This window comes from Tenebrio molitor, chromosome 7 (genome assembly GCF_963966145.1).
Source record: "Tenebrio molitor chromosome 7, icTenMoli1.1, whole genome shotgun sequence".
Classification (NCBI taxonomy): domain Eukaryota; kingdom Metazoa; phylum Arthropoda; class Insecta; order Coleoptera; family Tenebrionidae; genus Tenebrio; species Tenebrio molitor.
The window spans coordinates 19,835,350-19,940,938 of record NC_091052.1 but is presented as its reverse complement, the minus strand read 5'-3'; the positions used below and the strand labels follow the sequence as shown (position 1 = coordinate 19,940,938).

The following is a 105,589-nucleotide window of genomic DNA, read 5'->3' as shown; positions in this document are numbered from 1 at the left end:
GTTCCTGAATCATCTATGTAATTTTTTAATTATATTCTCGTTCAACAAATACATGGTGCATTTTACACCTTATTTTTAAACGCATACATAAGTGTGAAAAACATTCCACATCATCGTTTCATATGGTACAGAATTTCTCGTTATATATAGATTAAATTCCCCTCAGAATAACAAGAAACTGCTATGACTGTTTTGATCATTTTGAAACAAAATTGCTGAGATTTTTTAATATACGAAAATTAATAACTTGGTACCTGTGTCTAAAAAATTAATAAATAAAAGAGATTCAAAATGACGATTATCATTTCTCATATCAATCATTGTCATTTCGTAAACAAAATGTAAGTATGTTTCAAAAAATGTATGATCAAAACCGGCTGTGGAAAGGAAAGGCATCGAAAACGTGCGGCGCAGCTTCACATTATTATATCCAATGATTTTTTAAATTTCACCTCGTAGTAGACGCTGAAGACTCAATTGTGAACGCACCACTCGTGTAAAACGTAACATTTAAACAGCTGATCCGTGATCCTCACCTGTATAGTGTCTCTGACAATGACAAGTTAATTAGTTTAGGATAAACTCACATATTTTTTTTCTTTCGCCTTACTTTTTAATAAATTATAAATACTACAGGATAACTTCAACGTCTATAATTCTATCAAATCTGAACCTGCAGAACCGTGCAGTGAAGAAAAACAAAAATAATGTAGTGGTTGTTTGAATTAGGTTAGAAAGTCATGGTCCTTATCGTTTAAGATTTATACTAAGGATTATTCTAGCCTATGATAAAATATTCGATTTCTTTTTAAACTAAGTAAATTTTTACTGTCACTCTTTTGTGTACAAATTTATTAATGCTCTGAAATACGTAATATACAAATATTTTGAAACAAATAAAATGGCTATAATATCGGGTGTTCATTAAAATTTATCCTCAAAGTTGGCGTTGAACATATGTTGAGAACGCACCATTTGCCCGTCTGCAGAGCAACGCAATAAGTGAGGTTGGATTTAAAGAGTTATTCCGTGATCTGTAATCCGTGGTGCATTCACAATCGACCCTTCAACGCCAACTTTGAGGAGAAATAAAAAGAGACAATGGGCGGCTATCGAAAACATAATTTCTACAAACGTGGGGCGTAGCTTAATAAACTATGAAATGTCAATTTTGATATTTACCCCAAAATCGTGACTCGATTTAGGTACCATACTCAATGTTATTTCTTCATCATAATTGTTACTAGGTAACGCCGAAGGTTTTCAGAAGTTTGATTTCCATAGCCACCGATTATCTCATTTTTTGTTGATCATATTGTATAAACGATGATGTACACTTCTATTCAATAAAAAGTGGTACAGGCTTAAAAAAAAACGGGAATTTAAATCTGACCTAATGTGAATTGGAAATTGAATTTGTCAATTTATGTCAATTTGTGTCCGTTTGACAGTAGTATTTCTGACACATAAGTGCAGTTTTTTAACCTAAACTCTAAAAGGTCGTTTCAAACTATAAAAATTTAATAAAATCTGACAGAATTTTTTCTGACAGTTCCCGTTTTTTTTGAAGCCAACCGTACAGCTACTTAAATTTTAACTTTAAAAAAAATCATAAAAAATAAGAATACTGTTGTAAAAATTAATCGACACGGGAACGTTTTCTGTTAGCGTTATGTAACGTTAAAAAGAACTTACAGCCCTTTCACAATGACGTTAACGTTATGTCGATATTAAAACGTTAATGTTAATGTTAGATCTAATTACATGTATTTTAGTATTTTTTAAAAATTATTTTCGTTGGCTAATGTTAGAATGTAACGTTAAGAATCCAGAACATTTCTGGGTCTAACGTTAGCGCTAACAATATCATGTAACATTAACTTTCATCATAACGCCATTGTGAACGGTCTACACTGAAATACATGTAATTTTGAATTTCTAGATGTAACGTTAACATTAACGTTACGTCGATGTTAAAACGTTAATGTTAACGTTAGATCTAATTACATGTATTTTAGTACTTTTTATAAATTATTTCCGTTGGCTAATGTTAGAATGTAACGTTAACAATCCAGAACATTTCTAGAACTAACGTTAACGCTAACAATATCATGCAACATTAATTTTCATCGTAACGTCATTGTGAACGGTCCACAATGAAATACATGTAATTTTGAATTTCTAGATCTAACGTTAACATTAACGTTTTAACATTGACGTAACGTTAACGCCATTGTGTATGGGCCTTTACATTAACAAAATATTGCTACAATTGAGTGCAGCGCTTGTACCACTTTTTACTGAATAGAAGTGTACACCCGCGAAAAAAAGGAATTTCCAAGCTGATTTCATCAGTTCTGCTCGTAAAAAAAAAACGAATAAGTTTCTAACTCAGTTAAAGTGTACTTACAGCTGAAACGAAAAAGAAAAAATATTTTGAAAATCAACAATTTGGTTTTATGTATGCGTGTCTGAAGGACTTTTAAGATCTCATAATAAATTAATCAGTGGGAGAGATACCGAATTTATTGTCTGCGGCGGAAGGAGATGGATGCAGCATATGCATCAGAACTCTTGCAGCTTGCTGCGCTAGGAAAAAATGTTAACCTGGCATTTTCTTCCGCTTCTAAGATAAGAAACAGTGTTCTTATTTCATCCGATGATGCACATTGTCCAAAAAGGTATTACAAAAGAAACGCGAAAACAGTATAAAATCTAATTAGCGGTACTTAATAATGGCCCACTGTTTCGATATTCATAAAAGCGACAGGCCGTGCCCGCATGCCTCTCCTGAGAAACAGAAACATGTTTTATGTGTTATTATTTTCGAGCTGAAAGTCTGCGGGATGCAGGGATTAGATCCGGGAAAATTTGTAAGGGTGGAACTTTAATTTCTTCTTTAAAATGGTTAGGCAACTTCCATATGACAAGCCTGTAAAGTAAGGAAAAGGATTGACGGGATTTTTAATGGTAAGGATTATTCGGCCCTGCATTAAACGTGCCCAACAAAGAACTTTGGATGCGTGTTTTACATAAGAATCACGCCTGTTTCGAGGGTTTTGTTCCATTTTACCTCGAACATTCTCAACTACATCTTCTGTAAGTGTAGATGTTCTACCAGTAGGTTTTGCCTTTTTCACATCACCTGTTTGTAGGTAACGTTGCACCAATCTCGTGCAATGCTGCTTAAACGCGACTAAGGTACCGCGCCGCCCAAAGTACCAACTGGCTCGGGGAACATTTGTTGAAATTGGTGCAATGTATCGTCCGTGCTCCGTGGAATACTGCCAACGGTTAGCAGCATCAAAATTTCCAGTCCGAAAGTACGCCATACCAATAAAAATGTCTTGCTCTAGTGTAAAACCATTTTCATTTATAAATTGATACAAAAATGACACTTGATTTTGAAGTTTAAATTTGCCCGTCAAAATTGACAACTGAAAATGTAATGCTACCAACTTCACTGAAATTTTCATCATGTTGTCATTGTTGCCAACAGCTTCAGTCCTTGTTGATCACTCTGTATAATTTGTTTCAAAATCAAAAATCCACCAACACTGCATTCTACCTCGAAAATACAACCGACAACGTCGCCAACTTTTGTTTTTAGTGTGTTTGGGAGTGTCAGAAAAACGTGGGGTTATGAAATAAATCTGATGACAGTCGTTATGGTAGTAGTTCATCGTGTTTATTAGTTAATGTTAATGAGCGCTCGCTTTAATTTAGCGGTTAAAAGATTCCTTGTTTTTCGAGGCATTTTTATAATTTGATATTTGTGACAAACTGAAGCTCAAATTTTGGCGGAAGGTTGGGCCAACCCAAAAAAATGAAACTTATTTTAGGGATTTCTTTTTTTCTGCCAACATAATTCAACAGGTGGCGGATTTTTGATTTTGAAACAGATTATACAGGGTGTCTCAGCTAAGACTTTCGAGCCTGGGTTATTTTCCAACAGATTTTTGTGAAATTTAAAATGCAGATATTTTAGATAATGAAGAGTAAAATCCCATTAATGCAATGACCCAAGTCTTAAAAACGTAATTTTTACATGCCTTTTTAAAATGTTGAATCACTTAAGATTTATATCAAAAAATTGATCGTCAATAAAAATTGCTGTAAGGAGAAACTCGTCCTTGAAAGACGTCGGGTTTGCAAGAAAAAAGAAAAAAACTGTGTTAAACGTGGCTGGAGATGCAAAAACGTAGACGCGTATGAAACAAACGCGCACTATCGCCAAATTTTGGTCACCCCTCTTCGCACAAACGCAGGTGACATATTTGACGTTTATCTTTCTAACCTTACAAACATTTACAAAGTTAAAGACAACATTTGGACGTAATTTATTATACTGGATGCTTTAATTCTTCCATTAAGGACTAAAACACGATCGGGATATTTTAGCAAAGTAATTTAGTTCACGTACGCTTCCTGTGTCTTCAAATAAATTGACGACTCTCTGAAACTTAAATTTTATAAAGCCTACATTTGAATAATGTTCCACGAGTGTCATTGAAGTTCTTACGACACTCTCCATAGGCAAAAATTGTTTCCTTTTTCAATAATATTGAAATTTGTGCCATTGTAGTCTATTTTTAGGGTATTTTCAATAAATTTACACAATTTGACTTTTCTAATAAAGCGCGCCCACATTTGACAGATTTTAAGGGATGTACAAAATGTTGCTTGGCAACTTTTCATCAACTATTTCAAAAGGTAACTGCTCAAATGCCTTCAAAATTTTCATTAAATTTTTAACAACAAAATCTAATCTTTTCGTTGAATCAGACGAGTGATTTAGTTACTTGTTCGTGTAGACACCTACTTTTTAATGTTTAACAATCTAATAATAATAATTGCGTTTAATTTTCAATAAAGAAAACACGTCTTAAAATTACATTTTTTAACTTGAGGTAATTTTATTATTCCTACTAATTAAATCTTCACCGTCTAAAATATCTGCATTTTGAATTTCATAAAAATCCGTTGGCAAATAACCGAGATATTAGGCTCGAAAGTCTTAGCTGAGACACCCTGTATATGTAGTTAACTATGTAGTTATTTCCTTGGTATTTTATTTTTATTCCTATCATTTTGTAAATGAAATGAATAATGATTTCTTTCATCCATATTATTATTATGACAATAGGTAATAATTGCAAAGTTGATTGAAAAAAAAATATATATAAATTTTTTTTGAATGTATACCAGAAGGTAATTTTTGGTTATCTCATTCTAGATACAGTAGTTAAAACCTTCAATTTACAAAAAACTATAACAATTCAACATTTCGTAAGACCTGTCTTCTTATAAACAAAGTACCTAAATGACAAAGCACAAATGAAATGTGCTCTTCAAATACCTATCAACAAGTTTAGTCCATGATGTAGTAGCGCTGACAAGTATCACTTTACATAGGTACTTTATTTCATTTCATATTAACAATTTTCGTAGTCAGTACTTGATAATTTGAAGACATACGATTTCGGATTCATGGATAACTCGATTACAAATTAATTTGATCGCTCTTTGTATACGCATGATTGCTATTAAGACAGAAAAAAGGAGATTTACTAGGTAATGAATAAGGCGTACTACGAGTTACTAATTCGTTGTGTTATCGCCGATTGATTTGTAACGTGTTATAACACGAACGTTGAGTAATGTCATTCATAAACTATTCACCTAACTATTAAATTATCATCTCATAAAAAGTAGTATTTGATGTATGTAATTTTATAATGATGGGATAAGTTAAAAATATCAGTCTGGTAGTTACCTGAAGGCACAATAGACAAATCATATAAATAAAACTTACAAACAAAAGGCATCCTACCCGTGTATAATGCTCACTTGGAAATTTAAAATATGACACATCCAAATCTTCTTTAGGAAACATACAAATCACTGCTATTAAGTAATCTGTAAAAATATGAAAGCAAAATTGACTCTGTACTCTGTAGTGATGGCATGAATTTCTAATAAAAACTATGTTGTAACATAATGTCTCAAAATGCTTCTAATAAATTATTTGATATTAAAAGTTCTAAGATTTAATATAATCGCTGTTTTTTTTAACAAAGATCTAAATATGTACAAGTCACAAAAAGTAAGCAGTGTATCTAGGAGAGAGGTTAGACAAGTTGAGTCCCAGCGGAAGCAAAACTTCTTGTGAATTCCGGCTGGGTGTCGATGTTTTATAGGTGTCGATTGGCGCCGTTTTGACGACGGTTGGCGTCCCCTCGATGATGTGGCGTCGGCGGGAACGTTTGACCAATGGGGGCTGTGACGGAGCGTAGTGCCGCAAGGTACTACTAGCGACACCACGAGGGTAGTAGCGGGGCGCATTTGTACTACCAATTCGGCGTAACGGGTAGTATTTGAATTTCCCTACAAAGTTCATTAATTTATCAAAAATACATTAAAAAGCTCTTGTAACATCTTACAACATTCATTAACTACACATATACCTATTAATCGTTAATCTTTCGCTGATTAACACAGATTTAGTATTTATTTAATTCTACAAAAACGTAACATTTAAAAAATAAAACAGTTTATAATAATTATTATATTTAATCTTTCAATAAACTTTAAAACAAAATTATTTCGATCAGTCTTTGAGTGTTAACTTTTCTCTGGAACCTTATACTTCCTTTCGTTGTTATTTCTTCAAAGGCTCTAATTTTTAAATTCTCTTATTTACTAGATTCAATTCTCATGTACTAAGGAGTTCAACACTTCTTAAGAATTTTTTTTAAGTACATATTTTATAATACATACATAACACTCAGTTGTAGTTCTTCTATAAATACTTCTAAAATAAGAAGTGCTCTTACTAAAAATCTTTTAGCACAGGGTAGGTATGTACATACAATTGAAATGAATGATGCAACATCAATATTTTTTTCATATCATTAAATGTGTCTGTTGTCAGCAAAAGTTCAGATTTTGATGTTGATTATGATAATCTTATTTTTATTCAAATAATTTTCTATTTATCTGCTTCGCAACAGAAATATCAAAAGAAATTATCCGAAAAAGTAATTCACTAGTTCAGAACCCAATTTTGACATTATGAACCGCGTTTGAATGCAATGCAATGCAATTCCAATTTTTATTTTTTAAATAATGTTATCCAGTCCACCAGCAGCGCAAGTTTTAAGTTTCAGTTCTGAATAAAATGCCGCGGAAACGAAAGAATTTATGAAAAATAAATTTAAGCAAAAAAATCAATTAATCGTTAATGCTTTATTCAACAAATAAAAATTGTAACAGATCATGAAACACAAATGATGATACTGAATCGTTGAACTATACTGGGTGCCCCAAAATTCGCGGAACAACTCAATGAGGTAATGTCAATTCATGTTAGAAAATAACGAGAAAAATAATAAAAAAATTCTATACCTCTTAGATTTGAAGATATGGAAGCCCAAAAGGTGCAGCTATGATCTCATTTATTTCAAATAATAAAAAAGATTTTGACTATTTGTCTTTTACTAGCCAGTGGCCTAATAATTTTGAACGATTGTGATCAGGTTTGCAATTATTTTCTCCATTATTTCCAGCATTTTCAAGTAGTAATTGTACGTTCGTTTTACCTCAAATAGCGTACGGCAACACGGCTTTGATTTTTCCCTCTCATTTCCAAGGATACAACAAAAATGAAATATTTGCAGACTATTGGGATGCATAGAATGTTTTTAAATGTTGCCACATTTAATGTAACATAGGTCCATATCTTCTACAAAAAAGAAGATTGATTTTTTTAAACATTTTTACCTGATCTCTTAATGACTACTTAACAACGTACTACTACGTTGTTCTGCGAATTTTGGGGCACCCAGTAGAAAATCACTAAATAAATTAAAACGCAATTTTGCGTTAAAACTCACTTCAAACTTCAAGGTATTAGAAATGGATTCTGAATAATTTCTGATAATAACTTCATTGTGAAAAAAAATATCGAAAATCGCCAGTCAACTGCGACTGGGTTTACAACTTATAATTCAACAGAGTACTTCAAAGATGCAACTCATGAAGTTCTACGACTACAAAAAAATTAAATTTCTACTCCTGAATATTTAAATAAAACAAAAATATCAGACCGTCTTCATCTGAAGTACGACAAGCTGTAAATTTAAAAAATACGTGAAAACAGACAGGAATTTTTATGAAAATTTGGTTAATGTTAAAAATTGTTGTTAATTAAAAGGTAAATGTAGCAACGAAATGTTCACAATTTCGTACAGAGAATTAGACAGTAGGATGTGTGCTTTAAGAAATCTATTAATAACGAAATTGGAAGATGTATAATTAATATGATTTATTTATCCATGTGGGAAGCAAGGCATGAAAACCCATCCTACGTTTACTTTCACACATTTTTGCACAACCCTTAAAACGCATTTTTAATAAACATTGATGTAAACAAACGAACCACATCCTTGTCCATTTCACAAAAATGCGGTCTCGGCATTAGGATAAACATTAAGCAACTTACATTTTACAATGTGTTAGTGAATGTGGTTAGTTGTATAAGTATTTAGTTATGCTTTTCCAGTGCGCAATTACCGGCATGCGCCTATTTTGGGTGATTGCAACCTACGATCAGGTGAGCAAGTTTCCACTTTCTGCATATGGGGTTTCGACCACATGGTAGTTTCTGGTGGGTCGGTATTTTGGAGAGACTAGCACCTACTTCACGGTGACGTCAAGATACGGCCTACGAACCCTGAACATTTCCAGAAATTTATCGTTACCTCTTTAATAGGAAAATGTCAGGAGATATATTCATGAGGAACCAGAAATAGTTGACGTCGCATTAATAGTAAGTCAACTGGATGGCCAAAAATAATCAGATTGATAATGATATTGGTATCGTGTAGAATAAAATTTCAAATTTTATAGGAAAACTCACAATTCAATCATTGTTTTTATATCTACATTTTACACAAAAATTATGAATACAACAACAAAGCAAAATTTTAACTGAGCATCAATTGCTAGGTTCGTTTTTCATAAACAGATAATTACATGAAATTTATCTTAACAGAGAAAGTCTCTACTTTCCACATTATTTCATTTTTATATTTGTTTACCTATTCTAAAGATCGTAAAGATTTATGACCAGAAACAAATATTTGTACCAATGTTTTCACTTTCTAACTAAAAAGAGTTGAGCTTAAAGCTATAACTTTTGTTAGCTTGGCTTTCAAAGAACAAGTATTGTAAAATTTCACCTATGTTGCACACACATAAATAATCACAAGTAATTTTTACTTTACTAAATTACTTTGCTCATGTTACATACCATAATTACTTTCTTTGTTACTTTCATACAGTGACACCTTGCAAATCTTTAATTAATAACAACTAAAATTTTAAAATCTTTATATATTTTTTCTACTCCTATTGTCTAATACTGTCATCTGAACCCTCCACCACCCGGCGGCACGGCAATTTTGCCGGAGTACATACACTATTACGGATATTACTATCAAGTAATAGTGCAGTGCTAATCAACATAATTACCGGCGTCTCGCCTCCACATTTTGACTTTGTTGTGTTTTATTATGTTCTGTGTCAATGTTAAGGAACTTCCTCACGATGTGACATGAGTATAACTGACATTCACATTCAGCATAACAGACCAGACATTATTATTTTAAATAAACAACAAAAGCAAGCATATCTTTTAGATATAGCTGTTGCAAATTCCCATAATATAACACAGACATATAACACAAAAATTAATAAATATTTAGAGCGCTCCATTGCTATGAGAAATCTTTGGAGTTTAGAAAAAATTTCTATTTTACCACTTATAATTTCAGCAACGGGAATAGTACCGCAATCTCTTTTTAAAAATTTAAAAATTCTGGATTTAGAGAACAAATTGGTAGTTGAAATTCAAAAAGGTATATTATTATACTCATGTCATATCGTGAGGAAATTCCTTAACATTGACACAGAACATAATACACAACAAAGTCAAAATGCGGAGGCGAGACGCTGGTAATTATGTTGATAAGCACTGCACTATTACTTGATAGTAATATCCGTAATAGTGTATGTACTCCGCCAAAATTGCTGTGCCGCCGGGTGGCGGAGGGATAGTATATACCTTTTTGAATTTCAACTACCAATGTGTTACCTAAATCCAGAATTTTTAAATTTTTAAAAAGAGATTGCGGTACTATTCCCGTTGCTGAAATTACAAGTGGTAAAATCGAAATTTTTTCTAAACACCAAAGATTTCTCATAGCAACGGAGAGCTCTAAATATTTATTAATTTTTGTGTTATATGTCTGTGTTATATTATGTGAATTTGGAACAGATATATCTAAAAGATATGCTTGCTTTTGTTGTTTATTTAAAATTATAATGTCTGGTCTGTTATGCTTAATATGACTGTCAGTTAAAACTGTTCTATCAAAATATTATCATTATCATTTTCCAAACAACTTTCTGGTGTATAACTATAATGTGGTTGTGTATTCTTTAATAAATTGAATTTAACAGCTAAATTCATGTGTCATTATTAAAATGTTTTTCATTGGATAACAGGATTCATTATCCACAGCCCCTTGAATAATAGTTTCAAAACTCACTGCAAATATCATAACAACTTGTTTATGAAGTCCAGTCGCAAATTTTAATGCAATGATATCAAGTATACAAAGTAATAATTTTAAAACGTCGGTTTCAGTTTGTCTAATAATGAAACTTATTTATCAATTTCTCTTTATAGTCGTAGAAAAAGTATAGCATTCTATTCGCGGATAAGGGCTATTACTCGCGCAGATGAAAAATCATCCTCATGAGTAATAGCCATCATTATCTGCTCATTGAATAATACCTACTATTAACTAAACATTTTTATTTCGAAAACGACAAATACATACATTTTCTAATTCAGAAAAGACAAAGTACCTACAGTAAATGGGCAAAAACACATATTCTTAAAAGTTGTAAAAGAAGTAACATGATAATGATAAACTTATTTAAAATAGGCAAAACCTGTAGAACAAAATTGAAATGGAAAAATAAGCAGTTTAGCTATTACGAAACCTATTTTGCCCGCTGTAATAAAAATTCACGTTTTGAAACAAAGTTAGTGCAATTTACTTTTTCAAGGTTCAAAATGAAATGTCAAAATAAACGTCCGTGGAATATACGGAGTGATCAAGAATGACTGAGTCTGTTGGTGACAATGAAATTTGGCAAATTTAAAATTTACCAATGAAGGTTAATTTTTGTAATAGTATAAACATAACCTGCATTACCAAGAATGTTTTTATTGTCCAGTATTTTCAATTGTTTCATTGCCAACAGACTCAGTCATTGTTGATCACGCTGTACAATAGTTGTAAACATTAGTCGTTACCGTTACATTAGACGTGTTTTGGGTAGTTCGACTAACCCTAATCTCGTATTTCTGGTGGGGTACATACAACATTGTCTTCGCTCATTTTAATTTGTTAATAACAATTGAAATTTGAATCTTCCAAACAATATGACATTTGTTGCCAACCACGACAAAATTTCCCAAATTTGAAAATTGTTAATTTTTACTCGCTGCAAAATAGAAAAAATAATGTACGAGTATTATATCTCGTTTACTTACTCCTTCATGGCACTCCTCGCATGCTCATCGTCCCTCGTGCGTGCTACAAAAAGCTTCTTATAAGACTCGTATCATAATATTATACTATTTTACGTTCTGTGGAATAATTAAAAAATTTAATACAACTTTTCATCTTCCTCTAGATCAAAATTCAGCAGTATTCCCATATGTGTATTCAATGTCAATTGGGGTGTTGGTACAATAACATTTAAAAGTTACATGAGAATATTGAATTATATTTATTGCCATTGTCATTTATGATCATTTTAAGGAATTTGGAACTGTTTATTGAACTTATAACTATACCTATTTCAACATTTTAACAATTAGGAAAAGAAAGTAAATAATAAATATTGATTAAATTCAGTGTTAATAACGAGTGTGCCCAGCTGTTGCTCGTATACAAGCTGTAATTCTTGAAGGCATACTTTGATTAATGCAGCAACCTCCTTTTGATGAATTTCTTGTAAACTAATGGATAGCTTGTGCAATGTGAGGGGAAGATTTTCGTGAGCTCTGATCTTTCTGTCAAAGTTGTCTGAGAGATGTTCTATTGGATTAAGATCAGGACTTCGCGGTGGCCACTCTAAAACATTGATGTTAGCCGCAACAAGCTCCTGCCGTTCAACATTCGCAATATGCGGTTGAGCATTATCAATTATCATGCATAAAGACAAATCCTGGTCTATGTATAACCCCAACTGGTTCAAACATAGGGATTATTGGGTCATCCCTATATCTTACTGTGGTCATTGAACCTCTGTTTACAACCACCAAGTTGGTACGATCTTCAAGAGTGATTCCATCCCAAACCATTACTGGTCCACCACCAAAGTTCCAGTTATTGTATGGCACATTGAACAAATCGTTCACTTGGCTAATCTTCAGGCAACTTCTTGTTGGGAATAAACTTCTTCGAAGAGTTACTACTTTAACTACCTAGATGTTCTTTGTTGTTATCCATGACGTTTTTCAGTTTATCACATACCGGGTGTATTATGAAAAATCTTTCGTGCTGTAAATTCCTTACTTTTCATACGATTTTAATAAATGATGTGTCAAACAAAATCGTTTTAAATGGGCTACAATTCGAATTGATCCAATATTTTGTTCTTGAGTTCTGTTTCTGACAGATGATAGTCAACATTTTTTTTTTTAATTGCACTTGCACTTGCACTTTGGGATGGCTTTTGGCTTCCCTTCTCCAACTGTCCAGTTCCAGTGTCAAGTATTGAATCTGCGCCAGGAGTAACAATAGTAATTGTACTATTCCGGACACGGAATCTTGGCCATAACTGACATTTAACTGACAAATATGTGTGAACTGGCCTTTATTGAATATAACCCAACTTTTGACTCGATAATGCCATTTCCCTGCTTTTTTGATGTCACAAGAAAAACTTCAAAGTGATTTTTAATAATTGATATTTATTAATGACTCTAATGGTTGGTTTACATCATTTTTTTTAAATGTCTAAAAAATGTTGGCCAAGATTCCGTGTCCGGAATAGTAGGTACAGTTGCGGCCAAATAAAAGCGACCACTAATTGACATTTTATGTCATCTTCATAAATTTTGGTAATTCAAGCTTTTAAAATAAAAGTTTCTCTAGTAACCAGATACTCATACCTGTGGCACAACATAACAGTGAAGCATGATGTCAATTTGAAAAATAGTTTTTTATGTTATCTCCTAGGAGATGATTTTTCAGGTGATTTAATATTTGATTCCGATTTACAATAGAAAAAATTGCTGCCCAGTTTTATTTGGCCGCAACTGTACATGGTTGTTAGTTGTTACAGTTGATTAAATTGTTGTCTGCACAACAACTTTGGAGATTTTCCAAAACTCTGTACCCTGTATTATCTTTTGAACAAACATAAAACATGGTTCATTGAGATACATATTAAGAAACTTAATAATGGCAAAAATTCCAAGGTGACTGACAACCTACTGACAGATGTTATTAATAAACTCAGTACCAGTACGGTTATCGTAATTTATTTTGTTTCTAGCTCCTACCTATAAATTTAATAAACCACAACACAAGGAAATTGTTTTGCAAAACTTCATCACCGTCCTAGTTGAAACAACTCTGGAGTCTCGACATAATTGCATTATTTATTTGTCTCAAATTATTACGAAAAATCCGCTGCTACGAGCTCCTCCGGTGATTTTGGTATTTATGCACAGCTTTGGAAAAAAATAGTAATGTGCCGCCTTTTTGAAACAAATGCCCAATATTAATTTATTATTAACTGTCACTTCTGACATTAATGGCGTTTTATTGTTTGTAACTTACCTAAATAATAAACTAAAAGCATAAATTAAAAGCAGGACAGTTATTAGTTATTACCTAGGTAATTGGTTTAAAATTGTAATAAAAATTTTGTTTTTCTTATTTGGTATTATACTAAGGACAACGTAACATTTTATCTGCCCCGCCCATTTCATTTTCTTAGTTACCAATCAAATAGGTTGTTAAGATGATCTGATTTACACAGTAAAAATTTCTGACATTCGAATTGTCTTAATGACATTTTATTTTTTAGAACCTAAAACAATAATTGTGGACGTGACAGCAAAATTCTAACCTTAACTTTTTTACGTGGCAAATGTGATGAAAAGTTGTACAGATTGAATCTGGCTTTGATTCTGATTGGTCAATTTTAGTGGGCGGAGCAGATAAAAAGTTATAACGGCAATACTATAAATGCTTAACTAAAAAACTTTCTGCCCTCTTTCAGCTTTCACTATTTCATATAGTAATTTGTGAACCAGAGACTTTGAAAATAAAAAAAAAATGTGGGTGGTCCAACACTTACTATTTTTGCGATTACACATTTAATAGTAGTCCAAAAATTCTGAAACTCGGTAGGCAAAATTTACAATTAATATTCTATGATTGAGCATGACCAACTTTTTTCAATTAAATTTGTGTGATGGAGCTAACTTTATAGCGATTTAATACAAATTGGTCCAAATATTGAAAGTTTTTTTTCTCTACCAGTTACAGAACTCCTCACGTTTTTGATTGATCCATTTCCGATTTTAAATTATAATTTGGTAATACATATGTAATCAAAATTGTGATCAAGTATCAAGTTAAAGAAAGCTGGAATCTAAGACCGTTTATGGTAGAGCTGATAAATATTTTTGACGGAGGGCTGTCGGCTCCCCCGAAACCATTTTTCAGGTCAGTACTGGTGAAATTCCAGTGTATTATAGAAACGATTCGCAGCAACTTTTCATCCGTAAAGCATTTTTCTTTAAATGAAAAATGAATATTTTAGAAAACTGAGTATTGAATAATTTCAACTTCATTAGTCATTACATAATTTATTTGAAAATTTCTTCAGAGTGTTTGCCGAAATTGCTAGGCAATTCGAATAGTCGAATTCGGCCCTGACAGGGTAAGTACCTGCAGTTTGGCGATGGAGTGTTGTTAATCTTACTTCCTCCGATTGATAACACTAGTTTACAAAATTTCACTTTTTGTCTGTTGCCGCAAATTTAATGGCTGAATATGAAAGCTTTTTAGGCTCTTTTTTTTATATCTGCCGTCAGAATCTTATCAACAGCTCTAGTTTTTGTGATTTTTTCGAATATTACTTCACATAATGTTTCGGTATACATATTTTGATCACTGATCACTTTGTACGACTATTAACGGAAGTGCAGTTGGAATGAGTTCTTCAAGAAGGTTTTGCTTCAACGATCCGCAACATTTCTGCTACATATGTGGCCAGTATACTTTGGAAAATCTAGGGAAACAATTTCTGATTTTGTCATAAGTGCCTACTTTTTGTACTTTGCCATACCTTTGGATAAAAATAACAAGTCGTGGGCTCCTAATTGTGTATGTAAATCGTGTGTCGAATACTTAAGACTGTGGAACAGAGGTAAAAGAAGTACCTTTAAATTTGGAATTCCAGCAATATGGCGAGAACCCAAAAATCATTCAGATGATTGTTATTTTTGCAGTTGCAATGTGAAGGGTATAAATCAAAAAATCGCCATAAATGGGAATATCCAAGTGCTCCTACGTCTGTAAAGCTTCCCACAAAATTCAGGTGATGTTTCAGTTCCGTCGATTCCTTTCACTGCTGAGAAAATTTTACAAACTTCAGTAGATGACGATTTTTCAGCAACAAGATCAGAAAACGATTCTAAATTTGACTATTCACCATCAACACCTCAACGATTTTCACAAAACGAGCTCGATGATTGTTAGGACTGTAACCCCTTTGTTTTGTGTTGGGTTGTTGCAACAGAATTGGACGTTTTGTGGAAGACGTCTTTATTCTTGTCTTGTTGCGAGAGAAAAAATTACTATCACTTTTGTTGAGCGCATTATTTGTCTCTTACTGGTTTCTAATCTAAATCTGCTATCTAAGTCTAAGTCTCTACTATTTACAAATTTTACATCTTATATACTACCTAGTTCTACGAAAAATAAGGGTGGGGGTGTAACCACCCGTCCAGACCTTCGTGGGTATAGTTGGATGTAACAGAAATGCAACAATGATCTCGCAAGAGATTTGAACCTCTCAAAACAAGCCTCTGAATCGTTAGCTTCACGATTGAAAGAGAAAAATCTGCTTGCACTAACAAAAGTATGGGTTATTTGTAAATCAAAAACTAGAGCTGATAGAAAAAAAACTAGAAGCATTTTCGGCAACAGCAGACAAAAATTACTCGGAAACGGCAAACAAATCTGAGGCAACAGATACCGTGTAAACTAGTGTAATAAATAAAATAATGGGACAGGCTTATAGCTCCATGTGTGTCTCTTCCTAGCCAAGCGTAAAATTTTTTCGATAATTATAAACCGCGTAATCGCAAAAATGGCAAGTGTTGGACCACCCTGTATAAATCAATATGTATATACATATTTATTTCAGAGTTTCGACTTTTATTCTACACCTTGATAAATGTCAAAAGGATTACAAAGCAAAATTTATACTCTACGGCGGTGGCCTCCATTGTTCTTAAAATTGCATAAAAATATTTTAAATTTCACATTCTTTTAAATATTATACTGTTTTAAAATACAACAATGTTACCACTTCAAGAAATATTGAAATAAAATACGGTGGCCCTCAAGCACTTCTTAGAGAAATTCTATAAATAGAACGAAATAAAAGTTAAACGCCCTAAGGTAATGAGCAACAATAATAAAATTGAAACAATCGTAAAGATGAAGATGATGGAAACCGTCAGAACGCAACAAACATAGAGACGGAAGTTATACGAGCGTCTATTTTGATTCCTGGCGCCGTCCCCAAAGCTCAACATCATGCAGGTGTTATTAACACATTATTGTTTCCGATTTTAAATACATTTCAGAATCAAATAAACCTGATCTATTGCTGTAAACCATGTGTAATACAGGTTAAAGCTGAGTTTCTCAAATGTAGAAATCGTAATTGATCAGATTTCATTGAAATGCGCACCGCATTCTCTTAAAATTTTTACAGATGCGAATCTAGCAGCATTCTCAATTTAATTTTCAATTAATATATTGCTTCAAAGAAATTACCCATTATGGTTGTATAGCAATTACTGATTGTATTAGATCGTTTGAAAAACAAGATTAGTAATGATATGAATAATTTATTACCTGTAATAAGATGACGTAGAAAGGAATATGCTCGCGTTTAGCTTATTTATTATTTGTTAAATTTAGAGCAAATCACTTTTACATCATTTTTCTTATTACTTTTGTATTTATTTGTGGAACAAACTTTCCAATTTTATTTAAATTTGGGGAAACATCTTCCAACGTAAATTACATGAGAATAGGTCATTGAAGGTTCCAAGAGACTTAATTTATTGCTGGATCTTTGCCATATATGTATGTGAACACATCTCAGTACCCATCCTACCATAAATCTCTTCACATATATATTATTATGTAATTTAAACATATATCGATATTTTTATTAATCTCAGAGAGCCGTCCATTTCTGGGCAGGGATATTTCATAATTCATAAATACTTATACGAGTACACTGCGTTTGTACACAAAATTCACTTCTTATATAAAATTATGTTTACAACTAAACTAAAACAATATCTTTAAATAGTATCAATGGTAGTGTCATTTGGGAAAAATTTAATAAAAATACAGTAAAAAAATTTATTCTGTCAATTGAGGTAATAAAATCTGAAATCGTTCATTGTTTTGTCACATTTCAATAACAATTGATTTACAGTCAGTCTAAAATTTTACCTTGACACTTCATCTTTAGGTTTGGGTCACGAAGGCCGTCGATAATAATTTATAAAATTATCTACACAGTGGCCGGAGGTCTGATAAACTGATAAAAAAATCAAGGTACAAGTGCAATATGTTATGCAAGAGTGAGTCATGTCCTTCAAAGGATCAAACCAGCCGCCAAAACACCCACGTTTTATGCCGCCAGCCACCTATCTTATATCGCCCATAATGGAAAGGTCTGTTTCGAAGAAATCTACATCAATCTCATAGTCAATTAGTACGAATCTAATAAAGAAGTATTCATTTAGTTTATTAGTAAATGCAGTTTTTTATTTTTACTTAAACCAAAACACATTAAGTCGAATTTTTGAGAAAGTGTGTTTTCCCGTGGCCACTTATTAGATGAATCTGTAGGTTGTTTTCCATTAATATGGTAAAATTTTAGACTTTCCATTCCACGCAACGCAAGTGCGTGGTCGCTGTCGCCTCGACTCCAAATGGCACTGAAATAATATTAAAAAGTGAGCCGCTGTGTAGATTGCAACGATTATTTTATGAGTAAACACAAGACACACACTGCAACAAATGAAAATGGTATGAAAATTATTTAAAAAAGTATGTATCAAATTTCTACTTGACTTGCTAATTTTATTACTTAATCTAAGATCTATGTCATACTAAGAATTTGCTACTCAGTTACTGGTGTGTTATATCATGATTTGTGAAATTTTTATTGGCGGTGGCAAATAAACAAATTAATATGCCCGTCTCTCTTTGATAATTTATCTTACACGGCGAACTGTAATTTAGTTCGACACAAATGCTGTCAGATCTATAATCTAATATTTCATTTAAAGTCAAGTACGTGCAAAAAATGTTAAGGTCGATTGGTTTCTGCAGATTCCAAGTCAAGGAAGATGCACTTTCAATTAATGGAAAAAAGATTCTGTTTATACACGTTCATACATTTATCTAATCCCGTGAGATAAATGACACTTATCCCACTCATTTGAGTGGAATAAGGAACTTCATTGCTGGACATATTTCATTACTCCACTCAGTGGGATAAGTGAGCTTCTTTACCCCACTCAGTGGGATAAGTAAGTTATTATTCCACTGAATGGTGTAATGAAACTGGCGGAAATAAATAAGATTTACCTTTTCTTTTGAATCCGGGGCGGTCTTAGATAAAATTTTGTACATAACACGTGGGCTTAAGCATATTACAGGAAACTCGTGTGATTACAGATGAACTCGGGCTAACGCCCTCGTCATCTGCAATCTTCACACTCGAATCTTGTAATATTGCTTTTATCCCACTAATTGTGTAAATAACTATTATCAGAGTAAAATCTAATTAAAAAAAAATCCATTTCAATAGCGACTGCCAATGGTGGTAATTTGGAAAATAGAAAATGGTAGCAGTATTGGTAGCATGTTCTTGTCAGTATGTACCTACAGAGTGGCTAGTAGCTACGAAAATTGGAGTCACTTTTCTTCATATTGCCAAGAAATGTGGCTGTTTTTAGTGTTTTTCTTTAATTTAATGGCAACATCGAATTCAATATTTCGTGCTATTTTTAACAATTATTGTCAATGTCACTGTCAATTTAAAATTATGAATTTTAATATTGAGCAAGGAATAAGTATCATAAAATGGTATTATCCTGCTAAAGAAGGTCGCTCTGGTAGAACAGAAGCTGTAAGAGTGCAGGATCATTCATTAGCGTGCCACATATCGTAATCGGCTACAACCAACATTTAACTATATTTTTTTAAAACAATGTTGCCAGCATTTCCGTTTCATTTTTTCTTGTAGTTCCATCTTTTGGGCAAATGTGGAAAAGTGAATCCAATTTTCGTAGCCAACCTGTATATAAAATTTGAATTTAAAATTTTCAAATTATGTACTCGTATATGGTTTATTTTGATCCTTTCATCCTAAGCATTTGACAACTAGAAAAAAAACACTTAATATCACAATCAAGCACATACAGGGTGACTTTGAAAGTGGTGCAGATATTTTAACCAATGGTAGAACTCCACAATAGGTAACAATAATGCCTTATACAAATGTTGATATTTTTCGAGAAAAGGTGGTTTCAAGTTTTTCAAAAAAAGTTTGGCAGCCACTGAATTTTATTAAAAAAATGGGGAAAAAATCATTGTAGATTTTTTTGGTTGTCATTTATTTCAAAATTAAGTCACTTTGACAAGAACCTTAATCTTAACATCAATTTAAATCCCAAATGGCTTTCACCAACCTGGGGAAAACTGATATGGTTTTTGATCTATGGTGAAGCCCGTGGACATTCAGAGCTAAGCTAGCACGACAAATCTACGGTGAAAGGTTTCCTCAAAGGATACTTCCCAATGCACGAACCTTTGTAAACGTTGTGCAGCATCTTCGCAATTTCTGGAGTTTCGAAATGAATAAGCGCGATCTTGGCCGCCAACGAGAACATCGCAGAAGAGGAAATTCTTCACGAAATTGAAAACCAGTCACAAACAAGTACTCGGCGTCTTTCAAATTACCTGGGAGTTTCTTAGTTTGTAGTTTGGCTGCGACTTCAAAACGCCGCTCAGGAAATTCGTCAAAACAGAGGCATTCTGAATCGACTTCGGCTTTCTTGGACACGTGGACACGTCGTGCTGAAGCTTGCAGTTTTTTTTCTTTTTTGTTTTCTGCATTTTATTTTATTATTTTACAAATTTTATCAAAGATTCATGATGAAACTCATAACCTCGAATGACAGAAAAACTTGACATTTTAGGTTGGTCGTATGTCAAAACTGCCCACCAAATTTGAATTTTTTTATCCCATCCCAAACAAACTGATTCCTTTGATTCTCTTGTAAGCCATTAACATTTGTATAAGGCAAGTTGGGTTATTTTGCCTTCTTTTAACACGTACCTGCACAACTTTCAAAATCAGACTGTACAGGATGATTTTGAAAGTTGTGCAGATATTTTAATCACGAGCTACTGGCTTCATGTAGAACTCGGAAAAAATGTTTAAAAAATTCTATGTCAAAAAATAAAATGACATTTATTTTTTGAGCTACAATGTTTTTTAATCGCTTTTAGTCTTCTACGTTGTCAAACAACCTCGCAGGTAAAATTTCGGCACATTTTAAAAATACACCCTTGTATATCATGTTTTATAAAATGTACGCCAATGTGAAGTAACCTATAGGAAATATGCTTTAAAACAAGGAAACCGCATTGGTGTACGTTTTTTTAAAATATGATATACAGGGTGTATTTTTAAAATGTAGCTCAAAAAATAAATGTCATTTTATTTTTTGACATAGGATTTTTTAAATATTTTTTCCGAGGTCTACATCAAGCCAGTAGCTCGTGATTAAAATATCTGCACAACTTTTAAAATCACCCTGTATAAATAAACATGGATTAAAATTTTAACTTTACATCACATAAAATTTATAGGCATATACGTTTTTTGGGAACCAAATCTCACAACACTTACAATTATAAATAATAATGACCAAAAACCTGTTAGGGATTAATGCTTATCTTATTAGTAGTCAAAATAACTTTCTTGTTTTGCTGCTAATACTTTATCAACGCCTCGCCAAGATTACTCTGTCTCATCTAGAATTTTTACGGATTAAACCAATATGAAAATATGTAGGTGTGCCATTTGAAATAAAGAGATTAAGATCATTTCCAAGTAAATTCAAAGTGACACCTTTAACAAATTTCTCTGATGGTTATTTTAAAATTAAAAATGAAAATCCCTGACTTGTCCAGGATATAAAATTTGAAAGTAGCGAAAAGTAGGTGGTGTAAGGACCGAGAAACCTACACATTGTAAATATTGCCACCGTTATTTATTTCTGTAAACATATTGTTCAATATTATGTGGCTGCAATCACCGTGATTGTCCATAATGGTAATCTCGATGTATGTAAATTATCGCGAGGTGGGCTCCGCAAAGTGTTCTGTTCCGTATCAGATTTTCTGTATTTAGTTGTTTCTCTTGTAATCATTTCATTGGCAATAATTTGTATCAGAAAAATTTGCACTTTTTTAAATCTGTTTCGATCGTGTACGAACAAGTATAAGAATAAATTTCAGATTTTTTACAACATCTACCCACGCTCGTTCACGTGTCCTCCTACGCGTGGACTCGACTACTGACTAATATGGTATTGAAGAAGTAATGGAGGCAGGTAAACATGCAATATCTGATTAGCGCTCACCTCATAACAATTACTACATTAACTACTGTCAAAATCGGTACAAGATTTTTTTCTTCTTGTAACTAAAATACACAAGACAGTTGTCGTTTGCTTAATGGTTTGAATAAATAATACGATAAATTTTAATTGGACTCGTTTTAATTTTTGAAAAATGTTAGTCATCATTCAGATTCTTAACATCTGTTGATGTTGACACACTCGTAATTACCATTACGTAAGAAGCACAATGCAGAATTGTAACTAAGTAGATGCAGTTTGTCTAATTTTCATAACTTCACACAAAAGGCGCTTTAAAATGAGGATACAAAATTGTTAGCGTTCTGCTACTAATTAACAAACTAAATAACAACAATTTTATTTTTGTGTTTTTTACCTTTTTAGATTTGAAACAACGTTGCTGTGTTTAAAGTAAATAAACATCATTGCTTTGTTAGGGTACTACTAAAACATGTACCTAACTGCATAAATAACAAAATAAATATATAAACTAGGTTAATCAATGATATTCTCTTTCCCAATTTCTATTTTCCTGAAATTCAACTGTAGACACAAACGAGAAAGGATTTATTCTGAATGACACCTTTTCGAGGACTATTCCATTGATATACAAAAAGAGATTTTATTTTTTGTATGTACTAAACTTTTAATTTAATTTACTAAATATGTAGTAACGTCTCTTACATTAGATTCTGAAAATATTCCCAACATCTCCTTTATTTAAATTGTCACAACTATAAATACAGGTGTCCCAGAACTCGCGGATCAAATTGAAACTGTATATTCCTTGATGGTAATGAAGCTAAAAAACGTTTAGAAAAATATTCAGGGTGCAACAGCTTTTTAGTTATGAATTAATCAAATTGACCAATAGAGCTCGATCTAATTTTCCCTTTATGAGAAAATTGAGTACCTTCCCTCAATTGCCAAGCAACGTATAATTCGATGAATAATAAAATTATTTTCAATATTTATCTGGTCAACTTGTGGAAACAGACGTCAAAAATGACAGCTACTTTTGAAATAACCAAAAATGGGATAATTGCGCCAAAGGCAGGTGAATAATTGTATAGAATCTAAATCAGGGAACGCAAGAAGTTTCTTCTTCCGACAATGAATGAAATATGGTTTGTTATGAGCGAAAATTTCCAGAGCAATTGTAACCTTGAGGGGTATGGGAAATTGACGGGAGGGATATGATGAATTGAACCTTTGTTGATGGAAGGTAAAATGGCGACGTAGCGTCAAGTGATTAATACATATTACTAAGTACCTTAAAAATCTTAGTAAAAAGTGAAATATGCAGTGCCTGTGAAGTGAATCGGAATCACAAGAAATTTATCCTGACTCCTGTGCATTCACTCTGCATCTGCAACGTATTAGCGCAGCTACACGAGCGGGACGAGTCATCGTCGAAATGAAAGAAAAGGCTTTTAGGAACATTCTTGCATTGCTAAAAAAGCTGGAGTTACACGTAGGTTTTGAGCAACAAATCAAGCATAGTGGCAGTTCTGAAAGAAAGAAGACAAAACTGGATTGAACTAACCTATTTATTTTAGCATCATTATTAGTAAAAATTTAAGATCAAATTTTATAACTAAACGATGTAGAATGCAACAAATGAAATAAGAAACATGCAAAATAAAAAGAATAATTTATAACATGTGTTCAAATTGACCACCTTTCATCTGAAGGAATAGGCGAGCTCCTTTTATTAAATTTTCCCTTGCCAGTCTAAACACATTAGGAATAACAGTAGCCAGTGTTTCGTGAATTTGGTCATTTAGTTCTTCTAAAATATTGATAGGTTCGCGGTAAATATAGTTTTTCAAATATACTTCTTCTACCGTCGTCATCAAAGGACTGAAAAACAGCATCTTCAGTCTCTGGCGTTCTAACTTCTCGCGGGGGACCACCAATTTCTTGTCAGGTAGGCACCAAGGACCCAGTGTCTCGAGCACGGTACACCAACCATAGAAATACGTTATAATTTGGATATGGCAAACGTCATGGAAAACGTAGGTATTGCATATTCCCTTGCATCCTCACGTGCATTGCGCCGGCACTCTCCATAAATTATGAGCATTTCGGCATACTCTGCAGCTGTATACATGATTTCAGGCCGAAGTTTGACAATTTCGAATCAAATTATAACTTGACGTTGTCAAAATCTTCACAGTTGCCCAAACATTTACTTGAAATTCCATACCATTCTTACTAGAATTATGTTGCTAGGCAATTCAAACCTTTGGTTAAATTTACGTGAAATTCAAATTAACAGCGTCCTGATTGGTCAACTTGAATTATTCATTACAAAAAATCGATTATACCCTGTCCTTTTTTTTAAACGCTATTGCATTCAGTTATCACCAAGGAAAACGCACTGTAAATTTGATCCGCGAGTTCTGGGACACCCTGTATTAACAATAATATACCGAGTGACCAAAAAGAAAACAAATCAAGAGTCCAAGAGTGCTACCTCATCTTTTGTTTTATGGAAAAGTTCGTCTTAGACTGCCCATACACATATGTATACTTGCTATGCACAGTCGTTTTATTGGTTGCCTACCTTTCAAAATATCTCCATTTCATTTTATCACATATTTTGTGATCATTGTTGTTTACAATTACTATAAACGTCTGTGAACTTTGCGTTCGTACTGATGCTATTACGATACTGTTTTGCGTATCGTAATAGGAAAAGTCGTGATATAATAATAATACTAAAAATAGTGAAATTTAATTTTTTAATTTTGACGGATACTGTGGTGTCGCGGCGGACTGCAGACGTGGCCTTGGGTGGAATCCTTCAACTTTAATGCTTTTAAATTTTAATTTTTTTTTTTTCATTGAAAAAGTGGCAAAGTAGAAAAAATACTGCATGACATTTCGTTTATAAGGCATTTTATAGCACTTACTCCTTTAGGGCACTCCTCGCTACGCTCGTCGTGTTCTAAAACCGTGCGTGCGATAAAATGCTTCTTATAAGACTCGTATCATAATGTACTATTATTTTATAAATTTTCTCGATTATCAGATAATAATAATAAAATGCATAATTACACGTAATTAAATTCATGAGGTATGATCCTTACCGCAGCCATCCAAATGAAAATGAAAATGGGCAACATTTTGTATATTTATTGTAAAAAAAAGCTGTTATTGTTTAAATATTTGATTGTTGTGTTACTTGAAGTTCATCAAAATGGTTGGCTAGGTATTCAATAACACAATATTACGTATTTCTAGGTAGAGGTAATAATTCTCAGGTTACAGCGTTGTCTTTTTTATCTATTTTCAAATTGGGTATTGTATTTCCTAAATAGAGGGTACATGAGGAAATAGCCAAGTTGACTTTGCAAATGTATTGTGACTATTGTGTTGCATTTTCAATTCCGTCTGGCTCATTAACACTCGTGAAATACCCTGTACAGAATTAAGCTATAGATAAAAAAAATAAGCTAAGTTCTCACTGATGTATTTTTTGTCCCCAGCCGAAACAAACCACGGGTTAGTTTGCCTACAAGTAGGTTTCCGAAAGCGCCGCCACCCTCTTTCGATTAGCGCAACACATGCTCGTCCGCTCGATTACTCTCATATACCTTCCCGATCATTGCAATCCTCCCTTTTCACCTATTTCCCCCGCTTCAGGTTCACGCAACGAACCGACTATACCAAAGTATCATCTGGTGGAAGTCAAGACCTTGTCTCTCTTTTTTTTTCTTGGTGGCCTCGCTTACTTTAGAAATTAATTCACCACAATACACTTCTGTTACACTCTGATCACAGACAAATAGTTAATCAAAAATAGGTATTCCCAGGATTCCAAACACTGTTGCCATAATCGTGGTTTTCGAGGAGGTGGTGAAGCTGATGTTTCTACATAGTTCGTAAGTAGAAAATTTCTGTGTGAACAATAAACTATTTAATCTATAAATGAAGCTATGAATTTTACTGTGACTCGTTCATCCTGGAAAACCACATTGTGGATGAAATTAATGTTTTCTTGTGTAACAAGATTCTCTGGAAAGTTTAACACGACACGAAGACACAAATTTGGTTAATAATTCATTAATATCCATTAATATCCTGATGGACTTCTTCTTTTTACAGTAGGTACTTGACAGATAGTCGGTTTATTTATTTTTGGAAAAAAGACAAACCTTTGCTTGTAAAACAATGTTTCATTCAATCACTGTTCACGTCACAGGCAATAAACGATGAACCACCTTCGTATTTATATCATATCATAACGTCCACTATCTTGAACGTAAACTCCAGATTCTAAATTCTGGCAATTTCGTGAAAATATTACCGTATGTCCCCGGATTGAATTCACAAAAGGAAAAAAAATATATTTTTGATTTTACGCAAAAACTTTAGGGGAATAACATTTTTTACTTCATTTGAAACCCCCATTTCTGTTATTAAAAAGTCTTCTTCAACACAGACATTAAAATTAAAAAAAATGCTGAAAAAATGTTTTTTTCACAACTAGTCTCAGAAGGCGTCATTATTTACTCCTGAACCGAGCCCAGAAGTAGAATTTCTCTCCCACGGTTAATAATTTTTCATTATTAACTCAGGGTTAACCGTCACCTAGCAACGAAAGATTGTCGTTCATTTCATTGGTTAACGTAGACGATTTTCGTAGCAATCGTTTAGAAATGACAACTCCTATCCGTCACATCCGACAAAATAATTTTATTATTAATTATTATCAGAAAGGGTTTTAACGTATCTAGTAGTGAAAAAACTAGTATATAAACCACGGTAGCCTTCGCGCCTTACATCCCTCGGCGAGCCTCGGATCTAATCTTGGCGCTCTAGTTATAATCATGAACTTCTCCACCTTGGTGTATAATATACTTTACCTATTTTTTTGAAAAAAGCAAACAATATTTGATTATAAAAGTATTCTATTAACTCTCCGCCGTTTTCTGTACATAATTCAACCCTACATCGAAGTTCTTTAAAATTATTTCTTCTTCGATTGTTAATGATGCTACAGCGTTCCTTATGCGCTGTCTTTAGTTCTTCAGCACTATTAGGCAGGTTTTCACTATAATTTTTTTTATAAATTAGTCACTGATTCAGTTTTTAGAAACTTTTTTATAAGCTTCTGCACATCAATGCGTGATACATAAGTGTTGGGAAATTTTTCATTAAATTTTGTATTTATGTGACGAAAACCGGTCCAACACTGAATTAAATAAATCCTATGTTCCAAAGACTACATGTTGAAATTATTTCTATCAGTAATAAGTGGTTTGCCAAAAACCAAGGCCAACTATAATACAATTTATAACATAAAAACTAAGTCCAAATGTGAACAGAAAATGTTAATTTAAGAATGCAGTATATCAATACTGAGATTTTAATAACGGAAATGGAAGTTTCAAATGAAGCAAAAAATGTTATTCCTCTGAAGTTTTTGCGCAAAATCGAAAATAAAAAATGTTTTCTTCTTGTAAACTCAATCCGGGGACATACGGTATATTACATTGCTTGAAGTTCAAGTATAAGCAAACACTTCAGTCTGAAGCATTTGCTTCAGATTATACTTTATTTATTATTGTACATAGGAGCAAAAGCTTTTGGGGGAAGCAATTGCTACAGGGGATACTTCGATTTGTAGTATTTGGTAGAGTTTACGCTTCATTCGAAGCAAATACTTCAGTTTTAGCGAAGTTGGGCAGTGGGTAACTTCAGAGCAATATTTTTTGTTCAGAACGGTATTTTTTTGGTATTATCGAAAGAAGAAGGAAAGCACTTTCAGAAAGAAGAGTCTATGAAGATGATTTACATCGAAGATTCTTATACAAGTGTATACAACCGCCCGCAAAAGAATCGAGCCTACCCCGCTGCAAGGGAATTATCACCTGTTATAAACTCGTAAATCTAGCCTGCAACTATTTCGGACAGTTTGGTGTACGAGGGTTGTTTCATTAATTTTTGGTCATTACTTAGATGCTTCTGAATTAAAAATGTTTCTTTTCTTAGATATCCCTAGAGTTTGTCTGTCTCTATATTTAAAAATTATTGATTTAATTAGATTGCAATAAATGTGATTTGTAACGGCCGACGTTTAGTAAAACTATAAAAATATGTGTATTAGCTGTGCTAAAATTTAAAAACTACCACCTGTTGAATTAAGTTGGTAAAATTCAAATTACACTAAATATCCAAATGGTAACTTTTATATTACTAGGATGCCAGCTAGACCTTTTGATCGATCTGTTTATTATGTCAAAAGCGAATGCCGTAAAGGCAATGAAATCTTTTAAATAACACAAGATTACAACAAATCGAATTTTTATGTATAGTTTTCATAAGGTATCATTGATATCATCCTAACCAAACATTTCTACTCCACCATACCAACATACCTACTCGTGTCAGTGTTCTTGTTTTCAATCAATCAACTTCATTTATTTTCTTAATTTTTATAATAGATTTCAATTTACTTAGGACTATGGCAAGTTACAAAGGGGGCGCTGCATAAGCTTAAGGCCTTTAAGGCCTTTTCAGCGTCTCTTGTTTTCCCTGGGCGCATCTCTTTTATAGGCTGCAGGGGATGATGCGGCTCCTAGTGGGGAGTCGTTCCGATGGTGCGCAGGTGTTGGTGATGGTAGGGAAGCGTGCGGCTGGATCTCCCAGGCGACGATGAAAGGGTTAGGTAGTACGGGGCGCTTCGGTACTACCCACATTATTTATGCTACAAATATTTGCTAGAGCACGGAGTATTTGGACATTTGGTGTGTAGTATTTGCTTCTTCCAAAAGTAAATATCTATTTGCTTTATGTAAAGTAAAAGGTGGAGTATATGCTCTTGGAGTTTTGCTCTTGCTCGAAGTAAGAGCAAATGCTTTGTTTTATTCATATCACTCAATATTACTTAAACATTTTTGCTTTGAATTTGGGCATTTTTATTCAAAAGTTAAACCCTCAAGCGTTCGAATAATTTAGCCATTGTCCTTTTTAGTGTAATGTCGCGAGCAAAAAAAAGTGGTCGTCAAAATCATGGTTTGACGCAACGGAAAATGGTCCATTGTAAAACGGTCGTAAATATCATCATAACCTATCATGTTGAATGACATTAATTGTCATTTTTTTGACACTTTTTTGACATGGGCATTTTAAAATGACATTGGCGACCAGAATTTTTTGCTCGCGACAGTACTTTTGTAAATAACGTTTTCTTTTTCCTTTTTTATGATTATAAGCAAAAAGTTAAACTTATTTCATGTGGTTTGATTAACAATATGCTGCAAGTAAGTCATTTCTTTGAATAATTTGTTTGAGTATTCAGGGAATAGAAAAACTCTGATGTAAAGACTTATTATAAGTAAGTACTAAATATATGCCATCTTGTCTCAAGGTAGAATGTAGATATAATAGTAGACAAGATATTTATATGGTGCGATTCTATTTTAAAATTTTACCAATATTGCTATAATGTGTTTCAAAATCAAAAATCCACCACCTGTTGAATTATATTGGCAGAAAAAAAGAAATCCCTAGAATAAGTTTCATTTTTCTGGGTTGGACCAACCTTCCGCCAAAATTTGACCTTCAGTGTGTCACAAATATCAAATTATAAAAATGCCCCAAAAAACAAGGAATCTTTTAACCGCTAAATTAAAGCGAGCGTTCATTAAGTGCTTCGAAGAATTTATAGATATTTATGCATTAAGGGAGATATGAACATGATTTTTCCCTAAGGTTGACGTGGTTATAATCCGAGGGCCTTTGGCCCGAGGAATTATAAGTCAACCGAGGGAAAAAACATGAATATCTCCCGTGGTGCATACAATATTTTATTTTTTAGTCTCTCTAGTTAAAAGTTAAAATTTTATTAAAAATATTTAGCAGGGAAGATTGCGTGAATATGTGGTTGCTATAGTTTCGTTCTCATGAGTTTGTTGCCAACAACAAATTTGACAAATCCCAAGGAAGATAGGTATGAGTTGTTTTTCACAATCTGTATCTATGATGAAAAGAAACAATATCGTGTTACTAAAAAATAAAAAAACAAACCACACTTTTGTTGTTGACGTTCTTATATAGTCTTTGCCAAAGCCAAATAACCACCAACACTGCATTCTACTCAGAAAATCAACCGGCAACGTTGTGCACTTAAATTTGATTGGTCTAGCATCCTAGTAATATCAAATTTGCCATTATACACTTAGTGTAATTTTGTTTTCACCAACATAATTCAACAGGTGGTGGTTATTTGGGTTTGGCACGGCCTATAACTACTCTCGTGTCAAAAATGGATTAGGTACTATTGCGGCCAAAAAATTTCGTCCGTCACTTTCAAGGCCCTGACATGAAGTGTAAACTACCCTTAAGCACCAATAACCTCGTTTTGTTATCGTTATTGTCATTTTGACAATCTGTCATTCAGTCCATCAGTTCAAATTTTGTGAATACAAAGGACAAGTTCCACTCTTACGCAATTACCACACGACCGCTAGTCGCTAGTGGCACTAGAGACTAGAGGCAGACTTGCGGCTATTTTTGGATTAAAGTACCAAACAGAGAACCGTGGAAATTACACGAGTATGCCGTAGTTTTTAAAAAATCAAACGAAAAACATTAAGGCAAAGACAAGGAAATGAAACATTTATTTTTGTTTAAGTACTTAGCTAAATCAAAAGATAAAATGAATGAAGTTTAAAATCAATACTTGGTCATTGCTCCATTGGCGTCAATAACTCGTCTTACACGACGCGAGATGGAGAGGCATAAATCTCTGTGATAATTCCTATGTAATGATTGCCATGCATTAGTAATCGCAGTCAAAAGTTCTGCCCTATTCCGAATCACTTGTCGTTGTTGCAAATTACGAACCAAAAATCTGGACTGCGACTTGGCCAATCAAGAACGTTTATGCTACCATTCTGCTACCCTATGTGCTGAATGCATTGAACAATTGTCTTGTTGAAATATGAAGTTAAAATTGGGAAAAATTCTTGAAACTAAAGGCATCATCACGTCTTCAAGAATCCTAACATAAACATCACTGTTGAGCCGATCTTCTAGAGACAACATTAGCCCAGGTCTATCTACTAAAATCCATGCCCATATGTTTGCCGAAAATCGACCGCTTCTTTCCGTTGTATTTGCTTGTATTTACCCCTTCAACAGCCGTCATAAAAGGGCTATTGCGTAATCTATGGAGAAGCATATTATCTTCTTCTGCAGTAAATGTGCTAGGCCTCCCTGAGCCTTGGCGTCTTTCAATAGTTCCATTCCATTTTGTCTCCATTTCTGAAGAATGGACGAAATTGTACTTTTAGGTATACGAAGGTCCATCGAAATCTGAGCTTGGGACATTCCTCTTTGTGCAAGAGTTACTATTTTGATTTTATTAAAATTTGATACCGATGGCATTTTGCTTGACTTTCAAAAGTGACAAGTAAAAACATCAATCATAATGACAATAAGGAATGGACTACACCGATTTTTTTGAAATGACGGAAAAATGACGGACGAAATTTTTTGGCCGCCATAGTACTCCCTAGAATTCGAACTTTTAGGGAAATAACGTTTTTCCTGTTGTGTGTTCTGTTGTGTCCTGTTGTTTGTAGAACTTTCAAAAGTTATTTTTAATGCCTAAGGTTGGTTACTTTGAATTGAGAGATTAAATCCAAATAAATATGCCGCCAGTAACCAAAATTGATGGTGAAACGAAAAATCATCTATCACTTAGCGAGAAATTAGTCATTTGCAACTGTTACAATTAATTTGCGGTCTTACATTTTCGGGATATCTTTTGTTTGTCACCAGAAACCACATAGCCTCCAACCTAACCAAATTTAAGGCAACCTAGTAACGAATATCCCTAAATCCTAGGGAGTAATCCATTTTTGACACGAGAGTAAACTCGGTACAGGTTGCAAAGACACACTTGTCATTTGCAACAGCATTTTTTTCATATTTCTGAACCAAATGAAGGCACAAAGGGACCAGAAAATCATAGTTTGGGTTGAATATTTTCCATATAAGTACAATTTTAAAGTAATTTCAAATGACTAATGCCATAAAAGTGCTGTTGCAAATGACAAGTGTGTCTTTGCAACCTGTACCTAAAGTTGACTCAAGTTGCAAAAAAACACTTTGCATTTGCAACAGCACTTTTATGGCATTAGTGATTTGAAATTACTTTAAAACTGTACTTATATGAAAAATATTCAACCCAAACTATGATTTTCTGGTCCCTTTGTGCCTTTATTTGGTACAAAAATATGAAAAAAATGGTGTTGCAAATGACAAGTGGTTTTTTGCAACTTGAGTCAAGTTTAGTTTAAAGTCCATTCAAAAATCAAAAAACCACCAACGTCGCATTTTCCTCGATAATTACTATCGGCAACGCTGTTTAGTGTAAAATTTGGTAAGAATTGTAATTTTGAATGTTTACCTATTAAATGTCTTGTTTTTCTGGGCATGTTTAAGTAAACATAATAAGAATCAATAAATAAATGAAACGTGCTGCTAATAAAACAATATGAACGGAATTCAAAGCAATTGAAATAATTGAATTTTATTGTGAATCAAATAAATGTCATAATTTATAGTTACCAACATAGTCTGAAAAAATATCTACCTAGGGTTTTTTAAATTTTACCAACCTAAAGCAACAGGTGGTGGTTTTTTGAATTTGAATGGACTTTACGTAGATTTTGGGTACAGGCAACTGAAAAGGTATGTCACCATAGGTACACTCCAAAGAAAATTCAAAAATTTGACACTGACAGTGCCGGAGTTTAATAATCGGATAGTACGCAGAACGTTTCTTCAGTATATCAAAACACAAGATTGACTCATACATATTTTATTTAAAATTTCTGGATTAAAAATGGACTCTTAACTTGACCTAAAAATTAGCTACAAAATAGCTAATTATATTATTTATAATATACAGCGTGATCAAGAATGACTGAATCTGTTGGCAACAATGAAAATTTGAATGATTTTGGTACCATTGTAATCTAAACGCATTTCCGGTTGACAGCTTTAACAGTGTTGACAAGCAAATTTGTAATTTACCATCAAAGGTTAATTTTTGTAATAGAATAAACATAACCGACATAACTTTTTTTTTAATACCGTGTCAAGTTAAAACATCCGGTCAGTACCACTTACGAGACAAAAAAATACAATTTTTTTTCAGTTGGTTCACTCCTAACAGACTCAGTCATTATTGATCACGCTGTACTTAAACAATGTTGATTTTCATCTAAACATAAGAAAATTATCTAGAAAACTGTCTTTTGTCAGAGCCTCCTTTACGCTTCGGCTGCCTATAAACTGTATTTTTCTTGTATTCTCTACTAGGCAGCGAATTATAATTTTTATAGGTACCAAATCCTCCTCCACCTGTCCTCTTTGAGGGCCTTTCAGATTTCTTCACAGAAACTTCTACAAATACGACAAAATCTTACCATCCAACGGCGTCATTATAACACAAAACTTACTTAAATCCACAGCTGGTGGTACTTTAAAACCAAAAGACAAACCAACTTTAGTCAAGTCAAGTGTACTTATGTCAAATATCGTCTTCAAATGGTGCGAATCGTAAGCTCTCACATACGCTTTAAATGCTTCCTTACCAGACATATTAAGGAAATAATTTTTGCCAATCAAAGTTTCCAGCTAAAATTATACGAATTACCGATTACCATTTAAAAAATTACACTCGAAAAAACCTGTAACTGAATGTCGGCTATTTTATTCCAACTGAATTCAAATTCATTCAGTGGAACTTTTGCCTGTTTCAAGTATCTAAGGAACCCAAGCTCTTCAGGTCTGAGAATAAGTAAAGCGTGACCACTGCTGCCTTCCCCACGCGCGGTTCTACCAACTCGGTGAATGTATTCTTTGGGGTCGTCTGGTGGGTCATACTGGACTATCCAGTCAACTGCAGGAATATCCAACCCTCTCGCAGCCACATCAGTACACAACAAAATTCCAGAATCAGCGTTACAAAATTGGAAAAATGTAGTTGTGCGTTTCGCCTGTTTCTGCTTACCCTGCAAGACAAAATTTTTAACATATTGTACAAAAAATATTCTGTAACTGCTACACTAAGATAACAATAACCACACATTTAGTCATATAATTAAAAACAACTTACATGAATGCACATTACAGGTAAGTCAATATAATTAAATAATTCATGATGAAATTTCACTGACATACATGAACTTAAAAATACCATGACCTTCTTCTTTCTATTTTTCTTCAAGAATGTAAACAATACTAATAGTCTTTTTTCAGATGGACAAACAACGTAACCCTGTTCAAGACCAGTGACTGTTGCCTCACTCTTAGAGTCATCAACACCAACATAAATAGGTTCCTTTTTAAGGGCTAAAGATGCCAAAGCTTCTGTTTTTTTACTCTGTGTTGCACTGAATAACATTGTCTGTCTTCTTTCTGTAATACAAATAAGTAACTTTAGACAAAACAAGTAATTTTTTGTGTCTCATTCATTATCAACTAAAAGCTTAAATAATGAAGTACAAAGTGTAAATGAAAAAGTAACTTTATTTAGTAATTAAACAAGATATAGAAAAAGTTACTGATAATCAGTTCACCGAAAAAATGACGCCGTCATTTACTTCCAGAGAAAGATCTAAAGGAATGATAATAAATAAAAAATATTTTTTTAATTGTATCAAAGTAATACCAATTCTCCTCAATTGTAAACTAAATATATGCTAGATCTAGGATTAATACTTACTTGGCAGAAGATTTATAATCTGTTTCATCTCTTCCTCAAATCCAATATCTAAAATTCTGTCTGCCTCATCAATTACCAAGCACTGCAAATTCTTAAAAAGAAAATCTGGAGTGTTTTGCATGTGATCTAAGAGACGTCCAGGTGTGGCTACTAATAAATTAATTCCTTTTGATAACTTCTGTGCCTCAGTTTGTCTGCTAGTTCCACCCATCACTAACCCATATGTGTGATGATGATATTTCATCAACTCCTTTAAAACTCCAAATGTCTGCATCGATAATTCTCTAGTTGGTGATATAATAATGACCCCAGTACCTTAAAACCAATAATATAACAAAAGTGGGGAAAAAAATTAACCGTTTACCATTTCTAGGCATAAATTTCAGTTTGTAAATTAACTCAACTGCAGGAATAAGAAAAGCTAATGTTTTCCCTGATCCAGTTTTTGCAGCTCCAACCAAATCCCGGCCTTCTAATAATGGTGGAATTGACCTTGCTTGAATCTCAGTTAGTGTGGTAAAACCCATGTCAGCAATTGCTTTAAGAGTATTTTCACAAACTTTGTTTTTTAGAGAATCAAAGGCGCAATTACTTAAAATTTCCAATGTAGTTGCTGCACCAGGTACTGTAAATATGTTAAGTTATTTTAATACAATACATAAGTGGTTAAATTTATATTTTATAAAAAAAATCAGATTGATTGTGGTGTTCATGCTTAAATCTCAACTCAAACAGCTTTTGAGAAAATACTGTGAGGAGATTCACATTCGCCTTCACATCATCATATCAGTTAAAATGTCATTAAAAAAAAAGCTATTTAAATTCTTACAAATATTTTCATCATTTGGATTTTCTTCCTTCTCTGGTTCTGTTTCTTCATTTTCTACCTCATCATTAATTTCATTCTCAGTGGTGTCATCTGGATCATTTTCCAAGTCTAAATCTTGCTTTTTCTTATTTTTCTTCTTCTTTCCTAAAATTAACAATACAAGTGTAAGTATAAAATAAGAAATAAAATTCCTTACATTTAATTGTTTACTTTTAATGCAAATCCTCCGATAGGTCAGTTCGTATTACATAAATTACACTTTTCGATCCATCTAGTATGTAGAAATACAGGATCATTATAAATGTTTGTAACAACTAGTGGGCGTAGCGGCGCACCTAAAGCATAGCGCACAGCCATCTACGATGGGACAATAATTTATAATGACCCTGTATATATAGTTTGGGAACGAGAAATTGGAACTTTAGCTCCTTCACTTGCATCATGAGCACTTCATTCCAGGAGGCACAAACAATCTGCATCCCTTTTTAATAACTAGCAGGTAGACTAGACTAGCATGTCAGCAGGCAACGACTTACCATTACCAGTATTGTAAATCTTCATTATTATAATCTTTACAACCTACCTTAAACCCATTGCAAGTGAAGAAGTTAAAGTTCCAATTTCTCGTTCCCAAACTAACAAACTGACGTGTCCGAGAATTGTTGCCAGAAATCAACAATATATAAATTGGGAATTTTATTCCTTACTTTACACTCGGGCTGTATATTACTCTTTTCATTCACACGATAAAACATATTAACCAAACACAAAATATTAAATACTCACTTTTAGCTGGTCCTAGCTCCTCGTTTTGTACTCTTTTAACACCTTTTGAAGGCGTGAAAGCTAAACCATCATTAAGATCTTCCTCTTCTTGTACTAGCTTCTCCTTTTTTTGACTTTCTTTCTGCTGAACCAACTTCAATTTTTGTTTCTCCCGTTTTTTAATTTTTCTCATCAAAACTTTATCTTGAATAGACATTTTTACGCTAATCGCGAACACGTGTATTCGAGAAAACTCTTTCCACACTTTAATTTGAGGTTATGTTGTTGATTGCATTTAGGGAACTTTCATTATATTATTTTGGTGAAACTGTTGAAAATGTTGTAGTCAAATTAGTTAACCTAAAATGTTTAAAATGTCAGTCTAGTGTGTTTATCGATGGTTTATTGAGTGTCGCTTATGTGTAGTATATGATAAAAATTAAATATGACAGAGTAGTTGTTAATGTTTTGTGTTAGAATTAATGTAAAATATGGCTAACGACAGGGAAGTTTTACGAGAGGTTTGGGAGGGTAAACTACCCATTTCGTTTCACCTGGATTCAGATGAAGTTGTCGAATTACAACAACCAGATCCATTTTATTTAATGGTACCCCGTTTAAGTTATTTTCCTTTGGTTACTGATAAAGTTCGTAAGCATTTCTTGCGCTATGTCACTAATGATAAACAAGACAGAGAGATGTGGTTGGAATATGATGGTCAGCCCATTAAATGGCATTATCCCATAGGTGTTCTTTTCGATTTACTCATTACTTCTGATGATCAACTGCCATGGAATATTACCGTGCATTTTGATAAGTTTCCAGAAAATCAAATCTACAAGTTTAATAATAAGTATGTAAGATTTACATTGTTAATCAGTTGTGTGTTATGTATTTGTTATAGAGAAACAGTTGAGTCCTATTTCATGGCATGTTTGAAGGAAGCAGATGTGTTAAAACATAGAGGGCAAATTGCTAGTAACATGCAGAAAAAAGACCACAATCAGTTGTGGTTAGGTTTGCAAAATGGTAGGAGCTCTTTAGGAAATTGTTCACTTAGCTACTTCTCTTGATATGCTTTCTATAACACTGCTACTACTATACTTTAGAGTTTTTACTCAAAGCAGAAGTAGCACAACTGAATTCATTACATTTTTTATATTTGTTTGTTGTTCTTATTAATCTGACAGTGAGTTAAATTGTAGACAAATTTGAACAATTTTGGGCTGTGAATCGAAAGTTGATGGAAGTCTCATCAGAACAAGAATACTTCAAATACATTCCTTTTAGATGTTACATAGATGATGGTTACAGACAGAAATTAATTAAGCCTGTTTCTGAAGATGGACACCGCAAAACTTTACAAGACTTAATAAATGAAATGTTTCCTGGGAAAGACAGTAATTTCTACATTCTAAATCATTTATTTAATCTGATCTATTACCATTTTCAGTTAGCATTAAAACACATGGAATGATTCCTCCCTTAGAGACACCTCTTCAATGGATGTCTGAGCATCTCAGTTATCCTGATAACTTCCTGCATTTGTGTGTGCAGATGTGAAGCTTTTGTGTGATAATGTAAAAGGACTCTATATTTATTGCCTTCATTTAATGTGAAACTCTTATAAATAGGTGCACAATTTAAAAGCAATTTTTTTTTTATCTTGTAGGTATCAATAATTTCAAATGATCAAATATAAATATGGAGATGTACTGTCATATTGACTTTGTCATAAAATGTATTTTCTTTAATTGTAATAGAATTCTTCAGTCTGAAGTGTTTGCTAAAAGACGTGAATTTCAGTAGACTTAATTTGTAATCTATAGTAATATGATGCAATGTTTTATTAAAATTCATATACTTACAATTTTATATTCAATGTAGATGCTATAAAAATAAAACTACTATTTAATGCAAGTTAAATTTTTTGAGAAATAATAATAACATTTGATCGTTCCGCTACACCCCAATGAATAAATTACTTTTACAAACATGGAAAATTTGTTGAGCGTCAGGCTCTTGAAAGATCAAGTAAAAACCTATACTGTTTTCTAAATTTCGTTGTAGGTCGTACAATTTTATTGTACAGGTTATTCTAAATTATTGTAGTCGAAGTAGGCCATGCCCATGTTATGAAATTTTTGCCGCTTTCATGTGAACTGTCAATTTTTGTCGCTGTCACTGTCATTTTTTAGATGAAAAGTGCGGTGATGAGAATTTTATTTCTTTTTTTTAAATTAACGATTGGATCCAAAAATGTTGCGTTGTTTTGCAATCAATTCTAACAATATTGAGTTGTTTTGCACCCAATTTAACTCCTGTGTGTGAACGGTATGTACTATTCCGGACATGGAATCTTGGCCACAACTGACATTTAACTGACAAATATGTGTAAACTGGTCTTTATTGAATATAACCCAACTTTTGACTCGATAATGCCATTTCCATGCTCTTTTGGGTAATTGTTCACTTTAACTACTTCTGGAATTTTCGTGTTTTTTATGGCTAGACAGCCTCAGGGCGTCCTCCTAGATCGTGTCCCACCATTCAAACCTTGTGCAAATGCCTTTTTTTTCTCTTGTTGTGTTTCAAGGTCGCGCCAAGTCTTAGTATAACTAAAGGGTAAGGAAAATTTTCATTTGCACAAGGTTTGACCGGTGGGAAACGATATAGTAGGACGTCCTGAGGCTGTCTAGCCAGAAAAAACGCGAAAATTCCAGAAGTAGTTAAAGTGAACAATTACCCTTTTTTGATCTCACAAGAAAAACTTCAAAGTGATTTTTAATAATTGTCATTTTTTAATGGCACTAATGATTGGTTTACATAAATTTTTTTAGACATGTCAAAAAACTGTTGGCCAAGATTCCGTGTCCGGAATAGTACTATGGCGGCCAAAAAATTTTGGCCGTCATTTTCTTGACATTCAAGTAAAGTGCAAATAAACCTTTAGGAATCGTAACCCCACTTTCGATTCTTGTCATTTTGACAATCAATTTAAACTGTTTGAAGCTCAGATATTCCAAAAATCCGACATGAATAAACAAAATTAGAGCAATCGTACATAGATAACCTGAGGTAAACGTTCTGTGTAGTAGAAATGACAAAATAATTTTGAGTTTTGAAATTTACCACCCAAAAAATAACGTTCATAATCAAGACGGTAATCATGATGACAATAAAGTACGGATTACAATTTTTTTTTTTGAATTGACAGACAATGACGGCCAAAATTTTTTTGCCGACATAGTACTTACTTATTTACATTACTTTGATGTTTTTTATACGGAGCGGCAACCATACATTTTACATTCAGTTTTTACGCCTAGCTACAGTTGCGGCCGTTGAAAACTCAGACACTTTGACAACGCCAAACTTTTAGCTTTGTAAGTGACGTTTCTCAAAATGTCACTGAAACATTATCCACATTAATTTCTCTCGCAATGGCTCTTATACTCACACCGCCCCTCAGTCAAACACATTTTTGTAAATCAGATAATTGCGGCATTTCAAAAGTTACGCGCGATTCTGACCTAATATGTCAAATACTGACACTGACTTTATAATCCTTGATGAAAATCCTGTTTACGCTAATCAAATTTCGGAATTTATACAGAGTGTTTAAATCTTTCCTGTCTGAGATTTCAACGGCCGCAACTGTACTTGGACTACAATCATTTCGAATAACCCTGTATATGCAATGTAAATAATTATGCAAAATGTACAATACAGTCTTGTTTAAAAGATTAGTGCTAAACTAGGATTTATAAGCTCCACAAGATCTTTAACTTAAACCAAATTGAGAAAACAGTACAATCATTCTTTTTCTCTACGATTATTGAGTTATGTTTTCACCGGCTAAAATATAGGATCCCTGAACTCGTAAAATATGCAAAAAAAATAGAATCACAGTTGTTTAGAAACAAAATAATTTGGACAATAAACAGGATTTTCTGTTCCGGATATCTCCTGTCTGAGGCCACAGATCTTGGTTGACAATCTTTTGAACACGATTTCGTGCTAATCAAATTTCATGAACCGATTTTTTTGCAGAAACCCTCTGTTTACGCATGAGTCGCTGTTTGATGATTTGCGGTCATGGTGGTATGTTTTCTTCCTCTTCCTCGACAATCGTAGTGTGACTCAACACTGGATGTGCTTTAGTTGCACTGTTTGTTTAGATACACCAAGAAAATGAACTCTTGGTCGCTGTCTATTTTCTGACTTAAAAAACTCTTAGATATTTTACATTGTGACTCGCACAGACATTGAAAGGAGTTAAAAAACAATCTAACATATTTTGCGGTAAAATGTACAGTACAATCACAAATAGTGAAATAGTATAATTTGAAGAACCTTGTTTCAAATATTGGGTGATTCAAAATGATTGTGGCCAAGTATGGCAACTATGTACGAAAATGTATGTGGCAACTGTGTGAATGGGGTAGAGTTAATATTTGTATAACATTTCATAAGCGTGAATTTGATTTTTTTAATTCCATTGCACATTGATTTGACAGCTTTCAAAATTGCACGCCTATGAACTGTCAAAGAAATGTCAACTCTACCCTACCCACACAGTTGCCACATAAATGTTCGTACATAGTTGCCATACTTGGCCACAATCATTTTGAATCACCCAATAGGTACTATTGCGATCAAAAAATTTTGGACACTAATGTCATCGTGCTGTCATACATTCTAAAACGACCCTTATGTATTAATGACCTCAATTTTGATTGTGTCAATTTTGAAAATGTCAATGTCAGATTTACCGAGAAAATATTCAAAAAGTTGTAAAAATCGGACAAATAGAATAGAACGAGGTTTTAATTAATAAAAAATATAAAACAAATACCCAAATGTACTCGCATATTAAAAAAATTATATTTTAAACCGGTGTCAAATTGACAACAATTTCATCTTTCATGTGACAGTTACAATAAAGCATGATTTAGAGTAATTTTTTTAATGTGACAGAAGTTTGATGTCGAATATTTTATGATCGTAATACCGAGTGACTATAAATGATTGAAGGAAAATAGTGGATTGGCAACACTGATGCAGTTGGTAGTGTAAGTCTTTTCCTGGATCATCTGTCAATCATTTCTGTTTAGGTTAGGTTAAGTCACGAAGTACTATCGGCGCCAACGAAATGTGAACGAATTTCTGGTGCCATAGAAACGTCTTCTGTTTTGTTCTACATTAAATAAAACTTTGTTCAGTGGCGTACTATATGTATGAAAGTTAAGAAAAGATTTCTACATATTACCTATAACTTTCTATTATAATTTTACAATTTTCCTCGAGTTTGGTAACAGCCCTCGCTTTTCCCATATCGGTCAAGTGTCGTGGCATGTATATTGTTTAAAAATAAATTAAATCTGTTGACAAATTATGTTTGTGAAAATTGTCACAAATCTGACACATTAACGCACGCCTATGATTGATGCTACAACACACACTAGGAAAATTTGGCGTTCACATTTCGATGGCGCCGATAGTACATTGTCGATTTAGAGTTTTTTGACGTTTGTTTCAATTTTAAAAATTGCGTGTGTCATGCCAACGATGTTGCCAACTAAAGATTTCAAATGTGTCACCAACATAACAAAATAATTTTCAATCATTTATAGTCACTCGGTAGTACCTCTCGTTGAAATGCACTCTAGTAAGGTCTATCAGAAAAAGAAGAAAAAAATCAGTGTTGTCATTTAAAAAAAAAAATGGTGATGACATCATAGCTCAAAAATGGAGGACGTCATGAACAAGTGAAGCAACTTAAAATAAGCACCATAAGAAATAAAAATCGCCCTGTTTCAGCGTTTTTGACAAATGTCATTAGTTTTGAAATTACTGAATTTATTCCATAAGTGGTTTCCACACTGTATAATTGGATCCACGGCGCCGTACGAAACTAACAACTACCTACCTATTTGTTTTGAATTTCTGAATTTCGAGATGTCCTGTATTATTCTGAAGTGAGATGGTTAAGTAGAGGTGCAGTACTGAAAAGATTTATTTCTTTTTGCCACTATGTGGCCCTTGCCTGCTAAAAGGTTGCCGACCGCTGATACATTATATACCAAGGTGAAGAAGTTCATGATTATAGCCAGAGCGCCAAGATTAGAGCCCGAGGCGTGCCGAGGGTTCTAAGGCGCGAAGGCTATAAGGGTCTTCTTCACCGTGGTTTATATACTATTTTTTCCACTACTAGATACGTTAAAACCCTTTCGGATAAGAATTATTAATAAAATTGTTTTGTCCGATGCGACGATCCGAGTTCTCATTTTTCAATGAAAATCGTCTACGTTAACCAATGAAATCAACGAAAATCTTTCGTTGCTAGGTGACGGCTGTTTATTGTTAATCACTGGTTAATAATAAAAAATTATTAAAATTCTTAAAATTTATAAAATGTAAAGAAAAATCTTTATTAAAATTTAACATAAAATAACATTTTTAATTTACAATGCGAAAATTTCCGATAATAATGCGGAATCTGGAAAAGTGCCCCGAATGCTTGCAGCGTTTCCACGTTGAATGGCAAGGGAAATCCTCTCAAAAAGGAATTTCTTAGATTTTGAATCCCCTGATTCCGCGATAAGTCGGTCTCCGATTACATTAATGAAATCTATTGTTTCTTTGCACCAAGGGCCTAAGGTTTCAAAGGCTAAACCTTTAAATATGTAGTTTGACGAAATAATTGAACGATATTTGTTATGTTTGCGTTTGCAAGCCATTTCAGCGGCAAAACCTGAGACTTCAGATGTTTTCAATACCTAACTGTCTGCAAGTGTATCTACGACAGTAACGTCCCAAACCAAAGGTTGACCTTTATTCCACGGTACTAAAGTCATCCCATCAGGGCGTTTTCCGTCATCACGAGATAGTCCGTTTGGTTCTAAAGTTGAATTAACATGAATAGAAGTCAAAGACCGGTTGATAATAGAATTAATTTCAGTGTGTCTTGAAAATCTACCACTGCTTTTGGAACAACTTAGACCGTGAATACCAATTTCATCAACTTTCGCATTGCATTTGCAAATATGAGGTGTACAAAGATTACAACCCAATCTTAAACCAATACAAACTTGGAAGGAAGTGTTATCTAAAAGAGTACCAATATTAGGAAAAGGTATTGCATGTAACCAAGATCCTGATTCTCTGCATTGCAAAGCCTTAAAACGAGCCAAGTCCCTAGATGAATTAAAGATTAAGTCATTGTCAATTATTCTTTTGATATTGATATTATCCCAATTCTTCTGAAATTGTGGAATTGTTGGTCTTTCGTTCTCATTTTCTACATCCCAGACTGCTAAAGCTTCATCATAATGGTGAATAATAAGCTCATTATCCTTTGAATTGAATAATTGAGAAACAAGCTTTTTAACACCATGAACTGAAGATAGGAAAGCAGGGAGGCAAATATCGGAAATGCGGCGAATTCCCAGTCCACCAAATCTAATCGGTAAAGTGGACTGACACCATTGTAAATCAGTTAAACGTAAATTAAGTATTTTTTCTAAAGAAGACTTTAAAGAAGAATCAATGGAATTAACGTAATTAGAAAATTTCCAAAAAGGAGTTGTTCTTAATAAAAAATTAAATTTTGGTATGAAAAGACAGTTCTTGATTAAGGTATAAGCCACGTGTCTGCTAAGAAATTCAGCTTTATTTAAAAGATTTTCAACTGTAATAATAGTTTTTTCGACAGTGTTTTTGAAGCCTTGGTCAAAGATTGGAGAGCCTAAAAGAGATAAACTTCCTCGGTCACAAATTTTAATACCTGGTGCTAAATTTTGAAATTCCTTAATGATTTTTAAATCTGTGTCTCCAGAACAGCTAAAGATCTCGCATTTGTTAAAGTTTAATTCAAGACCAATTTTTCTGGAAAAATTGATAACTTTCTTAAAGTCGGACAAAACTACTTCTGGGTAATCAGCTAGGGTTCCATCATCTAAATACCAAATATTCAGTTCAGAATTCAAAGATAAAATAATTGGTTGAATGGCAAGACTAAAAATCATAGGACCACAAGGATCTCCTTGTTGAGCTCCAACCTCCAACAGAAGAAGAAATTAAATGATCACCAAAAAATAAAGTTGAAGGATTCCTATAGCATTGATAAAGATAAGGGTAAAGAAGTGGGGTATGACATTGGACTTCTTTTAGAATACAATCTCGTTCGACTGAGTTAAATGCGTTTTTGAAATCTAATTTAAGAACAACTTTGCTACGGTTTAGGTCGTTATTCACAAAGGTACGTGTAGTATGAATTGCTGCTTCGCATCCTAGCTTAGTTGCCACTCCAAGTTGGTGTGGAGATAAATACGAATTTACAATATTACGACTTTGAAAACAAGCAAGCTTTGAAGTCAATCTTCGTAAACAGTTTCCTATAGCGATCGGTCTAATTCCTCCATCTTTCTTATGAAGGGCGCATAAAGACGCACCATATAATAAATGACAAATTTCTGAAGGAAGTTGGCCAGACAATAAAAAATTGCACAGTTTTGTTAAAGCTCTTAGTGCCCGCTGACCTGCTTCGCCCGCTGATAAAGATATAATATCTTTTAAATATTGTGGTCTCATGCCATCTAAACCAGGTGAAGAACCGGCAGGAAAGGAATTGATAGCTTCTCGAACGTTTTGCTCATTAACTATTAAAGAAAAGTCTCCCGTTTTGAAAGCGTCTGGAAAAAAAAGTTCGCGAGATGGTGAAGGATGCTTTTTTTTTAATTCTTCAGCAACATCTTCATTGAATGAAGCTAATGAGTCATCCGAGGACAATAATTTAACAGCTCCTTTGATATCAAAATCGGCTACTTTTGCTTCCACTTTCTTAGCTAGTGATAAATTTGTTCGTCTCTTAGAAGATGTTCGTATTTGAGGTACTTCAAAATTAGAAAGATTTTCTTTTATATGCTTATTCAATGATTTATCAGATTTCTCGGCTACATTGAAAGCTCTATAAGAGAATAGCAAAAGATCCTCAAATGAAGAGATTGATTTGGTCGAAAGACAATTATTAATAATTGAAAAATTAATTTGGATTTGAGTAACTTTTTATCCCATATTATGACATTTTGGAGAACTACTTTAAATTTATCAATAAACAATACTAAATTAAAATCCGAGCCTATTCACATTAAACGGGGAATTTATCAAGGAGATTCTTTAAGTTTTGGACTTAGAGAACACATTGGTGGTTGAAATTCAAAAAGGTATATTATTATACTCATGTCATATCGTCAGGAAATTCCTTAACATTGACACATAACTACTAGAATAGCCCCTTCAGGACACTCAACAATTTAAGGTAAAACACCCCGATTTTCAAGGTAGTTCAAAAAGTCTAAAATTTTAAGGTAAAACACCCTGATTTTCAAGGGTAAACAGAAAAGCAGAGAAAATTGTGAAAACACCCACGTTTTTAAAGCCACCGTAAACCCATTTTTGAAACTCGATAATAAATAATATTTTGACATCAATTTTCTTGACGTCCTGTATTAAGGCGTCTGGAAAATCTATCTTTTTAAGAAAAAACAACCTAATTTTCAAGGTAACTCAAAAAGTGAAAGCCCCCTTCAGGACACTCAAGACATAAAAATGGCTCCACCTTGCAAAAGGTACAGAAAATTTTAAACTTGGCAGGTATCTTCTATTAGGCATATTATTAATATTTCCGAGTTTGCGACCTTGGGGGGTTGCCGTTCGCCCCGCCATACTGGAGAATAGGGGTGGAAAATCACATTTCTGCGATTATTTCATTATCCGTGCGAGATACGTCTATCTAAGTTACGAGTATTATAGAAAATGTAGAGCATGCAATTCTCTACATTTTTTGTTCTTTACATTTTTTTGTCAGATCAATAGTTTCGTAGTTACAGCGTGTAGAAATCGAGAATTTCTTTTATTTTTGTACTTTTTATTCTTGTCCACACCACCACAGAGGTAGAGCAATAGGGTGCGTTTTTTTTTTTTGACGTGGTGTCCCCAGTGGGTATAGTCCACGATGCAGTAGAAGTTTACTGTTTTACTCTTTTTGATCTCTTTGTAACGTAGACGGATCCAAATGATCTGGATCGATCGGTATACAGGGTGTTTCTGAAATACGTGTGTTAATTTTAACCAGTGGAAGAACGCGCCAAATAATGGAACTTTTCTCTATAACATTTTTACGAAAAAGCAATACAAATAGATTTATAATTTGGATTAAATTAACCATCAAAGTGAATACCCGCCTATGTGTAAGGGCGAAAATTTTCTGTTGTGATAGAAACAGAGCTTTGTTAAAAAGTTCCATTGTTATAGAAAAAAATAAATAATCAAAATTTAGATTCTCATGGTTACAAAAAATAGAAACTATACTCACCGGCACAAAAAACGACTCATTATGATTTCTTTAATAAATGATCTTGAAATTATATTTGTGCTTATTTTTCTTTACTATAGTTAAATTGGGATATTTTCAATGATTGGGAATGCTATGGTCATCATGGCAACCGAATTGTTTTGTTTAAATAAATTATTAGAAAATTTGCGTTACTTCCACGTTGTGTTTTTGTCGGTTGATTTACGTGTTCAAAGATTTAATGTGACAATACGAGATACTAATTGAAAATGCTGTTCAAATTTTGGCAATTTTTCGTAACATAAAATTTTTTCTGAAAAATTACTTTTATTTTTTTTTATTAAAATTTTATTTGCTGTGTTTAATGTTTTGTTTGTCGGATATTCTTTGACAAAGAATAACTTAAATGACACTTATCAATACAACATGATATCAATTTTTTTTTCTAAAACAATAAATTACTTAATTATATTCATAAAAAAGTGAGTCGTTTTTTGTGCCGGTCAGTGTAGTTAATCACACAAAACGACTCGTTTGGTAAAAATTGTGGGGCAAAAAATCTTGGAATACTTTTACGAATTTTACAAAATGTTATAGAGAAAAGTTCTTTCACTGGTTAAAATTAACACACGTATTTCAGAAACACCCTGTTGATGAGCTGAATTCATCAGAGTTTATGAATTTGGGAATTCCTCTTGAGAATTTTCCTCTTGTTCCTCGGGGTCATCATCATCATCATCAGGATTATTTGGCGTTTACCTGTTTCATTAGTATACTAAATCCGTTTATTAAACTCCCGCACTGTCAGTGTCAAAATTTTGAATTTTCTTTGGAGTGTACCTATGGTGACATACCTTTTCAGTTGCCTGTACACAAAATCTAGTTATAAGAACGTCAACAACAAAAGTGTGGTTATATTAATGGAGTTAATTCTCCTCTTTCCAAACAATAATTAACAATATTCTGCTTCTCTCTCGCCGTTAACAGTATTCTTTTACATTCCATATATTCTTCTTGTGCAGCCACTTCGTGTAAGTAATATTTTGAATGAAAGAAACAGAATTTATTAAACTTAACTTCAAATTTGAAATTTCTAGTTTTTGCACCAACGTTAACGTAAAAATTACTAGTCTCTGAACGACAGTGCGGCAACTTGCAAACACTTTGACAGTGCGGGAGTTTAGTAAAGGGACAATACACGCTGAGTCCGATATGCCCATAGACGGACAAACAATAAATGCTCGGTTTCTACAGGCTGTAACTACGAAACAATTGATCTGACAAAAAAAACGTAAAGAACAAAAATTGTAGAGAATTGTATGTTCTACATTTTTTGTAATTAGTTAGATATACGTATCTCGCACGGATAATAAAATAATCACACACGTTCAAGAATCTGAGGATCAAGACGAATGATCTTGATGATGATGATGATGATGACCCTGAGGAACAAGAGGAAAATTCTCAAGCGGAATTCCCGAATTCATAAACTCTGATGAATTCAGCTCATCTATACCGTTCGATCCAGATCATTCGGGTCCGTCTACGTTACAAAGAAATCAAAAAGAGTAAAACAGTAAACTTCTACTGCATCGTGGACTATGCCCACTGGGGACACCACGTCAAAAAAAAAACGCACCCTATTGCTCTACCTCTGTGGTGGTGTGGAAAAGAATAAAATGTACAAAAATAAAAGAAATTCTCGATTTCTACACGCTGTAACTACGAAACTATTGATCTGACAAAAAAATGTAAAGAACAAAAAATGTAGAGAATTGCATGCTCTACATTTTCTATAATACTCGTAACTTAGATAGAGGTATCTCGCACGGATAATGAAATAATCGCAAAAATGTGATTTTGCACCCCTATTCTCCAGTATGGCGGGGCGAGCGGCAACCCCCCAAGGTCGCAAACTCAACAATATTAATAATATGCCTGATAGAAGATACCTGCCAAGTATAAACTTTTCTGTACCTTTTGCAAGGTAAAACTCCCTATTGATTGGACTAAATGTACGTGCATGTAATACATATCATGTATTAACAAAATAAATTAAATTATTGCCTTTATTGTGATTGACTGACCACCTCAGAGCAAACTAAATAATGGAAATTATCATCCGTCATCCGAACTGAGTATTGATAGAGAAAGCATTCTTTCTCTTTGCAACAATCACATACAAATTACGACGAGAGCAATGGTTAAAAGAATTCGAATTGGAAATTGGTTTAGGGTTTAGATTGATGAGCTTTGCGGTTTTGCCACTAGTTAGAAATACGAGTACATAGTTTTCTTGGTATGGTTCCTTTTTGTGAATTTTATTGACTTTCATGTGCTTTTAAATCATCTATGTAGTATGAAAAACCTCACTGGGATTATTTCAACAGATATGACAGATAAGTATCAACTTTGATAGTATTAATATTGGGATAGGTATAAGGTTAGTAAGTGCATTATATTATAATAGAATCGAGAAAGAGTTTGAAAAATCGAGACGAAGTCGAGATATTTAAATTTCCGAGATTCTGTTATGGCACTTTACTAACCGTATATCCCACAAGGTTTTTCGCACAATCGCTTATACGAAAAAAAAATGGCTTTGAAGTAATTTTTTTTGACAGGAATGTTTTAAAGACATTAATGTCATTAATAACTTACCTTAGTAGGTATCGGTGTCGTTATTTACTTACAGCATTAGGGATGTTAAGTTCAAATTTCAGATTGTGTCAACAACAATTATTATAAGTAGCTATAACACGATTGCGTGAAAAACTTATGCAATTATTGAACAATCCCAATTTTTCAGTCCCGATTTTAAGGATAATTTTATTCGTTACAAAACCGAAAAGCTGAAATTCTAACCATCAGTTTAATAAATTAAGGCAAATGTTGGGGCGACATTTCGATTGTTTACTTGCGTGCTGGGTAGCGCCATCCAACTTTATCGTGAAAAGTATTAGTTCTATCGAAAATGTGGATATAGCAAATTGTAATCAAAGTTCAATAAACTACAAATACATAATATTTAGTTTATTTTCACGTAGGAATAAAACAAATCAGTGTTAAAACGCTTCTTTTGACTGATCGAATTATACAGGAGATATTAGGGATCTTCATTTTTTGTAACTCTTATTCAACAAACTGATGAAAAAAGTTATTTTTATTCGAAATTTTTTCCATCAGAATTTTTTTCTATTAGACTAAGGGCCAGTTTACAGAAGCGTAATTAAGTTAATCGTGATTCAATGCGAGATTAACTGAACACGTGATCAGATTGAACCAATTAAAGTTTTAGGTGCATGGGTTAATCGCGCATTAAAATCGAATTAAATATTTAATTCTCTTTCTACATTTAAAGTGGCCCTAAGTGTTACAGACTCTTTTCACATGTTACCTAGTAAACATTTTGAATTGTTAACAACAAAAATCCATGAATTTCTAATTAAAACGGCTCCAAATCGCTTAAAATCTTTAAAATTAGCTTGACATTTCGTTTTGACAAGTTGTGACATTTATCAAAATCCGTTCACACAGGAGAAAATTCTCAAATTCTGACAGTGTCGAACAAAAAAAAAATGTGTATTCGCCATTTTTAAACATGCTTCATTATTAATCAGATAAATCTAAACATCGATTTGTCTTCAGTTATGACTATGTAATTATTATGATGGTCAGTATAGGTAGGAATGCAGAAGATGGATACACCTAAACGGTTGTTTTATCAGCAGTTTCTTCGGATGAAGTATTTAGGTCAATTTACTTCTTTCTACATTAATAATCATTAGTTTTTTTAACATTAAAAAATTAATTATTCGGCGATTTGATTTTTTTTTATCGTTTGTTACCGTAAAAACCATTATATCTAATTGAATAAAATAATTTTCAAATAAGGACTAAACTATATTAATTTGAAATTAATAATACAATTAAGTATTGTTATAATTTATTTATCGAGCACTGTGTTGCAATAAAGCAATAAAGGGGAAAACGAGAAAAAATTCTTCATTAGCGTTAATTTGTTTAATATAATTTACGATAAACGAAAAAAAAGAAGTGATAATTTATCAATAAATATAAGGAATTTGCGCCAGAAATGGAACTTAAATTTCGATCTAATATGATAAACGTAAGATATTTTAGATAATAATGAAAGGTAATAAAAACAAGTATTGCCATCTGTTTGCTGATGAATGAAAAGAAAAGGGAGCTGGGAGAGAGACGCGTTGTCTGGCCTCGCTGGCTTGGCGACAGCTTGTCTGGCGTGACCACTAGCGCCGTTGCCAGCTTATCGCATTCCATTATGTTATTCGCAAACGACCGACTTCCATTCGACAAATAATCATCGAATTGTTTCTCAAGTCAGATAAAATCTGTGGTGTTGTCTCCTGTTAAAGGAAAATCATCGATAATTCGTCTCGACGGAAAGTAGGTAAAAAACAGCAAAGTCCGGCAACTGTGCACGTAAACTTGTTTCATAAACGGATGTCGGTGCCTCCCATTCAATCGACCTAGCGCAGACGTACGTCGGCGGCATTTTAGTGTAAAATCGTCTGTACAGAAGGAAAGAAGTGGTGTTGGGTCGGTCTGAGCCGTGTTTGTAAAATATACTTCAGGTCCCTTTTGATGGCAAACGTGAGAATACAGTTTAGTCAGCGGGAGTGGGGGTTTTCTGTGAATCGTGACGAAAATGGTTGCTACATAGGTCGCAGATAAAGTTAAACCGCGCTATTTTCGTTGTTTTTCCGAGGGTTTATTCTGATTTAAGTGTGTTTCGGGTGCGCAGAGTGCAGGATGGCCCACGGCTTGAATTCTGTACTGAAACGTGTGGGCTGCAAGGGCGAGGGCAAGGCTGGCATCGGCTCCCGCCGCATCTTCGCCCCGCATTTCAAGCTTCAAGTGCTGGATTCGTACAGGAACGACGCCGACTGCAAGGGCAACCAGAGGGCCACGGCCCGGAAGTACGGCATCCACCGGCGCCAGATCCAGAAGTGGCTCCAGGTCGAGGGCAACCTGCGCAACAGCGTGGGCAAGGGCGAGAGGAGCGCCAGACTGCCTGACGACGAGGCCCAAGCCCCAGGCCCCGCGCCCCTCGATTTCACCACGCGCTCCCGCACCCCGGACCCCGCGCCCATGGACCTGTCGCTCAAGAGGCCCGCTCCGAGCGCACCTGCGGCCTGTCCCCCGCCCTCGCCCCTCCGCCTGCCGTCGCCGCTCAGTCTCGCCAGGCCTCACCCAGACGTGTGGGACTTGTCCACGAAGAGGAAGCACGAGGAAAGCGCCCCCAAACCCGTCAAACTCTTCAAACCCTACCTCGACGACGTCACCGAAGATGCCCCCAAGAAACCGGACTTGCCACCCTGCTGCAGCTCGGCCTTCACCAGCTGCGACGCGACCTACTATTACAACAACAACAATAACGTCTGCGACATCAAGTCGGAGTACACCACCACGTACACGTTGCACGAGCTGCAGCCGAAGAGCCCCACGAGTTACTACTACACGTTTCCGTCGCCGTATCAGGGCGCCGAGTACGAGATCGGGCCCTTCTGTGCCGGTTACGACGACACTAATTACATCCAAAGTGTGGTGCCCCTCAAACAAAGACACAGCTACAGTCTGGACTTTAAACTGAGCGCCATCGAGTGTTATTACCAGGATTCGGTCTGCAAAGGCAACCAACGAGCGGTGGCTACCAAATACAACATCCACCGGAGGCAAGTGCAGAAGTGGTTGAAGCAAGCCGACGAATTGCGACAGAAAAATGAAACGATCAAACATACGCAAACGGTGAGATAGGACTTGCTTGTTTTCATTCTGGTGTAAGCCTCGAGAGTCTAAAACGTACCAAGCAATAACGAACATATCCGGAATGGCCTCCATTGTGTATTTGCCTTATAAAAATTAGGTCTTTTAGGGATTATTGATAATTGTGGGTGCTATTGTTCAAATTATAGATTAGTACATGAAATGTTATTGCTCAGTATCTAATTTACTTGTGTGCCTTTTTAGAGGATAAATAGGAAAATACGTGCCAAAAACGGAAGGCAGCTAATATTGCATACCCGGCAAAACAGCTACAGCTACACATTATCTATGTCTTCCTTTGCCATATTTTTATTATTTGTAATATAATTATTATTATCGTTAAAAACTAGATCATACTGCCCGTTTAGTTATTTATTAATTTATTGTTCTACTTCATTTTAATAAGTTTCATGGTTGTATAACGGATATTTATATACACACAGTCTTGTATTCAGTCTATTGCAATTGATAATGTGATTTTTAGACGTAATTATATTTGCTTTCAAACATTTGTACATAACTAATAATTATAATAATAATGTGACCTTACATCTGTAGGTTGTGAGCAATTATCGGACGTTTATCAAATTGTACATACAGCTGGCCTGACTATAAAACGAACTTTTTATAGATATTGTATTATTTTATATGAGATATTTTATAGATGATATTAATAAAAATGTATATATTACTCTTATTTTTTTTTTCTTGTCAATCATCAGTCATCACATCAAAAGCATAATTTCGTCATTACTATTAATATCTTCGTACCAGTAATAAACAACCACAATACAGCTAACTCAAAATATCGTCGAGATGAAGTGAAGGTATTCGCATTACGTAATCCGACAAACGTGATAAGGGACAACATGATTCGTAGTCATCAAAAAACATCTTCGCGGAATAATAAAGCACAAACTGTACTTTTAAAATAGGTACAATAAAAAAATACGGGTTTGGACACGCACTGCCCATCCATCTTAGTTTGTATCCTAACTGTTGTTTCTGACATTGCTAATTATTTAACGTTATGACAAAGTTTATTAACGACTTTCACAAAATTTTTTTAACTCCGCTTGCGTTGTTTTTCGACTCTTGGTTTTGTGTAAAGTTAATGAAAACGGAAGGTGCAGTATGGATAATTGTGGATTTTACTAAACCCCACGGTGTGTTAACTACACAATAGGATTTACTCTTACTACTTTTTACAACTCATAAATTTTACAAACGGACCGATTAACAGGTCAACATCTGGTTTCTGTTTGATTGTATCTGGAGACAGGACCGGCTTTTCATTTTATGGTAAACTAAAATGACCTTGTTACATATAATGTACTGATTCATTAAAAGGTGATAAATAATTTCAATCGTGGTAAAACCATGATTAAAAAAAAACAGGAAGCAGAACAAAAAAAAAATTTTCGTCAATACAACCTCCTTTGTTCGTACTTTTTTTCAGTCTACTTTTTTGCTTAAAACAGAGCATAAATATGGTCACCGGAGGAAAATTATAATACTGAATAATTAAATTAAATTAATAATACGCTACCTAGTATTACAAGTGCACCTACGTACTATGGCGGACAATAAATTTAGGCCGGCAAATTTCTGACATTTCAAAAAAGTCAATGCAAGCGACCATTTATTGTCATTATGACTGATGTGTCAGTTTGCAAACTGAAGGTTTTCAAGCTGTTTGGCGTTTCCTTCGCCCTTTTCGTAACTTACAGATCATGACGCACTAGCATAACTGATTTGTAGTAGCACTTCTCTCTGGTGCACGCTTCTTTTGCCAATCTTAATTTTGATTATCGCTGTCACGATGACAAGAATGACAAAAATCGAAAATGGGGTTAGTTGAACATAATGCCAGCTTCACATTTTGATGTCAAGCCAATGACAGGCCGGCCTAAATTTATTGTCCGCCATAGTACGAGTAAAAAAATAATTGTTGAAAATATGTAATATACAATGTGTCCATAAAAGAACGCATGTATATCAAGAGTCCTGTGGAATTGTAAGGCTCTATTATTTTATTGCATCGAACTATGTGGAGCCGTTGAAGCCGTCAAATCAGATGTCAACAGTCAAATGCCAAATTATTAAATGTTAGCGTCACTTGTGTTGTGAGTTCGACGTCTTAGTTATTTTGCTTGTTGTTTTCTTTAGTTTTTCTATATTCTAATTACTTTTCGTCTTACAACAGTCTTTATTAAAAACCTGTCAATAATGGCATATTAATGGTCTTACATAACCTCTGTTTTTCTATTTGGTACCACAATATGTAAACATACTACAGAGCGGCAAAAATCAAATATGTATAGGTACAAGATTCTTGATATACGAGTACGTTCTTTTATAGGCACTTTGTATGTATTTTTTTATATGCGCAGTTTTCTTAATATTTGAATAAAATTTAATCGCTATAGATGTCAACTTAAAAAATTGTTAATTTTCGTCATTGTGTTGAAATATTTGTATCTACAAGACATGTTTTGCTTTAGGAGTTTCTTTAAGCCAACAATGTTACAACAGCAGTAGATAAATTATGTATGATTTATGGAACATGGAAAGCCATGGGTTAATTACAACGAAACACCATCTCCAATAGCGAAGAGAGGACTTCATCTTAGAAAAATTATGACGTTCGTTTGGTGGTATGTCAATGGAATTATATGTTTACAAGCTGCTATAACAGATCATTCGATCATGAAAAAATTCTATTGTCAACACCTGTCAAAGCAATCTATTGAAGAATGACACGTCCGCCATGTTCTCCAAACCTTGCACCAACCGATGATCATCTTTCCTGCAGCCTCCCAAACTACATTAGTGAGAAACGGTTTCATACTGAATATGATGTCCGAAGCGAATTTGATTTATTATTTAGTTCAAAACCAAAATACTTTTATCACAGGGGATTCAAAGTTTAAAGTTAACATAAGAAGCAGTTCTGTTCTAACTAATGACGGAACTATTATATTTTGGATAAAAATTAAAATGTCAATTTCGCACAAGTTCGATCTTCTAAGAATATTGGTTATGTAACACATTTACTAAACTGATCGAGGACGCAGACGGAAAATAAAAATTATCTGAAAAAGGGTGTACGAGTACGAGACCAACCATTTGCCTTTCCCGTAGAGGGTCTTTCCAGTCTAACAATAAGTATGGTATGGTGTCCTCTCCGGCAACAAGTCAGCCATTTATTTCATTCAATTTAGTTATCAAGTAATTAAGACATACGTAACTACCTAATTCAGTAATTCTTAACAATTTCTGGCACTTTTTGAACTATTAACTGTCGTTTATTACCTGCATGAAAGTGTAATCACAACTGAAGAGCAGAAAACCTCAGTGGAGGAACTGGCTGCGAGAATCTGCGCCCCGAGTGTTTGAGGTATTCAGCTGCAGCTTCAATTTGCTTCTGGAGCGACAGCATAGTTAATCTATCTATTCAGCATAGATTACGATGTCTTGTGAGCTGAACAAATACAAAAATCAAAGAAATTTTAAATGTGTATATGTAGCTTACAGGATATATTACCGCCTTAACCGAACACCATCACCTCTATTTTTATTTCGAAAATTTTGTTGCGATTAAGAACATTGCAGAAGCGTTGGGAACTACTTTTGTTCTGTGAAAACTTCAGTTTTTAGAATAAAGTGACTACGAAGACTGATTAACACAATATGAAAGAATTGATATAACGTAACATATCTACAAAGTCAAGGAGTATCTCTCCACCAATCTTTTATCAAACATTTTTTTTCTACAACCGTCAAAAAAACGTGACATTTATGCATCGTTATCAAGTCGCAAAGTATGTCATTATTGATAGTGAAAAAATATTTGTCAAAAAGTTTCCTTGGATGCTAAAATAGTTATATTTTAGCATCCAAGGAAACTTTTTTACAAATATTTTAGCATCCAAGGAAAATTTTACAAAAATTAAAAAATTCAAAAATTCTAAAATGCGGTTGCATTCGAATGAGTTTGAAGTCTCGACCTAACGGTCTCGATCAAAAACTCATTCTCATGCCCCAACAAAAAACAATCATTTTGCGCACTTAATACAACTATAACTATTTTTTTCTATTTTGCACCTATAACACAAGTCAGTATAACACTCAAACGGGTTTCGAAAAGGAGCTCTTTTCGATACGCGTTTCAGGAACATTTACTTAAATGTTTAATGTTGGTAGCAACTTATAGTGAGTTGTTGCTACGTAATCACTGCACTTCAGGACACTTTAAATTCAAAACTTTTTTACCAACCTTTATATTTGCCAAATATAATTTTCCTAGCATTATGTTTTGAACTTTTTTTAAATTTAAGGGGCAAAATAGAAAAAATATTGTATTATACTCGTTTTATAAGCCATTTTGTCGCACTTGTTTGTTTATAGCACTCGTCGTTGCGCTCCTCGTGCTCTAAAAAACGCGTGCGACAACATGGTGTCTTATAAAACTCGTATAATAAATTACTATTACATAGTTACAATAATTTTACAGTATGTAATAAAATATTTCACGATTATAAAAAGTTGCCTCTTTAGATTTTCAAACTCTTGTAGCTTTGGACTTAATTATTATACTGAGTGCTCCAAAATTCGCGGAACAACTCAATGGGGCAATGTCATCTCATGTTAGAAGATAATGAGAAAAATAATTAAAAAATTCTATACCTCTTAGATTTGAAGATATGGAGGCTCAAAAGGTGCAGCTTTGATCTAATGTATTTTAAATATTAAAAAAGATTTTGACTATTTGTCTTTTACTAGCCAGTGGCATAATAATTCTGAACGATTGTGATCAGTTTGCAATTATTTTCTTCATTATTTCCAGCATTTCCAAGAGGAAATTTTATGTCCATTTTACCTCAAATAGCGTACGGCAACATGGCTTTGATTTATCTCTCTCATTTCCATGGATACAACAAAAATGAAATAAACTACTCAAAACGAATAAGGAGACACTTATAAAAATGGAGTTTTTTTTGTGTGTATACAGGGTGGTCCCGATATAACCTGCCAAAAAAATTCTGGGTCATTAGAAGGATCTAACAAGTCCAAAAAACCCCCCTTCGTTAGGTCCAAAATAATGGGGATAAATTAACCCTTATCCACACCCATTCGACGCTGCTGACCACAAAAATACCTACCTACTCTGGAATTAATTGTTGGTGTTTGTAAGGATGACAGTATCTAAGCAACATAGGTACCTGTATTGTTTATGCCAAATCTCAAATCTGACAAACTAAATCAAATTAATGACATTTATTGAAAACGCTGTACACTGTGTGCGTTAATTCACCAGCTTATTTGGGTACAAAAGCTGATTTTGTAGACTGAGATGAATGAGTAATAAATAAAGTGGTGTTCCTCAATGTGTAAATAAATGTAGAGGTTAAATAGCCAAAATAATGTATTGAATTAATTTATTTACACTTTACATATTCGTACTTTCAACTCTAACTAGAATATCTACTAACTAATGAAAGGTAAACTAGACTAGAAAAATGATTTTATAACAAATGTTTTGTGTGCCTTCCGTTGGCATTTAAGCACATTTGAGTACGCTGGTACCAATTTTTATAAACAGAATTAAGCATTTCTGGGTTTTTACGAATCTGGTTCACGGCGTCTGTTACGCGTTTCTGGAGTTGGCCTTTTGTATTTATTTCAACTTCGTATACCAAATCTTTCATGTGGTCCCAAAAATTAAAATCCAGAGGGGTTAAACGGAAGATCGGGGACGCCATCGTATTGGAATCAGTCAGAACCAATCTCACATAAATGCAGATGTAGCTCCATAAAAGTACAACGAGACGGAAGGACTCCTTCAGGAAAACGCTCGCCGTATGTTCGCCTTGCCGGTCTTGAATTACCACGTGCGAAACACGTTGTTTTTTGAATTTCATAACTTTTTGAAGGATTCGCAAATTTAAAATTAAACTTGACAAATGTCATAGGTGTTGCAGGTACCGTTGCTAAAGAAATTGCAGCCAAGTAACCAGAATTACCTTTTTAAAACCGATTAACTCATTAGCGTACAGCAAATTTTGACCAAATTTTCAATTATTTTTATCTCGAAAACGAAAAGACTTTTATTAGAAACATTTTTTGTGTATGAGTTCTACTCATCGTCACCTATTACTGGATTTCTTCTGGCCTTCTTCTTATCGGGACCATCCTGTATAACATGCTTATTGAAAAAATTGTTTTTATTTGTTTTAGAAAGAATTACTCTTTAAGTAATAAACATTGCAAATGTTTTGAATGAGTTTTTAAGAAAAAAATTAAATCCAAACATTTAAAAGTACAAATTGTTTGATAATAAAAAAATTTAAATTGTTAAAAAGAAAGAAATTAATAACTGGTATGACCTCCTCTGACCCGGATTAATTCAGCACAACGACGGGGCATACTCCTAATCAAATTTGAAATCGCCTCCTGGGGTAGTAGTTCCCATTCTTGAAGAAGAAGTTCTTCAACATGTTACAGGTTGTTTCGTATGGGTTGGTGTTCCCGCATTCGTTTGTTCAATGTGTCCCATAGATGTTCGATGGGATTAAGATCTGGACTGTTGGCCGGCCATTCCATCACTTCAATATTGTGGTCGTTGAAACAATTTCTAACTATGCCCGCTATGTGAGGTCTGGCGTTGTCTTGCTGTAAAATGAAACCACGTCCCATATTCTCAGCAAATGGAACGACATGTGGTTCTACAATGTCTCTGAGATACCGTACAACTGTTAAAGATCCTCCTCGAAGAACCACTAGCTCGGTGCGACCAGTTAAAGTTATTCCACCCCATACCATAATCGACCCTCCACCGAAAGCAACAATTTCTTGTACGGTGGAGTCTATGTAACGTTCACCTGGGCGTCTCCACACTCGAATTCGTCCATCGTTATGGTCTAGACAAAATCTGGACTCGTCCGTAAACAAAACATTACTCCATTGTTCTGGAGTCAAGTCGCGATGCAATTGCGCAAAGTTTCTTCGGTTTCTTCTATGGACTGGAGTTAAACGAGGTACTGTTGCTCGTTTCCTTGCACGGAACTGAGTTGGGTACAGCCTATTTCGAACAGTTTGATCAGAAATTCTGGTTCCAGTACTTGCCACGAGTCGATTTTGTAGAGCGCGGGCACTAATTCTACGTTCCTGAAGTGTCCAACGGGTCAGTAAACTATCTTCTCGAGGAGTAGTAGACCTCTGTCGTTGTGGGTAAGGACATCGTTGTACAATACTATAAGCTAAATGTCTAATCCATGCTCTAGATATTGCAGAATGACTCACATTCATCATTTGAGCAACACGTCTTCTTGAATGACCTTCTTCAATTAATGCTACTCCTCTAGCTATCTGAATTTTATTAAGATATATACCCTTGGTTGTCTCCTTCTGGCCAGCACATCCATAGTTGTTTTCACCATAAAATTACCGCTCAAAAGTATAGAATAACGTTTTCTGTTGTATTTAATGTTACGGCGTTTTATTGTTTTTTTTTTATTTGGCAACAAAAACAAGCGAAAAGAGTGGCTACCTTTGCAGCCAGTGACTCTTGAGTATCTCTATATTGGTGCTAAAATTATAATTTGTTTCGTAAAATATTGCACAAAATAAAGGCATCTGCACAAGTGTCTCCTTATTCGTTTTGAGTAGTTTATTTGCAGGCTTTTGGGATACATACAGTGCATTCACTTTTGTTTTAGACCCGAGTAGGCTATGGAAATTTGGCGAGTTGTATGGTAAGACTGTGGCTGAATGACAATATACATCATGCATAATATTTGAGGTTACACTTTCTTATCAAAATTCATGACCATGTAGCCAAGCAATATCATTTTCCAATTATACTCAATTTCATATAAATGTGCATCTAAGCAAGCCATGAAAATCTGATTTTCTGTTGGTAGTAAAGCTAAAGCTAGTGACTTTGACTTTCAAAGTTGCTTGCTCTGCGCGAACCCGATTTGACTAATTTTTCAGTTTTTGTCCATTTTAACATTGCTGATTTCAAAAGCAATGTTACGTCTTTTTACTGATTAAATTAAAGTATGTAATTCTTATTTGTTTTTGTCTTTGTATTTTTACCAAGTAAAAATTTATTGGACATGACCTTCATAAATGTGACTTTTTTAATGTAACTAAATTAAAGGTGCTTTTACAAATGCACAGCTCACTTGATGAACGTTTATATGAAATCAATTATAACTACATAGTTTCGAGGACTCAATAATGTGTGTATTTAGTGATAAATGTAAATATTGCACAAATTTAAAACTAATTTACCTTAACACTTATGTCAAATTTGACACTGGCAGTTCGAACAATTTTAATTTTGTTATTTTGACATAGCCCCGATACCAACATTTAAAAAAATTAAAATAGTCTACTCTGGTCTAAAACAAAAATGAATGTATTATAGGTAGAATGTTTGTAAATGTTGCCGCATTTAGTGTAACAATAACAAATAGGTCCATATCTTTTACAAAAAAGAAGATTGATTTTTTTTACATTTTTACCTGATATTTTAACGTACTGCTAAGTTGTTCCGCGAATTTTGGGGCACCCAGTATTTACTATCAATATATTTCAAAATAGTAGTTTATTTGACGAGTTTGTGTGTAAATTGAGTGACACTCGTGCCAAAAAAGACCCAATTTACACACGAACGAGTTGAATACATACAACGTTTTTTTGTTTGACGAGCCCCTTAAAGGCTCCAAATCGCTTAAAACCTTTAAAATTAGCTTGACGTTTCGTTTTGACAAGTTGTGACATTTACCAAAATCCGTTCACATAGGAGAAAATTCTCAAATTCTGACAGTGTCGAACAAAAAAATATATTGTTATACATTAAATAAGTAGTTACGATGTGCAGGATCAAAATCGATAAGCAAAAAAAGAATTTTATTCGAAATTTTACAATAATTTTAATTTCTAAATATTTTGTCCAATCGTACGCGAAACGAGTATTTCGCATACCTCAAACAGGCCGCGAAATCCAATTTCGCGACCGTCGTTGCGTCCGTTAAACTAAAGGTCATTTTAATATTTGATACAAATCAGAGCTTCCATATATGACCGCCGCGCCGTTTAGATTTTTCGGGTATCAAATTATGAATTGCAGAACTTATAATGCTTTTTTAAAATGAATTGTTTCATTTATGTCATTTCTATAGCGACATGTAAGCCGAATTTATATGTACATATTTATTGACTGTGAAGTAAATTTTACTTGTTCATTTTATAATATGTAATTACAAATTTTCGGTTGCACAAAAAATGTTGTGTACATCTTGGCCGCGAAATCCTTTAACTTCGTCGAAATTGTCCTGTCTCGGCCGCAAGCGGTCTCGGCGACAATTTTTTTCTCGGTACGTTAAAGAAAGATTTCGCGGCCTTGATATACAAATAACTATTATTATTATTAAATATGAAGTAAAATTTATATAAAACTTGTTTAAAAACGTTTTGACAATTGTAAAAGGTAATTTTTTGTTGTAAATGTAATATTTTTATATTTATTTCAGTATTGTTATTAAATATACCAAGATAAGAGACATTGACAGATAACGATATAAGTGGTTCGTAGTCAATCATAAATAAATTTGTTTAATTAATGATAATCATATTTGAACTTTTACACCAATTGCAACTGATTAAGGACAGTCACAAAATAACGGAACCAGATAAGATATTCTTGAATTAGGTAATTACTAATCAAAACTGCAAATGTTTTACTTTTACATAAAATAAAAACATTTAAAAGTACAACATAAAAATTATTCAAATGCAAAAGTAACTACGTATTCTATGAGTCATATATTATAATATGTATTTAGTCGGCTATAACGTACATTAAGAAAGAGTGATATTAAACACGATTAGATAAACTTCAAATGTATCATACTCGTAATGAGTTTACAATTATTGCATTATCAAGCTGAAATGGAAAACAAACAACAGTAAAAGTTGATTTAATTTTTAAATTAATGTTGCTCTATAAATGTTTTTGGCCCTCTACTTCCTGTTTGATGTGCCGCTATACCCGAGTATAGTAAGTTGTGGCGGTGCGGCGCATCCACCAGGTAGATATAAATCCACAGCTATTGCGAGCGGTACAGTTGGTTGCAAAAAAAACGGGAACTGTCAGATTAAAATTGGCACATTTTTACAACTTTTTCATAGAGTGAAACCTTGTTGCGAGAGAAAGGTTAGAATTATGATCAAAACTCAATGAGACTTTTGGAAATTATTTGATAGGTACTGTCAAGTAGACAAATAAGTAGATAAATGATAATTGATTATTTAACGAGTTCATGTATAAATTGGCTGTTTTTGGCATGAGTGGGCTCTTGGACATGTTTTCGGAAACTAATTGAATGTTTTCTAGGTAATAAAGAGTGTAAACCAAACCATGTATAGTGTTCCCATTTCTAATTTGGTTTTACTACCAGCTCTGTTGTCAGCGAGTTAAATACCCCGACAATAGGCAACTACCGCCATAAATCCTAGGACTGTAAAAGAAGGTCTGTTGTCTGACCAGGTTACAATATCTTCAGTATTGCCAAAACCACAACCCCAGCCCCTAATAATTACAATTGCACTGCCATAAAACCAAATTATAAATGGGAAAACTGTACCAAGAAATCACAGACAATTTGATACAGAATTTCAAAACTTTATGGTGCAGACTGTGCATTAAATATTAATAGTTGTTTATTTAACTTTTTTGACATGAGCGGGCCCACGAGTGCGAAAAAAGCCCAATTTACACACGAACGAGTTGAATACAACGTTTTTTTTTTTGTTCGACGAGCCCCAAATCGTTTAAAATCTTTAAAATTTGTTTGACGTTTTGTTTTGACAAGTTGTGACATTTATCAAAATCCGTTCACACAGGAGAACATTCTCAAATTCTGACAGTGTCGAACAAAAAACCAAATTTACATTATGAAAATTTTCATTTCTCGTTTTTTTTTTTGCAACCAACTGTACACTAACATTTTCCTGGAACTGGACCAGGGTAGCTACCGGACGACATGATATAAAAGGAGGCGCCCTGAGAGGTTGGCATTCAGTTCGCCAACCGCTACACAGCCATCGCTAGTTGTTTTCATTATTATTATTATTTTGTAAATACAGGGCAGGTCACGTAAGGTTTATTTCTGAATTTATTTTGTACGCAACCAAAAATACGAATGACGCTGACCACTTGATACCGTTTATAATGTGATTTAATTTAGTAATCAACCTACTCTCGTGTCAAAAATGGATTACTCCCTAGGATTTAGGGATATTCGTTACTAGGTTGCCATAAATTTGGTTAGGTTGGAGGCTATGTGGTTTCTGGTGACAAACAAAAGATATCCCAAAAATGTAAGACAGCAAATTAATTGTAACAGTTGCAAATGGCTAATTTCTGGCTAAGTGATAGATGATTTTTCGTTTCACAATCAATTTTGGTTACTGGCGGGTGGCGGCATATTTATTTGAATTTAATCTCTCAATTCAAAGTAACCAACCTTAGGCATTCAAAATAACTTTTGAAAATTCTAGTTACACACAACATGAAAAACGTTATTTCCCTAAAAGTTCAAATTCTAGGGAGTAATCCATTTTTGACACGAGAGTAGATATGTAATTCGGCTAAAAATGTCAAAATGACGTTATCCTGTTCTGATTAGTGATATCAAAAATTAAATTCATCAACTGTGACATACATTTTCGTACACATAATCATGTCAAAAATAAATGACGCCCTAGGATTTAGGGATATTGGCTACTAGGTTGCCATAAATTTGGTTAGGTTGGAGGCTATACTTATCCACAATCATTTTGAATCACCCAATATAATAAGAACTAGAGATAAAGTCAAAACGAAACATGACAGGGCGGAGCTTAGGATCCGCGCTCTACAATTTACCGCTGACATTGGCGTATCAGTTTAGGCATTAGGCAAAGACTATAATAAGATACAGTCCGGACGCCCTTAGTTGGCAAAAGCAAATGTTGCGCACTGGTTCGGTTGTGCGGGAGGGAGAAAGTTTCAGCGCCCGTCTTTTAAAAATATCTCGGTCAGTGGCGGGTGCAAATTCATAGAATAATAATTGTTCAAAAGAGTGATGCATCTATCATCGACAGCTTTGATAGTGACATCGAGTACCATTTATAATACATTCTTGTATTTAATAAATATTTCTTAACATTAATAAATGTTTTATGTGAGTTACGTGACTAAAGTCTTTTAAATGTTACGCCACTGGCTCGTGCGTTTCAGTAAAGTCCATTCAAAAATCAAAAAACCACCACCTGTTACCTTAGGTTGGTAAAATTTAAAAAACCCTAGGTAGATATTTTTTCATACTATGTTGGTAACTATAAATTATGACATTTATTTGATTCAAAATAAAATTCAATTGTTTTGAATTTCGTTCATACTGTTTCATTAGCACCACGTTTCATTTATTTATTGATTCTTATTATTTTTACTTAAACATGCCCAGAAAAACAAGACACTTAATAAACATTTAACATCAAAATTACAAGTTTCACTAAATTTTACACTAGACAGCGTTGCCGATAGTAATTGTCGAGGAAAATGCGACGTTGGTGGTTTTTTGATTTTTGAATGGACTTTGTGTATAGTTGAATTTTTTTAATAAACAATTGTCAAAACGTTGTCTTGTTGGTATGAGCCAAACTGTGATTTTCATGATAATACGATTGGTCACATTAAGTGTCAACATTTTTTTATGTAACTGAGCCTGCGCCCTAACGAGCGAGAGTTTATTTCAAACTCGAAAAGATTTCTCCTGATTTCTCATTAAATTTGTTTTGAAAATGAATTCACGGAAGAAAGGTACGGGAAGTGAAGTGAACATAACCTTAACCATGATTTGGTGTCAAATTGTTATACAGCTGGTCCATATGTCCAAATTTTAGGGTGGTACAGTATGGTTTTTTACTTCATTTTGACACTGACAATTGTTTATTAAAAAAATTTCACTATAGTTATGACGACTCGACACGAAGCTATAGTAGGCCCAGAAATATAGTGATTTTATGGACTTAGGCCGATAATTTCTTTTTCAATTTTGGGGTCACTTTTATTACCAACTTGAAGAGAGTTATAAATCTTCTATGACAGATGTTTTTGAGCCGTCTGAAAATAGACCATCGGAGACAAAGGTAGGTAGAATCCAGTCGCGCGACGGGTGCCAGAAGCTTATTGCCCTACCATAACTGACCACCTCAAGTCAATGTACTCCTTCGATCTTATATACTACGTGGATGCCTAATACCTTGTCTACCTCGTGTTCTAAAAAAAGCGACACAATGTGTACCGGAATGTTGCATTCTACGCAGGCGCAAGTATTCAGTGATTATCTTTATTTTTACACACGTAACAAAACTTCATTTTTCAGTTTTCCAAAAACTAGAGAAAAAACGAAAGAAAAACAAAAGAAAAACAAGAGAAAAACAAGAACTGATAATGTCAATCACAATAACAGATTCACAGATTTACACTATTTACAGATGTCAATTGTCAAAGCGTTGGTAATTGATCATGCGCAGAGCGAACTTGTGCAAGTTGTGTAGCTATTTCTCTTAGACTTATGCGTTTGTGTCTATTTATCTCTTTTCAATTTTTTGGAACATCAAATGTGTCTCACCAACTCGTTGCATTACGCATCCACGTAGTATAATATGATCGAAGATGTACTCCATCCCTCATAAAATCACTATATTTCTGGGTCTACTATACATTCGGTAAGCACCGGACTTTCTCGATAAGGGCGTCCGGACTGTACTGTAACTGTACCACACTGTACGTCACTCCGGGCTCCGGGCAGTGCCTTTGATTTTTCCAGTCGTTCCTCAGTGACCTTGAATGCATCGGTCCTTTAAATTGGAATGCAACCGGGAAATTTGACTCACGTCATCATTCGATTGTTTGCTTACAGCAAAATATATAAGGTTGTTTTACGTCAAAAATGAAACAAGATTTTATAAGAAAATATGAATATAATGTACTTATAATCAGTAGGTTAGGTACAGTCGGTGGACAAATAAAACTGGGACAAAAATGACAATCACATAAGTCAAAAATTACAAATTTGCATCGTTTAATTAGGTACGGCTTTATCACAAATAGGTTAACTTTAGTATGACATATTGTATAGATACTGACAAATATATTGACAATTCAGTAGTCTGATTTACACAGGTTATATTTTAAGTCTCCCAGTTTTATTTATCCATCGACCGTACCTACTTACTGTCGCGAGCAATAAATTTTGGTCGTCAATGTCATTTCAAAATTTGGTTAGATTTTCACAAAATTAAAAAATTTTCCCTGTTTGATTTTATGCCCATGTCAACAAAGTGTCAAAAAATGACAATTAATGTCATTCAACATGATGATAGGTTATTTATTATATTTATATTTATACGAATATTTTACAATGGAGCATCTTCGATTGCGTCAAAGAATGATCTTGACGATCAAAATTTATTGCTCGCGACTGTATATAACAGAGATATCATTACAAATTCATCTTTCACTTTATAAAAAGAGGACTTGCAGTCCTTGTGTGCCCGTTCCACTTTTTAGTGCACTCATTATGTTTATAGTTTTTACCACAAGAAAACGGTAGTCTCACACAATTTTATGAAACAATTATAACTAAACCAAACTAAACAACACGTGATCGAAAGCAGTCAGCAGAAGGAACAGTAGGTAAACTTCGTTCAGCGAAAGATTGGGAGACTTTAAATTTTATTAAATTAACCCAACACTACAAAATGTACTAGAATACATTGATTAGATTAGAGCATAATTTCAGAGCAAAAATGTTACTGCTCTTACGAGAGAGAGAGGTTAGAATTATGGTCAAAATTCAATGACATTTTTAAAAATTATTTATTAGGTATTGTCAAACAGTTAATTGACAAATGGACAAAACCAAATTTACATTATGAAAAATTTCCTTTCCCGTTTTTTTCGCAACCAACTGTACTATTTTCTCTACGTAGAATTTAGTCATTTTTATGTCAACCAATCTCTCGCTGGACAAACTATAGTTGTTTTTAAATTTTCATCAGTCAGTCGTGTTAATTCGGCAGCGAAATCGGAGAAAATAACGAACGACCCTTTAAATCGAGCATCTCACTTCACGAAAGCATTTCTTTGTCTTAAACGCTGTTCAAAAATCAAAAAACCATTGCGGTGCAAATGACTTATCTGAGTTATCTGTCACTATGATAAGTACAGGGTGATTCAAGTTTTACCGCCCGCGCTATTAACCCTATTAAAAAATTAGTAAAAATGACGAAACTTTAGGGTTACATTCCCTTGATATAAGGCTTCAAATGTGTGCAATCAATTTTCCCGTATCACTTCATCCAGAGCCATAAAATTTAAAAAATCGATTTTGATCCAAACATTTTTTTTTTCCTACACGCTCATAATTCACAATTAATTCAAAGAACACATTTATGAAATTCGCATTGAAAGAAAATTGTTAGTTTTTGAATTATTCCAATTTTAACATTAAAAGCGAAAAAAAAATTTACAACTGCAGTGTCATAAATAAATACTTCATTGTTGGTAGACATCTGTTAACAACTTTTCGAGTAATTCTTAAGTCCCTAAAGGATACCATAAACAAGCCATGTGAACCTCTTTTGTGGAAATGACCGCCCAATTTAATAATAAATCATAGCTAAATCTTGCACTTTAATATCAAATTCCATTTATTTCGGAAACCGGTGATGTTTTCATAATTTCAATGACACCAAATTTTTCCTAGATGTTTGAAAGGACTCTCATCGAAAAATTATGTAAATTGATCCAGCGGTTATTGAATTAAAACGAAATATTTACTTGTTTCATTAAAAAAGTTTAAATTTTTACAGAATGTTCTACAGCGATACTCAATCGTTCCTGAATTTTTTGAGAATTTTAAATTGATTAGAAGTGGGTGTTTTCGCTCGGGCGGTAAAACTTGAATCACCCTGTATTAGGAAATGTTATGAAAAATGTGTGTTATTTGCACCACAATGGTTTTTTTGATTTTTGAACAGCATTTACTGTCGTATCGTATCAGTCCCTAATCTTTGGTTTAGGGGCAAAAACTTAACCAAAACTCAATTTTCTTCATCTGATGAAAGAAATTCTACACCGAGATCATCTACTTTTCTTGTAGAAGAATAGAATAATGAAAACTAGGTATCTTCATCTTCAGAACGTTCCCTTAATACCCTGTATAGCGTAAACAAAAGAAAAATGTTTTAACTCCGCCACGGTCATATACTTTGCTGGATTCAACTGATCAACAAATCCCACATTCGTCTTCTGTGCAAACCACGTGATTTTATGTTTCGTTTTGACATTACCTTCTTACAATTTTTAATTGGAATGCTTTATTCATTTTGAAACACAATAAAAAATATTATTTACCAATATTTCTACTTAGTAAGACTACTGATTCTAAGATGTTTTAGTGAGAGATGGATACTCAGTTAATTGCACAATATTCTATAAGAATGCATAAATATTTATGAATGAATAAAACTTGTTTAGCCATTCTCAAGTTTACAGTGTAGGTAATTGTAATTTATTTTCATTTTTGAACTTTAAATGATTTTAATATTCAAATACATTTTAGTGATGGATATATTTGCATCTTTTCATAAATAATTCAACATTCCTGGAAATAAAATTAAATTGTTTGCAAAAGTTTATTTTACATATCAAAGTTAAAAAATATTTCCCTGTAAATTTCAAAACAGTAAGAGTGAACATGAATGAATAAATGAAAATTTTGGTTTTAATTATGATTTTAAATTGTTAAACCTAATAAAGTTAAACACCAAAAAAATATTAAAAAGAGATTATTACGAGAACATTATCACAATAAAATTCCTTAGAGAAAAAAATCTGCTGCACATAAAAAATTATAAACGACGTAAATTATATTTAGCGACAATTGTCCCTACTTTTTGACTTATACGTTTACATCCTGTTGTAGAAAAAACTCTTTCCTTTGATGGGCCCCATTCAATAAATTCCATAGCTTCACTGTAAATAAATGGTATTAAAGCTAAAACAGAAAAAACATTTTTTTTACCTAATATGTTCTTCTTTTGGACTAGTGACATTTCTTTGTTTAAATTCATCTATGATACACATTTTAATATGACGTCTCTCCATTGGTAAGAAAGGTACGTAATGATCGATTAAATTGCTTTTTATTGTGTCAGAATGATGAAAACCACCTATGTCACAAAAAAATTAAATGTTGTAAATACTATATATACAATAAATACAAACCTTCTTCATTGAATGCACCTTTAGTGATTAGTTTCTCAAAATCACTTAATTTTAGTTCTTCTCTTTTCATTCCTTTGTTGTTCCAAAAATCCAAAAAATGTTCATTAATTAATTCTGCTCCTGTGTTTGATAAAAATATAAAGACAGAATCTCTGAAATCTATACCATCTACGTTATCACGGTAATCAATAATTGGTTTTAAAATGTTCAAAACTTTTGGTGGCATTTTGTCAACTTCATCAAAAATGAATAGTTGTCGAGGACACTTGGTTACATTTCCTTTTATCCACTCTTGTAGGTCATTCTAAAATATTAATCATGTGTTGTAAAATTTATATATCAAACATCATATTATATACCTGATACTTCGCAACATGATCTTCTAATGGAAAATGTATCCTTCCAATAAAATGATGCACAAAACTACTTTTACTTCCTAGTTTATACAAATTTTCTACAATAAATCTTGTAACATAATTTTTTCCACTTCCTGGCCAACCGTGAAAACTTAAGGTGAGAGCTTTTTGGGGATGATGAGTGCTATCCCAGTGAGACTTGAGAGCATTTATCACAATATCCTTGACGAGATGTTGTCCATATATGTGTTTATTTAAAGAATCTTCTAGTGCTGGTACCAAAATAAGTACTTTCTTTTCAAGTTTTCAAATGAAATTATCAGACTCACCATCAAAATCAGCATGTATGGCATATTCCGAACAACATTCTCTAAAACGGCAAATTGTTCCCAGTACGATACTGCTAAGTGCTACACCTACAGGCGCTAGAAATCCGAATCCATAACATATTTGTACCATGTACAACTGGGAACACAAAACGTATATGGTTAAAGCGAGAAATCGCATTTTTCCTCATAACTTAAATATCTGTTTTTCAAAACAACGTTCCTTTCTGAAAATTAGTGGTTATTTCCTTTTGAAAGACATGTTTCATGTTTTTTCATATAATATCGAGAATTCGAGTTGTAGGAGTTTTAACACATTTGAAGTGAAGTAACCTCAAAACTTCACTGCCCTTTTTGACGGCTGTTTGATTACTGTTTCATCCCAAATAATATAAAAAAGGTGAGCTCACCATAAACATTTACCGATTAATATAAATGTACTACACCATTTTTAAAATCAAAAATCACATTTTTCTCTATGAATACTTAATAACGTACGTAATTGTTTTATTGCACTAGTTACTTTTATTAAACTTATTCAAAAACCTCTTTTTAAATTCATTACACCCATTTGACACTATTAGCAGGTCCACCAATCTCATAATACGAACAACAATTGTAATAAATATCAGTTTTTAACAAATAAACATACAATGGTGACAAGATCTCGTGAAAATGGTTACTAACTTTATTCTGCAAATTGTTGTATCATTGAGTGTCTCATACACCCACAATAAAGCGATATTTTTCTTGAAACATATTGGCATTACTGCAGGCAGGAAGTATTGTGATTTGAGATGACATCATCGCTATCGATAGAGTTGTGGCTTGTTAGTGTTGGTTGTCAGTGCCATTTTGAGTCGATATCGAAGTTAGCGACTTAATATTAAATTTTGTGGTGAACAGTTTTTAATTAATACAGCTGTAGCGATATATAGAAGAGGTAGTACGCCCACGTATTTCACTAATTGATATTATTTAGCGTTTTCTCAACGAAGGAGCAAAAGAACCACACCCCAGTGATTTGGAGTTTGTTCCTTTTGATTTCTTATTAGATTAGATTTGAACAATTTCAAATCTTATAATATCGAAAACTCAGAAACATTCTATTCTAAACATGTATAATAAATGTAATATTGTTAGGACAAATTTTTGCTATATTATGCATTCATATTTGATTGAATAATGAATTCGATTTTTCATTTTGTGTATTTTCAACAGTTCAAATTTTATGGAAAATATTTTTTTGGTGGTGTGAAATTTCATGCATTGCGGTAAAAGTGCAGAGAGTCAGCCAAGTTAAACTAGGTCAATTGCCGAGGATTCCTTTTAACTCATTGGCTGACTGTAGTGTGTAGTCGCCGGTTTACTCACACTCACACCCAAGTAACAATAATGTTTCGGTGTTCTAACTATTATGTCATGGCTAAATTAGTTAAACATCTAAATTATTGCTAATGTGTTTTATTACAAATTAGTAACTGGGTTCCGATGGGGAAATATTTTGACGGGTTTAACAGAGTACTAGCATGGATTTTCATACAATTTTTTAAGATTTAATCACAATCTTTTGAGTGTTTTTCGATATTAGGTAAGGTGATTATCGAAATATATTAATTAATTTCTAAAAAAAAAAAAATGTTATGTAATGATAAAACCATTTTCTTTATACCATACTGTTATCAGGATTTATCAGTACTCAATGCTTGATTGATATGATACCCATAAAAGACTAGGCCGTTATTCAAAATTATCAGACCGAGGCCGTTGTTTTTGCTACCGTTGCTACGGTTACGGCACAGATGACAACTAAATTTAATTTTTGAAGTAAAGAGAAATGTCAGTCTTACAAATAAATCATCGTTAAATGTTAAGTATTATTGATATAAAGAAAACTATAAAACAACATACGGCCGATATGGATATAACAGACTTGGTTGATTATAAAATCTCGGCTCTGCCTCGATTTTACAATATCCAACCTCGTCTGTTACATAACCCATATCGGCCTAATACCGTTATATACTATTTCTACATATATTTGACATGTTGGTGTGATTTTTTGCTACATTTGTTATCTTTCTCCTGGATTTTCCTTTAACAACATTTTATAGATGACCTTCTAAGTTTGAACATTTGGCAGTTACACATGTTTCGATATACATATATATTTTTTTTATTTTATTAAACAAATAATTATGCACTATTGTATTTCATTTTGAATATTTTGTTTTAAATTTAGAAAAATATCCGTACAAAGTATTGCTTATAAATAGAACAGGCTAACTTCTTTTAGAATCTTATACGAAGTCTACATTTTCCATAAATTAATACACCGCGTGAGCAACAATTACTGTGATGACAAAAATCTTGCTTCAGGGGTATTAACTTTAACTTTCCGATCAAAGGTGGCGTTGAAAAGTCGATTGTGAACGCACCACTCGTGTAAAAACGTAAGATTTAAACAGCTGATCCCTGATCCCGTAATCCGTAGTGCGTTCACAATCGACTCTTCAACGCCAGCTTTGACTGGAAATTTAAATGAACACCCGGTGCTAAGTGAATATCTACAGGGTGGATGACCGAATCCGCCGAGAGCTCTGGAACCTTTGTTACAGATTTCATCCCGACGACCCATATGTTATCAGTCGAAATTACAAGTAGTACATTTTGACGTAATTAGAACTTTCGTAGCTTACTAGATTTTAGAAATGATCGTCAAAATGTATGCCTTTTTTTCAAATCTGAAAAAGTTTTTTATAGTGAGTTCAGTGATATCATGTATACGTCACTTGAAAAGTATTAAATAAAAAAAAATTAAAATTGACGGACCTTTGTTAATAATTTCGCAATTACTTGTGATAAGTAACTGTTTAATAAATCTGAAATTTGTCAATATTTTGTTTTAAGATTAATCTTATTACACAGCACTGTTAGTACTGTCACAAGGTTCAACAAAGACATATAGGCTTTGCCATTTCTATTGAAACACCACCTGTTGATTGTCAGTTTGGCAACGCGGCAAAAATGTATAGTAATTTTTTTGACTATTTTTGCCAAACTTGATTTTTATACATATTATATTTTATATACCTATGTTATATTTTATATTATATTTTTTAACCTCCGTCAAAAAAGTGCAAGTTTTTCATTCGTTTGCGTTAATAAAATATGTGATTTTTGAATTGGTCAAGAAGCGTTAAAAAAGTGCCGTAGCGTGTCATTTTTTAACGCAATTATAAAATTTTTCATTCATAATTAGTAGTTTTTTTAACGAGTTCGTATGTAAATTGGGATTTTTTTGGCATGAGTGGTCCACGGGTTCACACACGAGAAAATTTTCAAATTTTGAGTGTCGAAAAAATTGTTATCTAAACTTACGGGCGGCAAAAAAAACTCGGCGGATTTGCGCGTGCGCCAAATTTTCCTTCTCGTAAAAAAAGTATTACTTTACTCACTTGTTGCATAAATAACTATTATGTTCGACTGTGACAAATATAGATGGTTTATGACGTTATTTTGAGGCCATCAACTACCACTTTATCGGACTAGTCCGATAATTTTGTTTACTTTTTATTATTCCAAATAATAAATACTTCTATAATAAATAAAGTCGCAAACCTTATTCTACATTTAACTCATAGATGCCACTATTATTTTTTTGTAATTTGAACAAATAATGCAGTCGAACATAAAATATATGTCGGCGCCACTCGTGGAAAAGATTTATTTTGTTATTTTAATGCTTTGGCTGTACTCCTTATACCAAATAGAGTTATTTTTAGAAACATGTTATCACTGTTCTTAAGAACGCGTCAGCGGGGCAACCCCTGACGACCGGAACGTTCGTGTGTGACGCGAGGGTAGTACCAGAATAACTGGAGAGTGGAGCGTTAGGTACACGCGCGCGGACCGTTACGTTCTTTATTCCCTTTATTTATAACAAATATCAAATAATAATGTCTTGACGGCTAAGACCTCATTCCTGTTATTCTGACATATAGTATGCAACTCGTCCATAATGATGCTTTATTGGACTCTTCTATTTATAGCCTAGCTCGCTGCGCTCGCTCGTCCATAAACTCGACTCGTCCAATAAAGCATTACATTATGGACTTGTTACATAAATAGCTATTTTAAGAGGTGTTTTTGAAAATAATTGACGGTCAGGTAAGTTATTCGAATCTAAATGACACTAAACAGTGACTTAAAATATATAAATTCAGCTTACCCTTTCAGTTAATTGAAAAATAATTATCCGAGATTTGATAAGAAAAAACGTGGGCATATAATATTTATTTAAAAATAAAAAGTTGGCTATCGCTGCTGAAATTTAGTGAGCCCTGAAAATGTTTCAGGTCAAAATATAGTATTTTCAACTACTTCTTTAGACTTTTTCTATCGATCGTCGCGATGCGATCAGTAGTAAAAGTTCCAGAGCTCCTAGCGGATTTTGTCGTACACACATATTTGAAGGAAGAACAATTTTAATTTTTTTTTTTTTTGGAAACTTGGAAAACGGTGATCCTGTGTTTATCTCTTCGAAGGTATTTAATCTAAAATAAATATTTGCAGTTGATAAAGAATTTATTAAATCATCTAAAACAACTTGAAATTTTCTCCTTACTGTAGTACTTTATCTAGAAATGTTGATCCAATATAATGAAAGCAATGAACAATTAAAATAGAAACTTACGAGCAAAGAAACATATAACCTATTTAAAAAAATACAAAAGTAAACTACGCGAAGTCCATGATGTGTGATTTTCAGACACTGTAGTCGCTAGAGCGACGCAACTATGGATCAAATACCTCCTCCGAAGGAGGTGAAAATCCTCGAAACAGCCGAGGATATTCAAGAACGTCGTCAGCAAGTCCTGTCACGATACGACAACTTCAAAGCGGACGCACGAGCTAAAAGAGAAAAACTAGAAGATTCCAGACGCTTCCAGTATTTCAAACGAGATGCAGATGAACTTGAATCATGGATTCATGAAAAATTACAAGCCGCTTCTGACGAAAGCTACAAAGATCCTACAAATTTACAAGTATGTAGTGGTAATGTAAATTTACTTGTTTTTAATTAAGTGAAAAATTTTCAGGCTAAGATCCAGAAGCACCAAGCTTTTGAGGCTGAAGTTGCCGCTCATAGCAACGCTATCGTAGTTTTGGACAACACAGGACGAGAAATGATCAATCAAAATCATTACGAGTCAGAGACGATTCGTCGTAGACTTGGTGAGTACAAAACACTACATATTTTTCAGAAATATTATTCTCTTTTTTTGGTTTGTTATAATTTCTGTAAATGAATGTTCTAGAGGAACTTCACAGACTTTGGGAACAGTTGTTATCCAAATTGGCCGAGAAAGGCATGAAACTGCAACAAGCTCTAGTTTTGGTGCAATTCATCCGCCATTGTGACGAAGTTATGTTTTGGATCAACGACAAAAGTACCTTCTTGTCCACGGAAGAATTTGGACATGACCTCGAACATGTGGAGGTTCTCCAACGCAAATTTGACGAATTCCAAAAGGACATGGCATCACAAGAATACCGCGTTACCCAAGTTAACGAATTGGCCGATAAATTGTTGCAGGATGGTCATCCAGAACGCGACACTATTATTAATCGAAAAGAAGAATTGAACAATGCATGGCAACGTCTCAAACAGATGACTCTGATGCGACAAGATAAACTCTACGGAGCACATGAAATACAAAGATTTAATCGCGATGCAGACGAAACAGTCGCTTGGATTGCGGAAAAAGATGTAGTTTTGTCGTCCGACGATTACGGACGCGACTTGGCAAGTGTCCAAGCGCTCCAGAGGAAACACGAAGGCGTCGAAAGAGATTTGGCGGCATTGGAGGATAAAGTGTCCACAATAGGTATTTTTTTTCCTTTTACTTATATATTTTTTCTTTTTTAACGCCAAAACATATAAATATTGTCGTTGCATTCATACATATGTTTTCATAAGGCAAAGAAGCAGACCGTCTTTGCGCCATTCACGGCGATCATGGTGATCAGATTCAATCGAAGAGGGCCGAAATTGAGGACTATTGGCAGAGTTTGACAGCTAAAGCAAAAGAGCGGAGAGAAAAATTGGAAGAATCATATGCATTGCACCGATTCTTGTCAGACTTCCGAGATCTTGTGTCTTGGATAAATGACATGAAGGCAATAATTTCCGCTGATGAGTTGGCCAAGGATGTCGCGGGTGCTGAAGCGCTGTTGGAAAGACATCAAGAACACAGAGGAGAGATCGACGCCCGCGAGGACAGTTTTGCGGCGACAACGGAAGCTGGAAAGTTGTTACTCGATAAAGGTCACTATGCAAGCGATGAAGTGAAAGAAAAATTGTCAACACTTGCTTCAGACAAAAATTCTTTATTGGGTAATGACGGAATTATTCTTGTTACGCAGTAAAAATGCAATGAATCCGTTTACAGCTTTGTGGGAAGAGCGTCGTATTTTGTACGAACAGTGTATGGATTTGCAATTGTTCTATCGCGATACCGAACAAGCTGACACCTGGATGGCCAAACAGGAAGCTTTCCTCGCCAACGAAGATCTAGGCGATTCGTTAGATTCGGTGGAGGCTTTGATCAAAAAGCACGAAGACTTTGAAAAATCACTGGCAGCGCAGGAAGAGAAAATCAAAGCTCTTGATGAATTTGCAACCAAACTCATTGACGGCGAGCATTACGCAGCGGATGATGTTGCACAAAGAAGAGCGATGGTGAGTTGTTTTTTCAAATATCTCCTGAAACGTTATTAATGTTGTTGGTATTAGCTTTTAGAGCGCAGATCAGCTTTGAAGGAAAAATCAGCTCTACGACGAACCCTTTTGGAAGACGCTTATAAATTGCAACAGTTCGAACGCGATTGCGACGAAACCAAAGGCTGGATAAACGAAAAACTGAAATTCGCGACCGATGAAAGCTACTTGGACCCCACCAATTTGGGTGGCAAGGTGCAGAAACACCAAAATTTCGAACAGGAATTGAATGCGAACAAAACCCGGATGGAAGACATCACTTCGACTGGACAAGAACTGATTGATGCCAACCATTACGCAGCTCGTAATTAAATTCAAATTTGTAAAAATTTGTAATATTTCCATTTGTGGTCGTAGCTCGTATTCAATCGCGCATGGAGGAAATCGTCAACCTTTGGGAAACTTTGGTCCAGTCAACTGACAAGAAGAGTTCAAAGCTGCAAGAAGCCAGTCAACAACAGCAGTTCAATCGCACCATCGAAGACATCGAGTTATGGTTGTCAGAAATTGAGGGACAACTCATGTCTGAAGATTACGGCAAGGATCTCACGTCCGTGCAGAATCTTCAAAAGAAACATGCCCTTCTGGAAGCTGATGTTGCTTCGCATCAAGATCGCATAGAAAGTATCACGGCGGCGGCCAATCAATTCGTCGAACGGGGTCATTTTGATTCTGATAACATCGCTCATAAACAAAAAGTTTTGACCGACAGGTAATGCCGCTCCCTTTGGAGTTTTCCCGTGTCTAAATTGTGATATTAACAGGTACACCGCGCTTCAAACGCCCATGGCCATCAGAAAACAACGTCTTTTGGATTCTTTGCAAGTGCAGCAGTTATTCAGGGACATAGAAGACGAGGAAGCCTGGATCAGAGAGAAGGAACCAATCGCAGCGGGCACGACCAGAGGACGTGACTTGATCGGTGTCCAAAATTTGATCAAGAAACATCAAGCAGTTTTGGCCGAAATTAATAATCACGACGGACGCATTGGTGCTGTCGTCGATGCCGGTAAACAGATGATGGAAGATGAACACTTTGCCAGCGATCAAATACGTAACAGAGTCAATGCTCTGTACGATCATTGGGTACAACTGAAAGAGAAGGCCAATCAACGCAAGCAAGATTTAGATGATTCACTTCAAGCACATCAATACTACGCTGACGCCAACGAGGCTGAATCGTGGATGAAAGAGAAGGAACCGATTGTGAACAACACGGATTATGGCAAAGATGAGGACTCTTCGGAAGCTCTGTTGAAGAAACACGAAGCTCTGATGAGTGACTTGATCGCTTTCGGCAACACCATTGAAGGACTTAAGGAGCAAGCTCGCAATTGCAGAGTAAGAATGAAGTGTGTACAGTGGTTCTTTAACTATTTTTGTCGTTTCAGCAACAAGAACCTCCAGTTGTTGATGTCACCGGAAGAGAAACGGTTCAGGCTTTGTACGATTACACTGAAAAGTCGGCTCGTGAAGTGTCGATGAAGAAGGGTGACCTGTTACATCTCTTGAACTCCAGTAACAAGGTAATAATTTTTTAAATGTGCTGATTTCAATTTAAAGTGTTAATAGTCGCGGTTGACTAATGATTTTTTGTGCAACCGTACGCGAAACGATCACTAAAACAGGTCGCAAAACCTTTGATATCCTCGAGATTTTCCTGCCCGGCCCCAAGCGGCCTCGGCGACAATTTTTCTCTCGGTAAATAACTATTTTCCACAATTTTGTAATGTTTCAAGCTGGCGATTTAAGAATGTGTCAAAATGTACAAGGTTCATAAAAACTCGGTATTGCATAATCATGAATATAACTTTGATAAGAAATAATATAAGGTATTCGTTATCTTAAAAGTTTATCTGCGTTTTATTTTATTATTCACTTTATCATGAAGAACAATGATTGTTACGTTTTTTGTTGTACACATATTTATTTCACACTTACTCAAAAAATTCAAAAGACGGTCAGGTGAAGATGTGTCGGTAAGCTTCTCTAATTTTTCAAATCACGTGATGACTGAACAAATTGGTTACAAATTTTAAAAATCCGAAGAAACCGACATAGATAGCCCCAATTAAAAATTAGATATGTATAATCTAATCAGTTGTTCAGATAATTTCATTTGCATTTTTTCTCGTATTTGAACTAAATTAAAATAATATTTTTCATTTTAGGATTGGTGGAAGGTCGAAATTCACGATCGTCAAGGGTTCGTTCCCGCCGCATACGTCAAAAAGGTCGACGCCGGCCTCACAGCCTCTCAGCAGAACCTCGTGGACAACAACTCCATCTCCGCTAGACAAAATCAGATCAACACCCAATATGATCGCCTCCTCGCTTTGGCCAGAGAACGCCAAAACAAACTCAACGAAACCGTCAAAGCTTACGTTCTGGTCAGAGAAGCAGCAGAACTGGCTTCTTGGATCAAGGACAAAGAAATGCACGCCCAAGTCCAAGACGTCGGCGAAGATCTCGAGCAAGTCGAGGTCATGCAGAAGAAATTCGATGATTTCCAAACCGACCTCAAAGCCAACGAAGTACGTCTGGCGGAAATGAACGAAATCGCGATGCAGTTAGTGTCTCTGGGACAAACCGAAGCTGCTCTGAAGATCCAGACGCAAATGGAAGATTTGAACACGAAGTGGACCTCGTTGCAACAGCTGACAGCCGAAAGAGCTAATCAATTGGGATCGGCTCACGAGGTGCAGAGATTCCACAGAGATGTGGATGAAACCATCGATTGGATCCAAGAAAAGGATGAAGCTTTGAACAATGACGATCTGGGGAAAGATTTGAGAAGCGTACAAGCTCTGCAAAGAAAACACGAAGGGTTGGAACGGGATTTGGCCGCTCTTGGCGATAAGGTTAGTTAAATATGGGGTTTTCAGAATAGTTTTTAACCGAAGATGTTACCGTTTGTAGATCAAACAACTTGACGAAATTGCCGGACGCCTTGTGCAGACTCACCCAGAGAGTGCCGAACAAACTCGAGCCAAACAAGAAGAAATCAATGAATTGTGGACACAGTTAACAGCGAAAGCCAACAATCGCAAAGAGAAATTGCTCGATTCGTACGATTTACAACGATTCCTCAACGATCATCGCGATTTGATGGCTTGGATGAATTCCATGCTAGGATTGGTCACATCTACAGAGCTGGCCAATGACGTCACTGGTTCCGAGGCTCTTATCGAACGACACCAGGTAACTGTCGCTATTTAGGTTGAGCTTGTCACCTGTACTATTGAATTGCACGAGTATTTATGTTAATACAGTGTAAAAAAATGACATTTTTTTTATAAACAATTGTCAAAATGTCATGTTGGTATGAACCAAACAGTGATTTTCATGACAATACGATTGGTCACACTGAGTGTCAACACTTTTTTAATGGCTTTAGTTTATTTCAAATTTGATTTCTCATTAAATTTGTTTTGAAAATGAATTCACGGAGGAAAGGTACGGGAAGTGAAGTGAACATAACTTCAACCATGATTTGGGATAAAATTGTTGGTACATCTGATCCATATGCGCACATTTTAGGGTGGTACAGTTGTTTTTTTTTTTTCAATATAATTTATGACAGTGACAATTGTTTATAAATCACTTTAAGTTTCCAGTATTGATGGATAAATTTGAGGTGTATTGGAGATTTTTTTTTGAAATCTCTTTTTTGTATGATATCTAGTCCAGTGTCAGTCTGATGCATCTCAGAGTTTTTTTTTAATCAAACACCTAGCATCCCATGTAAACTGCGCCTGGTTCCGCAGGAATGCTTCCAACTTCTTGTTATCTATAATTCACACATTTTGAACATAAATCACAGTAAAATATCGTATTAAGCGTACATGTGGACTGATTTTTGTGTTTGCATATTTCTAGAGCTACAGGGCTGAAATAGATGCACGTTGTGGAATACCTCAGGTACATTATAGCACCAGAGTGTCTAGACCGTAATGATCGTACTAACCTTGACGAGCGTGTGATAAAAAACGCTATTAATTTCTTACGAACGCTTCAGTTATGCCATTTTTGTATTTATCGGTATTTGTGATTTTACATTTGATTCTTATTCGGTCAGGAACATCGCACCGAAATCGACGCCAGAGCTGGCACATTCAACGCTCTCGAACAGTTTGGACAACAACTCCTCAATTCAAAACATTACGCCAGTCCCGAAATTCAAGAGAAGCTGGAACAATTGAACGACTTCCGTAAAGAACTGGAAAGACGATGGATCGAGAGACGTGTCCAGCTGGATCAAAACCTTGACCTAAATCTGTTCTACAGGGATTGCGAACAAGCCGAAAATTGGATGTCCGACCGTGAGGCTTTCCTCGCATCCGATGACGTCGACTCAAATGGGGATAACGTGGAAGCTCTCATCAAGAAACACGAAGACTTCGATAAAGCTATCAATGCGCACGTAAGTTGATTATTTAAGTCTGTTTAATACGTTTATAATGTATTCAGGAAACTTCTGACATGTCAAAGAGACATTTGGTTGACTAACACAAAAATCACTAATTAGCTGACAGTAATTAAAATTTTTGATGTTGGTAACGATTTTAATTGAGGTTTAAAATATTATTTCAATTGTTAATATCACCAATTGTCCCTTTGGCATTTACGTTTCTGTCAGAATTCAAAAATTGTGATTATGGAAAATAAAAAACGAATTTTTCGCTTTCTACTAGAGAAAAACAAGCCGTGTATAAATGTTGCTTAGAGCGGAAAGAAATTAGTCCAGAATTAAAGAAGTTGTATAACATTTTTGAGAAAGGTGCAAATACAAAAGTAACATAACCTCAAAAAAGCTTGAGGGTTGTTTGAGACAAGTTAGATTCAATAGCAGGCATTTTGTAGTTATTAAGTACATTCAAGAATTGTCGTATGACCTAATTGTCACGGGAGTGTCCTGAATACATTATTATCTATGAATTTGAAATGTAGGAAGAGAAAATCGCTGCATTGGAAAGCTTGGCCAACCAACTGATCGAAAACGAACACTACGCCTCCGACGACATCGACAACAAGCGCAAACAAGTGTTGGATAGATGGCGCCACCTCAAGGACGCCTTGATCGAAAAACGTTCAAAACTCGGCGAAAGTCAAACCCTGCAACAGTTCTCGCGTGATGCTGACGAAATCGAGAATTGGATCGCCGAAAAACTGCAACTTGCGACTGAAGAAAGCTACAAAGATCCAGCCAACATCCAGTCCAAACATCAGAAGCATCAAGCGTTCGAAGCCGAGCTGGCAGCTAACGCCGACAGAATTCAGTCTGTCTTGGCTAACGGATCGAATTTGATCGAAAAGAGACAGTGTGCCGGTTCTGAAGAAGCCGTACAGAAACGTCTCGAATCCATCGCAGATCAGTGGGAATTCCTCACGCAGAAGACGACAGAAAAATCGATGAAATTGAAAGAAGCCAACAAGCAGAGAACTTACATTGCTGCCGTTAAGGATTTGGACTTTTGGCTCGGCGAAGTCGAAAGTTTGCTTACTAGTGAAGATGCCGGAAAAGATTTGGCATCCGTGCAGAATTTGATGAAGAAGCATCAGTTGGTTGAGGCTGATATTCAAGCGCACGAGGACAGGATCAAAGGTCAGTTTATCAAAATTAAAAAATCGACGCTTAATGAAGGTTTTTATCATTGTAGACATGAACGACCAGGCGGATTCTTTAATAGAAAGTGGCCAGTTTGATACAGCATCAATCCAGGAGAAGCGCCAGTCGATAAACGAACGCTACGAACGCATCAAAAACTTGGCGGCTCATCGTCAAGCTCGTCTCAACGAAGCCAATACGTTGCATCAATTCTTCAGAGATATTGCCGACGAGGAATCATGGATCAAGTAAAAAACTTGAAACTTTGAAAAATCGGCAATGACTGAATAATTATTTACAGAGAGAAGAAACTGTTAGTCGGTTCAGACGACTATGGTCGCGACTTGACCGGCGTCCAAAACTTGAAAAAGAAGCACAAACGTCTGGAAGCCGAACTGGGTTCTCACGAACCTGCCATCCAAGCCGTCCAAGAAGCCGGTGAAAAACTGATGGACGTGTCCAATTTGGGTGTACCAGAAATCGAACAGCGTTTGAAAGCTTTGAATCAAGCTTGGGCCGAACTGAAACAATTGGCGGCTACTCGCGGTCAAAAACTAGACGAGTCCTTGACCTACCAACAATTCCTCGCTAAAGTTGAAGAAGAGGAGGCTTGGATCAGCGAGAAACAACAGCTTTTGAGCGTAGAAGATTACGGTGATACGATGGCAGCTGTTCAAGGTCTACTGAAAAAACACGACGCTTTCGAAACCGATTTCCAAGCTCACCGCGAAAGATGTAAAGATATCAACGACGTCGGAAAGAAATTGGTGTCGGAGGGAAATCATCACGCCGACAGTATCAACCAGCGTTGCCAACAGTTGCAGACTAAATTGGATCATTTGGCGGCGCTGGCGGGAAGACGCAAAGCCAAGTTGATCGATAATTCTGCTTACTTGCAGTTCATGTGGAAGGCTGATGTTGTAGAAAGTTGGATTGCTGACAAAGAGACTCATGTGAAGAGTGAAGAATACGGAAGGGATTTGTCATCAGTGCAGACGTTGCTGAACAAGCAGGAGACATTCGACGCAGGTGAGTCGTGTTCGTTTTGGGGATTTTATTAATAACTAGCTGTACCCAGCCACGCGTTGCTGTGGCGGTTGAATTAAAAAGAAAGAAACGAGAAAGCGCACGTTTCTAACATGTGTCGTGTTTGACGTTGATCTGCTATTTCTCGTTGTCGTAAAATATTTGTAAGACCGTCTGACTTGAAATTTTTGACATTTCAAATCGGTACCCACGCCTATTCGAACGCAACGTTGTGTTAAAATTTCAAAGCAATCAGTGAAGAACTTTCGGAGATCTTTGATTTTGAACAAACGACGAACAATTACATTTTTATTTAAATAGATAGATAGATTGAAGTTGGTGGTGGAGACAATTTAATTCATGTATAAAAAATCTCATAAGGCGCTGTGATTTTGTCACTTTGACAGCGGATAAAAGTTTGCCCTAACTTTTATCCGGCAAAAACACTCAGGTAACTTATACCTTTAGTTGCTAGGCATCTAATACCTTTAATACCAAATAAAAAAATTAAATTTGCATTGTTCATTCATTAAATTGTCTCGCCGAATTACACTCGAGGTTTCGTTTAGTCAGGAAAAATATTTATTTGCAACTCAAACTAATTGCTTGACAATTAGACTCGAAAAATTGGCACGATAAAATCAACTCCGGCCTACGGCCGTCGTGCTTTTATCGTGCCAATTTTTCTCGTCTAATTGCTAAGCAATACGTTTTCGTTGCAAAAAATATTTATCCGACTAAATGAAACCTCGTGTAATTACAGTCGAAAATTAATGTAGGGCTGGTCACTATAACCTTTGATTTTATATAACTAGATTGGCCACCTAAATGGAAAACCGTATGCAAGAAATTTTACTTTTGGATGCCACTGATAGAGAGCGTAGCAATCAACGAAACAAATTTTTACAGTCGACCGAATGAATTTGTGAGCACTAATTAGAGTTGATGAATATTCAGGCGAGCGGTTCTTTCTTTGCAACTTTTCACAGAATCACAGACACAGCGTACGCTATCAAGGGCCGAGTCAAGCCAAGTAGTGGAGCAAAATCGGACTGAAATTATGACTTCTAGTGATTCCAAGGTTTAACTAAATGAGACCGATACTATCTTGTAGAGGACATTTTGGGACATAAGGAATGGTCATCTACAACTTTTTTTAATAAGACCGAACTTTGAAAACGGCTTTTATACGTAGTTGAGATGTAATCCGAAACACTACGTTTCTCGTAACATTTAACGCTGTGTTAATTCAACTATTGAAGCTATAATTTTGATTTTTTGTATATTTATACTAAAAAGTACAGCGCTTCCAATAGTGAATTGGAAATTTCGCAAATATTGAGAGTTTTGAAAAAAATAATTAATACATTTAGATGAATCACTCTGCTGGGACCTATGTGAAATGTTGAAAATTTCGATACACATGCAGCGAGCCAAATGTAACTAAGATATCGGAAACGTTTTTAAAAAAAGAATTAATTCGGTGGCCTGTATACTTTCTGAGAAAATAATTATTTTTTATTCGACGAGTGAACGCGCGGCAGCTTCTGGCAGGCAGAAATAACACGGCACGCGTATTTAGTCGTCTATATCAATATAGATAGAGAGTGTAGCCGTGTCAAAACAATAATTGTAAAGTTTTGAGTAGGTAATATTTTTGTATTTTTGCTAAAATTTACCTACTTTAAATGCTTTCTTCTTCGTTACCCTCATCCTCATATAAACAAGAAACATTGTTCTGACATTTTTTGCAAGAACAATCACTGCAGCATTTTAAGCCTTCCTTCATGCACATGTGTACAATTATTGTTTTTTTTTTTTAAGAAGGATAGATAAGCTATGGTAGATACTTTCACACCATTACCAAAAAAGGTTGTGGTATTCGTTCCACCTTAGGAAATAATTAATCATAATCTTCAGAAGAACAAAGTACGGGGTCATTATAAATGATTGTCCCATCGCAGTAGGCGTTGGTGACGTAGTTGAATGTGCGGCAAGCTTTATAACATGAGTGAGACTAGCATCCCCGATAGGTAGTGCTGCTGGCGGTAGTGTAAATTTGTCTACACTAGTACTAGTACTAGTACACTATTGTCTAACGTTGCGAAGCTAGAGGCACATCCCAAATTTGTGTGGGTTTTCAACGCCAACTGCGATGGGACAATCATATCATATAAAGATCCTGTATATAAGGTGCTGCTTTTTTTCGGTTCCGGTCTTTTATTAGGTTTGTCGTATTTTTCAATATTGTGAAATGATACTCCAATGTATCAGCCTTTAAAAGGAATATTCAATTACTTTAGGGATTTCATTATTTGGTGTTAAACTATCACATTTTTCTTGAACAAAGACCAAAGCGGTGGGTGGTATTTTTTTCGTCAATATAGTTTACTGAGGTCACTTAGAATAAGAGTTTCATGCTGTGATATTTAGCGTCACAAGCAAAGCAAAAAATTATTTCTCCACGACTATTAAAGAATGAATGCATTCTTGTTGGATATTCAACGAAAGAATGATATCAATTCCATATCCAGTGAGAGAAAATGCTAAAACCCACGGCTGTCGACCAATCCATTCCTGCATCCCTCGTATTTACATTACCTCACCCGCAGATCGCCAATCAGATGCGTTTCTGAACAATAAGTCGCGCATCGCGTAGCAACCGCTAAATGAGGCACAATTTTAATTGTCAAATAGTAAAAGTCAAATTAAATTCAGTTCAACCTAATGACATTAGAAAACTGATAAACATTTTTTGCACGGACCAATTATGCCAAAATAATAAATGTATGTGCATGAAGGAAGGCTTAAAATGCTGCAGTGATTGTTCTTGCAAAAAATGTCACAACAATGTTTCTTGTTTAGGTATGTATGAGAATGAGGATGACGAAGAAAGTATTTAAAATAGGTACATTTTAGCAAAAATACAAAAAAATTACCTACTCAAAATTTTACAATTATTGGTTTTAGACGGCTACACTCTATCTACATCGATATAGACGACTAAATACGCGTGCCGGGTTATTTTTGCCTTCCAGGAGCCGCCGCGCATTTGCTCGTCGAATAAAAACATTATTTTCTCAAAAAGTATACGGGCTACTGACTTAATTCTTTTTTTAAAAACTTTTCCAATATCTCAGTTACATTTGACTCGCTGCATGTGTATCGAAATTTTCAACATTTCACATTGGTCCCAGCAGAGTGAAGTTTACGATGCGCATTTTTGATTAATCTAAATTTATTAATGATTTTTTTCAAAACTATCGATATTTGCGAAATTTCCGATCCACTATTGGAAGCGCTGTACTTTTTACTACAAATATGCAGAAAATCATAATTATAGCTTCAATAGTTGAATTAACACAGCGTTAAATGTTACGAGAAACGTAGTTTTTAGTACACATCAACTACGTATAAAGTCAAAGTTTTCAAAGTTCGGTCCTATTAAAAAAAGTTGCAGATGACCATTCCTTATGCCCCAAAATATCCTCTATATTATACAATATATAGATCTCATTTAGTTATACCTCGGTATCACCTACCCTCAGAATAAAAACCTTCCTTCATTTCGCTGTTATCTATTTTTAACAGTTGCCTCTATTTGCGGCCACTTTTCCATAAGCAACGGTATTCCATCGTGTAGAGAAAAAAGTTAGCTTTATTTTGATATAATTTATGAGGATAGGTTTTACGTAAATTACCAAGTTAGTATAATAGGGATTTTAAATATTACCAACAGCTTGTCAACCTGACAGTGCGGATGTCAAGTGAACGGATAATACATAGTAGTCATAGTTGCGTTTGTAGAAAAAATGTTGTGTGTTGCGAGCGCAAGTGTACTATTGGGACCACGGAAATTCGGGCAGACTTGAAATTTGACGATATAAGATGTGAAATAGGCTTTAGATGCTAGACTACTTAATAAACCTCATTTTAATATCTACTATTGTTGCATGTCATTTTGACAAATTGCATTCATCAATCCTGAAAAGTTGCAAGTGCTTAGATGTGATTTTCTGGAAACTAAACAGTCTTTTATTAAACTTTGGAAATTACAGTCGCGGACAAAAAAATAGGACAATATTTTTTCGCTAATGTAAGGCTCTATACTATTTCTATGGTTACTATTAAAATATTTATTTATTTATAAGCCAGGTTTACTTAACTCAATTTTAGTTAAATTTCGTCCCACTTTTTCTGTCCGTGACTGTAATAACTAAAATGTAAAATAATTGTGCATAACTGTTTATTTCGTCAAAATTAATTGTTATGACTTATGACATTTATGACAATAAAGCTTAGACTACATTGGGTTTTTTTAAATGACATAAATAACTGCCCGAAATTCCATGCTCCCAATAGTACATTGTCAATCTCTCAATCAACATCAACAATGTATCACTTTGCGTTCTTAATACACAAAGAACTACATATTTCGTGTTAGTTTCCTGAGATACATAACGTGAAAAGTCAACAAACAAACAGTTACCATTGATACTCGGGAATTAATTTTATAATAATTTTTTAAACTAAAACAATGATTTAGTGATTACAGTATGAAATAAAACGCATTGCGTTATATGTCCAGTAATATTTTAAACAGTAACTCGTCGCCTCGTCTGTTCCCGTCGCGTTCTGGAAACATTTCGAATTTCGACTCGATAGTGCGATACTCCGAACTCCGCGCTTTATTTAAGTTACGACAAGCTTACTCTGGCGACAGAAACGTAACGTATGTCTAACCGAATTCACACAGCGGCAATAGGCGCTCCCTCTGGTATCCGCATCCAAAAGTTTGCAGAAAACTGGTTCCATTGGTGGCCAATCTAGTAATATAAAATCAAAGCTATAACGCTCTATTTCATTTAGGTCTCACCGCATTTGAACATGAGGGAATCCAGAACATCACAGCTCTCAAGGACCAATTGATCGCTTCCAATCACGACCAGAGTCCGGCTATTCTGCAACGTCACGCCGATGTTATCGCCAGATGGCAAAAACTGTTGGCAGATTCGGACGCTCGCAAGCAGCGCCTCCTCCACATGCAAGAACAGTTCAGGCAAATCGAAGATCTCTTCCTCACTTTCGCCAAGAGAGCGTCCGCATTCAATTCTTGGTTCGAAAATGCTGAGGAAGATTTGACCGACCCGGTGCGATGCAATTCTATCGAGGAGATCAGAGCGTTGAGAGAGGCTCACGCCCAATTCCAGGTAAATTCAAACGAGATAGTAATAATTACTCAATGAAAATGTATCGGGTGTTATTGTAGGCTTCACTGTCGAGTGCTCAAGCAGATTTCGAAGCTTTGGCAGCTTTAGATCAACAGATCAAGAGTTTCAACGTCGGACCCAATCCGTACACTTGGTTTAATATGGAAGCTTTGGAAGAGACTTGGCGTAATTTGCAAAAGATTATTGCTGAAAGAGATGTTGAGTTGAACAAGGAAGCCCAAAGGCAAGAGGAGAACGACAAGTTGAGAAAGGAGTTTGCCAAACACGCCAATGCTTTCCATCAATGGTTGACTGAGACTCGGTAGGTTATAATTTGAAAACAATGATTTGGTTATTTAAGTGGAAGTAAAATGCATTCACCTTGTTTTGGCATAATTAGGTTATGTTTTTCTAAGTTTGAGGTTATAAATAGCATCAATGTCTAGTGCATTGTTGTCAGTTTTACTATAAGTTTGCAATCAGACATCGCCGGAAATCCAGCAACATGTTACGTTCATTTTGATAGGTTCGCATGTCAGGCAGTTTAGCGACGGAAATCAAACAGTGTGATCAACGTTAAAAAAAATAAATCATGGCCTCCTGGTATGCCAAAACAACGTGAATGATGTTTAGACGACGAATTAAATCACTATTCACTTTCAGTTATCGAATATTGGGCTGGGATGGGTAAATAGTTGCGTTAATTCTAACATCTGTGAAAATTGTTGCCTTCAACGATATTAACCAGTTTGCAGAATGCTTTAACATACGTATTAATAAGCATTTCAAAGCATGAAAAGGTTTCTTAATGTAATTTCATATTTTACTTAACGTTACAGTGAGCTACGTAACACTTTGAAGAGAGCTCTTCTTTGAGAATTACATTTGTTTAATGTTTTGTTTGCAAAATTTATGATGTCTTAATTTTAATTGATTGTTTTTTTTTTCTAACAGTACGTCTATGATGGAAGGGTCAGGCTCTCTGGAGCAACAGTTAGAGGCAACAAAACGCAAAGCTGCAGAAGTTCGTGCTCGACGTTCAGATTTGAAGAAAATCGAAGACTTGGGGGCAATTCTGGAGGAGCATTTGATTTTGGACAACCGCTACACAGAACATTCTACTGTTGGTTTGGCTCAACAGTGGGACCAATTGGATCAGTTGGGCATGAGAATGCAACACAACCTCGAACAACAAATCCAGGCTCGTAACCAATCAGGTTGGTCGACGTTCTGTTTTTTTGGCCGAGCACATGTTCATCATTTTGTTTTAAAGGTGTGAGCGAGGACGCCCTCAAGGAGTTCTCGATGATGTTCAAGCATTTCGATAAAGAGAAATCCGGTAAACTGAACCATCAAGAATTCAAGAGTTGTTTGAGAGCGCTCGGGTACGACTTGCCCATGGTGGAAGAAGGACAACCAGATCCAGAATTTGATGCAATATTAGGTATGGCATGAGGTTTGTTTGTGTTTTTATCTCACGGTGGATTTGCAGATGTGGTGGATCCGAATCGTGATGGACACGTTTCGCTCCAAGAATATATGGCGTTTATGATAAGTAAAGAGACAGAAAACGTCCAAAGCTCCGAAGAGATTGAAAAAGCATTTAGAGCAATCACAGCAGGTGATCGTCCTTACGTCACGCAGGAAGAGTTATATGCGGTAAGTTTCGAAATAAAATGTAACGGTTTGGGGTTGATTTGAGAATGTTACAGAACCTGACGAAGGAAATGGCGGATTACTGCGTGGCAAGAATGAAACCGTACGTGGAACCGAAGACAGAGCGACCAATTGCAGGAGCCTTGGACTATATAGAATTTACTCGTACCCTCTTCCAGAATTAATAATGTAACAGCTGTCACTAGTAGTATGGTGTTAGGGTTCCACTTATCAATTGTTGCAATATCAAGCTCTGTAGACCAAACCTATTTCTATTTATAACTTATTTTTATATTTAGCTTGTTTTTGCATGACGCGTTATAATACCTACATTGTTTTATCTTCATATATTTGAAAAATATTTATCCTTTTCAAAATAAAGTGCTTCTAGTTTCTGACGTTGTTTTACATGATATTTCTCGAAAACGTGGATGAGTTGCCGGAAATTTGAACATATCTGCTATGCTTTTCTTGTTTTGCGCCAGGTGGCCACAGAGTCGCCAAGTGCGACCTCGACTACGTCTCGGTCTTCAATCTCTGTGCTTACCACAAAAAGACTCACTTTTACTCTTTATGATATGTATAATCTATGTATTATTTTCAAATTACATGATCATGCGCATCATGTTGTATGAAAACTACGTAAATGGTAATTCATGAAACAGGTGTATTTCTCGCCCTGGTCCCATTCGTACTGCCACCTCGCGACCTCGCCATGGACGCCTTATCACTTCTTTCTTGAGCATCCTCCCACCAATGGGGGGGGGGGGGGGGTGTTTCTTCCGGAAACTCGCGCTCTTCTCTGGCCCTCTTCGCGATCTTGTACACAGCTTCAGCGCCAAACCTTCACTTTCGATCCTCACCAGCTCCTTGTGGATGGCGTGCGCGGTTCCTCCCTCCTTTTCTCTTCGTCAACATGTCCAGTGCCACTCTGAAGTCCGTTGCGAAATTTATGTCCATTCCTTGTCGCCCTGCAACAATTGCAATAGAGCTCATGCTAACTCTCATGATCGATGACGCAGAACCAAAATGCGTACCGAGAGGCTGTACTATTCGAACTAAAAATATCGGTGCCATTTTGTGTCACTTTACAGATTTGTGAGTTAATTTATGTTGATATGTATTTATTTGGGGACAGGTCTCTGGAATGATTTCTAAAGTGGTAGAAACACTACATCGGATATTGTTCGGAAACACCAAATACATTTTTGTTTTGAAAGCGATTCCTGCATAAAAACTCGTGGAGATAGGTATCATACCTTTTTTTTTCCATGGAAAGAAATCTTCGGAGGTTCTAAATTGGCGTCGAAGCTTTCTTTTTGCTCTTATCCACATATTTTCCACATTTTGTGTGTGGATGGAGCGATTATCACTTCGTCAGGGTCAACAAAATTTTCTTGGTGGATGATAACTTGATGTTTGTAAAATTGTTAATTTCTCCACCCTCCAATTCCATCAAGCCGATTATATGCTCTCCAGCCAGTGTTGCCATCTTAGTATAACAAATTGTCCCAAGCGCAGGGTTAAAATATCCCATATTTTCTTTCAACATCCGCCACTTTTAAATTAGGTTTTAAACCAACTAGGTCCATAAGTTTGGTGTTTTTTAGTTCGTTATTGTTTAATTGAAAGAAGTACAGGTAGTGAACTAGTAAAAAAAACATACTTTATTCAAAATAATAAACAAAAACAAGAACAAATTTTTGATTACTTTTTTTTTAAACGCATAAATATCTTTATTTGTGTTTTTTCAACAGTTCGTCTGGTATGGGATAGTTAACGCATGTTTGTTTATCCTGGTGCAAGGCGTTACGAATAACGCACGTTGCATTCAATGTTTCTTCCCCTATTCGATTTCTTTTCTTGATTTTAATATCTGAGACCATTGAAAACATTCGTTCTGCCTCAGCATTTGAATGCGGCAGCGTTAAAACTATGGTGGCAAGTTTTTCCAAATTGGGAAAAAGACTTTCATCATTAAAATTCTTTGCTTCTCCAATTTTTTGAAATTTTCCATTTCTATCTCATTGAAGGACGACGGTAATTTATGCCATTCAAGTGTTAAATTTGTAAATAAATTGGGAAAACTTAGCAGCTAAGGTGGCTGTTTCCTCGAATAGGGATATACCCCTCAAGGTGGCAACCAAGGAGGTTAAAGTACTTTAACCTCCTTGGTGGCAACACTGCATATAACTAGGAGGACAATAATGCGTGTTTTCTATACCTCCCATGTGCAAAAACTGTCGCCAAGAATATGAGATAGAAAAATGTATCTTCTATGCCGTTCAGTGGGTCCAGTCCCAATGTGCGCATGTACGCGTAAGCCGTGAGTTGACGTAGTGCGGTCGGCTACACCCTGAGATAACCGCTTTTGAATTCAAAACTAACCGCCAATGAAAGCTATAGAATTACCGGCGTTCGGTACCGTCGGCGACCGCTTGGGGGCGTGGGTGAAAGTCGACGGGGGATGAACGGCCATGTTTTTTTTGGAGGGCACTTTTTCTTGACCGCAGAGTAGTACAGAAGTACCGTGTATTTTTTCTGTGTGCTAATTGTGCGATTTTAGTTGTTTTTTTATTGAACTGTGCTAAATGTTGCTGTCCAACTTCTGTTTTGAACTAGGTATGTGTTTGGGGTACTAAAATTAATTCTGCTTCGCGCGAAATGTAGTTTAACAATAATAAGACACAAATGGGTCGCACGTGGGTTTCCACCATGTTTTACAAAATCCACATTTATCTCGACCATCCCCATGTATTATGTTTTTAACATTATAAGCTTGCGAAGGAGCGTAAGGCAGCCTGGTTCTAGTTTTGCCAAATTTATAAAAGTGACGGATCACGTTTTCCTTTTGTTGTCAAAGCAGGTTTTACAATTCCCTAATTTTCCTAAAAGAAAATGACTCCAAGTTTTAGCGTGGGTCTGTGGCTTTCACTTTTTATCAGCGCACTCCCTCACTTTGATCCCCTTTCTAATTATTCCGAGTGACGCTTTTGGTGTAATAAGTATTTATTTATTGCTTAACATTTTTAATCAAAATTTGAAACTTTCCACTTTCCATCCCGGTAGCAACCAATTGGGTTTATATTTCAGGTATCTGCGCGGGCTTTTTCCTTATCCAGGGATCTTCTACATTTAGGTATTTTCCTCATTTAGTCCTGGGGCGCCCTCCAAGGGGGGGGCCCCCTTGTCGATGATCCGGCTCTAATAGGCTAGGGTCGACTGGACTGTGTTTTTTGTTTTATTGTTATGTATGTGTTATTGGTTGTTACCACTTTTCCATCCCAAACTGAAAGTGTTCTTAGATTACTCCATCAACAAAGTTTTGTCGCGGTTTCGTTTACATTTTCCAGTTGCTGTAAATGTCAATTCTTCCTTATCGCGAGGGTCTCTCTCTGTTTGAGGGGTTTAGTTGCTCCTAACATCCAATCGTTGAACACGACCCCGCGGCCCCTCGTTTAACATGTTGTGCCCCAAGAGAGACCCGAAAACCATAACGCTTGGCGGGGCTTGCTGAATGCTGGTCCGCAACGTCGCTCATGGTGTAAGTTGAATCCGAGTTCCTTGGCACAGAACTTCCGGAATGGGAATCTGTTCTCGAAGTTTGTGGTACTTGACAAGCGTCGTTTGTTTTTGCTCTGAAATAGTTATATTCAATTCAACCGATGAACTTAGAGTACCTCAATTTGTTGACTTAACGTAAAGCAGTTAGGATTTTTCCCCTTAGCACTAAATCACGGGTAGGCGGGAAATGATAAAGTCGTAAGGATAGGTACCACAGACCCCCGGACCACCCAAAGCCACTCACTCCTTCTATAGCGTATCTGCCGTATTTTGTAAATTAACTTGGAAAAGAAAAAAAAAGAACATGCTGAAGTTCTCGCCTAGTGCCCGCTCTCGCTCGAACGGTCCGAAGTAACTGTTTTGTTTGTAATGTACATGACCCTCCTGTTTTTTCTGAATTTGAATTGTGTTGTTTATGAAATCAGTTTTGCTCAATTCTCACTAACTGTCCCGTCCACGTTGTCACTTCGGACTTGTTCGTATTTTCAGGAGAGGTTTTAGCGGAGCCTCATTCGGGGGTCTGGGAGAATGGCCAGAGCTCACCATTTTCCTAGAGTTCTAAATGAGTAGTCTTCTCACATTTGAGGAGATTTTTGTGCCCTCTCCCGAGACGTTTTATTATTCATGAATCCCGGCGTTAACGAAAATCATAACTTTGAATAAATAGCTGGTTTTAATTATTGTGTTGTTTTATTTGCACTCTTCTGTGTGGTTCACAAACCCTGTTGGAACGAATCTGGAAATGTTTAATTTGTATAAAAAAAAACACAACGTAGGGAAATTAACGAGGTACGATCACGCGCTCTTGGCCATTTTTGAATTTCGCGGGTGTTATTTTTCATTGCGTATGTTGGTAAAAAAAAAATGAGATGGACGCTTGGTGGGAAATTTGAATTACCCACTTGGTTCATCACAACCCAGTGAACGGCATAGAAGATACATTTTCTATCTCATATTCTTGGCGACAGTTTTCAGCTTAAACACGCATTATAGTCCTCCTAGTTATATGCAACACTGTCTCCAGCCATCTGAAATACTCAACGTTAAGGGCTGTCCGCTGAATGTACAGTTCGCAAAACGTACAGCTTGACCAGAATAGCTTGGCGTATGAGATGCGCACAAGAGGAAACGAGCGAGTCTCTGTAAGACAAGGATATGGCTATGGTTGTAGGTACGGTACACTCAATGAAGCAAATCTGCTCAAAACAGCACGGACATGCTGTTCACTTGAAGCTTGAAGCGCTGATTTTAGCCCGTTTGTACACGATCTAAACACTTCCAGACCCAACAGACAAGTGCGCTCCGCTAGTGGGAGGGATTTCAGTCCACTGCGTCACTCGCCAAGCTGTTCTGGTCTACCTGTATATAGCATGATACTTGGGAAATGGATGCGCAGTGAAATTGTGGGAAGTAGTGGGGAGAGACCCACTGTAAACAAAGCCGTCGGAGGATTTTCGGTCTTTCTTGCTAATCGGATTTCTCATTCTATATTGTATCTGCGCATCTCAAGTATCAAGCTACGTTTTGCGACCTGTACTTATATACAGGCTGTTTGGGGTATAAGGTAACAAACTTCTCCTGTGTAAAGAAATAGACAAAATAAAACTTCTTTTCTAGTAACATTTTTTAGTATGTGTTGTGACGTCACGGGGTTTGACGCCGTTCGGTCGGTCGCGTTATTGCCTCGAGCGCCAGTCCCTTTTTTCGGCTGTGGTGGGACGCCACGCCGCCGGGGTAGCTTTGCGGAGTAACGGTATATCCAGGGGTCGGCTGTTAGGGCGCGGAAAGGAGGAAGCAAAACAAATAACAATCGCTAAAACCTTTATTTACAAACTGCTTGGAGCACCAGGTTCGGCGAAATCCTTCGGGGATGGTGTCCGTGACCTGGAGCGTCTGAGGGATGTGGACGGGTTGGTCGCGGCAGTCGGATAGCATCTGTCTCCCGTGGAGCGTCCATGGTGGAGAGGTTTGTACTTACGTGCCTTGGCTGGACCTGCTTAACTACTCACTTCACCTGGGGGAAGAGAGAGAGGACGGGAGAGCGAGAAAGCTGGTTTGGACGGGCCGGAGTCGGGTCGGGGAAAGGGGCGGAAGGCCTGGCTGCTTGCCGGGTGCATACGGCCGGGGTGCGGGGAACGGAGGGCTGGTTCGGGTTGTCGGGGAAGAAGCGGGTTCGGGATCGGAGCTGGTGTCGGAGGCGGAATCGTGGCGGGAATCATGCTCCGCTGGCTTTGCACGTTCCTTTTGTTAATTCGGTCGCGCGTGGCGGGGCTGCGCGCGACCGTTGATTCGCGGAGTGTGTCGGTGGGGGAGCTCGGTTCGGTGCGGAGTCCGGATATCGACACCCGGAGGGAACGCAGACTCCGGGGCTGATACGGTGAAGACGGTTGGTGCAGTCGGATCCGCGCTAGTTTTCTACCTCGGCCCGGAGAAAGAACGGAATTTTTCCGCCACCGGGAGCGGTTTCCTAGTAACTTCGTTACATCCCCCCTTCTTCGGAAAAGGAGGGTCGCGCAGCGTCGCTCCTTTTGGGTTCCTATTCCCGATGGGGCGGGCCGGGCGGCGGGGCTTTCTTCTCTTGCGGACTTCCGAACTTCACATCGGCGTCTTCTTCCTTTCGGCGGTGATTCAAGTTAAGACGGTAAACTAAACATCCATCTCTTCAAACACAAGATCGGATTCTCCCGGGGTGTCGGGGGACAAAACTAAAAACTGAAAACATCTTCCACCTTCCTCGGCTCCTCCCTCAGTGCGGCCAGATTTCCGGCTTCCTGGGGGGGGGAAGGTTATTGAAATGGGGGTCGGTAATGAATTTAAATTTTTATTCGGGTTGTAACGGAAAAAACAAACAGAAAAAGAACGTAACAATTCGGTGGACGTTTTGTCGTGCCGTTCCGCTGGCCCGCCTGGGGGCGGCGGTGGCGGGCTTAACGGCCGTTGCGGTAGTTACGGTGGTGGCCGCACAGCGGGCACGGAGTTGGTTCCGGGGCTTCAGCGTCGTTACGGTTGGGGGGTCCCGACGGCTCGTGGAAGAGGGGCTGCCGGGGTGCGTGGGCAGAGGCAGTCCCCCGACATCAGCCCCATGGTCCCGCACTGGGAGCACAAGAGCCCTCCAGGAGCTCTGCACACGCCGCGGGAGTGCCCGGGGACGCCGCATCTCCAGCACAGCAACTCGGGGCACGGAAGTCGGGGTGCTTGCGGGCCGCGCTCATTGTCTGCTGCCCCTCGTCCCGCTCCGTCCAGTCGTAGTATTCCTCCGGGGCTGGTTCGGTTGCGGGTGGTCCAAGTGTGGGTGTTCGGGCCGGTGCGGCGGGCTGGGGGGAGAGCGGCCGGGCTGGCAGCCGGATTACTTATCCCGGCGAGGGCCGCGTCCAGCTCGTCCACGACTTCCCACTCGAGGTCCAGGGTTTGGTCCCTGGCGCTGTCGTTGGGGCCCCGCGGGCGTGAAGGTGGTTCCCCGATGGGCGCCGGTGTCGCCGACCCCACTTCGGGTTGTGGGGCTGTCGGCGTCTTCCAGTGGCAATGGGGTGGCTGGGTCGTTGCTTCCTCTTGGGGGGTCCGTGGCGCCCGGCGGAACCGCTCCTGGAGCTGACGGGCGGCCTGTCGCGCTGCCCGAGCGAGGTCGGCTTGACTGGTCAGTCGCCGTCGGAGTTGTTGCCGAACGCTCGGCATCCTGCAAATGTTGGCAAGGTCAGCTGCGGGTTCGGGTACTCTGTATGTTGCTTTGCTTCGCGAAAGCGGCCGCCAACTTCACCCGGTCGGGCTTGAAGGTCCTTCCGGTGGTGGACGGAGTCGTTACATTCCCTCAGGGCGGCGGGCCGAGCCCGCTTGGGGACACGCGGCTTATCCAGCTGAGCTGTTGGGCTCTTTTCCACCTCTCGTCGCACCTCGGTGTATCGGGCACACCTGGGGGCGCCCTTCCGCGAGTGGCTGCCGAAGGCGCTGCACCTTGTCTGTGGAGGGAGTGGGTGGCGAATTGTCACTGACCTGCAAGGCAGGGTGCGCCAGTGTCGGCTGCACCGCATTCACGGCGGCTGGAGCACGTAGCGAGGTGTTGCCCCTTTCCAGGTCGATGGTAAAGGGGTATCGCCGCAGGATGTCGATGCCCTGCACGATGTCGGACGGTAGATGCGGCAGGTAGTGGAACTTCCCTCGGATGATCGTCGTCCCAATCTTCAGGGATATCCAGTAGGCCTCGGTGATGGCATCCACTTGGTCGTTGGCCATCCGGGTCGACTGGATGGTCGGAGTGGCGGGGCGGAGGTGTCGGTAGCACTTGTCGCGGAGGTAGTCCCCAATGAACGAACCGGCGGCTCCGGTGTCCACTAGGGAGGTTTATGCTTTTGGGGACGGCCTCAGCCTGCCTGCCCGAAGACGTGAGGCCGCACCACTTCTCTCTTCGAACCTGCAAAGGACCCGTTAGAACTCCCACACCCTCTCATTCATCCTTCTCCACTCACACAAGTAATAAATACCTTATCTCACCTGTCTTCGTCGTCTTCCCCAGCGTCCTCTTCTCGGGCCTTTTTCCTCTTCCATCTTGGTCTCTTCCGCGAACCTGTTGAAGTTACTCACTTCCTCGTCCTTGGTCAGGTTGGCCACTCGGAAGGGGCCTCCTGCCGTCTTCTTAGTTCCTCCCTGGCTTCGTTCCTCTCGTCGTTTTCGCACTCCTCGATGATGTGCTGGGCCGTGTAATGTGAACCTGTGGAGCAGATGCACTCACCTGTGGTTTCAGACAGGTGGAACCGCCGGAGGTACACCCTGAACGAGCCGTGACCCGTCAGGAGACACACCGCTTTGTGGTTCCAACCTCGAAGCCTTGTCTCCACTGTTCCGATGATGCCGTGTGTCATCCTTCCTGTCTCGCCTTGGTCCCATTCGGTTTGCCACCTCGCCATGGATGCCTTTGTCGCTTCCTTCTTGAGCATCCTCCCCGTGATGGGGGCCCGCTCTTCTGGAAACTCCTCTGGCATTTCTCTGTCCCTCTTCGCGATCTCGTCGCCTCTGCGATTCCTCTATGTTGGTCGGAAGACCACCACAGCTTCAGCGTCGAGCCTTCATCCTCGATCCTCTTCAGCTTCTTGTGGATGGCGTGCGCGGTTCCTCCTCTTCTCTTCGTCAACATGTCCAGTGCCACTCTGGAGTCCGTTGCGAAGTTGATGTCCATACCTCGTCGGCCTGCAACATATTTTGTGTGCAACCGTACGCGAAATGAGGACTTCGCGTGCGCACAACAGGCCGCGAAATTGAATTTCGCAGCCGTTGCCTTGACGACGGCCGTAAAAGTAAAAGTCATTTTTATATTTATTTATTATCACAATTACAACATATCTATCTGCATATTTCCGGTGTAATCTTACAAAATCTGGATTGGTTACAGTTTAAGTTTGATTTTGTGCCAGGAACGGCCACTATTAGTACAGAATTTTCATCCGGTTTGAAATTTCCGCCAATTTCAAATGAGACAGCCGCATGAGAAGGAGCAGTCGATAAGAAAGATCCCCATTACCGATCTATCATTTATATAAAACATACACATGTGAATTAGGTTAATTTTTCACCGATCAAAAAGAGAAATATCTCGTAACATTTCCTGAATGTCATCAACAGATATTTTGGTTTATTTGTGTCTTTGCACGGCTCCTGATATTTCCACGATTAAAAGAACCTAAAAAGGAGCAGATGATATACAACTTAGCATAACAGAACTTAACATTTACCGTCCACAATAAATAAATTCCAATAAATAGGTAAGCCAGTAAAACACGGTTTTCACATTCTTCTTGTTACATCAGTCTCAAAGTCACTGTAACATTTTTCATATTGCCGTTTCGATTTTTCAGGTTTCAAATGCGACACTGCACAATTTATAATATTTTTTTTAACTCTGGAGGAGTACACGGAACTGAAACATAGTGATTTTCTTCGGACATTTTTGCAATTTTTTCAAAGTGAATTGTTTTACTTATGTCGTTTCCATGTTTCCATAGCGACATGTAGGCCGACTTTATTTTTATTGACAGTGAAGGAAATTTTACTTGTTCATTTTATAATTACAAATTTTCGGGTTGCACACAAAATGTTGTGTACACCTTGGCTACAGAATCCTTTGACGATCTTGAGATTGTCTTGCCTCGGCCGCAAAGCGACCTTGGTGACAATTTTTCTCTCGGTTCGTCAAAGTACGATTTCGCATCCTTGATATACAAATAACTATAATCGCGCTTCCCAACGCATACAGCTGCGCCATATGTGTCGGGTAACCGTCCTGGAGCCGAAGCCCCCTACGTTCTACGAACTTACCTGCCTCCATTCTGACGATTTCCACGACGGTGTTCTCTTCCTTCCGCGATGCGTCGGTCCAGAACCACTTCCCTGGTGTGTCGTCCTCGGCGAGTTCTTCCCACTTCCTCTCAGGTTCCGCCGGGTGCGGTCCCTCCGCGAACACGACTTTCCCCTCCAAGTCGATGGACTTGCCGGCCTCCCACCGCGAGTGGATTGATGCTGCGTCTATGTGCAACGGGACGCATCCCGCCAGCACCTCCAGGGCCAAGTTCGACGTCGTCCTGCACGCTCTCGTGACTTTCAGGAGAAACGACCTCTGGGCCGTCCGCAGGTATCTCTGGATTCGAGGGTCCGCAGACCTCTCGCCTCAGACACCCGCGCCGTAGAGCAGGACGGGTCTAATTGCCCCGTTGTAGATTTCCCTCAACGTCCTCGGATCGGTGCCCCAGGTGCTACCTGCAACCCCACGGACTTTATGCGCAGCAGCCATTACTTTCCTTGCTACATACCTGGCGTGCTCAATCCAGAGGAGACCCCTGTCGATGATCACTCCACTCCACTAGGGCAGTGTGGCGGTGTCGGTGAGCTCGGATCGCTTCAGGTGTAACCTGTAATCTGGAAGGAGGTTGCGGTACATCCATGACAGCTGCTGCTCCGGTCGGAGGCTGCCATGCCGTCTCAGCAGCGTCTGGAGCTCGGTCAGGTACGTCGTCACCGGCTCGGTCGGTCGCTGGAGGCTGCGACTAATCTCCACTTCTAGGTTTTCCTGGTAGTTTACCGGAAAGTAAAACAATCGAAAGTCTGTTACGAACCCTTTCCAGTCACACCACCGCTGACGGTTGTTCCGGAACCAGGCGGCAGCTTCACCTTGTAGGAGTCCGGGTAAGTGAGGCAGCAACTGGTCGGCGTTGACACCATCGGACTCACAACTCTTCGACCCGTTTGAGGAAGGTGACCGAGTTCCCCTTGTCGTTGAATGTCACTCTCCAGTCCTGCACACTCACTGACCTGGACGACCGCTCCGGTGGCAACACTGGAACACTAGGCACGGGCGCTGAGGTTGGCACTGGTACACTTGGCGCGGATCCTTGAGTGGGCGGCAGAACCGTCTCGGCTGCACGGTCCCGGAGGAACTTGACCAAACGTCGCCTCAACTTTTCGACTGTTCCGGTGACATCCAGGCCGAGTCCGGAAAGCATTGCTGTGAGGGTCTACTTGTTCAGCCGGTACACCCATGAAACAGGCTCGTCTCGCTCCGGGGCCAGCGACTCTGGGCCTGCTCCGGGGTCTGGGATGACGTCTTGGTCTTGTCGGTGGGTACTGAATATGTATCCTGGGCCTTGGCCCGACCTGCCTGCCTTAAAGCTTGAAGTCCTTGAAGACCTACCGGTTGGCGTATACACGTTGCCACTAAGAGTCCGTTCCCGTGGGAGGGCACCGGCTAGGCCGATGGACTTCCCTCCCCCCTTAGTACCACACACGAATTGCGAACCGAGACGCCCGTTGCCCACGGGACGATGGGATTGGGTAGTCTGCCGGAACGATTTATGGGCAAACAGAGTGTGGTCTGCCATTTGCCCGGGACCACACCTGGGGGAATGGCCGCAGTCTCCTCCTGTCCTCTTGCCCGTAGGCAAGACGGTGTTACACCGCGCATCGGTCCCCGAAAGGGGGACCCTTGCAGTGTCACGCGCATCGGTCCCCCGAGGGGGATCCTCACGATAGTCCTCTCATAACCAGCTCATATGCCCCGACAAAGCGAAATTTGTTACCTTCGGGGAGCTGCCTGCTCCCCTAATCTCTAGGGCAGTGGCGGCTCGTGAAGCCTGGATGAGGTGAGGCCGAGCGTGAGGCGCATATTTTGGAACATTTAACAACGACATAACTAAATCAAATTGGGGATTCATGTTTGATGGTTGATCCAGGGCTTCCAGCGACAGTGTAAAAAAATTATATGATTATATGACTTTGGCTACTATAAATATGACTAAAGTATGTATAAATATGACTTAAAAATAAATTAGGACCATATTTTTTTGTCTTCAAGTTTATTTGATTTAGAATAAAAAAGAAACCGTAATATTAACAATTATAATAAAATAACATTTTTAATTTACAATGCGAAAATTTCCGATAATAATGCGGAATCTGGAAAAGTGCCCCGAATGCTTGCAGCGTTTCCACGTTGAATGGCAAGGGAAATCCTCTCAAAAAGGAATTTCTTAGATTTTGAATCCTCTGATTCCGCGATAAGTCGGTCTCCGATGACATTAATGAAATCTATTGTTTCTTTGCACCAAGGGCCTAAGGTTTCAAAGGCTAAACCTTTAAATATGTAGTTTGACGAAATAATTGAACTATATTTGTTATGTTTGCGTTTGCAAGCCATTTCAGCGGCAAAACCTGAGACTTCAGATGTTTTCAATACGTAACTGTCTGCAAGTGTATCTACGACAGTAACGTCCCAAACCAAAATTCTTCTAACAAAATATAAAAAGGAATTCTTTCTTCCGTTTTTTAATAAACGAATTGATTAAAGCACTTTTGCGTTTATTAAGGCTAATTTTTTTGGTTTCAGCAGCATCTTTGGTTTCCATATTTTTGATTTGCTGATAACCTTCCAAAAGACCTTTGGCTACTCTGACCTCTACTAGGTCTCCCTTCTCAATTGCAGAATCAAGCCTCTCACTAGCTTGCTGTAATATAGAACAGGCAGCTTTATTTTGTTGGAGGACATTGCTTTCTCGCGTTTTTAATTCACTCTCCAGAGCTTCCAAAGATTTTGATTCAGTAACGACGACTTCAACTGATGTTTGAATGGATTTTAATTGATCTCTTAAATGCTCTTCCTCACAAATTCTTTTCTTTGCTCCCTCATTCTCCAGATATCCTTGATAACTTTTGTGGGCTAAAGTTGCCATTTGAATCAGCTTCTTTGAGATGGGTACGAATTCGGGTCTGTTTTCATACATTGCGAGACCATCAATAATATTCAACCGGGCATTCAAAGTCCTACATAAGAGCCCAGTCTTATCATCAGTTAGAATTCTCTTCGATGTTGAAAAACCTCTCTCCACATCAGCGCTTCCATGAGATAAAGACAAAACCGCCTTGACCACTTTCGTGATATTAGCATATTTTAGAGTGATGCCATCTGCATGTTTAATTTGGAAAACGTCTTTCCAAAATTTTTCGATGCAGTTACCTTCACCACACGTCTGATAATTAATTACACATTTTTCACATTTCAAAAGAGACCACCCATTTGTAAGTAGAGTGTTATTTATGTCCATTAAAGGTAATTTCTCTGCTATTGCTTGGACATGACGTTCACGGCAATATTTTAAAAATGAGCTGTCGTTAATAGATGACTTTTTAAGAATATGTTTGGCCACTGCCACATTATGGTCTCTTACACCTTTGTAAAAAGTAACGCGATCCAATTGTTTAAACTCCGGATTATTAAAAACCTTTCTGGTATTCACTCCAATGTTGATCTCTTGAAGAGGAAGGTAGTTACCAACATCAAAAATTTTAGCTTCCGAGTCATTACGTATATCAAAAGAAATATTATTCTTGAAAATCTTCGCAACAATGGTGTTAAACAAATTTAACAACTCATCTTACAAAATCTGTATCAGAGGTTCATCTTTTTGAAAAAATCGAGTAAAATGGGTAGTAGTTGAAGTACTTTCTACAATGAAATGCAATTTTGGTTTTAAACATTTGTTTGTCAAAGCTATGGTGATAGCTTTGTATTTTGGCGTACTGGTCAACTGCTTCCTTTTGGACGGAATGTAGTTTTTTGCTCACGATTCTTTAATGTGTAGAACAAAATAAGTAGGAAGGTAAAAAATATGATCAATGTCATATTTATTCCCAGTTTTCATCAAAAATATGACAAAAAATGACATCTAACGTAAAATATGACCAAATATGACAAATATGACTCGCTGGAAGCCCTGTTGATCTACCCATGTTACCTTACCAAAAATCAAAAATGTGCACTTAACAACTGGTACCCCCAAATATTCGTCTTTCTGGATTGATACAGGTTATGTAAAAAATCTGGAGGAGTTGTTTGCAGAACCTTCAGTTCGAGAAAAAATTGAGGAAATTATTTCTTGTGGTGAAGTAAAGATAAGAACAGTTAAATCGGTGAATATCAAGCATCTAACGAGTTTAAAGGAACTTACTTCTTTGGAGTTTGATGAAATATCGGAGGAAAATATGCACTTATTTTTGCAATTCTTGGCTGATTGTGGTTACTTTAATATATTGTCGGTTGTTGAGAAAAACATGAAGTTATAACAGAAACCGAAGATGAAAATACAAAGGAAGAAACGGAAGATGAAAATACTGAGGAATATTCTATCTTAAAAAGACCTAATTTTGAAATTAAACGGCATATCTGCCACACTTGTTATAGTGAAGCATTGACAATTAAGGGTAAACACAATTTGAGCTCTAAAAATATTGAAAGATATTTTATTTTTTAGTAACACGATATTGTTGCTTTTCGTCATAGATACAGATTGTGAAAAACCACTCATATCTCCCTCGGGATTTGTAAAATTTTTTCAACCTCCACATTGTTGACAACAAACTCATGAGAACGAAACTATAGCAACCACATATTCACGCAATCTTCCCTGCTAAATATTTTTAATAAAATTTTAACTTTTAAGTACAGAGATTAAAAAATAAAATATTGTATGCACCACGGGAGATATTCATGTTTTTCCCCTCGGTTGACTTATAATTCCTCGGGCCAAAGGCCCTCGGATTATAACCACGTCACCCTCAGGGAAAAATCATGTTCACATCTCCCTT

The 105,589-nt window shown here is 36.2% G+C and overlaps 6 protein-coding genes and 1 pseudogene across 11 annotated transcripts; 4 read left to right on the top strand and 3 right to left on the bottom strand.

Annotated features, from left to right (window-relative positions):
- Positions 1 to 32,902: 32,902 nt before the first annotated feature.
- pit (pitchoune) lies at positions 32,903 to 36,668 on the bottom strand. Its single transcript, XM_069053153.1, has 8 exons — positions 36,445 to 36,668; positions 35,659 to 35,802; positions 35,194 to 35,454; positions 34,830 to 35,144; positions 34,221 to 34,522; positions 33,793 to 34,116; positions 33,562 to 33,739; positions 32,903 to 33,505 (listed from the first exon to the last, which is right to left on the bottom strand). The coding sequence occupies exons 1-8, from the start codon at positions 36,638 to 36,640 to the stop codon at positions 33,339 to 33,341; spliced, it is 1,887 nt and encodes a 628-aa protein (XP_068909254.1). The 5' UTR covers positions 36,641 to 36,668; the 3' UTR covers positions 32,903 to 33,338.
- A 246-nt stretch (positions 36,669 to 36,914) lies between these two features.
- Atg5 (autophagy protein 5) lies at positions 36,915 to 38,343 on the top strand. The gene is made up of 4 exons (XM_069053154.1): positions 36,915 to 37,276; positions 37,328 to 37,452; positions 37,629 to 37,823; positions 37,877 to 38,343. Exons 1-4 carry the CDS (start codon positions 36,915 to 36,917, stop codon positions 37,984 to 37,986), a joined length of 792 nt encoding a protein of 263 aa, XP_068909255.1. The 3' UTR covers positions 37,987 to 38,343.
- Positions 38,344 to 51,063: 12,720 nt separating this feature from the next.
- brk (brinker) lies at positions 51,064 to 53,279 on the top strand. The gene has a single exon (XM_069053818.1). It carries the CDS (start codon positions 51,575 to 51,577, stop codon positions 52,577 to 52,579), a length of 1,005 nt encoding a protein of 334 aa, XP_068909919.1. The 5' UTR covers positions 51,064 to 51,574; the 3' UTR covers positions 52,580 to 53,279.
- Positions 53,280 to 69,335: 16,056 nt separating this feature from the next.
- LOC138135466 (torsin-1A-like) lies at positions 69,336 to 71,055 on the bottom strand. Its single transcript, XM_069054206.1, has 6 exons — positions 71,034 to 71,055; positions 70,627 to 70,850; positions 70,301 to 70,569; positions 69,942 to 70,245; positions 69,739 to 69,886; positions 69,336 to 69,689 (listed from the first exon to the last, which is right to left on the bottom strand). Exons 2-6 carry the CDS (start codon positions 70,802 to 70,804, stop codon positions 69,566 to 69,568), a joined length of 1,023 nt encoding a protein of 340 aa, XP_068910307.1. The 5' UTR covers positions 70,805 to 70,850; positions 71,034 to 71,055; the 3' UTR covers positions 69,336 to 69,565.
- Positions 71,056 to 71,411: 356 nt separating this feature from the next.
- alpha-Spec (alpha spectrin) lies at positions 71,412 to 91,302 on the top strand. 4 transcript variants are annotated; one of them, XM_069054202.1, is made up of 24 exons: positions 71,412 to 71,566; positions 75,395 to 75,671; positions 75,726 to 75,861; positions 75,945 to 76,514; positions 76,607 to 77,023; positions 77,079 to 77,368; positions 77,423 to 77,711; positions 77,765 to 78,119; positions 78,172 to 78,748; positions 78,799 to 78,933; positions 79,579 to 80,268; positions 80,327 to 80,608; positions 81,287 to 81,328; positions 81,486 to 81,830; positions 82,358 to 83,012; positions 83,068 to 83,263; positions 83,317 to 84,044; positions 88,911 to 89,251; positions 89,311 to 89,573; positions 89,915 to 89,938; positions 90,206 to 90,468; positions 90,525 to 90,695; positions 90,744 to 90,910; positions 90,964 to 91,302. In XM_069054202.1, the coding sequence occupies exons 2-24, from the start codon at positions 75,423 to 75,425 to the stop codon at positions 91,090 to 91,092; spliced, it is 7,314 nt and encodes a 2,437-aa protein (XP_068910303.1). In that variant the 5' UTR covers positions 71,412 to 71,566; positions 75,395 to 75,422; the 3' UTR covers positions 91,093 to 91,302. The 4 variants fall into 4 exon arrangements, with proteins under 4 accessions (XP_068910303.1, XP_068910305.1, XP_068910304.1 ...); XM_069054204.1 differs by lacking the exon at positions 81,287 to 81,328; XM_069054203.1 differs by lacking the exon at positions 89,915 to 89,938.
- Positions 91,303 to 98,194: 6,892 nt separating this feature from the next.
- Positions 98,195 to 104,069, bottom strand: LOC138135463 (uncharacterized). 3 transcript variants are annotated; one of them, XR_011160992.1, is made up of 3 exons: positions 101,569 to 104,069; positions 100,775 to 101,512; positions 98,195 to 99,649 (listed from the first exon to the last, which is right to left on the bottom strand). XR_011160992.1 is itself a non-coding variant. In XM_069054201.1 (3 exons), the coding sequence occupies exons 1-2, from the start codon at positions 100,782 to 100,784 to the stop codon at positions 99,321 to 99,323; spliced, it is 339 nt and encodes a 112-aa protein (XP_068910302.1). In that variant the 5' UTR covers positions 100,785 to 104,069; the 3' UTR covers positions 98,195 to 99,173; positions 99,282 to 99,320. The 3 variants fall into 3 exon arrangements, 2 of the variants coding, with proteins under 2 accessions (XP_068910302.1, XP_068910301.1); XM_069054201.1 differs by having other exon boundaries at positions 98,195 to 99,173; positions 99,282 to 99,649; positions 100,775 to 104,069; XM_069054200.1 differs by having other exon boundaries at positions 100,775 to 104,069.
- A 686-nt stretch (positions 104,070 to 104,755) lies between these two features.
- LOC138135112 (uncharacterized) lies at positions 104,756 to 105,255 on the top strand (annotated as a pseudogene).
- Positions 105,256 to 105,589: the final 334 nt, after the last annotated feature.

Bases quoted from the DNA above. Each gene is read 5' to 3' on its own strand.
- brk (XM_069053818.1), top strand. From the start codon at position 51,575: ATGGCCCACGGCTTGAATTCTGTACTGAAACGTGTGGGCTGCAAGGGC.
- Atg5 (XM_069053154.1), top strand. From the start codon at position 36,915: ATGGCTAACGACAGGGAAGTTTTACGAGAGGTTTGGGAGGGTAAACTA. The intron at 37,277-37,327 runs GTATGTAAGATT...TATTTGTTATAG, and splicing joins ATCTACAAGTTTAATAATAA to AGAAACAGTTGAGTCCTATT. The intron at 37,824-37,876 runs GTAATTTCTACA...TACCATTTTCAG, and splicing joins AATGTTTCCTGGGAAAGACA to TTAGCATTAAAACACATGGA.
- LOC138135466 (XM_069054206.1), bottom strand. From the start codon at position 70,804: ATGCGATTTCTCGCTTTAACCATATACGTTTTGTGTTCCCAGTTGTAC. The intron at 70,570-70,626 runs GTGAGTCTGATA...TTTTGGTACCAG, and splicing joins CATACATGCTGATTTTGATG to CACTAGAAGATTCTTTAAAT. The intron at 69,887-69,941 runs GTTTGTATTTAT...TTTGTGACATAG, and splicing joins AGGTGCATTCAATGAAGAAG to GTGGTTTTCATCATTCTGAC.
- alpha-Spec (XM_069054202.1), top strand. From the start codon at position 75,423: ATGGATCAAATACCTCCTCCGAAGGAGGTGAAAATCCTCGAAACAGCC. The intron at 75,672-75,725 runs GTATGTAGTGGT...AAAAATTTTCAG, and splicing joins AAGATCCTACAAATTTACAA to GCTAAGATCCAGAAGCACCA. The intron at 78,934-79,578 runs GTAATAATTTTT...TTTTCATTTTAG, and splicing joins TCTTGAACTCCAGTAACAAG to GATTGGTGGAAGGTCGAAAT.
- pit (XM_069053153.1), bottom strand. From the start codon at position 36,640: ATGTCTATTCAAGATAAAGTTTTGATGAGAAAAATTAAAAAACGGGAG. The intron at 35,803-36,444 runs GTGAGTATTTAA...TGTTAATTTTAG, and splicing joins GGAGCTAGGACCAGCTAAAA to GAAAGAAGAAGAAAAATAAG. The intron at 35,455-35,658 runs GTAAGAATTTAA...ACATATTTACAG, and splicing joins TCCAAATGATGAAAATATTT to TACCTGGTGCAGCAACTACA.